Raw genomic sequence first — 119186 nt, 5'->3', positions numbered from 1 at the left:
AGGAGAGTCATAAAGAGCTTAGGGTTGCCATGGAAACAAAGCTGCAGCACAGAGCTGTGCATCAGGATTTAAGCACAGTTCTAGAACGGAGCCAAGTTAAAAGATGGTGTGTGCTAAGTCTAGAAACATGCTTGCCAAGAGCAACTGAAATACCTGACTTGTAGTGAGTCTGCTTTAGGCTGGACGTGGTGATGCACACCTTTAATCACAGCACTGAGGGAGGCAGAAGTAGGGTGATCTCTGAGTTCTAGGTTAACCTGATCTACAGAGAAACGCTGTCTTGAAACCTCAGCTGGTGAGATGTCAGCAGTAGCATAAAAGAGGGATGTTAAGACTAAGGGTCTCTCCACAGACCTCGTAGTGCCTGGGCAGCCAGGTAGATCCACAGTCCAGGTAGCTAAATCAGGGTATGAAGGGCGGCAGCTGAGGGAGCCTGCCCTGATGGCGAATTTCAATGTCAGACAAGGCTCACTGATCTAATGAAAAGCTTGAAACTACAGAACCCAGTGACTGGTCCTTAAAGACTTGCCAGAACAGGTAAGGGACCTGCCTCAGAACAATTATAGCAAGTGGCCTTTAAGAGAGACCTACCTGGACACTGAACTCCCCATCTGACTCTAGACCTGCAGCCCTCCGTCCCTCCACAGTGACTTGCAACTCCTGCCACCTCACCCACCTTGCTGGTTAGAGTGGAATTTGCTCCCAAAGTCTTCAGTGCAATAAGCACATGCAGGGTCAAGTGGATTGGAGCCCCCAGTACCCAAGAAACCGCTCTTCAGGACAACTGAAAGCTGCCTCGGTACCCTTGGGGATCAATACATCATTTCAAGTCAAGACAACTGAGAACCGGCAGGGGCAGGGCTCAGTCCAGCCATGTAGAAGACATCATCCTGACATCTCACACAGCTCCGAGGGATAACAGGGCATCCCACAAAGCCATCTACCAAATCTCCACCAAGAGTGGAAGATATACTGCCTGCAAAGCCTACACGGGCAGTTCTTCAACCCGAGGAAGAGGCAGTTTTCAGAATCTCTGTGGTTTCTGTCATTTGGTTTGTGATTCCTTCATCAAACAGGGCGGGGGAGGGGGGATGCAAGTGAGGGTAGGGTGGGTCATCCAAAACTGAGAGTGTGCGAGATGCTGGAAGAAACCTGTTACTACTGTATAAACTATCTCAAGTCAAGATGCTCCTCCCTCGCTCTCGCGCTCTCTCTCTCTCTCTCTCTTGCTCTTCCCCCTCGTCCCTTCTCTCCCCATTCCCCGCCCCCACTTTCCTCCACATGCTCATGGCCGGCCTTTACTCCTCTCCTCGTCTACTCTTCTCTCATTAAACCTTTCCACGTGGGGGAAAAAAAAGGAAGCCTTCCGATAAACACCATTTCTGCTTTTTAAGTATTCTTATCTGATCCTGAGAACTAGGAGAGGCCTGGGTGCCTTCACCTTGCTGGGGTTTACTATCCCGGCCGGCCGCACTCCTTCCCCAGCCCTGGCTCAGCCCAGGCCCTGTCCACTTTGCCTTTTGGGGCCTCTTCTGTTCCCCAGCCTTGTCTGCCTTGTTTCTTTTACCCTCCCCCAATTACCCAGACGGGCCATCCCGTTGTAAACTATACTTTATGGGAAGCAGCATAAACTGCTGTTGGGACTGGGGCACTGGGGACAGGGTTGCTAGGGCTGCAGAGTGGCAGAGCCAGGCAAGAGGCAGATAGAGTCTTTTTTAATTTGTCCTTTCACACATGTACACAATGCATACCCTCCTACAACCCACCCTCTCGCATCTTCCTACAACCTGTAAACCACTCCTCCCTGCTACAAATCTCTTTTCTCTGACTAGTGGGCTGATGCCTCCGTGTCCCCAGAGCTCCCTGTCCCCAGAGCTCCCTGCCCCCAGGGGACACAGCTGCCCACTAGGCGACAAGCCCAGAAGAAGATAATGGCAGCATGCGAATCTGGGGGGGTCCTGATCAGGCCCCACCCCCACTGCCCACACATCCATCTGTCTTCCCCCTCCCCACACCCACACAACTCCTCCAGAGCCCCTGGCAGAACCTCCTTAAGTATATGCTGCCTTGCTGTTCCTGATGAGTCGGCTCGTGTATCTGAATCTCCAGATGGTGGTTTGCATTCCCCCTATCCTCCAAATGCATGTAGCTCGACACGCTCTCTCAGAGCCACCAGATGGGAGTGGGGGAGGCAAGAAGGACAAGTGAGTTGTGACGGGTAAATGGCTGCAGGCGGGAGCAGTTCACCCAAGGGACTGAGCTACAGGATAGGGCAGGATGGACTCTGCCAGGAGGGAAACAGGCTAAAGTTAATGGAGAGAGCAGGGCCATGGTCTGCTAGGGTAGGGGTGACTGGGCCTTATGTCCATCAAACAAGGGTTCCCACCTGAAGAAGGGAACATGAAAACCAGGTCCCCCAGGCTGGGTCTGCAATGTAGCAGAACCAGAAAAAGAGAGGCAGAAATCCTGACTAGCAAGCTGATACCTGATTTGACCACACATCTCCACACTCAGCCTCATCAACTTGTCTGGGGCCATATTGGGCTCTAAGCCAATCAAAAATGGGTCAAAGAGGACTTCAGATGGAACCCATAACACATGAGTCACCATGGGCCCATAGCCATAGCACTTGAGAGACCAAAAAGAGAGCTGCAAGCCCCAGGTTAGCCTGGGCTATGTTGGGAGAACTTGTCTCAAAAAACCAAAACAAGAGGCTAGGGAGATAGCTCTCTTGCTAAAGTGTTTGCCTTGCCTAGGGATTGAGTTCAATCCCTAGAAGCTATGTTTTTAACAAGCCAGATGGCATACGGGGAGTCAGGATGACTCTTGGGCCCTTTAGCTACCCAGCTGTATTAGAGTTCTCCAGAAGAACAGAAGCATTGGATAAATATGTATTAAAAGGAGACTTATTAATGTATACCATACAATCTAGTAGTTCAACAATGGCTGTGTCACACCAAAAAGGTCAAGAATCTGGTAGTTTCTCATCCCCGAGGGTTGGTAGCCTGATAGCTACCAGTCCTCAGTCTACATCAGAAGTCCTAAAAAGGCTTGTTCTGATATCAGTGAGGACTGCAGCAGTTGCAGCAGAGCAGATGGATTTGCCGGCACACACACCACCCACACGCCACACACACACCACACACACCATACATGCACACACTCACTACACACACACCACACACACACACCATATACACATCACACACGCACCACACACACCATACATGCACACACTCACTACACACACACCACACACACACCACACACACACACACTACGCATACACCACACACACACACCATATACACATCACACACATACCACACACACACCATACACACCATATACACACCACACACACACACCATATACACACCACACACACCATATACACATCACACACATACCACATACACCATACATGCACACACTCACTACACACACACCATATACACACACACTACACATACACCACACACACACACCATATACATACCATACACATACCATATACACATCACACACATACCACACACACACACACCACACACACATACCATACATGTACACATACCACACATACACCATATACACACCACACACACACTATATACATATACCACATACCAAACACCACACCACACACACACCATATACACACACACCATATATACACACACCACACACATACCATACATTCACATGCACACACTCACACACACACATACCATACATGCACACACTCACCACTCACTACACACACACCATAGATACACCATACATACCATATACACACCACACACACCACACACACACACACCACACACACACACACCATACATGCACACATACCACACATACACCATATACACACCACACACACATACACACCACACACATCTCAGACACACACACACCACACACATCTCAGACACACACACACACACACACACACACACACACATACACATCAAAAACAGTCATTTTTACCTAACAGTCTCCTAAAGCACAGAGTCTTGAGGCAGAGGCAGCGTCAGGAGAGCCTCGTGAGTGGGTGAGTGGGCTGTGAACACCTACCAGGGCCTCGGATAGGTGGAAACTAGAGCTCACTACAACAAAATCAGTTACTGATTTCTGGCCGCTAGCTGCTGTCAGTCTTTATAGTACTATTTTCTTAGTTTCTCCTGTTTGTTTACATAGGATCTCATGTATCCCAGGCTGGCCTTGACCTCTCTGGATCTTCCTACCTCCCTCTCCTGAGTACTGGAATGGCAAATATGCACCAAGTGTGTGTTTGTCTTCCTTCTCCTCCTCTCCTCCTCTCGTTATCATCACCATCACCTCAGTCATTGGCACGGACACCATCACCACCACCACCACCACCACCACCATCATCCTCATTGGACTGAACTCCATGTCTCACCCATGCTAAGAATATACTCTCACTGAGCTTGGTTTCTGGCCCTATATTTTCCAATTGTTTTTTACTTGGTTTTTGTTTTGGGTTCAGGGTCTCTTATAGCCCAGGCTGGCCTCAGACTCTCCTGTACCTTCCAAATTCTGGAAATTCAAGCACCCATGGCCACAAATGACAGGAGAAAAACAAGCAAACAAACGACGTGGGTTTCCGATGACCAAACTCAGGCCATATGTGTAAAGCAAGCCCTGCACCACCCCCTTTTCAAATGTATGTGTGTATGAACATGTGTACATGTTCACGTGCACATGTGTATGTGTATGTGCATGCATGTGTGTTCATATGAGGGGGTACATTAGGTGTAGGGATGTGCGTGCATAACGGGTGAATATTTGAGGGCCAGAAGTCAGCCCTGTTGCCTCCTTGAAGATACTTGGTTGTTTTGAGACAAGGTCTTTCAGTGGTCTTCACCAACTAGGGGGGCCAGCAAAACCCCAGGGTTCCTCCCATCTCCACCTCCTTCATGCTGGGACTACAATGTGTACCACCATGCCTGGCTTTGATTATGGGGGCTCTGGGGATCAAACTCGGATCTGCCTGCTTGCTACGCAAGCGTTTTTATTTCGTTTTATGTATATGGGTGTTCTGCCACATATATGTATGTGTTTCAAATGTATGCAGTGTCTGTGAAGGCCAAGAGAAGGCGTCGAATCCCCCTCAGAAGGCACAAATGGTTGTCAGCCATCATGTCGGTGCAGGGAATCAAACCTGGGTCCTCTAGAAGAGCAGCCAGTGCGCTTAACCATTAAGCTACCTCTTCAGCCCCAATACAAGCATTTTACAAACTAATCTATCTTCCCAGCCCATTTTCTGTATTATTAATAAGTTTTAAAATCAGAAAAATAATATTATTCCATAAAACCAAAACAGTCTGCTCATTCCCTAGAGTCCGTTGGCTTTATCTCGGAGCACGCACTCGTCCTGACGGGTGAGAGGAGGAACACAGCCTTCTGTGGTCACATGGAAGGAGCAGGCAGGGAGATACGAGACAGAGACCTACTGCTCACCAGATCTGATTCAAAGGCAGCAATCGGGGGAGACTAGAGAACGCAGTGCCCAATTGCCTGGGGCTGCAAAGGGAATATAAAACAGGCTTTAGGCCTCATGTCTGTGAGCTCTTGATCTTGAAGCTTCTGGACAATTCTGGGCTAGAGACTGGCCAGTTGATGCTTTCTATTCAATAATTGGAGGCAATAATGGAACCAGAGGCCTCTCTAGAGGCCATCATGGACCTGGCAGGCTCAAGGGAGAAGCCAAGGCAGGGCTATAGTCCTAGCACTCAGGAAGCAGAGGCAACAGGATTGCCTGGAGTTGGAGGTCAGAATGGTCAACACAGCTAGAGTCTAGAGTTACGTGTGTCTTCTGTCCATTCAACAGATACCCATTCCTATTGATCTATAGATAAGGCCTGGGAAGGATACAGAAAGTTAACAGGGAAAGCACGAGATTGTAGCTATGGGTAGAATGCTTGGTCCTGTGTGGAGAGAGAACAGCATCTCACTGCTTGGCGCTGCATCCTTGGCAGAGGAGACACCATGATGGAGCTGATGTGGGGAGGAATGGCTTGCCCCCTCCTGTTCTCCTGTGGTTTGAACATGATCCCCCTGTAACAAGCTGGGGAAGAAGGCAAGATGAGGCTGGCTGGCTGCAGCTTGGACTGCCTGGCAGATGCTCACACTCTTCTCCAGAGATCAGAGAGGCCTTAGGCAGGAACTGTGTCTGGAGCAGGTGGGAGAGAACTCTGATTTGGAGATCTACCATAAACCTAGGATCAAGAAACACTGGTCCATAGACATTTTGGAACGGTAAATCCGCCCACGTGTTTTGAGCCTTGGTGTTGGTGAACACATTTGTTAGATTTATGCCTGAGACTAGCACAGCTCATACCCTAGGAATGTCACATGAACAGATAGAAACATACCAGGTCTGACTGGCATCCAGCAGGGGATGCCAGTGCTTGAGAGCCAAGGCTGGGATGATCACAAGTTTGAGGGATAGTGAGATCCTGCTTTAAGATAAAATACTCAAGTCAGATTCCATTGACCCAGGTATCTGGGGTCCTCCTGAGAGGTGCCCTGAGAGCAGAGCACAGGTGGGTGATGAGCTGGTCCTGTATGAAGGTGGATGGTGACCTTATGGACAATGGCCATAAGCCTTAACCCCTGCTTGACGCCTACCCAAAAGGAGACCAGTGGTCAAGACACCAGTGAGCCCTGAAGAAGCGCGAGTGGGAGGTGGCATTCACCAAGGACCCCCATAAGCCAGACAGCGCTCCTCATCATAGCTGGGCAGAGACTTAGGATCATACGGCAGAACCCTAATGCTTCCTTCCAGAGTCAGAGCTGAGCATTTCTATCTCCGGTTTGCTGTATCCGGGAACTGGGATGGCAGTGTGCACATCATGGGGTGCACATGTGTGCAAATGTGAGTGTGAGGATGTATGAGTGTGTGAGAACAACAGTGTGGGGGTGAAGACGTAAGTGTGTATGCTTGTGAAATGTGTCTGAGAGCAGTTTAATGTGAAGAGAATATGAGTGTGTGTATATAGAATTGTGTGTGTGTGAGTATACGAAAGTATATGTGGAATGGATCTGTGAGGGGGTGTGTGTGCATGTGTGTGTGCGGTGTGCTGTATGTGTGTACATGCTACATGGCTCTTGAGTGTCTGAACCACGTGGCTGCCCATGTAGCTGAGTAGATTTAAATAGAAGACATTTCTTAGAAATCAGACATGTGTACCAGCAGTTGCTGAATGCTTATGTCTTGAAAGATAAGCACATGCTTACTCTAGAGATTAAATGTGGAGTTGGCATGTGCGCTGTTGAGCCTGGGTTATGTGGTAGCCAAGGACCTTAAAGGTGACAGTCTAGGATTTGCTCTCCACTTTGCCTGTGAAACAAGTTCCTCTTGTGGGGAGCAGACAGAAAGTGTACTTACATGTGAGGAGAGCCCCAGGGGCATGCAAGTGCCTTCTATGTTAACATAGTTTTAATTATTAAGTAGATTAATCACTTGGAAAGCATCCCAATAAGGTATTGTCTACAGTGGGTTGGCCTATGGGATGTCTGTGGAGAATCATCTTAACTGTGTTAATTGATTTGGGAAGATCTACCTCTCCACAAGGCAGGAAGTCTCGAATTGAATAAAAGTGAAGAAACCCAGATGAGAATAAGCCAGCCAGCAAGCGAGCATGTGCATTCATTCTCTCTGTGTGTCACTCCTGCCTTGACTCTTCCACAGTAATGGACTGTGACCTGGGATTGGGAGCTGAAGCGACCCTTCCTTCCCTGAGTGGCTTCTCAAGTTCTATCACAGCCACAGAAACGAAGCTGGATTTCATGCTTTCTGACACACAAGTGCTTGTCCTTGCACAAATGAATGACCTTTGTAGAGCAACCCCCAGCACCACAATGTCAGCGTAGTGGACATGTCTCACGTAGGATGTAGTGGCAGAGGAAGCAAAACTTCAAGGTTACTCCTAACTACATAGGGAGTCTGAGGCCACTCTAGAATACGTAAGATGTCCCTCAACAGAAAGGGGGTGGATTCGTACAGCAAACCCTAACTGCAAGGGACACATTCCAAGACTTTCAGTTAGATATTTAAAACCAAGGACAGAACAGAAGCCACAAGTCTAACACCTTTTCTCTTAGCTGAGCGCTTGTCACACTGGCTATCTCTCTTGCATGCTGGGTGGGGGGAAACTAGCACACATTTTCCTTTCCTTCATAATTCACAGAAAGATTTCTTCTCACTGTAGATCTTACCAGATTTGGTGTATAGGTTTTAAATTTCTTATTAAATCAAAAATTTTTACCTTTTCACTTAAAACACCTTATGGCTTCTTTTTGCTATATCCAAATCATTAGTATCAATATTCTTATGCTTTGGGGTCATTAGTAAGTAAAGTAAGGCTTCCTCACACTCAAATATTGTGACTGACAGGTGGTTAGTTTGTGTAGCAGGGATGCACTGGATGAAGAGGTAACGCACATCCTGAGTGGGATGGAGCCAGTTAATGCAAACTCCACCAGTCCACTCAGAATGACACAGTGTCATACAAATGGGTTATTTCTGTAATTTTCCACTTAATACCTTCACACCACAAGTGACCACAGATACCTAGAACCACAGAAGGATAGAAAGTGAGAAAGAACTATACAAAAGTTTAGGGTAAGAAGGTCAAGAAACTGTAGAGCCAGCAAGAAAGAGCCTGGGGCTGTTGCCCTACGCGAGCACAAAAACAAGAGGACTCTGGGAAGAGAGCCAAGAACAGGAGGGACAAAGCAAGACCGAAAGGCAATGGGTATGAAGGCCTTGGGCACAGACTGAAGTGACCCCAATGACAAGGCCTGTTCATAGGAAGGTACATGGTGGCATCGCCTCATGATGGATCCCTGTGTGTCTTTATAAAAGATATCAGGATTATGCTCAGACCTGGGCAAGAGGAGGCAATGAAAACACAGAAAACCATCCTATTTCAACATCCTGGTCTGCAGTGTGAGACACTGGGTTTGACCTGCAATTTAGAAACTTCAAAGCTGTTGCCCTAGGTCAAGCTGTTCTCCAGGGGGGCCTACGGACTGTGGTTTCTGTTTCCCTGTGTGCAGCAGAACTCCAGAGAGGCTTTTAGTCTGTTGGGTCAGTTGCCCTGCATGCCACAGAGCCCTCAGGAAGTCTTCAGACTGTGGTGTCTGTTGCCCAGTTGCTCTGGGTGCAGAGGAACTCCTGGGATGCCTCAGGCTGTGGTATCTTCAGGGGAGCAGGCTAGCTCCCTGCAGGCTAGCAGGCTGCAGTCTGTCCTGCAGAAAGGACCTGGCACAAGGGGCATGATAGCTGTTCTTTTTGTCCACTTGACGACATCTACAATTCACTAATACCTGAGCAATGGGTAAACCTGTGAGGGGCTTTTCTTGATTGAATTATTTGAAGTGGGAAGACTCTGGATTTTTCTTTTATCTCTCTGTCTCACCTCCCCTAAATCTGGATTTTTTAAAGTGGGAAAATCTACTTTAAATTTAGGCCACACAACTTCTGGTGGCAATCTATATAAAGGACATAGAAGAATGAAACTTTTGGTTTGTGCCTGCTTGCCCTCACTCTGGCAAGTTCATTCCTTCACTGGCATTAGAGCCTGCTTCTTTGGGATTGTAGCATCTACTGAAGAACAGCTGAGACATCCAGCTTGTGGGCTGAACAACTATTGAACTATTGGATTCTCGGACTTTCCCTGAGGAGACAGCCAATGTTGGACTAGCAGGACCACTAGGAGGTCTATTAAGCCACTCCAATAAATTCTATTTCTATAGGTTCAGTCTATCTGGCGAGCCACAAGTCATTTTTAAAGGTTTGAGCCATGTCAAAGCCAAACATCATGAGAACACTCAGAAGTCAAGCCTGATATATCCTGCCTGAATTCCTAAGCCATAGAACTAACACTTTGAGCGACATCAGTGGCCCAATACCCGCCCACATACCACAGCCTGCATGCCTCCCATGGAGTCTGCAGTAACCGAAGACATAGGAGAGAATCTGGCCAAAATACCCACACCAGCTAGGACAATCATGATGATGTACCCACACCACTGCACCACCCCACCCCACCCCCAACCCCAAACTCCATCCTTCTTCTAGTTTGCTTCCTACTGAGGGCCAGATCAACAGCCCAGTACCCTTCCACACCCTACAGCCTATCTGCCTCCCAGGAGGTCCACAGTATTCAGGGACACAGGAGGCCTGCTCTAACAAGAGACATAAGAGGCCTACTCTAACCAGAAACAGCGATGCCTGCCGCCAAGGAGGCTGGCTCCAGTCAGAGACACCTAGGCCTGCTAACACCAGAGATAACCAAATGGCCAGAGGCAATCAAAGATCATAAGCAACAGAAACCAGTGCAATTTGGCACCACCAGAACCCAGTTCTCCCACCACAGCAAGCCCTGGATACCCCAACATGTCTGAAAAACAAGATGATGACCTAAAATTCCACCTCGTGAAGATGATAGAGACCTTTAAGGAGGATATAAAGAACTCCCTTGAAGAAATACAGGAAAACACAGGCAAACAGGTAGGCGCCCCTAAAGAAGAAACAAATAAATCTCTTAAAGAAATACAGGAAAATACAATCAAGCAGGTGAAGGAATTGAACAAAATGGTTCAAGAACTAAAAATAGAAAGAGAAACAATAAATAAATCACAAAGGGAGGCAACCGTGGAGATGGATAACTTAGGAAAGACATTAGGAGCTACAGATGCAAGCATCACCAACAGAATACAAGAGACAGAAGAGAGAATCTCAGGCATTGAAGATACCACAGAAAACATTGACATATCGCTCAAAGAAAATACAAAGTGTAAAAAGCTCCTAACCCAAAATATCCAGGAAATTCAGGACAGAAAGAAAAGATCAAATCTAAGAATAATAGGAATAGAAGAGGGTGAAGATTCCCAGTTCAAAGGGCCAGAAAACATTTTCAATAAAAATCATAGAAGAAAATTTCCCCAACCTAAAGAGATGACCATAAGTGGACAAAATGTCTATAGAACATCAAATCTATTGGACTAGAAAAGAAAATCCTCTTGGCACGTTATAATCAAAACACTAAATGAACAGAACAAAGAAAGAATAAGGGAAGGAAAAAAGGTCAAGTAACAAATAAAGGCAGATCTATCAGAATTATACCAGACTTCTCAATAAAGACTCTAAAAGCCAAAAGATCCTGGACAGACGTCATACAGACCCTGAGAGAACACAAATGCCAGCCCAAGTTACTCTACCCAGCAAAATTCCCAATCACCATAGATGGAGAAACCAAGATATTCCATGACAAAACCAAATTTAAATAATATCTTTCTATTAATCCAGCCCTACAGAGGATAATAGAAGGAAAACTCCAACAAAAGGAAGGAAATTACACCCCCCCAAAAAAATCAAGAAATTAATTAAACTCAGGGCCGAATCAAACCTGTTAGAAACACAGAGAACGATACAAAGAAGTGACAAAACCAAGAGATTGTTCTTTGAGAAAATCAACAAGATAGATAAACCCCTAGCCAAACTAATTAAAGGACACAGAAACAGTATCCAAATTAACAAAATGAGAAATGAAAAGGGAGACATGACAACAGAAACCAAGGAAATTAAAACAAAAATCATCAGATCCTGCTACAAAAGCCTATACTCTACAAAACTGGAAAATCTAGATGAAATGGATGATTTTCTAGACAGATACCACATACCAAAGTTAAATCAGGAGCAGGTAACTTATCTAAGCACTCCCGGAACCTCGTGGAGACACGGGGGAAGGAGGTAATGGGATGAGGAACTGTTGGAGGGGGAACCAAGGGAGGGGGCGACAATGGGAATGTAAATAAAATAACAATAATAATAATAATAATAATAATAATAATAATAAAACACTTGGAGCACTTTAACAGGCCAAAATAGACTACACAAGCATTGGCAAAGACACCACAGACGCTTACTGTAGAAAGACCAGCTAGACCACAGTACCAAGGTCATTACAAGGACTGAGTAGGCCCCATACAGGTCTGATGGGATGGGTTATGTCTTCCCCACAGCACAGGCCCTGAGAGCTTAGCACAACTGACCATCAAGCCATAAAACTCATCACATAGACAGCACCACCTGCCAAAACTAAAACAAAGACCTAATCCATCAAAGCCCATAGTTCTGGGGAAGTCTCTAATGTACTATCATGCTCTTTGGCTTCTATAGTTCTGCTCTGGAGACCTGTTCTTATTAACTGAGATATACCAACCCCGGGCATGGTTTTTGTGTTTAAAAGCTGCCCCTGAGAAAGGCTTGTGGCTACACTGGGGTCCCAAGCATCCAGTTTAGTAGCCATTGCCTAATGAAGGTTTTCTGTTGGCTTAACCCTGTGTCCCAGCAGTCTCCTCTGGCAAATATACCACCACAGTGTCTGAAGCAGTCATCCATGTCAATCTTAAACTATCAGGCTGGGGGTAGGGATTTAGCTCAGTGGTAGAGCGCTTGCCTAGCAAGAGAAAGGCCCTGGGTTCGGTCCCCAGCTCAAAAAAAAAGAAAGAAAAAAACTATCAGGCTGCCAGGTGTAGGGTTGATCCCAGCACTCAAGAGGCAGAGGCATGCAGAACTTTGAGTTTGAGGCCAGCCTGGTCTTCAAGAGCAAGTTCCAGGGCCACAAGTGATACATAGAGAAACCTTGACTCAAAACAGAAAAGGAAAAAAAGAAAGAATGAAAAAAAGAAAAGAAAAGAAAACGTTAGACACATCCACACTGAGACAGGACTAATGCGTCGTGATACTTTAGGTGTATATTTAAAATAGGGAAAATAAACATCATAATAATTAATCCAGGTATAGTTGTACTTATCTCTAACGAAACAAATAAAATCTCTCTCTCTCTCTCTCTCTTTCTCTCTCTCTCTCTCTTCCCCCCCTCTCTCTTTCTCCCTCCCTCCCTCCCTCCCTCTCCCTCTCCTTTCATCCCTCTCCCTCTGTCATCAAGGAGAGAACTAATGCCAGCGAGGAGGTGCACTCTGGAGTCAGAGGCAGAGGCAGGTAGAACTCTGTTGGGGATTGGTTCTAATGCTTTGTCTTAATTCGACTCTCAAGAGCCACGCTTTCAGACACAGAGTCCCTGCCCCACAGCTGGCTTTGATTGGTAATAAAGAACTGCCATACAGCCAATGAATGACTGGGCAGGAAGACAGAGGTGGGACTTTCAGATTGCTTGGGCAAGGAGGGGGAAGAACAGAATTGCCTTTGGGGGGTTTGGGGGAGAATAAGACTTAAGGTCCCACCGATATGTGAGAATCAGGGTAAGTGGCCACAGGGACCACTCCCCAGATTAGATGTGGGGTAGCAGAGATGAAATATAGATTTTAGAAGGCGTTAACTCAGGAATACCAGAGGGGAGTGTGTGCTAGCAGAGGGTGGGGGTGGGGCGAGGAAGTGCCAATCATTGAGCTAATAAGGCATATTAAAAATATTGGGGCTGGGGATTTAGCTCAGTGGTAGAGCGCTTACCTAGGAAGCACAAGGCCCTGGGTTCGGTCCCCAGCTCCGAAAAAAAGAACCAAAAAAAAAAAAATATTGCTGCATAGGCATGGAGCGTGTGTGTGTGTGTGTGTGTGTGTGTGTGTGTCTTTCATTCTTGAATCCAGAGGGCTCTCTTGGGAGTTCAATGCTACAGAGCTCTGTGAGTTCCCTTCTACCTGGTTTTCAGAGCTCCAAGACATTCAGAGATACATAATGAGATCCTGTGTCCAAAAATATAGGGGTTAGAGAGATGGCCCAGAGGTTAAGAGCAGTGGCTGCTGTTCCAGAGGTTCTGAGTTCAAATCCCAGCAACCACATGGCAGCCAACAACTGTCTATAACTCCAGTTCCAAGGGACCTGACACCGTCACAGGAACAAGGAATATGGCAGAGAAATTGGCATCAGTACATACTGTACCCACACATACGCACTTTTATACCCTGTTTCTCCCAGTAAATGCAGCTGTAAGAGCAGGCCAGATTTTGGGCATCCTGCTGTAGACATTAGACATCTTAAATATCACTGTAACTGAACAGTGAGTTTGCACCCTGGCATGTACAAAGCCAAGCTACATGAGAGAAAGATGAATCCCTGCTGCAGGCAAGGAGAACGCAGGAGTCCGCTCTTTCAGAATAAATAAAGCAGAAGGGGTTTGCTCATCCCTAAGCAAGATCAGTTAAGGAGTGTATTCTTAGTCATACTGAGTTTAAGGTCATAATTTAAAATAAAAGCTAGTTGACACGTTTGGGGACATTCTTAGCTCACACATGTAAAAGAGGAAAGTGATGGGCAGAAGCCATTCTAGACATGCTTATTTGCACCATGAAAATTTAGCTGAAAATAGGGCCATAAAAATAGTTCACTGGGGAAAAGTTCTTACCACCCAACTTGGCAACCTGGGCTTCACTCCCTAAACTCACACGCTGGAAGAAGAGAGCCAACCCGGACAAGTTCTCCTCTGACCTCCACACATGTCACAGCACACACATACTCACATGCACACGAATAATTTTTTAAATAAACTATTTTTAAAAGGATTCTCATGGAAACAAAGAAAATTCTATTTGAAGACAAATATTAGCATGAGCCACCACCACCACCCCCGCCCCCAAGTGACCAAACTTACTTAGCTGCTAACATCCCCAAGCTATCTCACTCCTCACCCTTCTCTCTGCCTGAAGGGTCTCAAGCTGGCAGCTGACAGGGCTCTGTTGAGTCTTGAAGGAAATGCTGGGTGTCACAGCTGGAGAGTCCTTTGTGGGAAGAAGTCTGAGAAGTGTGAATCCTGGTGAGAAGGGCGAGGCTGAGGAGAGGTGGCAGCCCCTGGTACTGTAAGAGGAAGCACAGGTGGTCTGTGTCTCTGTACCACAAGGGCAGGTTAAAGAGATCTTGGTTAGCAGGGATCTTGGAGATGACAAAGGGAGCGAGAGGGGCCAGGAAGAGATGGTGGTCCCTGGCAAGCAACCACTCTTTAGATCTGTGGTTCTCAACCCCGTTGCTCATAACCCATTTGGGACTCAAATGACCCTTTCACAGGGGTCACCTAAGAACATTCTGCATATCAGATATTTACATTGCAACTCATAACAGTAGCAAAATTACAGTTGTGGAGTACCAACGAAAATAATTTTATAGTTGAAGGTCACCCCATTATGAAGGACTGTATTAAAGGGCCACAACATTAGGGAGTTTGAGAACCACTGGTCTAGAAGGTCAGGTATGGAGTTTATATCCTGAATGTTTGTCCTTCAGATGGAGATGCTTCATCTTTCTGGTTGAAGAAGTGAACCTCTCCTGAATAGAATCGGTCTTAGGAGAGCCTGTGGCAATCTAACAAAATACTTTTAGGATGTTGATATATTGTTTTGTCAAACATGTTAAGGCACATTTAAACATTATGTAAATCATGAATAAAATGAGTAATCTTTACATTTATAATGCATGTAGCCTAAAATATCCCCTAGGTCTTAATGTCCCAGAGAATCTGGGTTAAACATAAATAAGCAGATCAGCTGAAAGACTGTGAGGAAAGGGATGGTTACTGTCAGATCTTACGCTACAGTTGCATAGACCAACCTTAAGCTTTTAGTTACAATGTACATGAACCCACACATTTAGAAGATTAAAGCTATACAAGCAAATAGACCAGCTAAGAGAGTGGGGCAAAAAGATTCATTAAATAACTGAGTTTCTTTACCATTTGACTTCTTCCTTTACTGAGTCCTGGTTCTGGTTCACAGGAGTTGGCATCTGGAGGCTTACCTGACTCTTGGTTCCTGAGTCCTCTTTACTCTTGTATTATCAATCAATGAGTCATGCCTTATAATATAAGAAGGTTGTGTTTGTAGTTAGAAAAATTGAATAAGAATCTGTCCAAATTATGTTGGACCAATCCTGAAGGAACTCTGACTTCTAATTTTTTTAAAGATTTATTTATTTATTTAACATATATGAGTACACGGTAGCTGTCTTAGACACACCAGAAGAGGGCATCAGATCTCATTACAGATGGTTGTGAGCCACCATGTGGGTGCTGGGATTTGAACTCAGGACCTCTGGAAGAGCAGTCAGTGCTCTTAACCACTGAGCCATTTCTCCAGTCCGACTTCTAATGTTTTGAGTATTTCTAATCACCTAGTGCATGGGAGAAGTTAACTTCTAGGTTTATTGTGTTTTATTTACATGTTTGGTTTGTTTTGTTTAGTCCATGATAGCCTGGACTTGTGTATAGCTGAAGATGAACTTGAACTTCTGATTCTGAGAGCTGGAATTACAGGCCTGCATACTCATCCCCCAGTTTACGTGCTTATTAGAGACTGGAGTTAGGCCTTCATGCACACCAGGCAAGCGTTCTACCACTGAGCTACAATCCCGAGTCCAGTTGATTCTATTTTATCTTCAACTTAGCTTTGGCATCAGTTTTGTACCTTAGAGCTAGTTTTTCCTGGAGAAACATTTTATGCAGCCATCTGAGCTCATGTTCCATTTAGGGCATCCACTATGCAGTCAGAGCAACAGTTGCAAATTTTAACCAACTAGCATAAGCTTTTAATACAGTTTAGCAAAGATAATCCTTTCCATTTTTAGAATGTACTTTTAAGAGCCACAGTGACACACACCTTTAATTACAGCACTAGGTAGGTAGAGACAGACGGATCTCTGTGAGATCAAGATTACTCTGGTCTACGGAGAGAGTTCCAGGACAGCCAGGGCTACACAGAGAAACTTGTGGTGTGGCCCCCATAGATTGTGTGTGTGAATGCCTGACCATAGGAGTGGTGCTATTAGGAGGCAAGGTCTTATTAGAGGAGGTGTGGCCTTGTTAAAGGAAACAGACCCAGCTTCGGATCCGTAGGCTCTCAGCTCCTCAAGCGCCATGCAGGTCTGCCTGCCTGGTGCCATGCTTCCCACAATAACGGTAATGAACTGAACCTCTGAAACTGTAAGCCAGCCCAAATTAAATGTTAGCTCTTATAAGAGTAGTTACCTTGGTCATGATGTCTCTCCAAAGCAATGGAAACCCTAACTAAGAAACCTGCCTCCAAAATAACCAAAGATCTATTTTTATTCATTCATGTGTATGTGTGAGTGCAGGTGCTTTTAGAAGACAGAAAAAGGTGTCAGATCCTCAGGAGCTGGAGCTCTGGCCTAATATGGCCACTAGGAAAGAGACTGGGTCCTCTGCAAGTGCAGCAAGTATTCTTAACAAGGTTGTTATTGAGATGATTTTCTTTTAGTCACTCGAACTGTGGGCTGCCCAGGAACCCTTTTGGCAGCTGGATGGCTTGCCCATCATCCATTCCCCCTGAGGCAGGAAACATTATAAACAGTAACTCCACGCTTCCATTTTTTTTTTTTAGCTGAAATTCTGGAGGCCAGGGAGAGCCTTTTTCTAAGACTCAAGCCCATGTAGACTGTTAATTGTAGAATTGCTCCTGTTAATCAACCAGACATCCTGGCATTCGTTAGGGATGAACACTTTTTCATCTAAATTTGTCCAACTGATGAATTCTGAGCAGTCCTGGTGTAGAGCAGTCCTGGGATAGAGCAGTCCTGGAGTAGAACAGTCCTGGGGTAGAGCAGTCCTTGTGTAGAGCAGTCCTGGGATAGAGCAGTCCTGGGGTAGGGCAGTCCTGGGGCAGGGCAGTCCTGGGGTAGAGCAGTCCTGGTGTAGGGCAGTCCTGGGGTAGAGCAGTCCTGGGGTAGGGCAGTCCTGGGGTAGAGCAGTCCTGGGATAGAGCAGTCCTGGGGTAGAGCAGTCCTGGGTAGAGCAGTCCTGGGGTAGAGCAGTCCTGGGGTAGAACAGTCCTGGGGCAGAGCAGTCCTGGGGTAGAGCAGTCCTGGGGTAGAACAGTCCTGGGGCAGAGCAGTCCTGGTGTAGGGCAGTCCTGGGGTAGAGCAGTCCTGGGGTAGGGCAGTCCTGGGGTAGAGCAGTCCTGGGGTAGGGCAGTCCTGGGGTAGAGCAGTCCTGGGGTAGAGCAGCCTGGGGTACGGCAGTCCTGGGGTAGAGCAGTCCTGGGATAGAGCAGTCCTGGTGTAGGGCAGTCCTGGGGTAGAGCAGTCCTGGGGAAGAGCAGTCCTGGGATAGAGCAGTCCTGGGGTAGGGCAGTCCTGGGGCAGGGCAGTCCTGGGGTAGAGCAGTCCTGGTGTAGGGCAGTCCTGGGGTAGGGCAGTCCTGGGGTAGAGCAGTCCTGGGGAAGAGCAGTCCTGGGATAGAGCAGTCCTGGGGTAGGGCAGTCCTGGGGCAGGGCAGTCCTGGGGTAGAGCAGTCCTGGTGTAGGGCAGTCCTGGGGTAGAGCAGTCCTGGGGTAGGGCAGTCCTGGGGTAGAGCAGTCCTGGGATAGAGCAGTCCTGGGGTAGAGCAATCCTGGGTAGAGCAGTCCTGGGGTAGAGCAGTCCTGGGGTAGAGCAGTCCTGGGGCAGAGCAGTCCTGGGGTAGAGCAGTCCTGGGGTAGAACAGTCCTGGGGCAGAGCAGTCCTGGTGTAGGGCAGTCCTGGGGTAGAGCAGTCCTGAGGTAGGGCAGTCCTGGGGTAGAGCAGTCCTGGGGTAGGGCAGTCCTGGGGTAGAGCAGTCCTGGGGTAGAGCAGTCCTGGGGTAGGGCAGTCCTGGGGTAGAGCAGTCCTGGGATAGAGCAGTCCTGGGGTAGAGCAGTCCTGGGTAGAGCAGTCCTGGGGTAGAGCAGTCCTGGGGTAGAACAGTCCTGGGGCAGAGCAGTCCTGGGGTAGAGCAGTCCTGGGGTAGAACAGTCCTGGGGCAGAGCAGTCCTGGTGTAGGGCAGTCCTGGGGTAGAGCAGTCCTGAGGTAGGGCAGTCCTGGGGTAGAGCAGTCCTGGGGTAGGGCAGTCCTGGGGTAGAGCAGTCCTGGGGTAGAGCAGCCTGGGGTAGGGCAGTCCTGGGGTAGGGCAGTCCTGGGGTAGAGCAGTCCTGGGATAGAGCAGTCCTGGTGTAGGGCAGTCCTGGGGTAGAGCAGTCCTGGGGAAGAGCAGTCCTGGGATAGAGCAGTCCTGGGGTAGAGCAGTCCTGGGGCAGAGCAGTCCTGGTGTAGGGCAGTCCTGGGGTAGAGCAGTCCTGGGGTAGAGCAGTCCTGGGGCAGAGCAGTCCTGGTGTAGGGCAGTCCTGGGGTAGAGCAGTCCTGGGGTAGAGCAGTCCTGGGGCAGAGCAGTCCTGGTGTAGGGCAGTCCTGGGGTAGAGCAGTCCTGGGGTAGGGCAGTCCTGGGGTAGAGCAGTCCTGGGGTAGGGCAGTCCTGGGGTAGAGCAGTCCTGGGTAGAGCAGTCCTGGGGTAGGGCAAGCCTGAGGTAGAGCAGTCCTGGGTAGAGCAGTCCTGGTGTAGGGCAGTCCTGGGGTAGAGCAGTCCTGGAATAGAGCAGTCCTGGGGTAGAGCAGTCCTGGTGTAGGGCAGTCCTGGGGTAGAGCAGTCCTGGGGTAGGGCAGTCCTGGGGTAGAGCAGTCCTGGGGTAGGGCAGTCCTGGGGTAGAACAGTCCTGGGGTAGAGCAGTCCTGGGGTAGGGCAAGCCTGAGGTAGAGCAGTCCTGGGTAGAGCAGTCCTGGGGTAGGGCAGTCCTGGGTAAAGCAGTCCTGGGTAGGGCAGTCCTGGGGTAGAGCAGTCCTGGGGTTGAGCAATCCTGGGGTAGAGCAGTCCTGGGGTAGAGCAGTCCTTGGGTAGAGCAGTCCTGGGTAGAGCAGTCCTGGGGTAGAGCAGTCCTGGGGTAGAACAGTCCTGGGGTACAGCAGTCCTGGGGTACAGCAGTCCTGGTGTAGAGCAGTCCTGGGGTAGAGCAATCCTGGGGTAGAGCAGTCCTTGGGTAGAGCAGTCCTGGGGTAGAGCAGTCCTGGGGTAGAGCAGTCCTGGGGTAGAGCAGTCCTGGGTACAGCAGTCCTGGTGTAGAGCAGTCCTGGGGTAGAGCAGTCCTGGGGTAGAGCAGTCCTGGGGTAGAGCAGTCCTGGATACAGCAGTCCTGGTGTAGAGCAGTCCTGGGGTTGAGCAATCCTGGGGTAGAGCAGTCCTGGGGTAGAGCAGTCCTGGGTAGAGCAGTCCTGGGGTAGAGCAGTCCTGGGGTAGAGCAGTCCTTGGGTAGAGCAGTCCTGGTGTAGAGCAGTCCTGGGGTTGAGCAATCCTGGGGTAGAGCAGTCCTGGGGTAGAGCAGTCCTGGGGTAGAGCAGTCCTGGGGTAGAGCAGTCCTGGGGTTGAGCAATCCTGGGGTAGAGCAGTCCTGGGGTAGGGCAGTCCTGGGGTAGGGCAGTCCTGGGTAGAGCAGTCCTGGGGTCGTGGCAGGTGTACCACAGGCTGTAAAGGATATGCCTGCTGAACTTTGAAGTCTAATGGAGCCATCCGAGCTGAGCTAGTTGTCAGTAACCTTTCGTCTCCAGAACCTGAGAGTCTGGTATAAGACCCAGACTGCAGTGATTCCAAGGATGTCTACCCAGGGCAAATGGGGCACTCGGAAACATCCAGAACTGCCTTAAAATCCATGAACCTACTTTAGAAGTCATTTGCTCTCCCGATACAGCCTTGATATCCCTGTACATTAAGTTCTTTCTCAGACAGAGTGCCCTCTTTAGTAGTCAACACAGACAATGTGGTTTTGATATTGAGTAAAGCTCAATTTAATGATTAGTTTTATCTATGGAAACCCAGGGTTCTTCAGAAGAAGTCTAGATTGTGTTAAAGGGAACCAAGTGAGAGTCACTTAGCCTCAATAAGAAAATAAATTTGTCCCTCATCATCCATCTCTGAGAATGCTTTGAACAAGCCCTCATCTATGTCTCTGTCTTGTAGAATGCACACTAACTTGGTACAGCTTTACTGATGGCTGATAGGTCCAGAGACACTCGAAGAATTGCTTCTTCTTCTTTTGTGCAACCTGGAGAGGAGTGGGAAGGGACTGCTAATAGGACAGCTCATTCCTTTACCTTTTTCTTTATTAATACCCCTGTTGGTGAAATCCTTAAAGGTAATCTCTTCCAACTGAGAAAATTACTCTCTGAATGTACAGTCAGTTTTTGGGTGGTTTATTATTTTTGTCAAGATATCAGGAGGTATCAGGAGCATACTGAGATGTGAAGCAGGTTTTCAGGGCTATCTAGGTATTGATGGCTGTGAACTGCCATGTGGGTACTAAAGACTGAACCTGGATCTTCTGCAAGATCAACCAGTACTCTTAACCAATGAGCCATCTCTCCAGCCCCTACTCTATCTTTATTTGCTTCCATCCATCCATCCATCCATCCATCCACCCACCCACCCACCCACCCACCCACCCACCCACCCACCCATCTATCTATCTATCTATCTATCTATCTATCTATCTATCTATCTATCTATCTATCTAAGAACACTGTAGATCAGGCCAGCCTCAAACTCAGCTGTGTCTGCCTCTGCCAAGCACTGGGATTAACAGTGTGCACTACCACCACTTGACACATCATTTTTATCTTATTTTGTTCTATAAATAATTTTATCTGGAGCTGGTGAAAGGGTAGAGTGGATAAAGGGATTGCTGTGCAGGCCTGAGGACCTGAGTTTGATCCCTGGAGCCCACATAAAGACGAAAGGAGAGAACTGACTCTATAAAGTTATCTTGTGCTTTCCACATATTTGCTATTGTACATAGATACCCATTCACAGACACTATACAATAACGATAGTCATTATACAGCTATTTAAAATAATCTTTAATAAATATATTCATATAATTAGAACATTTTATATTTTTCCATTACCCATTGATTCCTTTCCTGTCTTTTTATTTCTTGTGTGTCTGTGTATTGGTATGTAAGTTTATACATCCAGGCATCAATACTGACTATCTTTCTTAATAGCTTATCACCTTTTTGTTTTATCTTGAGACAAATTCTCTTATATAGCTCCAGCTTGCCTGGAACGTACTATGTAAACCAGGCTGGCCTAGAACTCACAGAGACCCACCTACCTCTGCCTTCCAAGTGCTGGGATTAGAGGTGAGCACCATTATGCCTGTTCCAGCTTAGTTTTGTGATATGAATTTTCCCTGAACCAACAGCGCACCAATCCAGCTGGACTCCCAGGGAGCCTCGTATTCTTATCCCCCAATGAGACACTGTGATTATAAACACAAGCTGCTCTACCAGGCTTTTTTATGAGAGCTGTGGGTCCCAACTCAGGTGCTCATGCTTGTCCAGAGCTCACTTCTCCCACTGAGCTTTCTCCCCAACCTCAGGGTCTTGCTATCTCAGCGTGGACTTAAGTTTCTTACCCCAACCTCCCAAGTGCCAGGAATACAGGAGTCAGCATGCATCTGGTTTATGCTGGTTTACCAGTGTTTTTGTTAGGCAAACACTATTGACTAAACTATATGCATACTAAGTCCCATATTTTGTATTTTCTTACTTTAAAAAAACTGTATATGGAATTACCAAGTGAATTTAAACATTCTGGCAGTCATAATTTGTATTTAAGACCAAGAAGAATGACAGACAGAGTGGTGCGTGCATTTAATCCCAGCAGTTGGAAAGCAAGAGGCAAGCAGATCTTGTGAGTTCCAGTCCAGCTTGGTTGATATCATAGCAAGCTTCAGGCCAGATGAAGTTACATAGAGAGACCCTACTGAGGAAAAAAAGAAGAGGAAGGGGGGAGGTGAAGGGGGAGGAGGAAGAAGGAGAAAAAAAGGAGTTGTTCTTTCGAATTATCCTGCTATATATCTAGTCTACAACAGGTCATACTTGTTGATAGCCTCAAATATATATTATTCCTTTTATAGCATATAAAAACCTTAAGCTAGGGCTGGAGAAATGGCTCAGTGGTTAAGAGCACTCACTCCTCTTCCAGAGGTCCTGAGTTCAATTCCCAGCAACCACATGACTCACAACCATCTGTAACGGGATTTGATGCTGTCTTCTGGTGTGTCTGAAGACAGTGACAGTGTACTTACATACGTAAAGAAAATAAAGTCTTTTAAAAAAAGCTAAATACTTTTATTTCTGTTCTGGGATGGTGAATGTGTTGAGATGTTGTAGCCTCAGAACAAGGGTCCTACTGTTGCATAGAGTAGAAACAAGACCTCTCTTACTTCTGAGCAGAAACTCCATGTCATCAAGAATTCACCATAACAGACTAGTTCAATCTATCTTACCAAGATATTGCCGTAGAGAATTCTATACTTTAATAGCAGACCCATAACATGACCCAAGACATTCTACATAGCCAGTCCCAATAAGAAACAGCTCACAATGAAACTCATCCCTCCTCTTCCTCTTCCTCCTCCTCCCCCTTCTCCTCCTCCTCTTCCTCCTCCTCCTCCTCTTCCTCTTCCTCCTCCTCTTTCTTTTGAGACTAGGTCTCATATAGTCCTGACTGGCCTTAATCTCACTATGTAGCCAAGAAAGATCTACCTCTTCTGAGTGATGGGATTATAGGCATAAACCACCATGACTGGTTTAGAATTGTTTTAGAATAAAATTGCTTATGATTTATTGTTGGTTAATGTTTGACTTGTATACCTATTTTATTTATCTATATGGTTGGAGTTCTGTTTAAAAAAATTGATGAAAGGGGGTTATAAGTAGAAAACGTTTAAGAAGCCCTGATCTGAGGCCAGAATAAATATAAATGATACTAAAGTCATATTTTTAAAATATCTTAAAAAATAATTATATGTCAATGTCCCCTACAAGGGTCTGGGTATATCATTTGGTGGAGTATTTGTTTAGGGTGCACGGAACTCTGCATTCATTCAAAACCCAGTCACTGTTGCACCCCTGTAATCCCAGCATTCATGAAACAGAGTCAAGATCAGTAGTTCCAAGTCATCCTTAGCTACATATCTAGTTCAAGGCCAGCCTGGGCTATGTGAGACTCTGTGTCAAACAAAAACCCACAAATATGTATGTATATATTCCTAGCATGAAACCCTCAACAAAATATTGTAAACTGAATGCTGTTGAGTCTGATATCATGAGCTTAATCTCCAGGTTCCACATGGTATGAGGAGAAAACTGACAGACGCAAGTACTTCTCTACCTTCACACACACAGTGTGGCACATGGGTACACACACATGCATACATGTGCACTCGTGCACACACACACGTACACTCATGCGCACACACACATGTACACTCATGCACACATGTGTGTGTGCGTGCACACAAACGCAGAGAGAGAGAGAGAGAGAGAGAGAGAGAGAGAGGTGAGGGGAGGAGGAGGAGAAAAAGGAGTCAATAAATAAATGGGATTTATCCCAGGAATATGACTCAAGAAAAAATTATCAATGTAATATATCATACTAGGAGAAACAAATAGAAAGAAAAACTCACACAATCATCTCAACTGATGCTAAAAAGGGATTTGATAAAATGCAATACCTTTAGTGACTTTCAAACACTGCTTCAACATTACTGGCAGTGGTGGCACATGCCTTTAATTCCCTCTCTTGGGAAGCAGAGGCAGGCTGATCTCTGAGTTTGAGGTCAGCCTGGTCTACCGAGCATTCCAGGACAGCCTGGGTACACAGGGAAACCTTGTCTGAAAATGCCCCCCACCAAAATAAAGCACCCGTGGTTGTCGTCAGTGGTAGAGTGCTTGGCTAACATTAGTGCAAACCTTTGAGCTTGATCCCCAGAACCATAAGAAAAAGGTGCACGACAAATAATAAAGAAAATTCTTCAGTAAATTCTTCAGTATAGATATAAGTGACCACATCGGTTATAGATCCAGCGAATGTGCGTACTGATAAGATAGATGTGTTTGTTTTCTCTAATCATGTTTTGGATTTCACTGGAGTCTATTGTAACACCATTTGCATCTCCAGGTTTGTTGATTTGGGTTTTCCTTTTCTTTATGTCATTTTGCCTGAGGGTTCACCAACCTTATTAAGTTTTCAAAGAATCTTTTTGTTGTTGTTGTTGAACTTGTGTGTTGTCTTCGGCCTCTAGCTCATTCATTTCTTCCCTAATTTGTATTATTTCTTGCCATCTACTGAGTTTGGGATTAGATTTTTGTTTTTTAGAGCCTTGAGTTGCATCTGTAAAAAAGCTATTTCTGGTTATCAACTTGACTACATCTGGAATGAACTACAATCTAGAAATGGAGGGTATACCTGTGACCCAGGTCCTGAAGCTGGAAGACACAGATTTCTGACCTAGATCTAGACATGGGATGACACAGCTTTTGATCCAGATCTTGAGGCATAGTAGCCGTGAACAGCTTAGGTCCAGTCAGGGTAGTACACACTGATAATCCCAGGAAATTGAGGCAAACAGATCTCTGAGTTCAAGGCCAGCCTGAGACAGAGCAAGTTCCAAATCCAGGTCTTAGGGTATATACCTTTAACCTGGGCCATACCTTCTGCTGGAGGCCTACATAAGGACAGTGGAAGAAGGAAGCCTCACTCTTCTTTGCCTGCTTGCACTTACTAGCCCGCACATCAGTAGGAACTACTTCTTCAGTACTTCAGCTTCTACAGAAGACCAGCTGAAACCTCTACCCTCGTGGGACTGAGCAACTGCTAGATTCTCAGTGAACTTGGAGCTTGCCAGTTTGGCTAGACTAGCTAGCTGGCAAGCCCAGTGATCCTCCTGTTTCTGCTTACCCAACACTAACATTACAGGAATATGCTGCCATGCATGCTTACTTTTTAAGACAGGGTTTCATATAGCCCAAAATGCCCTTGAACTTGCTATGTAGCCAAGGATGACTGGATTTCTCTTTCTTGCCTGTACCTCTGAAGTCCTAGGAGTACAGGTGACCACCACATCCTGTTTTGTTTGTTTGATTGGTTTGTTGCTGTCTGTTTACATGAGTCCTGGGGATAGAACTCAGGTCCTCACACTTTCATGACAAGCACTAGCCTAACACATTTTATTATAACAAGCCAAGTGAAATTTACCAAGACAACAAGTACATCTTATGTTTAATTCATTTTATCAGCTTCTGATTTATAATAAGAAACTCTAATGTATTTACAACATAGCAATTAATGGTGAAGGATTAGTCTTTGTCTATTGACTTTAGCTGCTTATTTTCTGAGTCGTCTTCACAGTCTCTCTCTCCCCCCTCTCTCTCTCCTTCATCCCTCATCTCCTTTTGTTCATTCATTCTTGTTTTTCTTCCATTTGTGTGTGTGTGGTATGCGTGGGGTGTTTTGCATGTGTGCCCTGTGCCTGAATGTGTGCTCTTGCCTGTGGAGGCCCATGACTGATATCAGGAATCATCTTCAATTGCTTTTCCACCTTATTCATTTAGGTAGGTTCTCTCAGTCAAACTCAGAGCCCACCAACAGGATCAGTATTGCTGTCCATCTTGCTCTGGAGGACATTTAGTGGGCTCTGAGACTATGAACCCAGTCTTCACATCTGCATAGTAAATGCTTTAACGGTAGAGCCATCTCCTCAGCAAGCTTGGTTTCACTTTTGAGTCGTATGATATAGTCCAGGTCAGTCTCAAACTCGACTCTGTGCTTCAGCCTCCCAAGTACAGAGATTACCGAAATGCTCTACCACACTTGGCAATAAGGAGTCATCTGTGAGGCACAAACCAAGGCTTTACCAGGCACCAAGTCTAATGCTGATTTGATCTTGAACTCCTCAGCCTCTGAAACTGCAAGAAACAGATTTCTGTTGCTTCTAAGTCCCCAGCCTACAGTATTTTTTTTCATATCAAACCAAATGGAATTTACTAAGACAATAAATAGATCTAATAATGTTTAATTCATTCCAGCAACCTCTGCTTCATAATAAGAGAATTTAATGCATTTAGAGTAAAGAAGTTAAGAGTAAAAGACTGATCTTGCCTATTGACTTTAGATGTTTATCTTCTGTGTATTTTGTATGCTATTTGTCCTTGAATTCCTCCATCACTGTCGCTTAAGCTTATTATTTGCATAGAGTATGATTTTATCCCTTTTTCTTTTCCTTTCCATATGTGTCTTAGTGATAACATAGGATGTTATGATTAACACACCAAAAAAGTAATCATCCATTTCTGAGTCTGTTCGGAACTCCCTGCATAGCCAACATTGACCCTGCTCCTGTCTCCACTCCCAACTGCTTACATACTCCAAGAGGAGAGACTGCTTACAAATCTCCACACATTACTCTCTAAGAGGAGAGTATTTTTCAACATCAGTTATGGAGAAATTTGACCTCTATAGATGAATAATAATAAAGAACCACAATTAAAAATTCACAGTTCTGGCCCGGAACTGAACTGAACTGGTCACACAGTTCCCTGCACGCAAATCCCGTGGTGGAGAGAGCTGAACACCACAGGACAGACCACCACTTCTGCCCACATCCCTGGCCCAAGAGGAAACTGCATAGTGCTTCTGGATACAGGAATATGGGAGCAGTCAGCAGCAGGAACCTCCTGGTTTCTGCCTGTGCCTAGAACTGAACTGAACCTGTCTCATAGCTCCTTGCACCCAAATCCTGTAAGGGAGAAAGCTGGACCCTCAGAAGTGCAGACATTCCGGAGAACTCAGAGGAGACAACTACTTTCTGCCCACATTCCTCATTCAAGAGTAAATCACCTAGTGCCATCTGTGTCCCCTGGGCACAGGGGACCTAGGAGCAGTCAGGGGCAGGACCCTTTGGGTTTTTGCCTGCACCAAGAGCTGAAAGCCAGTGGCCAGGAATACCTATAAAACTGAGAGCAGAGCTTTCTGTTCCCAGATCCAGCTGAGAGACACACAGGCCTACAGGAGGGTCAAGCCATGTCAGAGACAGCAAGACAAGCTAACACCTGAGACAACCTGATGGCAAGAGGCAACCTAAGCAACAGAAACCAAGACTACTTGGCATCATTAGAGCCCAGTTCTACCACCGAAGCAAATACTGGATATCCAAACACACCAGAAAAGCAAGATTAGATTTAAAATCACATTGTATGATGGTAATGGAGGACTTTAAGAAGGACATAAATAACTCCCTTAAAGAAATACAGGACAACACACATAAACACATAGAAGAGCTTAAAATCCCTTAAAGAATTACAAGAAAACAAAACCAAATAGGCCAGGGAATAGAACAAAATCATCCAAGATTTAAAAATGGAAATAGAAACTATAAAGAAAACAAGAAAGAGAGATAGAAACAACCCTGGAGATAGAAAACCTAGGAAAGAGATCAGGAATCATAAACACAAGCATCACCAACAGAATACAAGAGAGAGAAGAGAGAATCTCAGGGGCAGAAGATACCATAGAAAACATTGACACAACCATCAAAGATAATGTAAAACACAAAAAGCTCCTAACCCAAAACATACAGGAAATCCAGGACACAATGAGAAGAGCAAACCTAAGGATAATAGGTAGAGAGGAGAGTGAAGACTCTCAACTTAAAGGGCCAGTAAACATCTTCAACAAAATCATGGAAGAAAACTTCCCTAACCTAAAGAAAGAGATGCCCATAAACATAAAAGAAGCCTACAGAACTCCAAATAGATTGGACCAGAAGAGAAACTCCTCCCATCACATAATAGCCAAAACACCAAATGCACAAAACAAAGAAAGAATATTAAAAGCAGTAAGGGAAAAAGGTCAAGTAACATATAAAGGCAGACCTATCAGAATTACAACAGACTTCTCACCAGAGACTATGAAAGCCAGAAGATCCTGAGCAGATGTCATACAGACCCTAAGAGAACACAAATGCCAGCCCAGGCTACTATGTCCAGCAAAACTCTCAATTAACATAGATGGAGAAAACAAGATATTCTATGACAAAACCAAATTTATGCAATATCTTCCTACAAACCCATCCCTACAAAGGATAATAGATGGAAAACTCCAACACAAGAGGGGAAACTACACCCTAGAAAAAGCAAGAAAATAATCTCCCTGCAATGAAACCAAAAGAAAAGAGACACACAAACATAATTCCAACTCTAACAACGAATATAACAGGAAGCAACAATCATTATTGCTTAATATCTCTTTTTTTTTCCTTTTCTTTTTTTCGGAGCTGGGGACCGAACCCAGGGCCTTGCGCTTGCTAGGCAAGCGCTCTACCACTGAGCTAAATCCCCAACCCTGCTTAATATCTCTTAATATCAATGGACTCAATTCCCCACTAAAAAGACATAGACTAACAGACTGGATATGTAAAGAGGACATGCTGCCTACAGGAAACACACCTCACAGACAAAGACAGACACTACCTCAGAGTAAAAGGCTGGAAAACAACTTTCCAAGAAAATAGTCCAAAGAAACAAGCTGGGGTAGCCATTCTTATATCAAATAAAATCAACTTTCAATCAAAAGTCATCAAAAAAGATAAAGGATGACACTTAATATTTATCAAAGGAAAAATCTACCAAGATGAGCTCTCCATCCTAAATATCTATGCTCCAAATGCAAGGGTACCTACATTCAGAAAAGAAACCTTACTAAAGCTCAAATCACACATTGCACCTCACACAATAATAGTAGGAGATTTCAACACCCCACTGTCATCAATGGATAGATCCTGGAAACAGAAATTAAACAGAGACATAGAGAAACTAACAGAACTTTTTTTTTTTTTGGTTCTTTTTTTCGGAGCTGGGGACCGAACCCAGGGCCTTGCACTTCCTAGGTAAGTGCTCTACCACTGAGCTAAATCCCCAGCTCTGAAACTAACAGAACTTATAAATCAAATGAATTTCACAAATATTTATAGAACATTTCTTCCTAAAACAAAAGAATATACCTTCTTCTCACCACCTCATGGTACTTTCTCCAAAATTGACCATATAATCAGTCACAAAACAGTCCTCAACAGATAGAGGAAGATAGAAATAACCCCACGCATCCTATCAGATCACCTCAGACTAAGGCTGGTCTTCAATAGCAACAATAATGACAGAAGCCCACCTATACATGGAAGTTGAACAACACTCTACTCAACGATAACTTGGTCCAGGAAGAAAGAAAGAAAGAAATTAAAGATTTTTTAGAATTTAATGAAAATGAAGGCACAACATACCCAAACTTATGGAACACAATGAAAGCTGTGCTAAGAGGAAAATTCATAGTTCTGAGTGTCTCCAAAAAAGAAACAGGAGAGAGCATACATTAGCAGCTTGACAGCACACCTAAAAGCTCTAGAACAAAAAGAAGCAAATACACCCAGGAGGAGAAGAAGGCAGGAAATAATCAAACTCAGAGCTGAAATCAGTCAAGTAGAAACAAAAAGGACTATACAAAGAATCAACAAAACCAGGAGCTGGTTCTTTGAGAAAATCAACAAGATAGATAAACCCTTAGCCAGACTAACCAGTGGGCACAGAGAGTGTGTCCAAATTAACAAAATCAGAAATGAAAAGGGAACATAACAACAGAGTCTGAGGAAATTTAAAAATTCATCATATCCTACTACAAAAGCCTATATTCAACAAAACTTGAAAATCTGGCGGAAATGAACAATTTTCTAGACAAATACCAGGTACCAAAGTTAAATCAGGAACAGATAAACCATCTGAACCCCCCATAACTCCTAAAGAAGTAAGCAGTTATTAAAAGTCTCCCAAACAGGGGTTGGGGATTTAGCTCAGTGGTAGAGCGCTTGCCTAGGAAGCGCAAGGCCCTGGGTTCGGTCCCCAGCTCCGAAAAAAAGAAAAAGAAAAAAAAAAGAAAAAGAAAAAAAAAAGTCTCCCAAACAAAATAAAATCAGAACCAGACGGGTTTAGTGCAGAATTCTATCAGACCTTCACAGAAGACCTCACACCAATACAATTCAAACTATTCCACAAAATTGAAACAGATGGAGCACTACCGAATTCCTTCTATGAAGCCACAATTACTCTTATACCTAAACCACACAAAGACCCAACAAAGAAAGAGAACTTCAGACCAATTTCCCTTATGAATATTGACACAAAAATACTCAATAAAATTCTCACAAACCGAATCTAAAAACACATCAAAATGATCATCCATCATGATCAGTTAGCCTTCCTCCGAGGAATGCAGGGATGGTTCAATATACGGAGATCCATCAACATAATCCACTATTTAAACAAACTCAAAGAAACAAAACCACATGATCATTTCATTAGATGCTGAGAAAGCATTTGACAAAATTTAACACCCCTTCATGATAAAAGTCCTGGAAAGATCAGGAATTCAAAGCCCATACCTGAACATAGTAAAAGCCATATACAGCAAACCAGTAACTAACATTAAACTAAATGAAGAGAAACTTGAAGCAATCCCACTAAAATCAGGAACTAGACAAGGCTGCCCACTCTCTCCCTATTTATTCAATATAGTCCTTGAAGTTCTAGCCAGAGAAATCAGACAACGAAAGGATATCAAAGGAATACAAATTGGAAAGGAAGAAGTCAAAATATCACTATTTGCCGATGATAGTATGCTTAAGTGACCCCAAAAGTTCCACCAGAGAACTACTAAGCCTGATAAATAATATCAGCAAAGTGGCTGGGTATAAAATTAACTCAAACAAATCAGTAGCCTTCCTCTACTTTTTTTCTCAAAGGAAAAACAGGCTGAGAAAGAAATTAGGGAAACAACACCCTTCACAATAGTCCCAAATAATATAAAATACTTTGGTATCACTCTAACCAATCAAGTGAAAGATCTGTACAACAAGACCTTCAAGTCTCTGAAGAAAGAAATTGAAGATCTCAGAAGATGGAAAGATCTCCCATGCTTATGGATTGGTAGGATTACTATAGTAAAAATGGCCATTTTGCCAAAAGCAATCTACAGATTCAATGCAATCCCCATCAAAATCCCTACCCAATTCTTTATAGAGATAGAAAGAGCAATTTACAAATTAATTTGGAATAACAAAAAACCAGGAGAGCAAAAACTATACTCATCAATAAAAGAACTTCGGGGGGTTGGGGATTTAGCTCAGTGGTAGAGCGCTTGCCTAGGAAGCGCAAGGCCCTGGGTTCGGTCCCCTGCTCCGAAAAATAGAACCAAAAAAAAAAAAAAAAAAAAAAAAAAAAAGAACTTCGGAAGGACTCACCATCCCTGAACTCAAGCAGTATTACAGAGCAATAGTGATAAAACTGCAGGGTATTGGTACAGAGACAGGCAGATAGATCAGTGGAACAGAACTGAAGACCCAGAAATGAACCCACACACCTATGGTCACTTGATCTTTGACAAAGGAGCTAAAACCATCCAAAGGAAAAAAGATAGTGTTTTCAACAAATGGTGCTGGTTCAACTGGAGGTCAACATGTAGAAGAATGCAGATCAATCCATTCTTATCACCCTGTACAAAGCTTAAGTCCAAGTGGATCAAGGACCTCCACATAAAACCAGATACACTCAAACTAATAGAAGAAAAGCTAGGGAAGCATCTGGAACACATGGGCACTGGGGAAATTTTCCTGAACAAAACACCAATGGCTTATGCTCTAAGATCAAGATTGGACAAATGGGACCTCATAAAACTGCAAAGCTTCTGTAAGGCAAAGGACACTGTCATTAGGAGAAAACGGCAACCAACAGATTGGAAAAAGATCTTTACCAATCCCACATCTGATTGAGGTCTAATATCCAAAATATACAAAAATCAAAACATCAGACTCCACAGAGTCAAATGACCCTATTAAAAATGGGGTACAGAGGTAAACAAAGAATTCCCAGCTGAGGAATATCAAATGGTTGAAAAGTACCTAAAGAAATGCTCAACATCCTTAGTCATATGGGAAATGCAAATCAAAACAACCCTGAGATTCCACCTCATACCAGTCAGAATGACTAAGATAAAATACTCAGGTGACAACAGATGCTGGCAAGGATGTGGAGAAAGAGGAACACTCCTCCATTGTTGGTGGGAAGCTCTGAAAATCAGTCTGATGATTCCTCAGAAAGTTGGACATTGCACTACCTGAGGACCCAGCTATACCTCTCTTGGGCATATACCCAAAAGCTGCCCCAATAAAAAAGACACGTGCTCCACTATGTTCATAGCAGCCTTATTTATAATAGCCAGAAGCTGGAAGGAACCCAGATGCCCTTCAACAGAGGAATGGATACAGAAAATGTGGTATATCTACACAATGGAGTACTACTCAGCTATCAAAAACAATGACTTTATGAAATTCGTGGGCAAATGGATGGAACTAGAAAATATCATCCTGAGTGAGGTCACCCAATCACAGAAAAATACACATGGTATGCACTCACTGATAGTGGATATTAGCCCAAAAGCTCAAATTACCCAAGATACAATCCACAGACCACATGAAGCTCAAGAAGAAGGATGACCAAAGTGCAGTTGCTCCTACTCCTTCTTAAAAGGGGGAAAATATTCATAGGAAGGGATATGGGGGCAAAGTTTGGAGCAAAGACTAAAGGAACAGCAATCAGAGCCTGCCCCACATGGGGGGCATATATATACAGCCACCAAAAGTAGATAAGATTTATGGAGCTATGAAGTGCATGCTGACAGGAGCTGAATATACCTGTCTCCTGAGAGGAACAGCCAGAGCATGTCAAATACAGAAGCGAATGCTAGCAGCAAACCTTTGAACTGAGAATGGGACCCCCATTGGAGGAATTAGGGAAAAGATTGGAAGAGCTGAAGGGGTTTGCAACCCCATAAGAAGAACAATGCCAACCAACCAGAGCTCCCAGGGACTAACCCACTACCCAAACTCTATACTTGGACTGACCCAGGCTCCAGCTGCATGTGGAGCAGAGGATGGTCTTGTTAGGCACCTATGGAAGGAGAAGTCCTTGGTCCTGCCAAGGCTGGACCCCCCAGTGTAGGGGAATGTCGGGGGTGGGAAGGGACCACCCCCAATATAATCCAAAATATCCAATAAAAGAAAAAATTCACAGTTTAGCCAGGCATGTGGCACACACTTTTCATCCCAAGCACTCAGGAGTCAGAGGCAAGCATAATCTACAAAGTAAGTTCCAAAACCACGAGGACCACAGAGAGAAACTCCATCATGAAAAAAACCACCCCCACACACAGAAATCACAGTTTAAAAAATTATTTTAAAATGGATCAGAAATTTAATCCAAAATGCTAAGCTATAGACTTTTACATAAATGCATTCAAAATGTCACTGACTATTAGAATGAAAAAATAAAAAATATGCAATATCATGTGCTGGCCAGGATTCGGAAGAACTGAAATTCTCCTATACTGCTGATACTGATATAAAATCATTCTGGAAAACATTTGCCATATAAACCTGCAATTCAACTCCTGTGTGCTAGTGTGGAGAAATGAACACCCATCTCCACCTGAAAAATCTATAAGTAAATTTAAAGAGAAGCTCTATTGGTCATCACCCAAAACCGAAAGAAGAGTCTGTCGGTTGCATGATCAATGATGCAGTAGGAGGAGAGACTATTCTGCAGGAATAAACTATTGATGCAAGAGCATCGCTCTGAGTGAAGTCCCCCTGTGGGGACAGAATACAAGCCATATGCTGTGAGCTGAATGTTAGGATCCCACCCCCAGAATGAATACTCAAAGCCTCAACCTACAACATGGTATTCGTAAGTATGGCATTGGCCGTGGTGCCTTCATGAATAGGATGAGAACCCTTCTACAAGAGCCATGACCAGAGGAGCCCAGCTGAGCTGAGAGACACCACACATCAGTCCAATCACTAAGTCACCCAGCTGAGCCAAAAAGACCCACCCACTGAACTAATTCCAGATGGGAATGCCCCCAGGCAAAAACACAAGCAATGAGTTCAGGATGTCTCTTCCCAAAATTACTGGTCCCATTGAAAGGTTTCTCAATGAGGAACTTTGATAAAATCCTAGACAAAGATTTTTAAACCAGGATTGTAGGTTATGTTCAAAGATTTCAAAAAGGATACAAACTTCTGAATGGATTCAAAGATGACTGGACAGTCTCCTAAATGAATTCCAAGAGAGTACACACAGCTGAGGAGCTGGAAAGATGGTCCAGCAGTTAAGCACTTATTGTGCTTACAGAGGACCCAGGTTCTGTTCTCAGCACCCACATGGCAGCTCACAACAATCTGTAAGTCCAGTTTCAAGGGATCTGATGACCTCTTCTAACCTCCAAGGACACCAGGCATTCATGTGATGCACAGATATCCATGCAGGAAAAACACACAAACACAGAAAAAAAAACTCTGTAAGAATTAATGACAACTAAGACAAGTCTATAGAGGCTACTGGAAGGAATATGGCAGACTGAAGAGGAGAATAAAAAAACACACCCAAGAAGATATAGGCAAAATAAACGGTAGTAGGATAGTTGCTGTGCAAAAGAGGAATTAGGAAACATGAAACACTACAAAATCACAGGAATTAAATCACATTTTTATAATAACTCTGAATATTAATAATCTCAATTCTTCAATCAAAACTGCTGGGTGGTGGTTCATGGGTAATGGTTCTTTATCTTTCTTGAATACCATGTGGAGTTTATATGAGTTGTAGGTAAATGAAACTTTAAAGTATGTTAGTTCAAGGGGGTATTGAAGGTCTCTAGCAGGCCCAAGCATGGCAAACATGTTGTTGACAGGTTTTACCAGTTACCCTTTTTCCTGTAGAGGAAATTTAATTTAGCAACTTGACTGTCTGGCAAGGTATCACATCCAAAGACCTTCTAGGTCAGTATGACCTGGTTGGACTGTAGACATGACCTTAGTACACACCCTTAATCCCTAACAATGAAGGTAAGGTTAGTTTGTAAAAGGAAGTAGCCATGTTTGAAAGTGATGTCTAATTGAGGGACAGACAACGTGATGAATCAGAGAAAGATTTGACAGAATGAGTCAGAGATCAGATATGCCCAACTCACACAAGAACAGCACAAGAAAGAGAGACTACTTTAGAGTAGTGAGAGAGAGAGAAAAAAAAAGTGGGTGGTGGAAAATCTGTGTGTGTGTGTGTGTGTGTGTGTGTGTCTGTATGTGTTTCTGTGTGTGTATGTGTCTGTGTGTGTTTCTGTGTGTCTCTGTGTTTGTGTCTGTGTGTGTGTGTGTGTGTGTGTGTGTGTGTGTCTGTGTCTGTGTCTGTGTCTGTGTGTCTGTGTCTGTGTCTATGTCTATGTGTGGCAGTTTTACAGAGACAGGTTGCAGGGAAAACAAACTAGATACTGGTGAAGACAGAACAAGTCAGAGAATAATAAAGGAGCCAGAAGATTAGAACAGATTGTCAAACTTAGTACGAGGTCAAGCTCCTTTATCATTCTCTGACTGGATTAGATTGTATGGAGGCTGGAAGCTTTCATGCCTCGGCCAGGCATGGTGACAAATGCCTTTAATCTCAGAACTCAGGAAGAAGAAGCAGGTGAATCTCTATTTGAGGTTAACCTGGTCTACATGGCAAATTCCAGCCAGCCAGGGCTTCACAGTGAGACCCTGTCTTTAAAAAGAAAAAAATCGGAAGATCTACTGTCAGCCGAGGGCCTTGCTCCTTAGCTTTATGGCTGCCATCCTCATGGAGTTCTCTTGTGTTCAAGACATCTTCTTTAAGCGCACCTCATCCCATTCCTGAGGGTTTCACATTCACGACACAATCACCTCCTAAAGTCTCACTTCCCAATGCTACCTTATTGTGAGCTTAGGTTTTTATAAGAAACGTTGGAGGTAGGAGCTAGGAGTTCATTTCTTTTTTTTTTTTCTGTTCCTTCCTTCCTTCCTTCCTTCCTTCCTTCCTTCCTTTCTTCCTTCTTTTTTTTTCTTCCTTTTGAGTCAGGGTCTCTGTGTAGCACTGGCTGGCCTGGAACTCACAATGTAGACCAGGCTGGCTTAATAAAGATCCACCTGCCTCTGCCTCCTAAGTGCTAGGATTAAAGGCATGCACCATCACACCCACAAGAACTCAATATCTAAGACAGCAAGCACAAGGCAAAGAAAGGAAAACTGGTTGGAGCCTTTAGATTTTCAAGCCCAGAATATCTCTGAAGTCTCCCCCAAACAAGGTCACCAATTGGGGACCAAGTATTTAAATGTCTGACACTGTGGGGGGCACAGTGAAACCTCACAGTTCCACTCACCAGCCCTGCCTGGCTTGTTACTATAGAAAAATGCATTAGGTCAAGTTCAAAAGGTCCCCATGGTTTTTCTACTCAACACTGTTTAAAAGTCCAAAGCCTCTTCTGAGACTCAAGACAACTTCTAATTGTTACCTCTTGTAGATAAAAAAGTAAATGACATACTTCCAACATATAACAGTATAAAGTATATGTTACATTCCATTGAGAAACTACTGGACCAAAGCAAGCCCGAAACCCAGCAGGGCAAAGATCAGATTCTCTGGGTCTGTGGGCAGTGTCAAAGTGCTTAGCTTCCCTTCCAGGGATTTTGTCTGTATTATACATTTTTCTCTTGGCCTGTGTGCAGCTCTTCTTGGTAGACACCCCATGGCTACAACATCTAGTAGTCTCCACTAAAACTAGCTTCACTTTCACAGCTTTATGCAACACTGTCTCTCAGGGCTCTCATACAACCCCTTCTCTCATGTATACCAGCATCGTGTGGACGGTATGTCAGATTTAGCTTCCTCAGCTATTTTTGGGATATGTATAGTTTTTTGAATTCCTATAATTACCTCAATTATTGTCTTTCTTGTTTTTAAAGATTTACTTATTTATTATACATAAGTACATTGTAGCTATCTTTAGACACACCAGAAGAGGGCATCAGATCTCATTATAGATGGTTGTGAGCCACCATGTGGTTGCTGGGATTTGAACTCGGTCGAACAGTCAGTGCTCTTAACCACTGAGCCATCTCTCCAGCCCATTCTTTCTTGTTTTTTAAGGACAAGGTCCTAGTATGTAAACCTGTCTGGGGAAATCCCGTGATTAAAATCATACAATGCTATCCTAGATAATTTTCTTTCTTTTTTTTTTTTTTTTGGTTTTTTTTTTTTTTTTTTTTTTTTTTTTTTCGGAGCTGGGGACCGAACCCAGGGCCTTGCACTTCCTAGGCAAGCGCTCTACCACTGAGCTAAATCCCCAGCCCCTGATAATTTTCTTTCTTAATGGATTTTATGACTTAGCAAAAGTTTCTCATGTCCACCTTTTATGCTGTTGACTTGTTCTTCTGTGTCATCAGGTAAGTTTACTGTTTCAGCTGATAATTTTATGTTGGTTAATGGGATTTTAATTTCATGATACTATCCATCTATCCTGGTCTTTAAAAAATACATTTTTATAGAGCCATAGTATTAGGTGTCTTCTGAAATAGATTCTGTTAAATGAACTAATGTATTTCGAAGGGCTAATAAATCTAAAATCTGTCATAGGCTAAGTATGCACTTCACCACTGAGGGATACCCCAGTTCTTCTCTTTATTATTAAAGATTTACTTTTTTTTTTTCCAGAGCTGGGGACTGAACCCAGGGCCTTGTGCTTGCTAGGCAAGCGCTCTACCACTGAGCTAAATCCCCAACCCCCAAAGATTTACTTTTTTATCTTTGAGATTGCCTAGTTAATCTTTATTGATGTCTAGAAGACCAGACTTGATATCCCTAAGTTAGACCTCAGTGTTGGCCACACAAGAGTTTGCTTCCAGGGATGGCAGAAAAGTACCCGAGAGACTGTAGTAGCCACTCACTATCTCCTTATCTCTGCTTTTCTGGGCACCACCAACTTTGACATTCCAATTTCATTCCTCAGTTTAGTGGTGTTTGTGATCGTTTTTTTTTCCCCTAAATTTTGTTCATCTTTTTCAGCCATTCTAACTGTGCTGTGTTTCAGTATGCCCATCTGTACCAAGCAGGCGTTGTGGGACAAAACTTTTCCTGGGGAGACATTACACAGGTCTCCTCACTACAAAAAGGAGCTCACAACAGAGCAAAGTGTGGGTGCTGCCAAAGTGGAAGAGTGTCCTTCCAAGTGCATAGTTGTCTAAACCACTACCTGGCAATTGGTAGAGCTTTGCCTCCTCCGGGTAGCTGGTCTCAAGAGTCTTTGCAGCTCACCTGAGCTCCATTTCAGAGGGACTCTCAGCTTTTATTGCTTACTCTGGTGAGAGGGGCCTAGTGAATCTGGTCAGTTTCAAGGACTTCTTAAACTCCGTTGAGTTTTTTGATTGTTTTTTTTTGTTTTGTTTTTGTTTTTGTTTGTTTGTTTGTTTGTTTTTTGCTTTTTTTGTTTTTTGGTTTTTTTTTTTTTTTTTGAGACTCTTGGCTATCCTGGAACTCATTCTGTAGACCAGGCTGGCCTCCCATTCTTAAGAGATCTGCCCCACTCTGCCTCACAAGTGGTACATGTGAGGCACCACACTGACTTGCTCCTTTCAGTTTTTTACCTTATTGTTTAAGGAGTTACCCCTCCGGATAGAATGTTTCAATCCTTCAGGAAAGTGTTACACAGCACCTGAATCCAAGTCCCGGAATTTCACTGTCTTTCTCCAGCGTCCCCACCCACAGCTCTTTATATTTTCCCTTGGCTTTTTATTTCTTCACAACACTTAAGTGCAAATATTGTATTTTGCCTGTCTTTTCACTCTGGAAACATGGCTGGCTCCAATGCTATAGGTATTAAGCAAATTTTCTTGAAGAAACCTCTAATTAGGGGATTCAATGTCTTGTGTTTTGGTTTCTACTTATTTATGTCTCACACTGTTAGGTGTGCGTCACCAGTAAGAAGGTAGATATACGTAGTTAGTATAAGAAAAGTTATATTTTATTATGCTGAAGGTCATCATGCAAGGTTTACACTCTAAACTCCTTACAGTCCTAAGCCTGTCTTCCCAAGGCTGTTCACCTGTGTGACCTATCTTAGCTTCAGGTCAGGTCTAATCTCTAACAGAAGTCTCTGATTTGAGGGTCAGGATTCTGAGGGAGATTCTCTAGCCACAGAACAGATCAAGGTGCATCTCTCCAGATACGTAGAGCAAAGCATTGCTTTTGGTCTCTGCTTATATTTTGTCCAGTAGGCATCATGGGATTCTAGGACTATGTCATCTCCATGTCACTGGGCTCTGGGTATCAGGAGCAGCCTTAGGTACTGTAGGGTTCCTGACTAATCTGTTTTTATATGTCCAAAAGGCATCTTTTTTATTTATTATTCTCATTACAGGGTGAAAATATTTTTCTGGGTCTGGGTCATCTTTTTGGTTTCTGTCCCACTCTGACGGTCTAAGTGCATAAGAGTGCAGAATGTGGGCCACGTATTCCTAGAGGCCTGTCTGTCTCAGGGGTCCCGTGGCTGGTGTGCAGTGAGTCCTCTGGTCTCAAGTCCCTGGTCCCGCGCGAGTTCGTTCTGGACCAGGTACAGTGGTGGGACTCTGTGGGGTCATTATGCCTAAGTTCCAATCTAGCTTTCTAGAGCTACCCAGCCCTTAGCTTTCTGAACGCACGTGACGTCCCTCCCCCGCAGCCGCAGTGCTCCTGGCTTACTTCGCTGCTTCCGCCGGCCCGCGAGACTCCGCCCTCTCTGAGGGGAGAAGCCAATCATCACGCACGCCCTTGACTCCGCCCTAGCGCCCCTCGACGCGAGTCCTTCCCTCCTCCCACTCGCTGCCCGCCCGCCCGTCAGGCAGGAAGGCAGGCAGTGGTTCTACCGGCGGTTAGTTCTCTCTTCTGTGTTGTCCTCCCTCCTCGTTCCCGATCGCCGCCAGCGGCTGCTACACGGGCGGCGGCGCGGTTCCTGTGGGAAGCGCAGCACAAGTCGAGCGGTAGCCGCGAAGCGTCGAGCCCAACGCGGCGGAGGCTGTGCAGCCAACATGGCGGCGGCGGCGGCGGCGGGCCCGGAGATGGTCCGCGGGCAGGTGTTCGACGTGGGGCCGCGCTACACTAATCTCTCGTACATCGGAGAAGGCGCCTACGGCATGGTTTGGTAAGTGTCTGCGCTGGTTTGCAGGCCCGGCCTCACGCGGTCATCCTGTGCCCCCTGCCTATGGCTGATCTGGACGCAGCTGCGGCCTTTCCCGCGCCTTGGCCTCGCGGTCCGCGGCGCCCCCGGACCCGTGGCTTCTCCTTGGCCCGCACTCCTGGGGCCCTGGGGCGGGGTCCCGGGGGCCCTTTCGAGGTTTAAGTGTTGCTCTGCTGCTTCCTGAGCTGACCCTTCGTTTGCTGTTGGAAGGGCATCTCAGACCGAGGCCAGGACTCGAAGACTCCCGGGCTTGGTCTCGAGCGCGTACTTTCGAGGCTTCTCCCTTGGGTCGGGAACGGAAGTGCACCATGTCCCCTAGTTCATAGCGTTATAGCCGCCGCCTTTTGACATTAGATTAAAACTAGGAATTCCATTAGATGCATGTCCGTGGTGGTGGCGGCGGCAATGGTTTTGCAAGACGGAATAATGGGCTTGTGTGCTGAGCACCAAAATATTTTTATTCTCTCTGTGTACGTGAACAGCATTCACAAAATATCTTCAGTAGAGCTAATGATGCGTTCTACCTCAGGCTTTCTAAAAAACAATGACACAGCGTTGGTTGTGGATATACTGAAATCTTGAAGTTTCAAAATGGATTTAAATATCATACCGATTGTGTTTCAGGAAGGATAAACCAGCATCACTCTTAGAATTATTAAGATGTATTTGGAGTTAGGCCTAACTCCAAATTTGACTTTAAATTACCCCGTCGTTACCCTCAAAAGTACATGTGAATGTATCCATAGGTATTAGCCCTATTTACTGTGGTCGTTTCCCTAACGTTTTAGTGTTCACTATATATACACAACCACTTACAGTACTTTCTGCTTGTGGAATGAAGTGTATTGTTTTAATTAAAGCAAGTTCATTTATCGAAGGTTTCTGAGGTAGTTAATTTTACTTGGATAGCCATCTTGAAGAAAGAGAAGACACCCTTTTTCAGATAAGGTATTGAAAGGAAGTCTTTTTCCCAAGGGTGAAGAACTAGAATCATGCTTTCTATATATAGAAAGATCCTGGTTTAAATGCTTTAGCTCCTCAGCTATGATTGCACACGCCTTTCCTTGATTTATTAATAATTTCAGAACTTCAGCATATTTTCCTGATGAACAAGTCTATTTCAGAAATGCATTCAAATTTGAATGGTCATAATTTTAGAAATGCCAAGAAAGATGTGTTTTCACCAAGTGTGTTAACTAGGTAGAATAATTAACTTTCCTTTTTAAAGGACCGGAGAATAGTTATATTCTTATGAGCAAAATGTTTCATAGTATACAATTATGAAGGTAAAAGTGAACTGGACCTGCGAGTCAAAGGGGAAATTAAATTTAGGTCACGGTTACAAGAAAGTCTTTGTAAAGGAATGGGGAAAAATTACTTTCCACATCACATCTGTCTTGCATGTATTACTGCCCTTGCACTTGCTGGTAAGTATGCCAGTAACTCTTATTATTGACACTCAAATGATTACCCACCATAGTCTCATTTATTTAAAAAAAAAAAAAAAGAATAAAAAAGCTTACTTTAAATAAGAGACAAAAAAATTTAGGACCACCTTAATAAGATGGATTGTTTAGATCCTGTTGCTATTGACCTTTGAAGTTTCCGCTTGCTGTGCAGAATTCTTTTTAAAATTCACATTTTAGGGGTGGAGAGATGACTCAGCAGTTAAGAGCACTGGCTGCTCTGGGTTCGATTCCAATGACAGCCTAGTCTGTAATTATAGTTCCAGAAGATGAGATGTTCTCTTAAGTCATGCATTTAAGCAAGACATTCATATGCATAAAATAAATAAAACTAATTAATTTTTTAAGACAAGGTTTCTCTGTGTAATCACCCTGGCTATCCTGGAACTCAATTTGTAGATGAGGCTGGCACCTACAAATTTTAATTTTAAGAAAAATACAAATATAATTGAAATTTAAATCCAAGCATCAGCCTCTTATCTCCAGATAATGTATCTTAGTATTTATTTAATATTCTTAATTGTGTGTCATTATCATCTGATTATTGCTGAGTTTATGGCAGCTTCTCAGCTTAAGTATCCACTTGAATAGTGATCTTTAAAAGCTGGAAAGACGGGGTTGGGGATTTAGCTCAGTGGCCCTGGGTTCGGTCCCCAGCTCCGAAAAAAAGAAAAAAAAAAAAAAAAGCTGGAAAGACGGCATAGTGGTTGAGTACCTGCTGCTTTTGCAGGACCTAAGCTCAGATCCCTGCATCTGTGTTACGTGACACTACCACCCACCACCTACTGCACCCCTCCTTCCAAGGGCATCTACACACATGTGGTCCAACGAAGACTCACTAGGGTACACACCCTGGAAACTGATTTAAGAATAACTCTTTAAAAAAATTACTTGGGGGTTGGGGATTTAGCTCAGTGGTAGAGCGCTTGCCTAGGAAGCACAAGGCCCTGGGTTCGGTCCCCAGCTCCGAAAAAAGACCAAAAAAAAAAAAAAATTACTTAAGGGATTTTCAGCCGTTCTTAGCAGGATTTCCGTAAAGCAGGTCGTGGAGAATTGTGCCTATTTGTTCAAGCTCCCTTCATAATCATTATGTAGAAGACAAAAAGATAAAATGTGGGTGTGGGAGGTGTAGCAGTTAAGAGCTACAACCAGAATTCAGTTCCTAACAGCTTGTAACTTCAAGTAGTCTTGATGTCTCTGACCTCTTATGGGTTCTTCTGTGTGCACACATATGTATGTATATGAATGCACATAATTAAAAATAAAATGTTTTTAGAAGAAGACTGGGTTTTGAGTTGGGCATTTAAGAGTGGGTGTGATTTTGATAGGCAGATAATAGGAACAAGTAACAGCTTGAGCTGATGAGTCTAACCTTAGAAAAGTATTTAGGTAAAACACCGTAGAGGACTCCATAAGAAAAGGCGGTGGGAAAGAAAGCAGTGATGTTTTTGAGAGTTGTAGGCAAATTTAATTTTGGTGGTGATACAGCAATTAGGCCATTGTTGCCATCTCAAGGTACAGTAATTAAGTGTCATTGGAGAGGAGGACTCTTGAGCAGACAGAATCAGTCATAAGAGGTCTTGTGGAAAGTCATAAGAGATTTAATGAAGACAAGGTAGTTATAAGGTGGGGAGCCAAGAAAGATGGGTTTAGGTTTAAAGATTGCTGAGCTAAAATGAGAAGTGTAGGACTGGTGCCATAATCCAAGAGAGGGGGTCCTGAAGGCAAAGCAGGTTTACCATGGAGAAACAGAGATGGCTGTGTCAGTTTGTGAAGTGTAACAGGCTGGAGAGGTTGCTCAGCATTAATAGCATTTGTTCTTGCAGATGGCTTGGGTTCAAATGGTAGCTTGCAACTGCCCTTAACCCTGGTTCCAGGGGATCTGACCTCTTCTTCTGGCTCCACAGACACATGATATACAAACATAAGCAGACAAAACATACAGAAAAAAAGAAACCTTTCTATACCATGAGTAATAGTGAAAATCTTGAGTGGAGGAGTGCAAATTATTATTTGAGGCACTGGTTTCTTAAAATTGTAAACATGCATGTTCAGCATCTTTTCGGTATAAAAATTAGGAGATTTTCAGAAGGGTTCATGATCCCCAGTATAGGTAAGAACCACTGACAAAACAGGAGGAATAAAAGCATCACTGGCAAAGAAGAGAAACCTGAGAATTGCTGGACTGTATAGGAGAATGGCAAACCTGAGAATTGCTGGACTGTATAGGAGAATGGCAAACATCAGAAGAAACGGAAGTTGTGTGCTAGGTTGTCTGCTAAGATAACACTTTTAAAGACGGTCTTTTAAAAAAAAAACCAATGTATTTCACTGTGTGTGTCTTGTTTGTCCTGTCTGTCTGTCAGTCTTTCCTTGAAGGCCACAAGCATTTGTGAGTCCTAATGCTGAGCTGGAGTTCTGTGCAAGAACAGCAAGCACCCTCAAATCCTGAGCTATTGCTCCAGCCCTGAGTGAATTTAACTTTGAAATACTGTGTTTATGTGACAGAGAGATTGGGAGAGTCTTAATTGAAGGTCAGACTAATGGAAGCAGTGAGAGGAGCTCTGAGAAGTAAAGGGGTGTAGAGTATCTGCCTGTAGGTATCAACGAAAGGCAAGTTATGGAGAGGCCAGGAACTGTGGTAAGAGGGACCAGGAAACCAAGACTTGATATTGTCACAGGAACCCAGGGACCTGGTAGTCATGGGGAGCAAAAGCATGCAGCTGAAGACAAGCTATTAATTACGTTGTTCACTCTCAAATATAAAGGTTGTTCTTGTTAGAATTCTATTATGCTCCTTTTTATGATAGTGCAGTATTCCATTCTGTTAAGACTTTGTGATTAAAGCATTCACTTCTATGTCACTTATCTTGAACTTTGTTTTGATGTATGTATGTTTAAGTGTGCATCATCTAACCCTAAAGCAGCTGCAAAACTGATGAGCCTTTCTTCTTCCCTGTGAGGCGGTTGAGAGCGTTTAGGTAGCTTGCTCTAGGACACAGCTAGATGTATGAGTCAGTGGGACATGACAGAGGTCAGGAGTATAACTGTGGAAAAGGGCTTGGGCCTGGTGGTATGTGAGAGAACCTATCCTGTCTGGTCCCTAAGTGACAGTCAGAAGATTTTAGAGTTGGGGTGGGAGCACTGCGAGTATAGCTCAATGTGGTGCTTGTTTGCTTAGCACTCTGTGGAACTCTTCTCCATTATTGAAAACAACCAGGGAGGGAGGGTGGAGGTGAGAAAATGACTTTTCTTGCATCTCCTTTTAGCCTTCCTTAAAATGCTTCATATAAAGTTGTTTGCTCAGAAAGAGCCTGTCAAGCAGAGTTCACTTGGTTCCTGCATGGTGGTTACTTTGTCTGAATAGGATATACTTGAGCAATAGCACACACTGCCAGTGCTGGACAGGAGGAATGCTGGGTAATGGAAGGCTGGCTTTATAAGGCCTTGTGGGTATTTAAGCTCATTATTAAAGTATGAGTAGTTTACCTTTAAAAATGCTTTCTAGGCAGAGAGAAATAATACATGCCAAGGCATGGGAGCATGAAAACAACACACGTGGTCAGGAAAACCACAGATGGGATGACTAGAGTAAAGGACGCCTTTGGGAGTAGAGGGGCTGTGTGGTTGTGACAGCTGGGGTTGAACTTGGTACAGAAGACTAGGGAATCAAGGGATGGCCCACTTTTCTGCAGTTCTTTATAAAATTTGTAGGTTTGCCTGCTCTGTCTATTCTTGCTTTTATTTCTGTTTTGTGTTTGTTTTGAGAAAGGGTCTAGTAGCTCAAGCTGGCCATTTACTCGCTGTGTAACTCAGGATGATTTTGGACTCTTGGTCTCTGGCACAAATGCTGGGATAATAGGGTATGCTGCTAAACCCAGCTTAGAACTCAGAAACTCAGATGTAGTTGCTAAACTAACAACTCAGAGGTTGTATTTAGAGCCTAAAAAATGTGAGAAGACCCGCTCACATAAAAATCAGAAATGTGGTGTTTCTGAACAGTCTAGATTATATTTTTTTTATATTTATAGTCCCTAAGGTACTTTTGGTAGTTAACTGTAACTGTTCCCTTGTTTTATGAATTTACTTGGATTATTTTTAGCTCTCAGGTATTATGAAAGTTCTTGTGAAAAGCATCCAAGTTTCCCAGGTGACCATATATACTTATTAATTTAAAGGAGTTGAAGCTGAGCATGGTAATCTGTTCCTTTAATCAAGCACTGGGAAGCAGAGGCAGCTAGGTCTCTGAGTTCAAGACCTAGCCTTGTCTACATAGACCTTGTCTCAAAAAACAAAACAAAACAATTGAGGGGAAAAAAGAGACAATAAAAACAATATAAGAGCAAACAAAAATGCAAAACAGTTGACATCTGGGAATGGCTCAGTGGGTAAAAGGGTAAAAGTTTTTTGCAAACTCAGTGATGTGAATTGGGACCTTTGGAATCCATGTAAAAGTCGTGTAAAAACATGATAGCATGTGTTTGTAATTATAGCACTCCTGAACATGGGGGGGGGGGCAAAAGATTACCTTGGAAGCTCATGAGCTATTTAGCCTGGAGTATCCAGCAAATGACAGACTAAAGACCCTGCTTGAAATAAGATGGAGGGCCAGGACCAGCCCGTGAGGTTCTCCACGTGTACGTCCTCACACAGATACACAAATAAGCATTTGAAAAGGTTTCTTTGCCTGAACGCTGCTTGGTGCTGTGCAGCCTTAGAATGGGCTCTGTACCTTTGCTTCACTCCTTTTCACTTGGGGAACTGCACTAGTAAAGGCCGACTACTTGCCTTTGAAATGGCCCACTCTGTGTGAGGAGAGAGATGCCTGCCAGGAAGGCTCTGAGTTGAGGCTTTATGGAATGTGAGCCGAACCACTGGAGGAGAAAGTTACAAACAACAAAGTGAGAGGTTCCTTGTTGACAAAAAAAACTGAAAGGATTGTATTCTGTCTGGGTCTTTCAAACTGTCACCTTTCCAAGGGTCCTGAGCCTTCACCCACGGGAAACCTTGTATATGAAACCTTATGGGAGACGTTCTTCCCTTTTGAAGCATCACCACTTTCATCTTTCCTTCTCTCCCACCTTTTTATTTTCCTTTCATTCATCTATTAATATTCACATGTGATTATTAGGACCAGCAGTATAAGGCAAGGGTTCCATTGCTTTAAATGTATCAAAAAGTGCACAGGCTAGATTATTCTCCAAGGTCCCTATGGTGGTTTGAATAAAAATGTCCTCTGTAGGCTCATGTATTTGAATACTTGGTTTCCAGTTGGTGACATTGTTTGGAAAGATTTAAAAGGTATGACCTTGTTGGAAGAAATGTGTCTCTAGAGGTGGACTTCGAGAATTTAAAGCCTGATGCCATTCCCTCTGTTTCTTGCTTGTGTTTTAAGATGTGAAGTCTCAGCTTGCTGTTACTGCCATCATGCCTGCAGCTGTTCTGTCACTGCCATCTTGGATTTTTACCCTCTGGAACATAAGCCAAAGTGATCTCTTCCTTAGGTTCCCTACCTTGGTGTGGTCTTTTCTCACAGCAGAGAAGTCTTAAGACAGACTCTGAAGTCAGGAACCTGTGGCTAGTTGTAACTAAAAAGTGGACCAAAAGTGTTGCAGGATATGTGACAGCCAGCTGATAGACTGAAGTTGTAAATTTGCCTTGTTCACGCAGTTTCACTTTCACTTTTGTGCTCTTCTTCCCCCCCACCCCCACCCCCATCCCCCAGGGAGCTGGGATCTGGGGACCGAACCCAGGGCCTTGCACTTGCTAGGCAAGCACTCTACTACCACTGGGCCAAATCCCCAACCCCTCGTGCTCTTTTCTTTTTTAAATTTTTAAATAATGAAATTGCAAAATAGGTTAGGAGCAGGTATCCTTGAAGTGATATCCTTTCAGTTTTTGTTTACTTTTTTAATGGCCTTAACTATATGTAGACCTGGCTAGCCTCAAACTTGTTAGGATTAGGGGATTAAGTCCCACTTCTGCCTACTGAATAATACTGGAATTACAGGCATGATTGAATATACCTAGCAAGAGACGTGTGCATGCATGCTTGTATGCACACATATGTGGAAGGTCAGGAGTTAATGTTAGGAGTCTTCCTTCCTCTGTTGTATTCCTCCTTTGCAGCAGGCTGGGCAGTAACTAGAGTGCCACCTGTCTGCCTTTTTCTTCCTTCCTTTTTTTTTTTTTTTTTTTTTTTTAAATAGACATGCTGTCACTGAACTTGAGATCATTCCTTTAGACCAGTGAGCTCTAGGAATTCTCTTGTGTCCATCTTCCAAGTGCTAAGGTACAGGTATCCACAGTGACATCTGACTTCCTCTGTGGCTCTGAGGATCTGAATCCAGGTCCTTCTGCTTGCTTTTTCAGCCAGCATTCTGCCTGCTGAGGCACGTCCCCAGCGTCCTCGAGATACGGTCTTGACCATACTTTCTAAGGTCGATGTTGCTGCTGCCTGGCTGCAGTGTCATTCTAGCACTTTATCTGGTTTATAGATAGAGTTGCTTCAGTGCAGTAAGAACAGCATAGATTTTGTCCAGTGACATGCGGCTGTGGGGAATTATCTAACATTCATATTTTGTGAGGTGTGTAAGAGTATCAGGGGAGTGTTGAGAATGAGTACCTGCTGTGCCTGTCACTTTTTATGACTGTGACAAAATTCCTAACAAGCAATGTGGGTAGTGAGGTGGCTCAGCAGGCATCCCTGAGAACCAACTCCTGCAGATTGTCCTCTGAACTCCACATATATTTGCCATGTATATGCCCAGTCTACAAAAAAAAATTAACATCAGGGTTTTTTGTTTTGTTTTGTTTTGTTTTGTTTTTTTAAAGAAAGCTGCAGAATAGTTTCACACTGAAGAAGTCTACAACATGATGGTCATATCTAGTACTAGATTGGTAAGACTAGATTGGAATCTAAACAACTTGTTGGTAATGATTCAAATGGTAAGTTTGGAGGTTGCATATTATGTTGGTAAGAAAGGCACATTAAATTATACATTATTTTGAAGAACTGTATTTAGTTTGGTTTTTTTTTTTTTTCTCTTAAAAGTTGGTTAGTTACTCTGAGAAAGGTGTTTGTATAAATTATTTGCTGAAACTTGAGAGGAGTCTTGCGGACAGCTAGCTAACTGGAGGAACTTTGGCCTGGAAGTCAGCAGATCCAAATCTTAAGTCCCATGCTTCAGCAGATATGAAAATATTTGCTTGCTTTGGGAGTTGTTTTCAGTCTAGCAATGCTAAAACCTCTCCTAGGGCTGGAGAGATGGCTCAGTGGTTAAGAGCACTGACTGTTCTTCCAGAGACTTTGAGTTCAGTTCCCAGCCACCACATGGTGGCTCACAACCATCTGTAATGGGAATCTGATGCTCCCTTTAGGTGTGTCTGAAGACAGCGACAGTGTACCCACATACATGAGATAAATAAATAAATCTTAAAAAAAAAAAGAACTATCCTAAAATTTATATTTTTCCCCATGAAATCATCTTTGTTTCTATTCTATTGTTTGAATCAGATAATTTTAAAAAGAAACTCATACAAGTTGAGACATTTCCCACAAGTTAGTTTTTCCTTTAAGGCCAAAATACATGATGGTAGGGCATTCATTATATATGGCACATGCCTGGTCTCTATTTCGGCAGTTGGGAGGTGGAGGACAGAGACCAGCATGGTGTGCAGAGCAAGTCCCTACCTCAGCAGGACAGAAGAAAAATTGATACTTAGCACACCACTGTCAAAACAGCTAACTGCTATATTAAAACTGTTTTGGGAACAATTAAGGTTTTAGCTCAGTGTAATAGAGCATTTTTGCCCAGTATATATGAGGCCCCTGATTTGATCACCTACATCAGTGGTTCTCAACCTTCCTAATGCTGCAGCCCTTTCATACAGTTCCTCATGTGATCCTAACCATAAAGTTATTTTTGTTGCTTCTTTCTAAGTGTAGTTTTGTTACTGTAATGAGTTATAAATATTTGCCTGTGATTACATTTTGCTAGTATTTTCGGGGTTTTTATTCTTTTTAGCCACACATATGCATGCAGATGTCTCTAAAGGCCAAAGGTGTTGGATCCCTTAGAGCTGGAGTTAAAACAGTGTGAGCTGCCTGATGTGGGTGTAGAAACCCAGGCCTCTAGACGATGAGAAAGTGCTTGGAACTGCAAGCCACCTTTCCGGGCCCCCTTTGTTTGTTTGAGTCAGGTTTTCACTTTATAGACCAAACTGGCTTCAAAGTCACATTCACTTGCCTCCACCTCCACTACTAGGAATAAATCCATGTGCCACCTCGCCCATCTCCCATTCCCTTTTGATAGTATTTTCAAGTAATCTTTTGGGACAATCTGAATCATGTACCATTCATTCATTCATTCATTCATTCATTGACAAATCTTTTCAAAGAATATTAAAAATCTTTAATACAAAGAGATCTGGAAAGAAAATAAATTTGGTTCTCTATTACTTGTGCTTTGTCTTTTCATTGCTTAGGTTTTATTCTTTTTCCTTTTCTTTTTGGTTTTTAGAGATAGTGTTTCTCTGTAGCAGTGGCGGTTCTGGAATTCACTCTGTAGAACAAACCTGCCTCTGCCTCCCGAATACTGGACTTAAAGGTGTGTGCGCCACCACTGCCTGGCAACTTTTTATCGTACCTTAACTGTGCTAACCTACCTAGACCCCTGGAAGAACAGTGGTGGTAGAGGGCATTCCTTACTCGCTCTTCTGTTAAAGGAAACTCATTGTTGAAAGATGACTGGGTTTTGGAAGATCACAGACAGTTAACTCAAGACATGATGGGCCTTTATTTAGAGGGGAAAACAATCCTGTAGAGGATTCTTGAGAACTAGAGCTGCCTGGCTATCTCCTTTCAAGCTGTGGTAGCTATAGGGCAGGGGAAGAGATGGAGGAGGAAGGTTGGAAAGTTTTGTGGGGAGGGCACTGAGATCAGCAGTTGCTAGGAGTAACAAAAAATGGTGAGAGGTGAGTAAAAGAATGTTATGGGGTGTGTGAGAGACATGGTCTCACTGTGTAGCTCTGGGTATCCTGGAACTCACTTGTATAGACCAGCCTGGCCTCTGCCTCTAAGTGTGCCACTAGGGCCTGCCTTGATAAAAACGTTGTCAGGATTTGCAGCGGGCTATTCGGTGGATCCAGGAGAACAAGTCTGAAATGCTGGTTCCTTGGTTTCAGGAAACTGATCATTTAGCCAAACTGGGAAAACTTTTCAAAATGGTGTGTTATGACTAACATTTTTCAAAAGATTTTCACATTTTAAAAGATTCCAAATGAGCTTGCTGGGGGTTGACCCAGGCACACCTTTCTAATTCTAGCATCTGGGAGGCATGGGCAAGTGGATCTTTTCATTCAAGGGCAGCCTGATCTACAGAGCAAGTTCTATAGGATGTTTCTACACAGAGAAACCCTGGGTAAGGGTCGGGTCGGGGTCTGGATGATTGCATTTTCCCTTTTTTTTTGTGATTGCACCTATAGAAGTGCCTGCTGGTTATGATACATTTTGTGATTGCACCTATAGAAGTGCCTGTTGGTTATGATACATTTACAGCACTGCTTTAGGTTTGCTAGTACATAGGCGAGAGAGAGGTGACGGGAGCATTGACAGTTACTGGGGGGGTCCCCTCTTTGAGTGTCAGAGTTAGACCATTTTTACATAGAGTGGGACATGTACTGTACCTTTTCCTGCTCTTCTGTTAATAAAGTTAGAATGGATTGATTCCTCACAGGCTTGGGTAGGACCTGCTTATAAAGCAGTTTGTACTTGGGTAGCTTTTGTTTTCTGAGTAATTTGATTTGGTGTGAAAATACTTCTAGTCAGTATTGTTTCTAGATGGTTTTGAATGCTTTCATATTGTTTCTTTTGTAAGGTTTTCTTTATGCTTGTTTTTTATTTTATGAACAGTGGAATAGGGTATTAGATCCCCCTGGAACTGGAGTAGAGCTGCCATGTGGGTGCTGGGAATTGAGCCCAGGTCCTGGAAGAGCAGCCAGTGCTCTTAACTGCTGAGCCATCTCTTTTGTTTTGTTTTGTTGTTTTTTTTAATGTGTGTGTGTTTTGCCTGCACATATATATGCGTGTGCCATGTGCTTCCCTGATAGATAACCTCCGAGGTCAGAAGGTGGCATCAGATTTCAAACTGGAGATGATGGTTGTGAGGTACCATGTGGGTGCTGGTAACCAAACCTGAGTCCTGTAAGAACAATACATGCTTTTAACCATTTGATTCTGTATTTATTGAAGCTATTTTAATTTGATTTTGAAATACTTACTCAAATGTATCTAAACGTTGTTTAAAGAGTGAATTAAATATATGTATCGTCATTGTGCAGATTATAAAATAGTTAATACTTTAGGGGGCTGGAGAGATGGTTCAGCCTGAGTTTTTGTCCTGGCCTCCACATGGGTATACATGTCCAATTCTCTTCTGGAGTTGGCTACTGTCTTCAAGTTTTTGTAACTTAACATTTTCCTTTTAGTCTTTGCTCTTATTTCTTACTTTTATAGAAGCATGATATACACATATGAAATTCCTGTCTGGAGGCCTGATAGGTACTCAGCAAGTAAAGTGCTTGCCTTGCAAGCCTGATGTCCTGGGTATGTCATCCTGAACTTCAACTTGTGTTTCTGGGTTTAGGAAAAGAGACCTAACAAATGACTGTGCAACTCAGTCACCCAGTCTTACTTCAGACTTACTTCTCTTTCCTAAAATTAAACCACACAGCACAACATTTTCCCAATAATCTTCATCTGTGTTGACGTCTACATCTGTGAAGTCTTTTACAGCTAATCTAGACTACTCTTCCATAGCACCCAGAGCAGCTCTCTGAATGTTTCTTCTCTGTAATCTGGCAGACTGTACAGATTGTATCCTGCAGCCCACAGCTTGTAAACACTCTGGTCTGAGTCTGTGTGATGGCTCCATAGCCACACAAAGTGGAGATTTGCCTCCTGAGAGCCTGTGTCTTAGTTTAGTTAGGTTTTCACTGTTGCAAAGAGACACCATGACCAAGGCAACTCCTTTTTAAATTTAATTTTACACTGTAGCTGTCTTTCAGACACACCAGAAGAGGACATCAGATCCTTGTGGTTGCTGGAAACTGAACTCGGGACCTCTGAGTTCTTAACCGCTCTTTACTGCTGAGCCATCTCTCCAACCCCTCAAGGCAACTCTAATAAAAGAAACATTTAACTGGGGCTGGCTTACAGTTTCAGAGGTCTAGTCCATTATCATCCTGGCAAGAAGCACAGCACCAGACAGACAGACATGGTATTTGAAGAGCTGAGAATTCTGCATCTTGATCAGCAGATAACTGAAGGAGCCTGTGTATCACACTGAGTGGAGCTTGAACAACTGAGACCTCAAAGCCCATCCCCACAGTGACATAATTTCTACAAGACCACACTTTATAATAGTATTGTTCCTGATGAGCCAAGCATCCAAACTGGAGGCCATTCCTATTCAGACTACCACAGCCTACTTGCTAGAAGAGACAGTGGTACAGTTATCTTTTTGAGCAGGGAATGGCTAACCCATAGGGCAAGTAGAGGAGTCTCTGTCTCTCATTATTGTTGTTTTTTGTTTGTTGTATGGCCTCCGAATCACAGAGATCCGCCTCCCAAGTGCTGGGATTAAAGGCATGTGCTACCACTGCCTGGCATTCTTTTCCATACTCTGATATTTTGAGACAGGGTTTCTCTTTGTAATAGTCCTGTTTGTCCTAGATTTAGTTTGTGGACCGGGCTTCCTCCCAAAGGCACCACCTCCTGACCTTTCCCTTACTCTTTATGGGATCTTTTTTATTCTAGTTACAGATTTCAGTTCTCAGTTGGAATTGATCATTTTGTCTGTAAAGCATATCAGTCACAAAAGATCACCTGTAATGAGTCATCTATAATCTATAGATCAGTTTCTACTTCTTCCTTGCTTTCTTAGTTTCTGTCTCTTTGGTTGGTTGATAATTAAGCAAATGCTAGAAACTGTGTATGAAATTTGTAGAGGCTTTGGACGACATTCTCTTCCTCCAGAGGTTTACTTAAGCTTCTGACAGGCAGATAAAGTGATACATCACCTTTTTCCAGTCGGAGCTTGAACTGATTTGAAACTTGGTTGTAGTTTTTAAGTGGCTGTGTCTACTTTTGATTTTTGGCATCACACCTAAGAGTAGAACTACCTGAGTCAGAGGTATTAAAGTTCTTACACTCAGATGCTCTGCAATGACTACTTTTGTCACCTTAGCACTGTGAGAGAAAAAGAAATCATCTCTTTCTCTCTTTTTAAATTAGCTCTCTGTGTTTAGGGGTTAGAGAATAATCCTTGGACATCAGTACTTTATATCCAGAGGTCAGGGAGCAAGCTCAGGTTGCTAGGCTTTTGTGCATCAAGTGTTTTTACTCACTGAGCTGTCTGACCTACCAAGATCACTCTTGCTTTAAAAAAGTATGAGTGAGTGAAAGAGAGAGAATATGAATATGAATTTTCCCCTTTGCCAGGTGGACATTAAACAGGTAAAGGATGTGAGAGTTTCTATGGAGAGTGCCAGGCTTGGTCTCCTTCACTGCTGATGCCTCAAACCCCTCCTAGGGAAGATGAATGTTGCTCTGTTAGACAGTTGGAGAAATTGAAGTGGAAACAGGGGAAGTATCTATCAGCATTGTATACAGGCTTCAGAATCAGCATTTGTGATGGTTCATTTCTTTATTGTTTTTGCTTGCTTTTTTGATAATTCTCATTGTAATCACCCTGACTGAATTGAGAAGCACCTAGAAAATGAATGAAGACCTAGGTGCTTTTGTGTTGATTTTATGTTCCAATTAGGTGCACTACCATGCAATGGGCTGGGGTCATGGATATAGTAAAGGGGGGAAAAGGAATCTGCAAAAGGGTTACACTGCACCCACACCCCCATGATTGCTTGCTCCACCCACCATGCTGTCCTGCCTCTTATCAGTCACAGGGTCATAGAGCAAAACTGCTCTAGATTGGAATAGATAATGTAAATCTCTCTGCTGTCTCTTTTGGGTATTTGTCATTGTAATTAAAAAACATAACAGCATTTGAGCTATAATTAAGACTAAAGTGAAGTAGCTGTCATTTAAGCAGTTGATCACTGAGAGATAAAACATCTATAAAAGCTATTTGTACCAAATGGTAAATGGTGAGATCTCTAAATTTTTCATTGGGTACATTGACAGTTTTAGAAGAAAGGATATTTATGGGACTGGGAGCCAGACCTCTGGTTTCCATTGAACCTCCACAGTTTGGTGCACATCTCTATGTTACAAGATTATTGGTCGGGAGAACAGAGGAGCTCTTTCCCCATCAGGTTCTGGAGGAGCAGATACATTACTGCTGTGGACACAGAACACAGCTCTCACCTCATAGGAAATAGCAGTTTATTCTTGGGTTAAATAAAAATGCCCAGGAACACAGATTTATGTTACTTCAAATAGCATGTTGCAATATGGAAATATTTCGTGGGGTGTATGTGTGTGTGATTTTTCAAGACAGGGTTTCTCTGAATAGGTGACAGTACCTTGATGTGTCCTGATCTTTTTGTTCACTTCCTTGCAACCTTCTTCAAGCAGGAAGTACATCTTACTTATTGTTTTCTAACACTACTTTTAAAATCTCAGCTCTGTTCTTAAACTCTGGGTGACTTAGAGACTTTTTGAGACAGGATCTTACACAGTAGCCCAACCCAAAATGACCTGGACCTTGTTATGATCTCCTCCCAATGATGAGATTACAAGAATTATTAGAAACTGTTGTAAAAAGACACTTAAGAGTCACTGTCTTGTTTCTACTCTTTTGAAAGAGGGTCTGACTTTGCAGCCATAGTTGGTCTTAAACTCAAAACTGTCCTTCAGCCTCTCAAGTGTTGGGATTACAGTTGACAATATTATGTCTGGCAGGGCTAGAGAGATGGCTCAGAGGTTAAATAAATAACACTGACTGCTCTTCTAGACGACCTGGATTCAGTTCTCACATGGCAGCTCAGAACCATCTATAATTCCCATTTCTAGAGGACCTGATGCTCTCCTCTGGCACATGGTGTACAGATGCATATGTAGGCCAAACACCTACCTATACACGTGAAATAATAAATATATTCTTAAAGTATGATGCCTGAGCATTTTAATGATTTTATAAAGTGCATTGTTCAATAATTTGAATATACTTACATTGTATAATCAATCTCCAGAATTCTCATCTTTCTCAAAGTTAATACCCATTAAACAGCTACTCTCCATTCCTTTCTCTTAGTCCCCTGAAGTTACCATTCTGCTTTATATGAATTTGACTTTTTGTGACTGGCTTATTTCATTTTTCATTGTCTTAATGTCCTCAAGATTTATCCATGCTGTAGCCTGTGTCAGAATTCCCTTTAAATGCAACTGAAGATAGTCATTAAGCAAATTAAGCCGTACGTACCCAGACAGATTGGATTGGTTTGGTTGGGTTTGGGTTTGGTTCATTGTTTTTAATCATTTATGGTTCTTAGATTTGTTTGTTGCCATAAACTTGTGTGTATATGACATGAAAGTAGAAGCAGCAGAAGGCAGCGGGTACGGGCAGGGAATTTGCTTAATTAACATTGATAATGTACACGAGTGTGAAAATTACCGTGTGAATGGTTCGTTAGGTTTTTTTTTTCATTTGCCTTTTACATATGAGTGAGTGTTTTACCTGCATGTATGTCTGTGTACTGTGTAGTTGCATGCAGTATCCATGGAGGTGAGAAGAGGGTGTCAAATCCTCTGAGAGTGGAGCTGTTCATAGCACCATGTGGGTGCTGGGAGTCTTGTCTAGTCTTGAACTGCCCCACATCCTACCTTTGGTCATTGTGCACTTCTTAGACAGGGTCTCTCAGGAATGATCTGTACTGTTTGTTCCACCTGAGCTAGCTAGCTTCTTGTACCATGTCCCTTCTCAGGTGAAGTGTGTATGCTTTCTAATATGCACAGTCTTTCTCTCCATTTAGTCTTTTTGAGTGGGTATTTGTTTCTGGAATCCCTTTTCCTCTATCTGAGGCAAATTCTTTTTTTTCCCCCTACAACATTTCATGATAAAAGCATGATGCGCCCCCTCCCCCTTTTTTAAATAGAATCTTGTCTCCACATCTTTTCCTGAGGTGCCTCTGGTCTTTTCAAAGTCTTTGACCCTTTATGGGTAGTTTTGGTTGATTGGAAGGGTTGCCTGAGTTGCAATTTACTTTGAGGTTGTGGATGAATCTGAACTACTTCCACTGCCTAGAATACCAGCACAGACTTGAGCCACTGTTGTTTGACAGAAGAACTTCTGGGGAGATGAAAATTTCACATCTATTCATCCCACTTGGTGAACCCGTGAGTTTTATTGGGGTTACTTACAGGAGCAGAAATGACTCAAAGACAGCTGCATCATCATGTCCACCCCAGTACAGATGACAGTTGACAAAGCTGGAAGTCACAGTGTGCAGGCAGCTCAGTAAGTTAAAGTCTCCTTTCCAGGTGCCTCAGTTGGTCTGAACCTCTTCCAGGTGCTTGGCTGGTTTCTGCTTCTTCCAGGCAGGTGACCTGGTCTCAGGGTCTTCTTTGCCTTCCACATTCATTCCCTTACCCTCGTGGGACTCTCACCTTTTATGGCTTATTCTATGCAACAGGAGCAGGAGCCTAGTGAATCTGGTCAGTTTCAAGCACTTGCTAAAGTTCCCTTGAGCTGTTTACTTCCTGTTTAAGGAGCTTCTGGACAGCATGCAACATTACAATCTCAGAGGAAACTGCTACAAAGCAGCCACCAAACCAGACTTAAGTCTGTTTCATTGTTTGTTTGTGCTTGGTCTCACTATTGTTCCTTAGCTGGCCTTGAACTCATAGAGAACACTTGTTTCTACCTCCCAGAATGATGGGATTAAAGGTATGAGCCACCATACCCAGCTTCATTCTTAGTTGAGTACTTTTGTATTACCTTGAATTTTGTTGTGTTGCTAACTCTTTGCCTAAAGGTAAAGGCAGTTCACTTCAACCATTGTTGTCTCTCCTTTAGGTTCCTACTGTTTTACCTATCCTTACTCAGGCTAAAGTTTCTATTGCTCTGCAGAAATTGCTCTCTTATTATGGTTAAGCCAGTGTTTTAGTTGCTATTGAATTTATTTACTCACTGTCATACGGTTTATTTCTGTGAAGAAAACACCATTACCAAGACAATTCGTATAAAGGAAAGCATTTCAATGGGGCTGGCTTACAGGTTAGAGGGTTAGTCCATTTTTTTTGTCATGGAAGGAAGCATGGCAGCATGCAAGCAGACATAGTGCTGGAGAAGGGGCTGAGAGTTCTACATTTTGGTCCACAGGCAGGGGAAGGGATGCCACACTGGACCTAGCTTGAACTGAGACCTCAAAGCCCACCCCACAGTGATACACTTCTTCAAACAGGGCAATACCTCCTAGTAGTGCTACTCCTCTGGGCCTATGGGAGCCATTGTCGTTCAGACCACAACAGCCACTTACTGTGTAGGGTGGGAGGTGCATATGGAAATCAAGACAGACTTAAGGACTTTTTTCTCTTCTACCATGTAGGTTCCTTGGATTGAACTCAGGTTTTCAGGTTTGCTTTGGGCAGCAAGCACCTTTGTTCACTGAGTCATCTTAACTAGCTCCTTGTTGTTCTAACAGTGTACTGCTTATGCTATATGTTTGTATACTTTGACATAGCTATGAGTGACTCATCTACAACATATACTAACAACCTAACGATTGATTTTATTTGAAACAAATTAACTGTCCGTCCTTTGTTTGACTTTCGATTATCTTGCCATGTTTTGTTTGCTTTGGTTTTCCAACCTCAGTTGATAGACCACACTAGCCTCAGACTCAGAGATCCAATTTGCCTGCCTCCGCCTCCCAGTACCTATGATGAGCCAGCCAAGGAGACAACAGTGAGACCATGCTTGAACAGTCTGGGTTGGTGGCTACTATGCACCCCTGCCGTTTTGATACTTCTAATAAACCAGGTTTTTAAGTACAACAGCTTTCCTTGACATTGAAATGAGTAGAGGGGCGCCCCCCCCCCCAAACAAACATTTGTAGTTTGTGACCAGATTGTTCTCCATAAACAATGTTGCATTTATGGTGTGAGTAAGCTTTTTAACAGAATCTGAGGCTTTTTGCCCCATGTGTTTTTCTTTTATTTTAATAAAACCGATGTCTGGGGGCAGAGCTGGATTGGTAGAGTGCCTGCTTTACATGTACAAAGCACTGTGTGTCAAGACAGGATTAGAACGTCAAGGTCATCCTTGGCTGTGTAGACAGTTAAGGCCAGCAGAGGCTATATATAATAAGAGCCAGCCTGCCAGCCGCCACCACCTACTCCTCCTCGTCCTCCTCTCCCCCTCCCTTCTTTTAAGAATAGGGTAGTAGCAGGTAGAACCCAATGGATTGCCCTATTTGTAAAGTTAAATCTGTTACTAAGTTTTCCATTTTTATCTAGTATTTGAAACATATTCAAATATTTAGACATTTATCTATTAGAAATTGAGTGTTAATCTTTAGTTGTTATGAGAAGATACAAATTGGAAGCAGGCTTCATTTAGAATTATTATAGTTGGGTATGATTGCACAGCCTTTGACTGGGAGGCAGAAGCAGGCAGATCTCTGTGAGTTAAAGGCTGGTCTGGTCTACATAGTGTACTCTAGGCCAGTCAGCTAAGATTACATAGTGAGATTCTGATTCATGACAGACCAAAAAGAAAAAGGGAAAAAATGGGGGGAAAGAAATATTACAGAAGAGTGAGAGATGGAGACCAAATGAGAAATGTCAACAAATGAAGAAACATGAGAGAACTGCTCAGGGAGGGCTTCAAGGAGAGGAAAAAGCACCAAGCTTTCCCCATCCGGGGCTGTGTAGGCAGAGGCAGAAAGACCAAGGTAACCTGTACTGACAGAGGGCCATCAAGTTCTATGCTTATCTCCTTGACCTAACCAGGGAAGTGATCATGCTCTGATCTTGAGCTACCCATCTAGTCAGGAGTAATTGAAGCCCCTTGTTCATCTCTAACTCCTGCTTTGTTCATTGTTGACTTGAACTGAATGACACTAGGCAGCCCTGCACTTGCCTTGCTGAAGGTTAGTTAGCCTATGTTCTCACATTGATATAATCAGCTTATAACCGTACTACGGCAGAGAACTAACTCTCACAGCCACTAAAATGTAACTATAGTCTTTGTTAGTTTATGCCTCATCTACAGGATGGTTTGGGTGGAGGCTTGTTAAAGCCAACCAGTTTGGTCTGTTACTATTTCTGAGTTAGGGTTTTATTGTTGTGCAGAGACTCTGTGACTAAGGGAGCACTTATAAAGGCTAACATTTACTTGGGACAGTTTCTGAGATTTAGTCCATTATCATCGTGGTAGGAAGCATAGCAGAGTCCAGGCAGACATGGTGCTGGAGAAAGCTGAGAGTACTGTATCTTGATCTTAAGGCAGCAGAAGATACTGTATTACTGGGTGTGGCTTGAGCATATAATGAGACCTCATGGCCCTTGCCCCACAATGACACCCTTCTTTCTACAAGGCCACAGCTCCTAATAGTGCCACTCCAATGGTCCCTATGGGAGCCAATTACATTCAAACTACTACACTGTTAGTTTGGTTTGTATGTACTATTAGCTGCTGTGAGATGAGAATACATGAGGCAGTTGTGCTTTACGTGTGTTCCTTAGGGGCTTTCAGGGGAAGGAGAGCAGCTGGCCTGTGGTTACTGCCCAGAGCTCTGTTCCTTCTAGCTGTGTAGCTTGGATGTCTCAGAGCCAACTACACACACTTCTCTTTCTTCCTCAGTGCTTCAGTGCTGTTTTTAATTCTCAATCTTCCTTTTAACCCCTGCCTCTGTTCTCATTGCAGCATATGAGAACAACTTGAAGTTTTTACCTAGGGCTTTTCCCTCTTACAGAGTCAGCTGCCCCATACCTGCAATTAAAGGCATATCAGTTTTTCTTCTTCGCTAATGGGACTGCTTTTGTAAGAAAGGCCTATCTCTTCCATTTATTCGGCAATGTATCTGTTTTACAAACTGTAATCCAGTTCTATAACTTCTTTGTTCAAAAAAAAATTTTTTTTTTGAGTTAGCGTTTCTCTGTATAGCCCTGGCTGTCCTAGAATTAGCTCTGTTGACCAGGCTGGCCTCAAACTCTACCTCTGTCTCCCTTGTATAAACTCTTAAACTTCAGCATTTGCTCTATTAGGGCAGCCTAGGTTCTTTCCACAAGCCCCACCTTTTTTTGAGTTGTGTTTGTTGCTCCTGGGGTGCTGTTGCTTATAGATCTTCTCAGAAGACAGACATAGGAAAATTTATGCATACTAACCTACATACTGCATATGTTCATACTTCTGTTTATGTTAACTGACTCCTTGGCTGGGTGTCACTCACAAATTTAATCTTAGCAGTCAAAAGGCAGAGATAAGCAGATTTCTGTGAATTTGAGGCCAGCCAGGGCTATAGTAGTGAGCCCCTACCTCAAAAGCAGGAATTATAACTTCTCACTGATACCCCAAGTCTAGCTTTCTCCCCTATTTGTGACTCTCTCACCACTGTGGCTCTCATTATTTCCTGTTTTCCTTACTTGTTTGTCCCTACTATTCAAATACAAGTTTCAGGATCTGTGTCTAGTTCATTCAGTTCCTTGTCCCTTTAGCTTTAAAGTATCCAGCTAAAGTATTGGTTCAGAGAATTTCCCCTATTGCTCCTACTGTAGGTCTATAATTCATTTGTGTTACAATTAGCTTAGTTATATATATTCCATATGGGGTTCTTAGATAACAGTTAGTTCTATTATTTATGAAATTGTCTTAAAATACCTTTGATGGGTGGACTTACACAGTATTTGTCTTTATGAACTGGCCTTTTAGCTTAGCATAATGGTCTCAAATTTCATCCATATTATAATGTGCCACAGATTTGACACTTCCCCTTTAATTCTCAACCATTGCCTTCCCCCATCCTCCCTCTCCCCTCTGTCAGCCTCTCCAAATACTACCCCACTTCTGTTTCGTGATTACACACCTCTTCATCTCCCATTTTGTCGTCTTCCTCTCCTTTCGTAACCGCCTTCCACTTGCATGCCCATCCATATAGGCATGTCTGGATATATAAATGCCTAGTTTCATAGTACTCTTCAATTATTGCGTCTTTTAGTGGGGGAGGATATTTTGTCTGCATTCGTATCTGTGTAGTGTGCTGCATGGCTGATGCCCACAGAGGCCAGAAGAGGGGGTGGAACACCCTAAAATTATTATAAATAAAGCTATTTTATTTTGGAGGTTCAAGACGGGGTTTCTCTATGTAGTGCTGACCATCTAGAAATTCACAGTGTACAGCAAGCTGGCCTTGATCCTCAAGCCTCTGCCTCTACTGGGATTAAAGATGTGCACCATCTTCACCAGTTAAACTTCACTCCGTTTAATAGTCTTAGGATGCATTCCATATTAGTTATTAGAGCTCTTAATCATTCTTTGAGGTTGGGTTTGGTGGGTTATTTTTTGTTGTTGTTTGTTTTTTGAGACAAGGGTATCACTGTGGAGCCCAAGCTGGCCTCAGACTGCTGGGTAATCCTCCTATCTCTACCCCCCAAATGCTGAAATTAGGAACATACACCACACACCTGTCTTCCTCATTCATCTCCCAGCTGCAGGGTATGCCATACAGGGCATGCCCTCTGTCCAGTGAACACTTAGATATCGTATTAGTTAGGGTTCTCCAGAGAAACAACTGATAGAATGATAACCTACCTGTTACATGTGGGGGTTATTAGTTTATTACAATGTGTACAGGTTATAGTCCAACAAAGCCTGTCTCCCAATGAAAAGCCTAAGAATCCAGAAGTTGTTCTGTCCATGAGGCTGGGTGTCTGAGATGGTTCCATCATATACACAGGAACCCCAAGGAGGAAGGTTCTAATGCCAATGAAGGATAAGGGCAAGCAGGCAAAAAGAACAAACACATCTTCTATGTTCTTAATGGACTGCTAACAGGTGTGGCCCAGATTAAAGGTGACTCTTCCACCTCAAATGTTTCCATCAAGAAAAATCCCTCACAGGTGTACCCAGCCACTTGGGCTTTAGTTAATTCCAGATGTAGTCAGGTTGACGACCAACTCTTTTTTTTTTTTTTTCTTTTTTTCTTTTTTAAAAAGTGGAGTACTGATGAATTTGTCATCAGTACCATGCTGATCTTCTCTGTATTGTTCCAGCTTTATGTGCTACTGACGTGGGCAGAGATTTTCTTACTTTGTAACTTAGCAATATCATAACACATTGTAAGGCATGGACTAAAACTCAGATCTCTTGAGTTGAATGCTCTTTTCACAGACTAGTTCCTTTTTAGAATACCACATTGGAAAATGTAATAGTAATTGGGGTGGGGCTCAGTGTGGAGAGCACTGGCTGTCTCACAGAGGACCCAGTGACTCTAGTCCTAAGGGATCTAGTTTCTGCCTCTGACCTCCATGAATTCCTGCATGCTTGTTGTGCACATGAAAGTACATACTACACATAAAAGTAGTAAGTAAATTCTTCAAAGGCCTGGTGGTGTTTCTATCTTTTGACAGACTTACATTGCTGTCCTGGCCTCCCTGAAACTCAAAATAGACCAGGCTAGTCTCAAACACACACTTGCCTCTGCCTTCAGAGTGTAGGGATTAAAAGTGGGCATCATTGTGCCTGGTGCATAAATCTTTTAAAAAATATCTTTAAAACAAGAAGACATTGAAAAATGAATGCATCCATCTGTACTTACCAGCATTTGTGTGTGCTCTGGGCTCTCCATAGCACCTTCCTCTAGAGAAGCCACAGGTGGCATCAGTAAACTGCAGCAGTGCCTGTGAGGTACTAGGACATCCGCACCGGTCGGCCGAGCCAGGGTCACTTCAGGCCAGCCTTGACTCTTTTATTTTCTTATTCAATGGTTTGAACTTGATTTAAAAAGAAAGGAAAAGAAAAGGGCAAAACCCCAATTGCAGTGCCTTCCTGAACTATGAGAGAACCAAGTTAAAGTAAGGAACACTTTTTTAAAGTAGTCATTATTGTCTACCTGCTTATTTTTGGAACATTAATTTGGATCAGTCTAACTTGTTTAGTATCTCAAGACAAGTTAATTTTTATCTGTGCGATGAAGTACTGTAGTTTGGTGTTCAGATAATTAAAGTTCACCAAAATGGAAGGCTTAGAGAACAGCTTAATGGCTTCCTCTAAAAATAACCCATTCACAGTTGATAGGTAGCAGTTTAGTTGCTTAGTGTTGTGTACAGTATGTGGCACTTTTACATAACTGCTTTATTTAGACAAATATTTTGAGCCTCTGCTGTAAGATATGGTTGCAGGACGACAAGTAGCTGGGGAGGATAAGATGGAAAGCTAAATGTAATCAGAAATTCCATACCAAAACAGGAGGATTGTGGAGGGGTGGGCATTTGTTCTGAAGATATTGTCATTATTTGAAATTTGTTTGGAACATTTCCCTTGGAATTGCCTTTAGTATTAGCCACAGACTATGAGAAAACCAGCCCCTTAATTTTATCACAGCTCAGTGTAAAAAGGCACTTGTTCTTAACGGATGCATGTGTGTGCAAATATGGGTACTGTTCCTCAGAAGCCCCACTAACTTGTGGTCTTTAAAAGATGTGCTTTTGGCGAGTGTTGGGAGGTGTTTTTGTTTTTCTTAGACAAGGTTTCTCTGTGTAGATCACATTAACCTCAAACTCAGAAATCTGCCCGGCTCTATCCACCCTTCTATCAATCCATCCATTGTATGTGTCTGTATGAGTTAGCGCCATAGGTGTATGTATGGAGCACATGGAAGTCAAAGGTGGGCCTTTGGTCCCCTGTAAGCACCTGATGTGGATGCTCAGGTTCTGCGAAAGAACAGCAAGCTTTCCCAACTGTTGAGCCGTCTCTCCAGATTCTTTTTTTTTTTTTTTTTTGAAACAGGTTTTCTTCCTGAAACCTAGGGCTTACCTGTTAGGATAGACTGCCTGTCCTGCCATTTTCTGGAGTCTACTAGATCCATTTCATGGGATCTGAATGCCGATTCCCATGCTCCTACAACACACATTTTGCCAACTGAGCTATATTGTTCTCTAGTTTCCTCAGTCTTTTAAACATCCCCTTTGAAGTATAATTTTTATGTAGTAAGTAGCATCTTTGGGGACAGGGTATGGAATGGGAAAAGTGGCTTAGGGTATGTCTGTGCTTAAGAGCATGTGACATCCTGAATTCAATTCTCAGCACTAAGAAAAAGAAAAAAGGTAAAACATCTTGACATTGGGGTTTTTGTTGTTTGTTTTGTTGGTTGGTTGGTTGGTTGGTTGGTTGGTTGGTTTACTTTACTTTGTAAGGCAGGGTCTATGTAGCCTTGGCTGTCCTGGAACTCACTGTGTAGACCAGACTAGCCTCAAGCTCACAGAGCTTGCCCGCCTCTGCTCCCATACATCAGGATCAAAGTTGTGAGCTACCATGCCCCACTTTAATGCTTCTTTATATAATTAAATCTTGACACCTATATGTACCTGTGTAACTGTCACCACTAGCACAATGAAGTCACAGAAATTTAAATCACCACAAAAAACTCTCTCATTCCTTTATAGTGAATCTATGCCTCAAGCAAGCGCAGATCAACTTTTTGTCAAGAGAAGTTACCTATAGCTTTCCTAGAATTTCATATATATTATTCCACATCATATGGAGTAGAAAATAAGTTCTGTTTATTGTCTGGTTTTCTTCAGATTCATTCCTGACACTGCATATCTCAATTCACTTTTTTGTTGTTGAATGCCATCACATGGGCTGGGTATTCCTCAGACTGTTACTTTTGCTTCCCTGTTTTGTTTTGTTTTATTTAGTCTCTGAGACAGTATCTTTCTATGTAGCCCTGGCTTTCCTGGAACATACTATGTAGACCAGGCTGACCTCAAACTCAGAATCCTCCTGTCTGTCCTTCCCACTCCTCACCCCCAACTTGATTATTTGGTTGGTTGGTTGGTTGGCTTTGTTTTTGTTTTTGGTTTTTTGTTTTGTTTGATGCAAAGTTTTGCATCAGGCTTTCCTTGAACCTGGGATCCTCTCAAATACTGGTATTACAGGTGTGTGCCTCCTCATTATTTATATAGTATCCTCTGATCATGGTTTCCTCTCCCTCCCTCATCACCTCTCAGATCCCTCCACCTCCCTCCCTTCCTGTCCAATTCCATGACTTCTTTCTCTTTCTTTAGAAGACAAATAGGCTGTATGCATGTATGTATGGATGTATGGATGGATGTATGGATGTATAGTTTGGGAGGGTTAATTATATATTGGGGGCAGTGGTTACTCCAAGGCTAGGGATGTCAGACACACACACACACACACACACACACACACACACACACACACACCCGCCGCAGGTAGAGAGTCACAACCTGACACAGGTGCTGGGAACTGAACCCAGGTCCTCTGCAGGAGCGGTGCTGCTCTTAATTTCTGAGCCATCTCTCCAGCTCCCACATCGTTAACTTTTGGTGGACATTTGAACTGTTTCCACTTTGGGGCTTTTACACATAAAGCTCCTATAAACATTTCACACAGGTCTGTGTGGAAATACAGACTCAGTTCCCTTGCAGCTAGTTTGGCTTGGGTTTCCAGAAGCCTCCCCCAGCTGCTTTCTGTCATAGTTGTGCCATTTGTAATTCCACTAGCTGGGACTAGTCTTGTTTTTGCTGCTCTAAAAGATGTGTGTGTGGTTCTTATGCACACTTGCCTTTTTACGTTTCATCAATCACATTTTCGTGTTTGTTGTAGAAATATCCTATTGCCTGTTTTAATAATTGGATTGTTGTCTTATTTTGAAGTTAATAAATTTTTGTGGGGAGTGCCCATGGAGGTGAGAAAAGGGAGTCAGATTCTCCAGAACTGGAGTTACAGGTGGTTGTAAAGCCACCCAACATGGATGCTGGGACCTAAACTCGGGTGTTCTAGAAGAACAATATGAGTTTCAGCTTCTAAACTTTCTCTCACACTCAATTCCTTGTTCTGCTTGGGTTTTTGATTTGCTTTGTTTGGATTTGAGACAGGGTCTGCATATCTCCCACTGTCATGGGACTCAATTTGTAGAACAGGCTCCTGGCCTTTGCATAGTGGTTAAGGATGCCTGTTGCTCTTACAGAAGATCTGGGTTTGATTACCAGCACCTGCTTGGTGGTTCACAACTATCAGTTAACTCCAATCCCAAGGAATCCAACCCCTTCTTCTGACTTTGACAGGCAGATATTTGATACACACAGGTATACACATGTAAAACTCTCATATACATAAAATAACAAAATATAAATTAATTTTTAAATATATAAACATAATACTTTTATTCTCCACTTAAAATGGAAGCATGTTTAACAGATGTTAAATTCTTGGCATAATGGCCAAGTTTCTTTAGCATCACTGAGCTGTATCTGTACTCAGTGTGCTGTTGGCCTTTTTTGAGATTGTGTTTTAATTGCAACATTTCTCCCTTCCCTTTCCTCCAAGCCCTCTAATATATCCCTCCTCTCTGTTCTTCAAATTCATGACTTTTTCATCAATTATTGTATGTATGTATTTATATATACATACATATCCTCAAATACAACCTGTTTAGCCCATATATATGCTACTACATATAATGTATGTCTTCAGGGCTAACGACCCACCAATAGGTGTGCTCTTCCCTCCTACTCCCAGCTTCATCAGTTGCTTGTAGCAGTTTGTGTAGGTCAGTGTACTCTTAAATGGTGACTTTTATTCAGCCTGCTAGTAGAACATTCTCTTGCCATTATCCAAATAAAACCATTTTAAATCCTGCTAGTGGGTTGGGGATTTGGCTCAGTGGAAGAGCGCTTGCCTAGTAAGCGCAAGGCCCTGGGTTCTGTCCCCAGCTCCAAAAAAAAGAAAAGAAAAGAAAAAAAAAAAAAAAGAAATGTTAAATCCTGCTAGTCCTTAAAGTCTCTGTTTAAAGGACTCTCCCACTGTGCCAAGAAGACAGAACCTTCTATGAATTCCCAATATAAACCAAGCTCTCTATTCACTTTAGTAACTATTTATTTCTGGTTTTCTCCATATCCATAATGATTTGTTCAGAATATCATATATTAGTATGTTGGTATGTGTTAATATATGTATGTCTTTGCATCGCCCTTATGTAGTTATGAGACTAGAAGCCCGTCCATTCACATTGCTTAACAAACTTGTAGATGATTAATAAAAATTTCAAGCCAGGCATGGTGTTTCTTCCCACTCATCAGGGCGTTGAAACAGGAAATAGGTTCGAGTCCAACCTGGGTATGGACCAATGAATAAGGCAAAAAGTATTTGAGGAACTTCTGCAATGTGATTCCTAAAACTGATGTTCCTGTCTCTTAACTATTTAACTTTTGTACTGACTCCATGTGTCTATCATTTCCACTGGGCCCATACTTTGACCTTATAACAAGTTCTTTTTCTTGGTCTTCCCCTCTGCCACCCCTCCTGCCCCCCAACCATGGATCCTTTAGGCAGTGGTTCTAAACCTTTCCAATGCTGTGGCCCTGTAATACAGTTTCTCATGTTGTGGTGACCCCAACCTTAAAATTATTTAATACTCCATAACTGATTTTGCTGCTGTTAGGACTCATATTTCTGGAGATAAGAGATTTTGCCAGAGGGGTTGTGACCCACAGGTTAAGAACCTCTTCTTTAAGCCATTGATAAAAACTTATAAGCCTTCAGATTAATGCCTTTGAATGAATTTAAGATTACAGAAGATATTGGATACATTGGGATATTATTTTTGTGATGTTGAGACTAAACAGAATACCATTTACCATTAAAGGAAATTAATTTTATCTGGACATAATGTTGTTCATAGTATTGTGGAAGCAGGAGGATGACCACAAGTTTGAAGCCAGCCTAAGCTACATAGTAAGTTTTAGGCAGGCATGAGCAGTACAGAGATCCTGGCTCAAAGGAAAATAACTTCAGCGTGTAATTATTTATTAATGCCTTGATCATGAAGAACAGGTGGCAAGTCTAACAAGTACTATCATTTCAAACTGTGGATGGTGGGAGTGGTCTTGTCTTTGGTGTTCCTAGTTCTGCCTTAGCTTCCTTTAGACAGATCTATCCTGTATTTCTGACTGAGCCACTCTCACTGTCAGTCTGATGTCACCCTTTGCTCTTCCCCAGAACATGTTGTAACTTGTGCTACACAGCCCCTGTCAACCGTCTTGAGTGCCCACAGCTCCTTCTAAAATACCTTTCTCTTTGGCTCTGTGTTAAAATCCTTAATTCATCATTGAAATACCACCTTCTACACAAACTAACACAGAGCAAGCAGTGCCTGGCATTTGAGAAGCAGTTGGCAAATTCTAGCTATTACTAAGAATTGTTCATCAGTGCCAGGACCACCTGGTGGTTCCCAATAAATGTAGATATCAGAGGCTGGCTGATGCAGGATGATAACATAATGTGGGCCAACTTAGTGAAGTCCTATACCAAAGTAAAGGTACTAGAGATGTAGGTCACTGGCACCTCTGCAGCTGCAACCAACCCCAGCCCACTACCCCCAGAAGTGCTCCCTTGTGTACATATTGTTAGATTGCAGCTCCTAGCTTCTGCTTCCTCCCCAGAATCAGGCCACATCTCTCAGTCTGTCTCTTCAGGCTGGCCACAAAGAGCTACTCACACCCCTCTTGACGAAAGAGTTGAGTCTTACTCCTTGTAGCTTCGAGCAACCACAGGTTCCCCAGATCTAAGACAACCTTGTCTGTTCTGATATCTAGTCTGTTCTGATTCATGGTTCATAGATAGACTAGGGCTTGTTTGTTTGTTTATTGGGGGAGATAGGATTTCTCTGGCTATTCTGAAACTCACTAAATAGACAAAGCTGGCCTCAAACCCACAGAAGTACACCTGCCTCTGCTTCCCAAATTCTTTGATTAACCAGAAGAGTAAATTAGTCCCTATTTCTTTATTATAGCTAAAAAGTAGAAATATGCAAACTTTTTAAATTTTAGGTCCTCAAAAACCTATATCCTTATTTTAAGTTTTGGTTTGTACATAACCTACATTGTAATGGCTATTTTTTTTTCCTTCTATTGAGCTGGTCAGTTTTAAGCGCCAGCTTGTGTATATTGTCTCTTCTAGGTAAATATTTTTAAGCAAGGAGTGGCTGAGAGCTTGCAGCCTGCACACAGGTTAGAGGCAGCGAGGCTGGGCTGATGAGGGTGAACACATCTGTGTGTGCTCTGCTTTACAGTTGATGAGTCTGGGCTGATGGGGATGAATCACATCGGTATCTGCTTTGCTTTACACTTGTTTTCCGGCTGAGGAAACGCTCAATTCTCATGCCGAGGGCACCATGCTTTTATTCCATTTTCAGTTTTGCTCATTTTTGTTTGAGATCCTGGACTTGATTAAAAAAAAAAAAACTTACACGAGAATGTTAGAAGCCGAGCCCTTTCTTATTCCTTCATATTGGAAGGTACATGCTTCCTTCTAGCCATTTGGGAGAGGCTAGCAACTCTCCTATGTAAAATAACTTTTTTCATTTTGTTCTCAAACTTTGGGACAATTTCAGGATTACATTTGAAATAACATTGAGCAAGCCAGGGATTTTAGGGGGTGGGGGGGGTCTACGCCTTTAATCCCTGTACTCTGGAGGCAGAGGAGAAAAGCTGGGGAAAGGCAGAGGCAGGTGGATCTGTGAGGTCAACCCTGGTCTACAAGTTAAGTTCAAGGACAGCCAAGGCTATGTGGGGAAGCCCTGTTTTGAAAAACGAGGTAGGAAAGGAAGTATCTTTGAGCCATAGGAAAGGACTTGACCTGGTCTCATTGTTTTGGGCATCTTGTATGGGTGGATGTGAGTATAAGCCAGATTGTGTCCTACTCACTGAGGAACTCCACACCCTTGTGTCTTCGAAAGTGTATCTTATTTGACACTGATTTTCCCCTGCCATCCCCTGATTGTCCATCAGGAGCTTTCTTTTCCACCCTACTTAATTCCAACCTTAATTCACCTACTCTCTTCATAATACCTCACAGTAGTCTGCCTGCATTTTCTAGTCACCTTCCCCTGTGCTATTGTCATTTTTTTTTTAAAAAGCACTTTTCTTTCTACTCATATCTGCCTTCCCTTTGTTTTCTTGCAGGACCAAGGTCACTGCACCTCATTTCACTATATATAGACTGAGAGAGTGCTTTCCAGTTCTTAGCCTTCTCTACCTCAGTTTAAAGTTTCTGACTTCTGATACTTCCCCTCTTAGTCTGTTGGTTTGGGTAAATACATAGCTTAATATTTGGCGAGGGTTTTTAGTCTGTTATTGTTTTAGTTTCTTACTGCCGTTAACTGGTTTATCATTACTTATTCTGAATCATGTCCCCAGATCTCTTTCCCCAGCTTTTCTCCTCTGCAGTAAAACCTGCTATAGCTTCTGTGACTCTTGTACTTCTGAGAACTATGGTCTCCAGCACATGATCCACAGGCATCCTTAGATCTCTAAGTCACGTAGGCTAGGGATGTAACTTGATGTAGAATGCTTGCCTACAGTACACAGGGTTCCATCCTCATCGCATTCATTCGTTCATCTACACACACACACACACACACACACACACACACACACACACACAGAGGCATACACATATGTAAATTATTCTTAGGTCTATGCTAAAGGAATATACCTCCCACCCGTTTCTGCCTCTGATATTTATAAGACCTGGGGTGAAACTATGGAGTCCCGCATGCTATAAAAATCAAGTTAAATATTAAACAGGGGGCTGGAGAAATGACTCAGCGGTTAAGAGCACTGACTGCTCTTCCAGAGGTCCTGAGTTCAAATCTCAGAAACCACATGGTGGCTCACAACCATCTGTAATGGGATCTGATGCCCTCTTCTGGTGTGTCAGCTACAGTGTACTCATATACATAAATCAATCTTTAAAAACAAATATTAAACAGAATATATGTTCTTCCTGCTATGATGAGTTATATTTTCTTAATGATCTCAAAGGTCAGGCTTAACTAGAAAATTCTTAACCTTGTTAGCGTCCTGTACCAGCAGTTTTAGGAGAGAATGCCCACAGCATACTCGTATGCTCAGCCACAATGTTCTCCTCACTTGAGCTCATTGTAGAGTGGCCTGCTACACATGGGACTGCGGTTTCTGAGACAGAATTGGGGACTGTGGGTGAGCATGGATCCTTCCAGGAAAGGACAGTTTTGGGTGAAGTCAGTGGTCCTATAATCATTCTGGTCCCTTTCTCTCTCCATATGTAATTGCTTGTACCCCTGCTTTTGTGTAAAACATCTGTTCCTGGGGCTGGAGAGATGACTCAGTGGTTAAGAGCTCTGACTGCTCTTGCAAAGGTCCTGAGTTCAATTCCCAGCAATCACATGGTGTCTCACAACCATCTGTATACTCATATACAAAAAATAAATTTTAAGAGAAAAAGTTCTATTCCTATAGGGTGTGGTCTCTATAGGGCCAGTCTGCCTGCCTAGCACCCTACTCCTCCACCCCACTTTTGCTTGCTTGCTTGCTTGCTTGCTTGCTTGCTTGCTTGCTTGCTTGCTTGCTTGCTTTTAGACAGGGTCTCATATAGCTAGCTGGCTTTGCACTCTCTATGCAGACTCAGTTCGCCTCTTTTGTTTTGGGGGGGTTTTTTTGAGCTGGGTTTCTCCATGGAGTCCTGGCTGCCTCTGCCTCCTAGGTGCTGGGATTAAAGATGTGCACCACTGAACCCAACTTTTCATTCTTTCTCTGTTGTCCTTATTTGGAATTAATTTACCCAAATCCTTTATGTTTAGGTTGGGATATGTAGGGTGTGTGTCTCTTTGTGTGTTCTTTCCTCACTAAATTCAAAGCTTCTCAAAAGTAGGAACTTTTACCTCTTCATCACACTTAACATGATGGAGTCTCAAATGGGAAGTACATTTCAAGTAGCTCGAGTTCTCCAGAAGCTCTGACCAATACTCTCTTGTTGATGTGGTAACCCTATCAAAACAGGAAATGAAGTTGGTGTACCATGACTTTTTCATAATTGACTCATGTTAATTCTCTTTTTTTCCCTAAGTGTTTACAAAGCATATTCTTAAATAATATCGGAATGTGTGGGCTTTTAATCCCATATTTGTTGATCAGTGTGCTTCTAAATCTGTTCCAACCCATCTCGGTCCTGGAATAGACCATGTATCCAAAAGGCCCTAGACACACATACACACACACTTTTATGTACTTTTGACAGTTTTGTGCATATATGTACCTAGGTCATATCCAAACTGTACCTCACCTCCCACTTCCCCAGGGGCCTCCAACATCTCTCCTCCATGTTTTTCCTATAACCTGAGTCCAGTTATTGTACATACATAGGCATGAATATGGGGGCCATCTACCATGAGCTAGGCGACCCATCATTGGCCATTCCCACAAAGGAAAAATCACTTCTCTCAGCAGCCATCATTTGCCAGATGCTTCTCAACCGTTACCAGATCATCCCAAGCCCTTCTCTCATTCATTCTGAAGTATTGATTAGCTTGAGCATATGCAACCTTTCACAACATTCTTCCCCATCTTCCAGCTCTTACATGCTTTCTGCTGTCCTCGATGATATATTTTCTGAGCCTCTGGGATGTCCAAATGAGGGCTGAGCATTCTCGGTCACTTTCAGAGCTTTGACCACTTCAAGTCTTTTCATTGCCTGCTACCCACTACAGAAAGAAGCTTCTCTTCCAAGCTTGACGGAAGCATTGAGAATTAAGGGTATCGATATACTTAGAAGGCAGTTTAACAACATGTCCATTTAACAAGGCATTAGTAGATATTGAGTTAGCAGAATTAGAATAGGGAGTTAGTAGACATCATTTCCCTGGCCATGGACTTTTTGACAGGATTTATAGTACCAGACACAGCTCTCCTGTAGAGCCGGCCTCAAGGCCAGTCTAAGAGGGGTGCTCTGAACTGAACTCGGGCCTTCTGCAAGAACAGTAGGCAGTAAAGCTTTCTGGATCTGGTTTTTTGTTGTTGGTGGTGGTTTTTGGATTTTTTTGGAGGGTGGGGATAAAGATGTGTTTGATGGTATTTGATGTTTCTGTTGTGTCAAGAGAATTCAGTAACAACTATAGATAGTTTTGGAGGCAGAAGTGATATTCTCATCAAAGTGTTATCTGCTATTTAAGACAATAGGAAAATGTGGTTTTCTTGCTTGTTTGTTTGGGGGTGGGGTGTTGTTTTGTTTCCTGTAAACCTGTGTCACATGCTTTTGATTTTTTTTTTTTTTTTTAGTTCTGCTTATGATAATCTCAACAAAGTTCGAGTTGCTATCAAGAAAATCAGTCCTTTTGAGCACCAGACCTACTGTCAGAGAACCCTGAGAGAGATAAAAATCCTACTGCGCTTCAGACATGAGAACATCATCGGCATCAATGACATCATCCGGGCACCAACCATTGAGCAGATGAAAGATGTGTATCCTTTTCTAACTAACGTTAGCGCTGCCGCCGCTGCTTGACCACTTTGTAAATAACTCGAAGTCAAGAAAAAGTGCGCCACTCTGCCCATAAATGTAAAAGTATGCTAAGTGGCGTTTGCACGTACCTAGTGTTTAAAGCATTTTTTTTCTCTATTTTATCTTTTTCTTTGTAACTAGTTTTAGTGTGTTTTCTATTAGTTCAGTGTTTTCTCTGTCAGTTTCTGTATGGTTTTCTTTAATCTTAGTTTTGGAAAGTTGTTTCATGTCATTTCCAGTTCCATGATGCCTGTTATGATAGTGAAAGGGGAATCAAACAAGCCTTCACAACAGGAAGTAGGCACCCCTAGATAGACGCCTGGCCAGATCAGTGTCTTCCAGACAGTCCTAGTGTGCTCCTCTCAGCCTCAGTTTCCTTATCTTTAAAATAACTTGCCTGAGCACAGTGCTGCACACCTTTAATCCTAGCACTTGGGAGGTGGTAGCAAGGGGACCTCTAAGCTCGAGGGGCCAGCCTGGTTTACAAAGAGTTCCAGGAAGGCCAGGGCTATGCTGAGAAATCCTGTCTCAAACAAAACAAAAGTAGAATAAACTGGGCTTCAAGGTCTTTAAGACCAGATCAACTCTGACACCTATGATTGTAGCCAGCATTAGATATCAGTGCTGAGCTGGTCTATAAGGTTCCACCTCCTAGTCTGCAGTGCTAGGAATATCAGCTCCATGTTTCTAGGAGCCTTTTGTCTTTTTAAGCATGCCTCTTAATAAGCGGTGTAGTAGTGTAAGGAAAGCTTCCTGCTGCTGCACCTGTTGCTCTTGTTACCTTTTGTCATAGAAGAACACTTTTATAAATAACAAGTTTGCTTAAGTCTTATGAAACTGATCTCATTTAGCCTGAATTTGTAAGAAATAGAATAGTATTTATGCATAAAAATAAATGGAAAAATTCCCCCAATAAAACATCATTATGCCTGGGTTCAGTCCCCAGCTCCCAAAAAAAAAAAAAAAGAAAAGAAAAGAAAACATCATTATGGTGATGTTAAAAGCAAAGGGTTAATACGGTTTAATTTTCATAAGAAATAATGTGGCTTAGCTGAGATTTTAGGTGCTTAGGCAGTGGGTGGCTATGCAGGAAAGAAGAGCAGAACCTCTTTACGTGCCTTCCTTTGGTCTTATAATATATGTGCAGAACTTAACAGTAGTAGTAATGACGAAGAAAGGCAGAGATTGGACTCAGTGGGAGGGCAGTGCTATTTCTGTACTTCTGGTTGGTTGGTGACAAGGAGCAGAGAAAACAGCGCCATTACACATTGTTCCTGAGCCAAAGAGATAGGTGTTGATGTCTGTTTAAGCTTTGGAGGAAACTGGTTGATAGTAGACGATTTGGAGAGCAGAGAAGTTAAGACTTCAAGATGGGCCGATACTCTGTTTCAGGCCCACAACAAGCCATCTAGGGCACAACTGGTTTTTGTTTTCTTCCATGAGAGTATGTCATGTTCTCTTCAGTCTCTTTTGTTTTGATGGCCCAGCTGTATCTGAAGCTGTATGGGGAGAGGATCAAGAGAAGTTGAATTTGCTTCAGTGCTTTGCTAAGTGTGACCAACTTGTAGAGTTTTACCTTAACCTGTCAAACAGATATATAGTACAGGACCTCATGGAGACAGATCTTTACAAGCTCTTGAAGACACAGCACCTCAGCAATGATCATATCTGCTATTTTCTTTATCAGATCCTGAGAGGATTAAAGTATATACATTCAGCTAATGTTCTGCACCGTGACCTCAAGCCTTCCAACCTCCTGCTGAACACCACTTGTGATCTCAAGGTCAGCTAAGTCATTTACTGTCAGGATGATATGTACTTTTTAAAGACAACTTTGAGGTATTGTTATCTATATTCAAAACTATCAGAAATACAAACATAGAAAAATACAGATACACAGTATGAGTCTCATTTCTTCCTTCAGAGACAGTAGCCACTATAGCAAAATTAATAGCTCTTATGTGTATATACTTTATGTGTATAGCGTCATGTGTATTATTTTTGTTTCTTCATTCTCTGTATCAAGAAAACAAAACAAGACTCACATTGACAGACAGCTTCTCACTGGAATGGTTAGTCAGTGTCAGATATGGTATAGTATACACCTGCATGGGGAACCAAGGGCAAGCAGGTCTTTGGGAGTGTAAAAACAACCTGATGTGCATAAGGAGTTCTAGGCCAGCAAGGACTCCATAATGAAACCTGTCTCAAGAAAAAGGAAAGATCACAAACACTGACAAGGACTTTTTCCTAATATGTACCTTAGTAAAATGAAAATGTGTGCTCATACAAACACTGTACACAAGTATTCATTATAGTATAATTCACTGTCGCAGAAAAATGGAAGTCAAATATCTAGCTATTATGGATAAAATGTGGTATATTTATACAATAAGTTGTCTATAATTGATAGGGTTAGGGGAGACGGTACTAATTTGTTAACTTTTTATGTTGTTAATTGTTCCAAGGATGAACGGGGTTTCATAAGAGAGGGCCCTTTGGACATTAGAGTGTCATAGGCTGAAAGACCAGAGAAATAAGTCAGAAACAAGGGGCTAGGCAATTGCTTACAAGCTAAAGAGGATTGTCTTTAAATAAGGTCTAGACAGCCTTCTGTTGGTCTATCTAAATTGTGCCTTTTGTTGTTAATTTGAGACAAGGTCTCACTGTAGCTCAGGCTGGCCTTAAACACATGCATCCACTTCCCAAGAGTTAGTTAGAATAATAGATATGTACGGTTGATGGTGTACAACTCCCAGCAAGGTATTGTTGAGGCTGATCCCAAACTCTCCGTTCTCCTACCTCGTCCTCTTCAGATTTTTTATTATTGGCGTCCTCTACCATAGTTGGTTTCACTCATATTTTTAAGGTAGATATCTGGAGTATATTATTCACATGGAGAGCATTTCATTCCAAAGAGGAGTGTAATCACATTGTGGTACTACATGGTGACCCTTTATTTCTCAGGTCCACAAAAACATACAAGGAGTTTTTAGTCACTGTTCACAGCTTCTGTTGGCATATTTCTGGTGGACCAGAAAAATGGGAGGTGAGGTTGGTCCTAATATGTGTGCTCATTGTTTGCTAAGCAGAGTCCACAGAGTTATCAGTAAGCCTATGTGATTGCAGTTAAACCTGTAAACAAGGACACAAAATGCAACACACCTTTTTATGAATATTTCCATAGTTCAAGGGGTGGTCAGATGGGAATGCTGACCCCTATAAGACATCTTAGGCTGGTTGGTCTGCACTAGTGATCTGGCTTCTTTTATGGAGTTTTACTGGGGCTTTGTGATGGGTTTGTTTGGGTCTTTTTGTTCTGTTTGTTTTGTTTCATTGTGAATTTGGTTAGTCTTTGGTAATATATCAGTGTTGAGAAATTTTTGTGGTTAGAAGAGGTGGCACATGCCTTTATTTCTCAGCACTGGAGAGTCAGAGGCAGGCAGATCCCTGACTTTGAAGCCAGCCTGGTCTACAGAGAGTTCTAGGGTAGCCAGGGCTTACACAGAAAAACTGTCTAAAAACTAAAAAGAAAAAGAAAAAAAGTGGGGGGGAGAAAAACTAGGTAAACTAGCTTTGGTTAAAGGCAAATCATAGAATGAAGAGTTAGTTCTGCAGAAGAGAAACACATGAATGAGTTACACCTGTTAAGAAGTTTAATAAATCATGCAGAACTATAATAGATTGGCCATAACATAATCTATCGTAAGAAATGGTGCTGGCTAGGAGTACTTTCCCTCAGACACGGGGGGGGGGGGGATCATTCATTGCTTTTGTCATTCGAGTCTTAACTGCTGCTACTGTACCTCATACTGGAAATCCTTATCTTACTGTTAACTCTGTTAAGAAATGCATTGGTATAAAAGACTAGTTGAAGACTGGGCCTCATTATGTAGTGCTGTGTTGTCCTGAAACTCACTGTGTAGACCAGGCTGGCTCCAAACTCAGAAATCTGCCTCTATCTCCTGAGGGAAAGGGAAAAGGCATGTTCTACTCTAGCCACTGGTTGAAAACACTCTTATGGAAACAAGTAGAACTGCATATACACTGAGAGCCTCGGGATGAATCAGAACTTAATAGTATTCTTCCTCAAAAGTGATAGCTAAGGGGTTGGGGATTTAGCTCAGCGGTAGAGCACTTGCCTAGGAACTTGCCTAGGAAGTGCAAGGCCCTGGCTTCGGTCCCCAGCTCCGAAGAAAAAGAAAAGAAAAAAAAAGTGATAGCTGGGCTAGAAATCTAACTCACTGGTACAGTGCTTTCATAACATGTGTGAGGCCCCCAGTCAATCCCCAGTGCTAGACTAGGAGAAGCTGTGACTGTTCTCCATCCATGACCCAGGGGACCAGTGACCATCAGTTTTAACCTCAGTGTCACCCAAGCTATCTTTTAAAGGCAGGGGGTTGGGGTAGAGCACTTGCCTAGCAAGCGCAAGGCCCTGGGTTCGGTCCCCAGCTCCGAAAAAAAGAAAAGGGGGGGAAAAAAAAGGCATGGCCCAGGCTCATGGTGAAGGTTTTTTATACTAAGTGGAATAGCTGGAGTAGGCAATTGAGTGTGGAGGAAAATAGGATTTCCTCACTACTCTCTCTTACATGAGAAGTGGCCTACAAGAGAGTTAAGAAGAGGATGGACTGATAACACAGTCACATCCTTTTGCAAAATAAATATGCAGCTGCTTGGGTGCTGTAATTGAAGCAAATGAGGCTCTTTGAGAACAAAGGTGCTACCTCTAATATGAAGCTCTATAGAATAAGGATAGGATAATTGTGGGAAAACACTTGTACAGTGGGGGAAGGGAAGTATCTTTATCTCTCTTTCTCAATCACTGAGGTCCTTAGGATATCTGACTAGGGATCGAAGCCCACATAACTGTGTCCTGTATGTATCTTTTAGACTTGTTTCTTCTCTGTTGTCCTGCTTTATGGCCAGAGTGCAGACTGTTGGGTTTTTGTTTTCCTTAAGCTTTTTTTTGGTCTCAGAATTCTGTGACAGGCTTTTGGTCAAATTGTTTCTATTAAAAGTAACTGATTTTAAAGCTAATAACTTAAAAGTGCTACACACAAAAAATGGTCAACAAAACATTTGCCTTTTAAAGATTTTACTATTCTTTTTTTTTTTTTTTTTTTTTTTTTTTTTTGGTTCTTTTTTTCGGAGCTGGGGACCGAACCCAGGGCCTTGCGCTAGATTTTACTATTCTTAAAACACTGCTCCTTATTTTTAGCTGACTTAATAGAATCAAGCCTCCAAATTAATCTGTTTTCTAGATGGCCTTCTACCTTCTATTGAACTGTGTCCCATCTCCTAGGGACCAGAGAATTAAGTATTTTGTATTTATATGGACCTAAGTAGAGCATATCTACATTTATACATTCTGGAGTCTGTGAGGCAGCTGCTAAACAGTTGGATGGTAAGAGCTTACAGAGTGCTCCTATAAATGAAAAGAATGTGAGGAGCTGGGCGCTCTACCAAACAGTGGTAGATGACAGAATAGCTCACTGATATAGGTGTTTGCTCCCAAAACAAATGACCCGAGTTTAATACCTGGGACCCACAAAATAGGAAAGATTCAACTTCTTTCTGAAAATTGTCCTCTGACTACCGTATGTGTGCCTTACTCTTCATGCATGCACACATAAAATAAATAATAAACATCAAAACAAATTCTTTATCTTCAGAACACAAAAGCTTTAAAACTATCAGATTGGCTATGTGAAAAGTACAGAAGTAAGTATTTTTGAAATTAAAAAAAGTGGATGGGGCTAGACAGATGGCTTAGTGGTTAAGACTGTTAGACTGCTCTACCAGAGGTCCTGAGTTTAATTCCCAGCAATCATATGGTGACTCACAACCATCTGTAATGGGAATCCGATGCTCTCTTCTGGTATCTGAAAGCAGCAACAGTGTGCCCACATACATAAAATAAGTTAATTAATTAAAAAGTGGAAGTTAGTCAGAAGTGGTAGCCTGAGGAAGTGGGTCAGGGCAAATTAAGGAGCATATCAGCAGTGATCCTGTGAGTTACAGTAGCTTGGAGAAAAACAGGCTCTGGATAGGTTGGCTGATTTTTACCTCAACAGTTTTGGTTTTGAGGTTTAATTTTATTCGTGTGTTTATATTTATATGTCTGCACATTGTATGTGAGTGCCCATGGAGACAGAAAGAGTGTCAGTTCTCTTAGAATTTATAGGCAGTGATGAGTCACTCAGTGTGGATATTGGTATCTTCTGTGGGAGCAGTTTATGCTTTTCACTGCTGAGTCATCTCTCTAGCCCCTCTAAGATGATTTTGCTCAAGTCACTTAAGTGAGAGTGCCATGCTTACAGTAGTTGATGGAGATGAGACATAAGGGTAGTTGTCAGACTGTGCCCATAACTGACCCTTTAGCCTATCTCTTCACTCCAGCCTGTGCACTGTCCTCACTTCCTCTCAGGTTGTTGAAGATTAAGGAATGATGACTTTGTAATTTCCAGGAAGTGTCTAACATAGTACTGATATCATGTGCTTGTTATCCTTGTTATTGATACTCCTTTTTTAACTTTCATGGTGTTTTTATATTAGCTCGTTAGATTCTCTAAATAATATTCCACTTTTTTCCCTTTAGATCTGTGACTTTGGCCTTGCCCGTGTTGCAGATCCAGACCATGATCATACAGGGTTCTTGACAGAGTATGTAGCCACGCGTTGGTACAGAGCTCCAGAAATTATGTTGAATTCCAAGGTAAGAAAAAGAAACAATGGCTATAACCTTCCTCTCCAGCCCTCAGCCTGTATATCTGGACAGAGCCAGAGACTGTATGTCTGGACCGAGCTGTTTGAGAACTGGACTTTTTGGGTTAGGGTTCACCATCTTCAGTCACAATAACTGTAGACACCTATGTCCCTTCCCCATACATACTACTAAAATACCCCCCATGGCAACGTCCATACCTGTTCTTTATGTTATTGGGGTTTCTAGTAAGGTGTGTTTCTGTGCAAATGTTCCAGAGCTGTTCTACAAAGGTCAGGTTGTCTGATAACGAAGACTATCTCTCCAGCAAAATTACTGGGTGCAGAGAGAACAGAGCCACTATGGACCATTGAAATTATAGGGTAGTTATGTTTCAAACTGAAACCCTTGCTCCTCCTCTCCGAGTTGTTGTGAAGGGTATATCAGGCCATCCAGACTCTGCTAATAAGGCCTGAGTTGTGCTAATAGGTGGTGGTGCATGTCCTTAATCCTCGCATGCAGGCAGGAGCAGACAGAAGTCTGTGATTCTACTTAGCAAGTTCTAGGACGGCCCAGACTACATAAAGAGGCCTTCTCTCCACAAAAAAAAAAAAAGAAAGAAAAGAAAAGAAACAAAAAGGGGGACAAGCAAGCATAATGTCAGTACTCAGGAAGCAAAGGTAGAATTACCACAAGCCTGAGACCAGCCCAGGCTATTAATACTTTGTCACAAAAAGCAATTGAAGATGATTGAATAGATTTACAACTGCCAGGGGGGAAAATGAAGTATGCATTCTTCGTTAGAATTGTAAGATGGTAGGCAAAATTGAGCACTGTTTACAACATTGAGGTTCAGTTTGGATATGCGTTTGCTTTTTCCTGGTAGTTTTTTTGTTTTTGTTCTTTGTTTTGTTTGTTTTGTTGTAACTGTGTGTCTATATGGGTTTGTGCACATGTTTGGTGCCTAAAGGTACCAGTAGTGTTGGATGCCCTGGAATTGCAGGCATTGTTGTGTGCTGCTCAGTATGGCTGGGAAATAAACTCCTGGGCCCTCTGCAGGAGTCCTCTGCCAAACTGCATAGTCAGTGTCTCAGCACACAGCATGTGACCCGCTCTATCTAATTCATGCTGTTTGTGAGGAATGCAGCACTGGCTCAGGGTTTCACTTTTGTGTGTGCCTTTAATGTTGATAACAAGAAATGAGGTTAAGAGACTGGAGAGATGGCTCAGTGGTTAAGAGCACTGACTGCTCTTCCAGAGGTCCTGAGTTCAAATCCCAGCAACCACATGGTAGCTCACAACCATCTGTAATGAGATCCGATGCCCCCTTCTGGTGTGTCTGAATAGGAACCCAGTGTGCTCATATATAATAAATAAATCTTTAAAAAAATAAAGAAAGAGAAAGAAAGAAACGAGGTTAAGTTCATTATATCCAAAGGCAGAAACTGTATGTGCTATGATGAGTGCAGTTTCTGGATCATTTCCAGAACACTGCAGCTTAGTCCCTAGTTTGAGAGGAACTAGTTTGACTATGAAATTTTGTTTTTCATCAAACTCTTTTAAAGATAGTGGAAAGATAACTATTACTACCTTTTGTCGTTTAGTTTCCCCTATTATTTATTCTCTTGAGTTACAATCCACTCACTCTCCAGGATTTGGACCACTCCCCAGCAAGCAGCCTTGGACAGTTCCCTGCTATTCCTTGGCATCGGCTGCTGCGGACTGCTGTGTACACTCCTGTCCCAGCCCTAGAACAGGCTCTTCTCCCTCTCGAGGCCTCATTCCCTATCTGTTTATTCGCATATGTTATTTTTGCGGTTTTCATTGATCCATTTATTTACCTTTGGTAGATTACAAGAGATTTAGAAACAGTTACTTAAAATCCTGTCTTATCATTACTGTAGTCACTGGTTCTTTGGTTTTCCAAAATCAACTCACTCTAAATTTACTGGTTGGCTTTTTTCTCTTGTTGCTTACATTTCCCTTTTCACTTATTACTATACCTAACATTTTCCACAAAATTTAGCTCGTGTTCCCTGTGAAAGCATCTTGAACTATTGTTACATTGAAATAAACTATGTGACTTTGAACAGACTTCCTTTAAAAAGAAAGAACCTAAGGAGTAAATAGAAAAGATGAATGTTGAAACCATCACCTAGGGTGGGGAGAGAAGGGCGTCCAGCCTGGATTTTTTTTTTTTTTTTATTTACAAAATGGATAAAGTTGTTCCAGGAATATAGTGTTATTCATGTAAGTTGATTTCCAACTTTATAAAAATTAGCTGAATGATATATAAATAATGAGCATTAGTACTTTTTCTAGTTCTAGTTTGTAATAATTCTAAATCTCTAACTTTTAAAAATGGACTGAGGTATATTTCAGAAGTTCTAATGTAATAATTTCAAGAGATAAACATAATGTATTTATAATGATTCAGCATCTGTCTTTTTTGGATTTCTGTTGCTATGATAAAATGTCATGACCTAGAGCAAATTGTGGAGAAAAAGTTTATTTCTGCCTACAGTTCCACAATGCAATTCATCATCAGAGCAGAACGGCTTCTCCTGCCTCTGCCTCTGCCTCTGCCTCCTGAGTGCTGGGATTAAAGGTGTACATCACCACCCCCTGATGGCACCTCTGTAGAAAGCCAATCTGTTGTTTTTCATTCTGTGTGTCCCTGTGTTTCCCAATGATTGTCTCGAAGAAGATGCTCAACTCTCATCTGCCTCAAGGCTGTTACATAGAGAGATCTCCTCATGTTGTTGTAGACACTACACTCTGTTACTCTGTCTTTTCTCCCTTTGTGTTGCAGGGTTATACCAAGTCCATTGATATTTGGTCTGTGGGCTGCATCCTGGCAGAGATGCTATCCAACAGGCCTATCTTCCCAGGAAAGCATTACCTTGACCAGCTGAATCACATCCTGGGTAAGCTTGAGCACGGTTTCCATTTACGTTAGTCACACCAGACTCACTATTGGCATGGTTGGTTTGTTCTGTTTACATCTTCTCTACTTTAAAAATATTAAACATACTTTTGTAGAAACTTGAAGTGCATTAAGTACATTCAGTACATTAAGTACAGAATCTCTTTTGTCCCATAGGTGATGTGTGTAGTAATTTGTCCTTAATCTTGACAATTAACAGCTAATGTTTTGTCTGATAGGTATTCTTGGATCTCCATCACAGGAAGATCTGAATTGTATAATAAATTTAAAAGCTAGAAACTATTTGCTTTCTCTCCCGCACAAAAATAAGGTGCCGTGGAACAGGTTGTTCCCAAACGCTGACTCCAAAGGTAAGACTTGCTTCACGACAGCTTTTCTTAAGCTTAGCTTTAGGTTTGCTTACTGTGTTGGCTAAGTTATTAGGCTCCAGCCCGAAAACTGCGCAAGTTAACTTGTGACTACTGGGTAATGCTTTATTTAAAATGTGCTAGACTTGAAAGATGGCTGGTGGGTAAGATCGTAGGCCACTCTTACATAGAAACTGGTAGATTATTTCATATCAATCTCTTCATTAGATAGTGCTGATATTGTCAGAAATCAATCTCTCTCTCTCTCTCTCTCTCACACACACACACACACACACACACACACACACACACACACACATATACACACACACAGTTGACTGAGGTGGGCATGTTGGGGATCTGAATGGGCCAAGGAGAAGGCTGCTCATTGATGTAACTGCTAATCCTCCTGTCTTTATGGATAAAAATGTACATACGTATTTTTACCTAAGATTTTTTTTTCACTTTTAAAAACTTGTAGTATTTTAACTTAAAAAGTTTTTAAATTGCAGGCATAGTTTTAGAACTTGAAATTTGCTTCCTGACATTGTTTTCTTAAATGTTATTGTCAGTTGTCTGGTTTTTTTCATGTCAGTGCATTTGTCTGACTTGCCATTGATTTTATAGTAGTCACCTGCTAAGAGCTTAACATTTTTCTACATGTTGCTCCCCTTTATATATTTTAAACATTAACATTCAGTTGAGAAAGAGAGTTTGCACTCTACTATCTTATAAGACAAGAGAAAACCCTCAGGTGTCATCATCCAACTTTTTTTGACTGCTTATCTATCTGGCCAGCAAGCCCAGGGTTCTGCGTACCCTCCTGACCTTTAGTGCATTCTGAGGGTTGAAACCAAGTCCTCAAGATGTCCAGGCAAACACTACCTACTATACTGTCTTCTCAGCCCAGAAACATTCAGCTTACATATCCAATTTATATATGGACCTGAGTTAGGATTCCAGAAACTCTTCATCTCTGATACAGTACAATATGTTATCACAAATAATGTTTAGAAGTATAAAAGAAATGTTCCTAATTACAAGAATCTCAAAATTTGGGGAGGGGGTTGTTTATAACAGTCTTGCTGTATACCCAGGTTGGCTTTAAACTCAAAGTGATCCTCTTCCCTCAATTTTCAGCTTCTGGGATCACATTCCTATGCCACCAGGTCTAGTTTTCCATAATAGCTTTTAGCATCTTGTGGCTATAACAAAGTTAGATATGTATAGAATCATGATTATTTAATTGTTCAGTTTTAAAAATTAGAACTTGACCCACACGATTCATTACCTTTTAAGAACCTATTATTTTTTTATTTATTTTTTTTTTAGAGGTCAGAGAGCGTGCAAGAATTGATTCTCTCCTTCTGTCACATAAGATCAGGATCAAACATAGGTAGTCAGTCTTGGCTGAATGGACCATGACTTCTTAAGCCTTCTTGTTGGCTGCAACACATTGCCTTTAGATTGGCTTGTGTATATCATGTACTGAGCATTTTATCTGCTTTTCAGAGTTGCTTTCTTAGAAGGGTTTAGACATCAGAAAACTTGATGGTTAAGATGTAAGCCAACCTATTCCCAGCCCCTCATTCCTCCCCTAAATACATCTGGTTTGTATCAGATTACTTGAGACTTTCTGCTTATTTCCCTAAAAGTCATATAAGAATTAATGTCATTAAAACCCAGGAAATTAGCCAGACAGCACTCATGAGGCAGAGGCAGGCAGATTTCTGTGAGTTTGAAACCAATCTACTCTACAGAGTGAGTTCCAGAACAGCCAGGGCTACAAAAAAAAGGGGAATTAAACCAAGAGTGATATGAAATACATGGCCATAATACCAGAACTTGGAAGGCTGAGGTAGGCAAATCAAATTTAAAACTAGTTTGAGCTGTGTGAAAAGTCTGAGGGAAGCCTAGGAAAATTGGCTAGTAACAAACAACAAACAAAAAGCCAGGGAAGTGTCAGCACTGGGGAAGGTAGAAGAGTGTGCAGACAGCAGTGTGCTTCTGCAGCCCAGATACTACCTAACATCCCTAGGCCTCAATCCTCTCATATATAAAACAATCTGTATTCTAAGGTCCCATAACTAAGATTCTCATTATTGTATTTTGAAGATCTTTCCATATCAGAATGTACATAGTGTCCTTTTATGGGGATTACTTATAAACATCCTTATCAAGCCTCATAATAGATGTGAAAGCACACGTGAGTTGTATTTACTGTTTTTAACTGCCAAACAAGCCACTTTAAAACGTAGGACTTGGAATGACAACCAAGTATTTGTTCATAAGTCCATTTGGCTGGTTCCACTGGGCAGGGAGGTTTCTGGCTCCCCTCCAGTAGAATGGGTGAAGGCAGCCTCACCATATCTCACTGTTAGTACTCTTTCTTATACTTCTTTCTCCTCTGTGATAGACTAGACTAGGTGTCTGGTGGCAAGAACGTTGCAGAAGAAGGCATCAAACAAAAGCTGCAAGATGTTGTTAGAGAATGTTTCCTACCGCAATCTGTCACACTCAGTGGATTAAATCAAAGTATTCCGACAGCTAGTGCAAGAGATAGAAATACAATCCTCATAATAGGAACAACTGCAAAGATTTGTGTTATATCTCACAGAATTTGTTCATTTAACAAAAAGATTTGAGCGTTGGTTCTGTACCATCCTGGCCGCTACAACCCTGGACATAAAATTAACAATAAGAACCTACTTGCAGAGAACTACAGCCCTGATTTGTATAAAAATGACCTAAACTGAGTGGATAACATCCAGGAACTCAAGATTTCAATTGTTTAGCTGAAAGAAACAGTGGGGATTCTAAGTATAAATAATGATAATTATAGATAAAGGAACTATTAAATAAGGGAAGGCTACTCATCTTTACAAAATAACAAGCCCAAACAGTCTGTGGTTATTCTCCTTTTCCCACCTCCTTCCCCTCTTTAATGAAACCCAGGTTATTAAAACAGCAGGCTCAAAACTCTTACCTGTTATTTGGTTAAGGCTGTGGGAAACCAACCATAACATACATGGTTTAAGGGTCTTTGGAGGAAAGTTGGGCAGTTTTGTCTTGGATCTTTTGTTCCAAAAATTCTAGGTTTTACTTTTTGGTCTACCAACATTGCGGCTGGGTGTAGTATTTAATTTGTTTAGCTTTAAGAATGAAATTGAGCTTGTCATAGTAGCAGTAGTCAGAAATCAGAGGCAGGTGACTTTCTCAGCTTTAGGTTAGACTGCTGTATGCGAGGCTACACAGAGAAACACTGTCTGGGAATAGAGGGAGTTAAATTTAGTATTTTTTACATATTTGTTGAAAGTTTTGTTTTTTTAAATTTATTTGTTTTATATATATAAGTACACTGTAGCTGTCTTCAGACACACCAGAAGAGGGGGTCAGATTCATTACAGATGGTTGTGAGCCACCACGTGGTTGCTGGGAATTGAACTCAGGACCTCTGGAAGAGCAGTCAGTGCTCTTAACCACTGAGCCATCTCTCCAGCCCTTTTGAAAGTTTTTTAATGCTGAATCTTTTGAGCCAGTTATACCTGCAGCTATTTTTTGTTTTTGTGTTTTTCTTTTTTTCCTAAAAAAGTCTTGGCTTAGAATTCTTCAGTAAGGGTGAGGAGAGACGGTTGCAGCTGATGGTTGAATCTTCATTTGGAATAAATTTAGTGTAACTTATTCCTCATACGTGAAAATGAATTCCAAAAGAGTCAGTGATCAAATACATTTTTTTTTAAATGGTACTTCCTGTTAGGCTGGAGAGGTGGCTCAGTGGTTAAGAGCACTGACTACTCTTCCAGAGGTCCTGAGTTCAAATTCCAGCAACCACATGATGGCTCACAGCCATCTGTAATGAGATCTGTTGCCTTCTTCTGACATGCAGGTGTATGTACACTCATATACTTTTAAAAAATGTTAGCTACAAATATTTCTTCAATATAGCAGTTAGTTATTTAACAAAGAAAAACATAAGGAGAATGGTCTATAAGAGTAATTAAAGGGCTGGAGAGATGGCTTGCCCCATAAAAACACTTAGCACTGTGCAAGAGCACCTGGGTTCAGCATCCCTGTGGTGTCTTTAGCGACCCCAACAAGTGCGAAGCCCACCCTTGGTACACACACATACACATAATACAATTAATCTCTTTTTTTTTTCCTTTAAAAAACAATTGCGTTGTGGTAATTCAGATTTGTACAACCATGTAAACTCAGTCACAGGAGCACAGGGAGGCTGTAATTCCCGCTTTCCTGTGGTTAAACTTTGGAAGTGGAGACAGGAAAAAAAATCCCCAGAAATTGGTCAGCTAACCTGATGTATACGGAGATGAACAGAAGACCCTGTCTTTTAAACAAGTCTAAGAGAGAGGGCTGACACCCAAGGTTGCACACCAGTGCTGGCTGGTACATAGACGTGTACACCGGCACTCACACCACACTGGAAGGCTGTGATTGGAACAGCAGGTGGGAGGGGTCGGTTTAACATGGAAAGTGGAGGCAGAAATGCTCGGACGTCAGGGGCAGGAGTCGTGGCACAGCTTTCGTGGTGCTGAGGTACTGGTGATTGTAACAAGTCTGACTGGGTGTTGGCAACGAACTTGAAGTGGGTGGGGGCAGATTAATCTCTGTAACTTTGAGGACCGCCAGGGCTATGCAGAAAGCAAGACCAGGCGAGTTTATGTGGCCCCAGCACCAAGCCTAGGGCTCCTTCCACTGCCACAGCTTCGAACTTGAAAATGTTGCCGGGGGCAGGGAAGCATACTGTTGATGAAATAGCAAGAGTCATCCCAAATTCAGTGCAAGTTGTTGACATTCTGTGTGACAAAATGAGGCACCTAAAGTATTCTTGAAGAAAAGTACTTAGACACTTACTGGATCTGTGATCTGAATTAGCTGCCTTTTAAAATAGACTTTTGGTTGATGTTTTGAGGCAGCCTTGTTGCCTATGAACTTGATTCTTCTGTATCAGCTCTCCAAGCAGCACATCTCCAATAAAGTTTAAAGGTTACTGAAGACGTTCTGAGATCTGAAAGTTTGAGGACCACTGTTACTACGGCAGTTTATTAAATCAGATTTGTTTTCCCTGGCCCCATCCAGAAAAGGTTGGAGCTGCCCCGTTGATCTAAGATGAGAATTTAACTGAACAGGTAAGATGGACCTGAAGAACTGTGGCAGCCGTTCCCATGCCCAGGATCTGGCTAAGACAAGGGTAGATAGGGCAAAAGAATGGGAATTGTCTGGCCATTGTTCTATGTATAACCTTTTAAAGTACTAGAAGATGTAGGAATCTGTGAAGGTATTCATAATCCTAGTCAGCTATAATCTCAGCTTCCTTGGGATATCCAGTCATTCATGGGAAATAAAGTGGGAGAAAGCATACACACGGTGGCCACAGTTCACCTGAGTAGTAGCTGCAGATCTCTGGTGTGTAGGAGTTAGGCTTTGTGCTTATGGTATTATCACTTGCCAGCTGATTCCCATTTCTCGCCTTTTGTCCTGTGAACAGTGGAGAAAACTGCGTGGTAACGGGACCTGAGGTCTAGTTATTTTAGAGTAGGAGGGCACTCTGTTGTAAATGTTCACTAGGTTGTTTAAGGACCCACTAGACTGTAAACTGGAAGAAACCAAGAGATGTGTCTTAGAACTGCATTAGCTGCAAATTGTCTGTTTGCCTTGAAGAGCCTTATTGAAAGCCAACTAGTTTGAACTGACTGGAACTATCCCATGGGCTTACAAATAATGCTGTTAGAAGAATTGGGTTATAGTTCCCCAGGCATTTTTGCTGCATAGTTGATGTCTTAACTGGGTAAATGACTCGTCTGAGGCAGGGATTTTATTATGCTCTGTTAGTTTTTTGTTTCTGTTTTTTGTTTTTTGGGGTTTTTTGTTTGTTTGTATGTTTGTTTGTTTTTTGGTTTTTTGAGAAAGCTTGTCTATATTAAACCAGACCAATTCAAACTCAGAATACTCCTCCCTGCCTCATCCTTCAAATGCTGGGTTTGTAACCAAGTGCCATCACATCCAACCAAAATGACTTTAATTTAAAGATTTCTCAAGGCAATCCATAGGAAAGAATTGTAGGGTTCTTAGAGATGAGGATTGGGAAGTAAGGTAGGTCCTACCCTCCTACAAACAACAGAATCATCTCTTTTGTTGTTTTCGTTTGGTTGGTTTTTGGGTTTCAAGGCGGGGCTCCTTTATGTAGCCCTGGCTGTCCTGGTACTTGCTCTGTAAACTCAGAGATCCGTCTGTCTCTGCCTTCCAAGTGCTGGGATCAAAGGCGTGTACCGCCACTGCCCAGCATATCTCGTGTAGTGAGTGTTCAGTGTAACTAGCTTTGATTGAGGATGCCTGAGTTCTTGACCTTGCATACAGCCCTGTGGGGTGCTGCCTGCATGTACCAGTTTGCAGATGGGTGAAGTTGATGTTGCTCCTGCAAGCAACTAGGAATCTCTGTAAGAAGAAGCTTTTTATTAAATAGATTGCCTGTGTTTGGAATTTTTGCCTTGTTAGTGTCATAATGTCTAAAAAGCTGTGTTCTTCTCTTCGCTGGTTATGAGTTCTCCAGATTTAGGATAAGTTTTTAGACTTAAGCCTTGGATTTTTCAGTACTGCTTGAGAATCTGAAAGTGAATACCCAAGACAGGGTGTCTTGTCTGTTCCATACCTTGAGGCGTCTGTTAGAGTTTAACTTGAAGAAAAGATCTTGTATTGGTTAGTTTTTTTGTTATTATATTATGTCCAATAGCAGAACCTAGATCAACCAGGATCTAAAAAATTAAAGTTTAACATAGAAGCCGTGTTGTGTAGGTGTGGGTGCGCGTGCATAGACACACAAAACGATCCTTTAAAATGTGAAAGGGGAAAAGGAATAACAGATGGTGGAGAGGTAAGTGAGTAGGTAAAACAAAAGTGGGATAGAGAGAACATGGACAGCTGGAAAGGCCATATAAACATTGTTTCTGTTGCTGTGATAAAACACCATGTCCAAGGCAACTAACACAAGAAAGAGTTTATTTGACTTATCATTCCAGAGAGTTATAGAATCCATGGTAGCAGGAAATTTTAGCAGTAGGCAATACCTCAGAAACTGGAAAATGAGGCCTCACATCTCAGACTATAAACAGGAAATAGAGTGAACTTGAAGTGGTGAAAGTCTTTAAGCACCTGAAAGCCTGCCTCCAGTGATACAGTTCCTCCTCCAGCAAGGTCACCCCTTTATCCTCCCCAGTGCCACCAACTACGGATCTAATATTCAAATGCAGAGCCTATGAAAGGCACCATACATTTCACTCACAGATAATACTAAACTAGAAGCTTCTTTCTGATGGCCAGCCTTCATAGTGCTGGTAGGCTGCAGGAGGGAAAAAGCATTCAACCGTCTCGCCCAGCAGTGTACTACAAAACCAACCTGCCATCAGGGTGAATCCATTGGTGTATAGAGCACAAATATTTTGTAAACCAATGACTATCTGGCTACACTTAATTCCTCATCATTAGGAAGACTCATGCTTGGTATAGTGTAAATCTAGCCAAGAATCAGTGACTAGAGAGATCCTAGGAAAGAACCTACTACTCTCATTTTGCTAAATCGGTACAGTATTTGCCTTCTGAATACTCAGTCCTTATATCCATAGGTTAGTCCAGCCTAGATTATTATCAAAGAAACTTCTCTTTGCAGTATATGGAGGTTAATACCAAGAAGTACAGCGTGTGGAGAATAAGCTCATCCCTAACTGGGACATCCACCAGAGCTCAGGGATGAAAGGTAGAGAGGTGGGTCAGAGGGGAGCAAAAGAGACAGACTTGGGACGAGAGGTCTTCTGTCCAGGACAGGTCTATACTCTCAACTCTTTCATGTGGTTGCTCCCTAAGATCACTTGAACAAAACCAACCTAGTCAGTATTCGAGTGGATCACTGAGGGAGCTCAAGGCTCCTAGGGAGAGCCAGTTTTCTTCAGAGGTGCAGCCCCTGGGAGGTTGGTCATGTTGCAGTGGATAGCTCACATTCAGATTCTTGTCAATAACATTGAATTCAGTAGTTTGTTTTGTTTTTGTTTTTAATTAGAGGAGAAAAGAGAGTTTGGGTGAGAATTAGCTATGGATTGGTCAAAATATATTTTTGAGGATGAAAAATGACTTTGGTATGAACCTAAGTGAAACCTTTTAGTTCTAATGGTGTACATGCATGTGCAGATATGTGCAAGCACATTTGTGTGCATTTGTATGGAAGTTGTCATCTGCTTTCTTTGGGTATGTGGGTATAGTTTATGAATATATGTATACATTGCTCTGTGGGTGCCATCATTTATATGCTTGTAGAGGCCAAAGATCTATGTTGGTCATTTCCCCAAAACACTTTCTGTCTCCTTGGACCTGCAGCTACCAATTCAGCTATAATGAGTGGCCAGCAAGCCTCTGGGATCTTTTTTGTCTCTACCTCCTTGGAATGGTAATCCCACTGTTGAGCCTTTTTATGTAAATAATGGAGATCCAAACTCAAGTTTGCAATACAGCAAGCACATTATTGAGCCATACCCCCAGCTTTCTATTTTTGATGCATACAAAACTGAGTAATATAGGAAATGTCAAAGTTTAGTAGGCAAATCTGGGTTTGGGTCCCAGTCTTCACTTCCTTTTGGCTGTCCATTCATTCCCCTTTTCTGAGCATTGGCATCGGTGATTGCTATGTTGTCAGTGCTCATGTTCACAGTTTGAAAAGATGTACAAGTAAGGCTGAAAAGCTGCCTAAGTCGGTACGCACACTGGTTACTCACAGCCATCTGTAGCTCTAGTCCTGGGGACCCAACTTCTGTCCTCTGTGGACACGACTCACCTGGTGCACAACATACAGCCAACACACTGAGACTCACACACACCACACACACCACACACACACACGCACACAGGGGAGAGGGGGGGAGAGAGAGAGAGAGTGTGTGTGTGTGTGTGTGTGTGTGTATGTGCATTGGTGTCTTGCTTGTGTGTGAAGGTGCCAGACACCCTGGAAGTAGAGCTACAGGCTATTTGTGAGCTGCCACAGTGGGTGCTGGGAACTGAACCTAGGGGTCCTCTAGAAGAATAGTGAGTGCTCTTAACTGCTGAACCATCTCTGCAGCCCTATCCATATATAGTTTTAAAGAGAGACATAGAGTGTTGCCCCACTGTCTTGAGAGCTAGCTCAATAGAAAATGGAAAGCATTTGCTACAAGTCCTGCTTCTCACCACTACAAATTTTTTTTCTCTTTGTAGCTCTGGATTTACTGGATAAAATGTTGACATTTAACCCTCACAAGAGGATTGAAGTTGAACAGGCTCTGGCCCACCCGTACCTGGAGCAGTATTATGACCCAAGTGATGAGGTAAGAGCTTATGCTCCTGGCTGCTATGTCAGGAATGTTCAGTGGTCAACAGAAGCCCTAGTCATGTCCTTGTCAAGATTTTCCTAAGGATCGTTATGGCATGCCCTCCTCTTCCTCCTCCTCTTCTTCTTCCCCCGCCCCTCCTCCAGTTGAGGATGAGCACTGTCAAACTCAGCTTGGAGTCCCTACCTTTGACTCTTGGTGTTTGCCTCCGAAGAGTTCCTGCAGGCTAACTGCAGCAGGTAGAGCAGTGCATGTACGGGGATTAGCTGCAGCACTGTGAAGCGTAAGAAGAGGGAGCCTTTAGAGGGGCCTTTAGAGCGACTTTTCAGTTGCTGTGATAAATGCCATGACCAGGACAACTCAAAAGCAGAAGTATTTCATTTCAGAGGGTTAGAGTCCATGAGCTCATGGCAGGGGCATGGAGGCAGGTAGGCCGAGCACAGCCCGAGAGCAGAAGCCGAGAGCTCAAAACATAAGTCTCCTTCCTGCAGCCTCAAAGGCCTTTCCCGTGACACACTTCCTCCAGCAAGGCCACAGTGTCCAATCTTTCCCAAACAGTTCACCAACTGGGAGCCAAGTATTAAAGCACGAGCCAGTGGAACCCAGTTGTTACACCACCACAGCTGGAAAATTGCAGTGATCCATGGCAGAGAAAACTACATGAACTGTGCCCTGGCCCTGAGGAAGTGAGAGTGAGGAGTTAGGCAGCCAGTGGCTCACACTGTGACCTTGTGGCTTTTAACAAGTGTACTGTTCCCTGGAGACAGGACATAAGCTCTTGTGGTAAGAGTTGATGAGGTAGGTATCACACCTGAGGTCAGTGTGGTAGCTCCTTAGACAGGTTTACACACACCTCTTAGAGTGTTCTCTCCAGAGTAAGCCCGCTGTATTCTCTGGGTCCTCTGCAGGCTCCATAGTGAGCTTTATTCCATCAAGGATAACAAAGGAAAATGCAAAGTGAATTAAAACATTAGGACTCTCTAATTGGGGACCTCTGTGAATAGAAAATAAAGTCTGTTCTTAAGTAGGAAAAAGCAAGTAGAGAGTATTCAAATTTAGATGCAAAAGGAAAACATCTTGGCTAAAAGCTAATAAAATGGAGGATTGTAGAAATCAAAATGAAGCTTTTATCTAACTGGTGTTCTCTTCCACATCCAAGACTACCCTTCAAGCACTTAAGGGAGCTTGCAAAATACTTGCAATATAGTTGATAACATAGAAATTGATGGGAACGTAAAGATTTCAGGTTCTTCTTAGCCCCTTGTACTGGGTATTTATTTCATAAAGTTCTGCTGTTAATGCTCAGCAAACTGCAGCAGTATATGCTGTGCATAGGGTACTTACATAGTCTGTACACTTAGACTGTCCTCGAGGGACAGTCCTCTTGCAGGTGGGAATTCTTTTGACATGACCAAATATAGTGCAGTGTTGAGTCTGTGTGTGAGGATTAAGTACTACATGAGATCTGCTGGTCTAGGCATATACTGATTGACAGCTAGTATCATTGTCCACCTTAGGCCTGTAACATTTTAGTTGTAGGAATTTTTAAAAACCAAAATATGGGGCCGGCAAGATGGTTCAGTGCGTAAATGCACTTGCAAAGCCTGACAGTTTGTTCGTTTCCCAAGACCAGTGTGGTGGAATGAGAGTGACGTCCTCGACTGTCCTCCGCCCTCCCTGCTTCTGTACTTTGGCGTATGTGCTCCCACATGCATGCACACAGAGTATTAGTTGTAAAACATGTTTGTTAAGAAGTCAAAATAATGGTGCTAGGGTATCGTTCATTCAGTTGTGTGCTTGGTTGTCATGAATGAAGTTGTGATCTTAGTCCCAAGAAATACACAAGGCAACATGATGATCATACGTGCTATAATCCTAGTGCTCTAGAGCTGTGAGGGCACACGGAGGTGGGCACACGGAGTCTCTGGCTCAGATAGATAACGTAGGTAGGTAGGCAGGCAGGCAGGCAGGCAGGCAGGTAGGTGGGTAGGTAGCACCTGTAATCAAAATAACCAGGAAGCTGAGGCAGAAGTATTTTAAATGTCAAAATGAAACTGGGCTATATATAAAACTGTCAAAAATTTATGTCTCTAAATTAGGTTGAAGAAAATATTTCCTTCCCAGTTTTATATTTTTCTAAGCATGTATTATTCCTTGTGGCTTCATTTTTAATAGCTTTATAATGTTTCCTCAGATAACAATATCAACATAGTATTTCTTCATACATACTGTTAATGTGTATATTTCAAGTATACTTATCTTACTTAGTTTAACACTTTGTTTGCTTGCTTGTTTTGTGGTAGTAGGCATTGAATCCAGGTCTCAGATATGCCAACTAAGTGTTCTAAACTGAGATTACATTTCCAACTCTTTTACTGTGTGACACAGTCTCCCTGAGTTACCCAGGCTGACCTCACATTTAACAGTCCTCTGGCCTCAGTCTTCTTAGTAGTGGGGAATTATAAGTAACCACCAGGCCTGGCTAGTTTTGTGTTTTGATTATATAAACCTACAACTACTTCATACTTCTGTTATCTGAGATATTTGGTGGCTTAAAAATAAACATTTGAAAATTATGTATGTTAAGTTCAGTGGAGTACTCTAAGGAGTTAGCTATGTGCACTCAGTTTTTGTTTCTGGGTTGTAGTTGGGATAGTACCCACAGCCCTTGTTTAGAGCACACATAAACAGTGCCCCCAAGTCCTAGGGCTTTCAGAGTTTGTAAAACGTTGGGTTTATTCTATAAATGTCAGACTATAAGCCAGAGTTGTGTTATAAATTAATAGTTGCTCCCTTGACCATGACAGCATGTGACTGGTAAACGCTCCTTTTGTCTTAAAGCCCATTGCTGAAGCACCATTCAAGTTTGACATGGAGCTGGACGACTTACCTAAGGAGAAGCTCAAAGAACTCATTTTTGAAGAGACTGCTCGATTCCAGCCAGGATACAGATCTTAAATTGGTCAGGTATCTAGAACTTTAACTATACAGTTAACCCCTTAGCAAGGGAGAGGTGGTATAAAACATCTCTAGAAGGAAAAAGAATTCAGTTTGCCCTCTTCGATTGATAGAGCATTCATTCTGATTGCTTCATGGTGTGAAATGAGGACGTTAGACTTCATCTTTCACAGATTATGAAGACGTGAAATGAAGTAGCAGCTCTGAGACACTGTGACAGACATGTGTGTTATGGGAGTGGGATTTTATGTAAGAAAATAACTCATGGGAATGAACAGCTTTGAGACATTTATTCCCAAAAACTTTATTTTACTTCATATGACATTTTAAATACTGAAAAATTCTATCGTGTAACTTTTGTGGCCTTGGGACTGTGTGGTTGGTTTTTTGGTTGGTTGAGGTATTAGGGATTGAATCCAAGGCCTCTTGCATTTGAGAAAGGGGAATTAATGGGAGAAGGAAAGTGGTAAGAAGATAACGGGTGAATATGCTCAGAATACATTATATACATGTATGAGAATGTCAGTGAAACCTATTATTGTGTATAATTAATATATACTAATAAAAACATTTAAAAATAAAGATTTCAAAGGATAGAATTTTATTCACTAAACAATGTGACTGAAGCACAGATATAGAAGCCATTCAGGACAAACACTGATAGAAGTAAGCCTAGGATATCCAAGGAAGGCAGGGAGCACAAAAGGGGAAAATCATGGAGACTGTGCAAAAGACAGGAGAAGAGAGAGGAGGCACCTCATGGGAAGAAAGAAAAAGGAGTTCAGAACACTCCCAAAAGGAACTACATTTTCAAGGGTAGCTCCATCTGTAAAAGACTGAGTCGGGACTGGAGAGGGTGTGCAGTACAGCATAGATGCCGGGTTCCATTGCTTTCAAAGGAGAGGGGGGCTGCCTGTAAACAGCTGTGTTCAGAGTGGCAGTCTAGTCTGTAGTCATGTAACTCTTCCCCACCGTTTTCCATAACCACTTAAATCATTTCAGGAGTTGTGTTCTTCCTACTCCCACCACAGGACACCCCACCCGCATTGGTAGGAACTACACAGCCCTCCTGAAGATGAATGGGATTTATTGGCAGCTTTGTTCATCCTGCAGTTCCTGTCCTTTGCCATCTGCTCTTGGGTAGATTCATAGTACATCAGCACCTTTGACCTACTCTTGAATAAAGCACAACCGCAGATCAATCCCCAATAATAGAATCCTCCGTGTATGTCACCTGATAAGAAATAGTACAAATGCTTGTCGTGGAGACTCTCCTGACTTATCTTATTCTACAACTCTCTCTCTCGCTGTGTCAGAAGCCTCAGATCTTGGTTCACACAATGTGGACAAGAGAAACTGAGAAGAAAAGGTTTGTCAAGGAGGTAGGATCTACACTGACCCCTCAGGGTTTATATGTACCAGGCTGAGCTTAGAGGATGTGGTAAAAGGAGAGAATAAAACTTGTGTTAGAATGTAAACAAGCAGTGAGGTAAAGCATTCCAGATAGGGAAAGAGTTTTACAGAAGTAGCATAGAAGAGGCTATAGATAGCGTTTGACAGACAGTCGTGTCTGTGGACACTGCAGCCAACAGCCAAGGCAGTCCTAAGGTTGGTAATTGGATTACAGCAGTTTACTGCTTGAGACCCCACAGTTATTCCACACCTGCTTACAGCTTATCTTCTTCCCAGTGCTCTTTTAATGATTATTATCAACTATTCTGCAGAATTGAAAGAATTTTAACATAGATTCTCATCCCACCACTAGATATCCTTAACATTTGATTGCACTCATTTTCTCCTTCTATCAACCCATCTTTTCCTATGTGTACCTGTTAACACATTCTATTTAGTTTATGCACTTCAAGGGCGCATTTCCATCTATACTGGCTTATAATTTATTCCTTTAAAATAAAAATGTGGTGCAAGAGTGATTACTCAGCATCCCTTCCAGGAAACCTGAGTTTAATTTTTAGCACCCTCATGGTGGCTCACAACCACCTATAACTCCAGCTCCAGGGGTGCCCCCTACCCCTAGGCTCCATAGGCACTGCACACACATACAGTGCAAAACTATGTACATAAAATAAATATTGCTCTTAATTTTTAAATAAATTAATCCAGAAGAAGGTGTCACTAAAGCATTTATTGACTAACAGGTCTTATTGGGGTTCATTTTGCTGTTAATAACAGGCCCTCTAAATAGAGCGAACACATGCACTTATAGCTTAGGCAGCCCAAGACTGAACAATCTAAAGTGCTCAGTCTTTGCCACAGAACTGGAAACATGTCCACACACAGCATCAAGGAGCGTTGTTCCTGACCTTAGACTGTGGAGCTCAGACAGGCTCCAAGCTGAGGATAGAGAGTGCTAGGAGATCAGGGACATTAGAAGGAGGGGGAGGTCAACTGGAAGTTCCCTCAAAGGACCAGCTGTCAGTATGGCAGCCTAAGTGAGCAGTCAGAAGAGGTCAGGGTGCTTCATTGTACGTTGCTTATGGGATTTTCCAATGATAATGTAAATAAAGGGTATTGTGTTGGTAGTACCTTCATCTAGACCCATGTCTTGAGTGCTCAGCTGTGAATATAGAAATAGGTCTTTTCTTCTTCATCTGCCTATTTATGAGTTTTGTCAAGCAGATGCATTAGTAAGAATTTAGCCTCAGCTCCCCTCGGTCTCCTGGAAGATAGAAGCATTTTAGGGCCTCATGTACCTGTCACCCTATATACACAGTGGACCTGTGGCCTCATCTTTCCTACCTTGACTTTCGTTTGGTTTTTGGTTTATTAAGACAGTGTATTTCTCTGTGCAGTAAAGTCTGTCCTGGAACTAAAGAGGTAACCTGCATCTGCCTCCCGAGTGCTAATTAATATTAAAGGTATGGGCCACAAAACACCTAGGCTCCAATCTGACTCTTGGGTGGCAGGTGAAAGACATATTCCTGAAAGTGCTTTGTTTCCTATTGGAGCAACGGCACTAGATCTTTGTGGGGACAGCATATCAAATCAGCGAAGTTTCTAGAGAGATCTTCTTGGCATTTGAAGCACTTGGTCACTGTATCAACTCAACTAGATTTCCTTATCAAAACCCCAGGTCACAGCAGGATTTATGTAGCAGTGCTTCTGTTTCTCAAAGATGGTACACAATGAGTAAGTTCACCTGTTACTGTGCAGTGAGCACTTTGTCAGCTTAAATATGGTAAGAGTAGATTTGGTTTGGAGTAAAATATCTCCCAAGTAAAAACATAAATAATACGAGTGAGGAGAGATGTGACTTGTATTTTCCCATGGTGACACTGTAGTTGGCCAGCCATATGCAGGCTGCTGGAGGTAAGGCAGGTGACCATTTTTCTGAACACAGACAAATGGAGGCTGACTGGACGATAGATGTGGTCATTCCCACCATCCACCGCTGGGAATCAGCAACAACCTCTCACCTTTCAGAATCCCAGTCTACTATCTTCACTGCCCACCAGGGCTTAGTTGTTCTTAGTAAGAGAAAACTTGGGTGTTAACAACACATCCCATTATGAGCACAGGTGACTATCCTACCCAGTCATCCTGAGAAAGGGAGTCTTCCAAAGAAGAGAAAGAAGACACAATACTTTGAAAAGACTTTGTAAACTCTGGTTTTGACTGTGGGAATGGTGGGTATCTTGGGAAGCCAGCAAGTCTATGAGTGTAAGAGACACCAATTGCACAGCGACTCCTATAAAGTTTATGTGATTGGTGCTGGCTTATAGTTGAGAGGTTTAGTCCGTTATCATCATGGAGGGAAGCACAATGGCTCACTGTAAGACATGGTTTTTGGAGAGGTAGCCAAGAGTTCTACATCCAGATTGGCAGGCATCAGGAAGACACAGTGAGCCTCTGGGCCTGGCTTCTGCTTCTGAAACCTCAAAGCCCACCCCCAGTGACACATTTTCTCCAACAAGGTCACACCTACTCTAACAACTCCATACCTTAATAATTGTGCCTTTCCCTATAAGCGTGCAGAGACCATTTTCATTCAGACCACCACACAGTACCAACTCAGCTCTTAAGAATTGTCTGAAAAAGATGGCTGTGGCATGAGGGCAGAGCCTTTAGGACCTGCACATTACACTTGTGGTGTGGGTGTGAGAGTGCAGTGATCTTTTGACAATCTTTTCATCCCGTTACATTTTTACTTTGCCATTTTGTGCTGTTGCCTTTACTGTTCTCACATGGCTCAATCCTTACTCCTGAGTTTATCTTTGTTTTACAGGACAAGGGCTCAGAGGACTGGACGCGTTCAGATGTCGGTGTCCCCCCAGTTCTTGACCCTGGTCCTGTCTCCAGCCCGTCTCAGCTTACCCACTCTTGACTCCTTTGAGCCGTTCCGAGGGGCAGTTCTGGTCGTAGTGGCTTTTATACTTTCACGGAATTCTTCAGTCCAGAGAGTTCTCCTGCACCAGGCCCTGCACAGTTGCACTCAGTGCACTCAAGTGCTCACTGTTGTTTAGTCAGTAACTGCTTTCTGGTTTGAAAGATGCAGTGGTTCCTCCCTGCCCTGAATCCTTCCTACATGTCACCTACTGAACTGTCAGCCTCCTCAGAGCAAGTCTTAACAGACTTGTTCCAGTTATGCCCACCCACCTTACATTAGGGAAGGCTAAGACATAAGGCACCTTAAGTCAGTGACAGCTCCAAACTTACACGCCATCTGTTGGCTGTAGCTGTCTGCTCAGATCGGAGCTTTCGGGCGGCCCTGGATGGTGGTGCAGGCTGCAGGGGCAGGCGCTTCTGTTGCAGGAGTCCTTTGGGGCATTTTTCTGGGTATCATGTAAGTCCCAAATTTAAACTATGTGGTATTTTCCCAGCTTTTTAAGAATGTGGTCATTGTTTAAATGAAATAGAGAGGAAGCATTGCACCAGCAATGATATTCTTCAGGTTTCTATGGTTACTCTATTGTAATGGAGGTGTGGTGCTTGCCAAAATGTTACACACTATCCTTAGCCAGAGATTGAAAGTAACAGCTGTGCTTGTCATTCGCTGCAAGATGGACATGCACAAAGCTGTGGAAGTTTCCAGAAAAGTAGAGAGCAGGCTGACCTAGATGTTCAGGGTGGAGCGCCATACAGCCTTGAACTGTCCCACACAGAAGGCTGCTTTGTAACCATGCTCACTGCCTGGGGATTTAGTTAAAGGGAACACACTGCATCTTTGAGTGAGAAAGTGTACAGTTCTTCTCCTGCAGCATGTCAGCACCGCGAGCTCATCTTTCAGCAGTGTAATGACTTGTATGTAATAAAGCCTTCATGAGCTCTCCTCACGAAGCTGTTGCCAAGTTAGAGATGTTTCTGGTACTGCTGAGTTAACGTCATAAAAGGCTAGCAGTAACTGTTGAAGCTCTCTTTTTCTTTCCTTCTCTCCTATATTTTGTTCCTGCACTGTGTGCTGTGGAGTTGATGGTGTTATCCCAGTGCAGTGCCTCCCAACCCCTCACTGCTCTCTGATGAGAAATTTGCCTTGTTCAATACTTACTGTGCTATTGCATGACTGTTAAGGTCTCTGTGCAGAGACCAATGTCCAAGTGTCACATCCTTTGGTTGAGTGAAATCTGTTGTGACCTCTGAGTTGTATTCCATGAAGAGAATGCTACCCAGAAGATAATATAGGAAAGATAATTATATTATTAACTTTTCATTTCTCAACTGTCCTTTTATTTTCTTGGTTTTTATTTTATTTTATTTTATTTTGATAGCAATGGAAAATGGGTTCTATAGACTGCCTGTTAGTATGAACAGCAGTGCAATGCACTTGTAACTCATGGAAATAAATGTACATCTTTATCTTTACACCGATGATAAGATGCAGTGTTGATTTCCTCTGGATCGGTGTGTCCTAATCAATTTATAACTTGTGCTTCAGACAGAACTGTTCATGGGCCTTACTCTATTTCTCTCCACCCCACTCCCCATGCACTGCCCCACACATCAGTTTACATAAGATGGCATGCACCTTTAATCCCAGCATTCAGAAGTCAGAGGCAGGTGGGTCTCTGAATTGGAAGCAAGCCTGGTTTGCATAGGGAGGTCCAAGACAGTTGGGACTTTCTAGGCCCTGTCTCAGAAACCAAAAGAAAGGTCCTCCCCTTCTGCCCTGAAGAGCAAATGAATCTGACATGGTCCTCTCTTAAAACCAGGTCTCAAGTAGTCAGAACAAACATACCGAGGTGGAGTCTGGTTCCCTCTGAAAAGGGCCTTCTTGCCCCCAGGAGTGGGGGGAGGGGCGCAGGTATCTGTTCAGCGTCCCATGGCACCCGCCACCACCACCACCCCCATGGCACCTGCCACCAGATTCAGGGGACACTCACACCTCATATGGCTCATCCCAGGAACCAGATCTCAGTTCTTGGTGTAAAGCCCCGCTATTCACATCCACACATGAACCCTACCTGGCACTGAAGGAGGGGAGGTTCAGCTTTCATTGATAGAGTAGTGGTCAGTTTTCCTTTTTCTTTTTGTCTTTTTTTTTAAAGCCCTGACAGTTCTCCTACTTGTTTCTTCTTCATATTTTTAATCCCATGAGATTAATTTGCAGTCTTCTGAGTAAGGGAACCGTAGCCTCATCTTGTTGAAGACTGAACTCTTCCTGGTACTGTGGGGGCTGGGGTTGGCATGAGAGCACTCACTGCATCCGAATGCCTGTACCACAGGTGGTGTGGCTTTCCTCTAGCCATTGTAACTGACAGCTCATAGCTGTCGGGTATAGGAACACTCCGTTATTTTGATTCTCACATTTCTAAAAATGTCTGGTGTCATTGAGTGCCTCTGCTATTCATATACATAGATAAGCTGTCTGGTGGGTGGACTTTTTGTCCAAGTCTTAAAATGTGAGCAAAAATAAAAGAAAATCAAAAACATGAAGACACTTGGCATGAAGAGGAAAGCTATCCAACCATCCCAGAGAGCACATGCTGATAGCAGCACTCAGAGCTGATACTAACCTGCTGTGTGGTGCATCCATACTGCCCTCACCCTCACCCTCTTATGAGTACGAGCGATGGCTGGGCTGGGCGTGACTGTTAGTTTGGGAAGCTGTGAATTAACAGCAGCTATCTGAGGAATCACAAAGGTAGACACTGCATGCCACATAGTATTCAGACCACTTAGAGGAAACTTCATCTGCTTAGGATAATACTTACATTATTAATAGTTATGTTTGAACTTTTGGTGACTTATATAATATGGTAACACATTCAAATATGCATATGCTTTGGGCCTTCATACTACTTTTATATTTGTAAATCAGTGTTTTGGAGCAATTCCAAGTTTAAGGGAAATATTTTTGTAAATGTGATGGTTTTGAAAATCTGAGCAATTCTTTTGCTTACAAGTTTTTTTTAAAGCATTTGTGCTTTAAAAATTGTAGTGCTAGTGTTTGAAATATGGCACCCTATAACCCAGATAAGAAATATAAGAATGGAGTAAATGCTGTCATTTGTCATGCTGTGTCCACCTTGGCCTGCTGGGTCAACAGTGGGGATCCAGAGTCCCTAGGTTACCCCAGCTTGTCTGACGCTTGCTGCCTTTCTGTACCATTTAACCCTTCAGAGCACTCCAGACAGTTCTGACACGGCTTTGTATCCGCTTTGTGCTGTGGATGCCTTTTTGGTATTGTATCCCAAACTGCATAGATGATTTAGGATAATGGTGAGTTTAAAAAATGAATGTTGAAGCAAGATTTTATTAAGAATTTAAATGTTTTTTCATTATATTGTTAAACTTGAACATTTATCTGTGGCTTATGTGATTTGGTTAATATGTATAAAAATTGTAAGAGGTTTATATTTCACCTTAATTCTTTTGATGTTGTAAACATGCCTTTTAATTCATTATTTGAATGTTTATGGCACCTGACTTGTAAAAAGAATTACCAAAAAAAAAAGTCCTTAGAATCATGACATTGTCTCACTGTGTTGCCAGGGTAACTGCGCTGCTCAGAAGGCTGAGTCACTCCATGTAGCTAGAGTGCCTTCTGACTTTCCTGGGTGCTGCTGACAGTAAGATCACAGACTGATGCTCTGGGTGACTGGGGCCGTCGTCTCCATCAGGTCTTCCAGGTGGTCCTTCAGACCCTGGGTACAGGGAAGGGAAGGCGGCCTCACACCCTCCCCACCACTAGCCTTCAGTAGCTCCAGTGCAGGACAGATGTCCAAGGCAGACTTTTCACAGCAAGAACTGACAACTGTTAGCCAAACTTGTGTTTCTTGTCAGTATTGGAGGCAGTACAGTGATTATTTACCCATCAGAAATACTGGGAAATGTTTAAATAAGGAGAGACAGGCTTTAGGTCACTAAAGCCAAACGTTGACCACCTTCCCTCTGTTCTCAGCTGTAGCTGGCTCTGCTCAGACTGTCTCCTGTGAAAGGCAGTTGGTGTCCTTTGCCATGCATGCAGAAGATAGAAAAATACATTTCGGGTCATACCACATAACATGTACCAAGCGAATATCAATCACGTCTTCCTAAAAGTTTTTTATGTCATTGCATGTGTCAGTAAATCCCTATTAACTAAAGACCCTGCTTCTGCCCTTCTGAGAGGAGAGAACCCACTTTAAAAACTGCTCAGGAAATGGGGTTCACTTGTCGTGTCACATTCATCTGCTCCTGGCGAAGACATGGAAATTACTCTCTTGCATGTTGATTGCTGAAGCCTGGTAGTTGTCTCAATTAACACTGATGGGCTCCATCCCATAACCACAGTTAAACCAGCCAGCGTCTCAATTGCCATACTTAATCAGAACCAAATCTCTCTGGACTGAGAGGGAAGGGAGGTGACAGCAGCTGGATGCAAATGTAGAAGTCCTCCTTGATATACCTCGGTGTGATAGAGGAAACATCCAGGGTGTGCCTCTTAAGATAGTGTTTTAGGGAGGTGGGGGTCACTGCTAATGCTAAGGAAGATTCTCTGAGGAGTGGAGATTAGATCTAACCTTTGATGCCATTCATTGGACTGGGCAAAGCAGGGCATGAAGAGAGCAAAGTGGAACTACAACAAGTCTGGAGACCATTGCTTCAAATGTATTTCTCCTTACAGTGATATTAAGTAGCTAGGAAGGAAGAAGTAAAGAGGCTGTCCATTTTCAGTTACAAATCATCCAATAGAGGCAAGGCATGGCAGCAAACACTTTTAATCTTAGCACTCTGGAGGCAGAGCCTAGTCTCTTTGTGAGATTAAGACCAGCCTGATCTTTATAGAGGGAGCTTCAGGCTAACTGAGGCTATGTAGGGAGACCTTGTCTCCCAAAAAAAAAAAAAAGGCAGCCAGTGAAAGAAACTTGTCTGCTTGTCTTTTATCGTGATTTACTGACCTCCAATTAATTAGGCAAACACTGAATTCCTTCTCTACACCTGCAAAGCCAGCAGCTGGCTACCTCAAGGATCATCCGAGTCTTTCCAGAAAAGGGAGAGAACATTTGACCATATGAAAAACAAGACCTGTCTACAAAAAAAAAAACAAAACACTAATGAGCTTGCCTGTAGTGGTTTTAGTAGCATTCCTCTGTGGGGATTCATGAAGGGCTCTGAAAAGTGACCACTGCTGAAACTGCTTTCTTTCATTCCAAGACCATGAGCAAGGCCCACTGATGTGCTTGACTCCCTTTGGTGCTGCTGTGGGCCATCATGGGGCTTCAGGCACATAAGGGGCTTCAACACATAAGTGTTGTTGGGGTTCGGGGGTGTCTTTGAAATGCATTGGTACCTAGGGGAGTTCTTATATTTCTTCCTTTCCCTTCATTCTCTTTTTTTTCCTGATTTCCTCTTCACAAGGTTGAGAATTTATGGGAGAATGGAGAGGAGGGATTTAACTTTGAGTTTTGATGTTTACAGTGCTAGAGATGAACTCCAGAGCCGCCAGCATGAAGAAGAGCAAGGACTCCATTACTGAGCATGCCTCCAGTCTAAGGGATGTTTAGTGATTGCTTGCCATCGACACATGAGCATAGAGATGATTTTCCCCTCAACTAATGGAACTTGTGACATATCCATGGTTTGGAACTATAGCCTGTGGTGCTGCCCTGGGCCAGGCCAAAAACAGGAAGGATGCCCAGGGTTTTGGCTCATTGATATACTGGAGACAGAGGCTTGGAAAGAACTGGTAGGAATTCAACGCCAGCCTGGGCTACATAGCAAGATATGTCTACAGATACATAATAAGTACATAATAATAAGTACATAATAATAAGATAAACAATAAGCCAGGGCAGTGCTAACACCTAAGGGTAAGCACTGACCTTTCCTAGCAAGAGCAGAAGAGCTGCCTTTTTTTTTTTTTTTTTTAAGACTAAGTCTAAAGGGTGTTGGTTGGTGCTAGTTAGACATGTGGATGGTGAGTGAAAGCTGCCTTCTAGAGCCAGGGGGCATCTCTATCTAATAGGAATTTAGGCATGTAAAGAAGCAAGAAGTGGATGTGTGCTGCCTGAGGTGCTGGAATCAGGACTGACCTTGAGAGCAGCACAAGACCCATGAGTGTGGGTTCTTAGGACTACACAAAATGGGGAGAGGAGTCCCTGAGACAAGACCAAAGCAAAAACCCACAGTGGCTAAGTAGAAACACTACCAGCGTTCCCAGACTGACTAGGACCCGGAGGTGGGGCCTCCAGCTATACAGCACTTGACCCAGTTACCTGGTTTTGAAGATTACTGCATACAAAGTCCACAGTACTGTTTTCAACTTTTGGGGTACCATTTTTACCTGTGTCCTTTCATGAAATGGAATCTCAATCCTTAACTGTCTACCACCCACTCCTTAATTTTTTGAGAAAAAATCATAGAAGAGCAAATATCACAGAAGTAACCAAGGAAACCTTGAAACCATGGGCAGAGATGGGTAAGGGGGGGCTGAGCTGTTAGCAGAGGCTGAAATGGCTGCAGATGAGACCCAGAGCAAAGTCAGACTTGGTCAAGACACAAACTTGTCATTATTGTGAAGTCCTCAAGTATCAACTCTGTAGATGCCAACATGTCACAGTGTCAAAAGGTTGGACACCTAGTTGAGAGCCTATTTGGTGAGTCCATCCTCCTGGCTTTGAAACATGAGGCCACACCACTTTGGAGAAGCCGTACAACTAGGGAGAGAGGCATGCAAGGACCTATGGGAAGTCAGTCCATCAGAGAAGCCATGGTTCGGTGTGGTTATAAATAAGGTGCCATAATCTGCAGGAGTGAACAGCACCCCACTCTTGCTCCCACAATTCACTAGCCACTGCTAAGAGAATAAAACTTCATGTGGGCCATTCAGGCAGCTCCAGGGATAAAGGCATTTGTCACCAATCCCACGTTTGATCCTTGGGATACACTTGCACTTGGACACATGAAGTGATTGTTTAAATGCCTACATGTGGTTGATGCATCAGGACTTGTTACAGTTGGAATGAAAGTTAATACTAAAACATTTAGATCAAGGAAGCTGTGCTGTTGGTGATCATCCCACCTCAAGGAAAAGTTAAAATAATACAGGATAAGGACTAGTGCTAGGAAACAGGCTGGAGCATGGCAATTAAAGGGTGTCCAACAAAGCTGGGTTAATGAATCTGGGCACTGTTTGTTGCACATGCCTACCTTTCTAGTACTCTAGGAAGTAGAGATAGGCAGATTTCTGTGAGTTCAAGGACAGCCAAGGCTACACAGGAAAGGCCCTGCCTATGTGTGGATGGACTCGTTAAATGGCTCATTGAATAAAGTCACTTGCCACCAAGCAATGGGCTGGGTGAACTCAGTCCCTCGAACCCAGAAGGTGGAAGGAGAGAACCAGCTCCTTCAGGTTTGTCATCTGACCTCTTCACATTTGTCTCTTGACCATGGGATCTGAGGAGGAAACTGGGTCATCAGGTTTCCAACCACTGAGCCATCTTTGCTGGCCTGTTTTTTGTTGTTTGGGTGTTTTTGTTTATTTTCTGATTTCACACAAATTACCACAGACCACAACAGTGCAGAGAGCTAATAGAGCTGGAGACCCAAGAGTTAAGATTCAAAAATACAGATATTCTCGATTCCAGCTCAACAGCCAAAGAAAAATATTGTCCACTTAATGTAACCAAAGCCTGCCTGTCACCACTGACGATCAGGGAAGGACCGACTGAGATGAGATGGCTTTCAGCAAATAATCCTATTTTGTCATTGGTTTTGCTTTTAGCAATTGGAATGGTAAAAAAAAAAAAAAAAAAATGCTGTACAGATGTAAAGTTATGTGCCCAGGCACTGGTGGCACACACCTTTAATCCCAGCACTCAGGAGGCAGAGGCAGACAGATCTCTGTTAGTTTGAGGCCAGCCTAGTCTACAGAGTGAGATCTAGGACAGCCACGGCCACATAGAGAAACCTTGTCTCAGGGAACAAAAAGCGAAGAAGTGGTGGTGTATGCCTTGGTGCTGTTGATAGTGCTGCAAGTAATGCAGTCCATCTGGCAACATTACTAGAGCATTCCTGGGCAATGATGAAGGAGAAAGTAGCAGCATGTATAAAGATGTTGATACTGCTGGTATCATAAGATTGGCAAGAAGAGGGCTGGAGAGATGGCTCAGCGGCAGAGAGCACTGACTGCTCTTCCAGAGGTCCTGAGTTCAATTTCCCAGCCACCACATGGTGGCTCACAACCAACTGTAATGGGATCTGATGCCCTCTTCTGGTGTGTCTGAAGACAGCGACAGTGTACTCACATAAACCATTAAAAAAAGAAGAGATTGACAAGAAGAAGGTAAGTCATGTCTGCTTCCCGTCAGGCTGGCAACAGTGAGGCAGTTAGTTGGAAAGGACTTCTGCCAGAATCTCAGAGCAACATGGTATTTCCTGTGCTAAGGACTGCTTCGTCTGCCTCCTTTCCTCGAAGCTCTACTCTGTTGGCTTTACTAAATCCTATACACCTCCCAGAGGCCTCACAGACCCCACCCCTAAAGGCTGGACTAGGAATTGACCCTCAGCATCTGTAGAGATACCCAGAGTGCCTCCAAACCAGAGCACTAATAGCTGTGTCTCCCTCACTGTACAGATTCTAGCTACCCTCTCGAGTGAGGTAGGCTTGCTGTCTAATCCTGTTCTCATACCGCCAGCCAGGAAATGCCCAACAAACGTGGTGTGTGCTTGTCACAACATCTGCTATTCCCTGGTACCAAAAGTGACTCTAAATAAAGAGCCTGGTATTCAAATACTGGGCCCACAGAACACACCTCACCACACCCACTCATCAGTGCAGGCTATGGGAGGACAGGTGTTACTGGGAATGGAGTTTGCCTAAGGGAAGAAGATATTTTAGTTGAGCTAGGACACAGCAGTGGCACTTGCCTAGCACATACAGTCCCAGTACTGAAAAGGAGAAAAGCTTTGTTTTTATATGTATTTTTTGTCTGCATGTTTTCCTGTACCACATTTATGCATTGTGCACTGAGGCCAGGTGGTGTCCCCTGGGACTGGAGTTACAAATGGTTGTGATTTGCTATGTGGGTGCTGGGATTCGAACTCTGGTGCTCCAGAAGGGTAACCATTGCTCTTAACTGCTTAGCTGAATCATCTTAACACCAACACCAACACCACACCACTCCTATATTTTACAGTTAAGAATAATGCAGAATCTTAGGCCCCTGCCTTTACAGTTTAGTGTCTGCATTTCTTAAATTTACATATTGTGTATTTCGTGTGTTGTGAGTGCTCTGTCTGCATAACAGAAGATCCCGTTACAGATGGTTGTGAGAGCCTCCATGTGGTTGCTGGGAATTGAACTCAGGACCTCTGAAAGAGCAGCCAGTGCTCTTAACCACTGAGTCATCTCTCCTGCCCATAGTGTCTGCATTTTTAATAAAACATGTAATAGTGGGCTGGAGAGGTGGCTCAGCGGTTAAGAGCTCTGACTGCTCTTCCAGAGGTCCTGAGTTCAATTCCCAGCAACCACATGGAGGCTCTCACAATCATCTGTAATGGGAATCCAATGCCCTCTTCTGGTATCTGAATACAGCTACAGTGTACTTATATAACATACATACATATATACATACATACATACATACATCTTTTTTAAAAAAAATGTAATAGTGAAAGAGAAGTCTTGTACCTTGGTTGCATAGTCACTCTAAAGACATAAGTTCTCATGATTGGCTAGCTGCCTAATTAGAATGCAGAGTTTATTTTCTCCCTCACAGTGGGAAGCAGGTCTTTAGCTTCATGCACTCCTTCATTTGGGGGGGGGGGGAATCAAGTGGCAGCTGGCAGCTCCAAGGACAGCTCAGTGCCATGGCAACTGCTTCCATCAATAACTTAATTTCTTTTCTGCTCTTAGAATTTTCTCTTCTTGGTCCTAAAGCTGGAAATGTTTTAATTTGGAAAGGACATAAGACAATGTGCGATTGCTGTGTCTGTGGCATCTGCCACTTCTTGATGGGCTGGAAAGAACATGCAGAAAACCATTAGAGAATAAGCTAAGGTTAGAAGTGAGGGGTTCTGTAGAGCATTCATCCCTCTGATGAGGCTGAGGGACCCCTAGCAAGCACCCCCAGGCAAGTAAAGAGCCCTACCTTGTACAGCGATACATCCAAGGCTTCCTGGAAGATACACCAAAATGGATTGCTTCCTCCTAGCAGATGCAAGGATTTGAAACAACTTTGCAGTGGCAGGCTGGCAGCCCCTAGATATCTTTCTTTCCCAAGACCCAGTACATTTGTCTGCCAGGACTACTATGACAGCACCTTGCACTGCTGTCTTAGGTAATGAATTCTCACAGTACTATGGGTTAATGTCAAAGGTCAAAATGTCACCACAGTGAGTTTCCTCTGAGGCCTCTTAACTATCAATGCCTGTTTTTGGCCTATGGCTTCACATCTGGTAGGTGTCTGACCAGAATGTCTTAGGTCCACCCTGATGACTTAATCAAACCTTTGGGGTTCTTTGGGGGGAGGGTTGTTTTTTTTTCCAGACAAGGTTTCTTTGTATAGCCCTGGCTGTCCTAAAACTTGATCTGTAGACCAGGCTGGTCTCAAACTCAGCCTGTGCTTCTGAGTGCTGGGATCAAAGGCATGCACCATCACACTCAGGTACTAATTACTCTCTTGAAGTTTCAGCAAACTGAGCACACCTTCTTCATTGCCTGCCATCCCATTTACTTAGGAGGCAAAGGCAGGAAGATTGAAGGCTTGAAGCCAGCCTGAACTACACAGCAAGACTTGATCTTAGGGAGAAAAATAATAAATGGGACTAAACGGACAGTTCAGCAGTTAACAATCTTACTGTCCTTGCAGAGGGCTGGGGCTCAATTCTAGCACCCATGTGGTGGCTCACCGCTGTCTGTAACTCCAGTTCTGGGAATATACCATCCTCTTCTGGCCTCCAAAGTTGCCAGGCATGCGTATGGTACACAGTCGTGTGGAGTCCACATGCATGTGTACACACACACACACACACACACACACACACACACACACACACACACTGGACTCACATTTGGGATAACAGTTCTACCCTTGACACCTGCCATTGGATCCCGAGGCCAGCCTTGGCTTTGCCGTCTGTGTTTGAAAACCCACAACCAGCACAGCTTGCTGTCAGCCCTTTTTAGGGGTGGGAAAGGTAAGGAGATGTATATGTTTCTGCACAAAGCAAATGTGCATGAATGTATGTGGTAACTGGAGGCCAATGATTGAAGTCTTCCTCAATCACCACTGTGGTTTTTCCTTTTTTACTGTTTGAGAATTTCATATATAGAACGTGCTTACAAAATCTGTCGCCACCACCAATAACCCCATTCCCTGACAATTCTTTTCCTATTCCTACTTTTCCTTTCCAGTTTCCTATGTATTGGTGTCACTTGGGGCTTTGTATGGCCTTGGCTATCTTAAAACTAGCTTGAAGACCAAACTGGCCTGCAGCTCACAGAGTGAGTACTGGGATTAAAGGTGTGCACACGTGCCCCAACATCACCCAGCTTGGTGTTAAATCCTACTGAGTCCACCTAATTCTGACTCTTATTTGTTGAAACAGTGTCTCTCAGATTGTCCTGGAACTTGATATGTAAACTGGCTAACCTCAAAATCACTGAAAACTGTCAAAGACCAGCTTCAATGATGAGTCAGGGTAAACTGAGGTGGGGTGTAGAGTTGGCAGTAGATCACGGAGGGAGCAGGCAAAGTAGTACCTGGGGGCAAGAAACAAAGCTTGATTCTCTGGTGAGGAAAGTGGAGAAGCAGTAGTAACACACACAAACACACACCGCACACATACGCAACACATGCACACAAACACATTTGATGGGTGGAGCAAAGAAACTAACCCATGTTTGATGGATGAAACAAAACAAGCAAGCTCCAACAACTTCATACATATACATACATGCACACACAAACACACATTTGATGGCTAGAGCAAAGCTCCAAATGAGCAAGCTCCAACAACTTTTTTTTTTCCTCTCAGTTTATCCCAGCAAAATCAAACTATAAAAATCACAGTGTAGGGGCTCAGTGGTTAAGAGCACTGACTGCTCTTCCAGAGGTCCTGAGTTCAAATCCCAGCAACCACAACCATCTGTAATAGAATCCGATGCCCTCTTCTGGTGTGTCTGAAAACAGCTACAGTGTACTTATATATAATAAATCTTTTTTCAAAATCGCAGTGTGGATACATTTTATTTTTCTTTAAGTGAACGTTACAATGAGTATACCTAGAAAAACATGTTCCAACAAGGGGCTGGAAGCCTCCATAGAACTTTCATATAACTACATTGTGAGGGATGCAGAGCAAAACTCCACACCAGCATGAAGTCCTCAGGAAATGATCACACCTGTGGGCCAGAACGTGCTAGATGACTCTCACCACTCTTAAGTCAAGGTCTCTGGCTGATTAGCCCGAGAGCAGCCTGTTGTAGCATTGGAATTGCAAGCACTCACCACCATGCCAGGCTTTTCTGTGGATACTTGGGATTGATTAAGGCCCTCATGCTTGTATAGCAAGCACTTCACCCACAGAACCATCTATCTAGATACTGCCCCTATCATGTGGTTTTTTTGTGGTGCTGAGATTGAACTCAGAGCTGAGCATGCATGTGTTAAGCAAGCTCTCTGCCAATGCCCAGCCTAATGTCTCTTTCTGAGAAGCCCTACTCTGACTCTTCGAGAGGAAATATCTGGAGGACTAGCAATTTTGAGCATTGACTCTGGCTGGCATCTTGGGTTTTAGCTGTATCCTCAAACACCCTTTGGGATGCCTCATTCAGCAGAAGTCCTTAGCACTGAGCAACAGCCAGGACAAACCAGGTCCCTGCCTTCGGGCCGTGAATGTCATGGCAAAGGAAGAGGAAATGATAAGGAAAAAGAAAACCAGTTGAAACAAGAGGGTGAAAGCAGTGGCCTCCAGTGTGGTGGCAGAGATGTTTGTCAGGAGCACACTTGAGTAGAACTCTGAAGGAAGAAGAAAGACTAAAATACAGAGTGAATGCTAGGGAGAACCCGTGTCATGATGCACAAGTGGAAGCCCGTGTATATCTGGGACAGCACTGGCTCTAACTCAACCCCTAGCAGGGAGCCCTGGAACCCCAAAGCCCTGGACATGTGGCCCAACAGGAGAGTCATTCACTACTGATGGCTTTGCTGTGTAGGGTTGAATATCCTAGTACCTGTGCCCATACCTTTTACAGGAATTTAGATGCAGAATTTCCACTTAGGATATCATGTATGTGTTCAAAATCATTCAGATTTTGGAGTATTTCCAGAGTGTAAATTTTTAGATGGGAGCTTTAGAACCTGCATTTTTGCAGTTCTTAAATCATTACATACTGTCAGGTAAGTACACTGTTGTACACCTACTCCACTAATTTCAGTTTTCTAATTACCCCAAACAGAGCACTATAGGTATAAATTGTATGTCTAATGTAGTTCATGGTTTAAAACACCTCAGGCCAACAAAGTTTACAAAAGAAGCATTACTAATTATCGGGAACATCACATCAAAGCACAGTGAGATATACCCAGACCCATTGGGTGGTGGTCATCAACTGAATGAGAGCTCCTGGGAAGAAGCTGCATCTGTAAAAGCTGCTGAGCTGCTGAGGACCTCAATGGTGTGAAGAGGTTGGAATGTTGCAAGTACAGAGCCTACTGACACTGCATCCCCAAATAGCCAACTTTTTGGAATGTAGTAACAAAGCCCTAATTTCTACCAACCAGAGGGCTGTCTGGATGCTAGCAGATGGCATTCAGGGCTGCCACTCTTCAAAGGGCTTTGACTTATGACTTGCTACTATAAAAACTTTATGAAGCTACTTCCAGATAGGAACATAGCATTTAGGGTTACCTACATGTGTGTTCCCAGGCCACTGCTGGCTCCAGAATAAACTCCCTTCTGCCTTTGCAGTAAGATCTGTGATTTTTGCATCCACAACACAAAAGAACAAAGTTGGAGTTGGTGACTTGGGGTGTAGCTCAGTTGGTTGAGTACATGCACAAAAAAAGCCCGGATCAGTGCTTCTCTGCAGCATAAGTGACATGTGGCATGTGCCTGCAATCTTAGCATTAGATAGCTATAGGCGGAAAGATCAGAATATCAAGGTCATCTCTAGGTACAGAATAAGTTCAAGACCAGCCCAGAATCTATGAGACCCAGTTTCAAAATTAAGTGTCATCAAAGATAGAAATGGGAACACTTCCTGTTCACTGCTGATGGGAATGTCGGCTGGTACAGCCATCCTGGGTGGTCAGTTCCATTTCAGGAATACAGCTCAATCACAAGCAAAGTCTTTCCCGCTTACATATTCTGAGACTGAGGGAAAACTACAGGATTGAGTTTGGGGACCCACTGGTTCAGCTAAAATTTAATCACCTGACAGTAAACCTGCCAATAAAAGATGGTGTCCTACTGCGGCAGGAAATAGGAGGGAGAAAATCCAGTAGGGAGAGAATTCTGGGATAGAGTCAGGTGCCCAGGAAGAGATTCACTCCAAACTCTGAGGAGACAGACACATGAAACCGAGGAGAGGTAACCAGCCACGTGGCACTCTTAGACTAGAATAAATGAGTTAAGTAACCTATGAGGTAGTCCAGGATCAAGCCCAAGTTTATGGCCTAGGCATTTAATCATAATAAATCTCGGAGTTGTTATTTTGGGAACTGGGGGATGGGTGGAAAAGCCTGAAGATAGATACATGTTTGATCTGTATAAGCAGAAAATTTCTCAAAAGAAAAGCTACACTGGATTGTGGGAAAGGGGAATCTTAGGGTCTCCCAGAATCAGCATCAAATCAGAATTGGTATCCAATAGACCACAGAAAATCTGTATGTATGGAGAGTGCAGTGTGCACAGATGGGTCAAAGATGGTTCTCTGCTCTCTGAGTCGGTAAGGCATCTATCTTTCTCTATAAATTAGTTTGGATTATATAACCAACCTGTAATATAAATTTCTGTCTCTACCATTCAAAAGAATGGCGTGATTAGGTGCCTGAGGACTCTGTAGCCAACAAGATTTAATGGCTATGCTTAACTGAAGTCCTCCATCACAGCCAGTCTCAGAGCAGTTCTCAAATAAAGGGATCAACAATACCTTTTACCTGTTTTTTTGGTCTTCTTGACTTCTTTCATCCTGTCTGCAGCCAAGATCGTTATGGAGTCTCCCCTGGTCAAATCTGATTTTTATCCATTGGAAAGAATCCACAGCTTTTCTGTCCCAGTGGAAACAAATACAAAACCTCTTCCCTAGTGTAACACATTTCATTCCTTAATATAAACAGGCAGTTTTATAAACTTACTATAAACAGTTCCGCAGTTTTTTCCATAATCCAATGTCTCTCAGCATTTTTTCTTCATTAGCATTTAAAGTTAATAAAGCACTCTGTAATGTATCTCTGGGAGATTCGATATCCTTTTTGGTCTATGAGCATTTCTTTTAGAGTATAGTTAAATCCTTTTAGAATTGTTTGATCTGTAGGACTATGTTCTATGTTGTAATGTCTAGAAAATGGTTACATTTTATTGAATACATATGTTGGAGCATGATCAGCTTCAGTTTTCTTTTTTTAAGATTTATTTATTTCATTATAAATTAAATTATTGGGGTTGGGGATTTAGCTCAGTGGTAGAGCGCTTGCCTAGCAAGCGCAAGGCCCTGGGTTCGGTCCCCAGCTCCGAAAAAAAAAAAAAGAAGAAAAAATAAAATAAATTATTATTTATTATAAAATAACTATTATCTATTACAGTACACTGTAGCTGTCTTCAGACACACCAGACGAAGGCATCGGATTCTATTACAGGTGGTTGTGGTTGCTGGGATTTGAACTCAGGACCTCTGGAAGAGCAGTCAATGCTCTTAACCACTGAGCCATCTCTCCAGCCCCAGCTTCAGTTTTCAAGGCATCTCTAAGACAGTCACCATCTCTAACAAATGTACAATCTCAGAGTCTTCCTTTTCAGAACTCAAGGCAAAAGCCCATAGGAACTCTGAGTATGTATCAGTTGTACAATGTATCAATATATATATACAAGTATTTTAAATTTTCATACTCTACAAAATGAAACACAAACTATTGTATGACATTGCTGGGTGGTATCAAACAATCCGAACTCTTAACCCAGTACATTGTATCTCTGTGGGTTGCCATTCAAATTCCTCAAGCCTTTGTTGATTTTTCTCATCTGGAACTTCCTTTTTTGCTGTTCTAGGTTCCAGATTCTAGTTTAAAGAATCCTCTGGTCTCTGCTCTATGGCCTATAACCAGGCCATCTCTCAGTCATTTCCTTATATATGTCTGCTTTATTTCTGATCTTTCTTAAGGAAGATATGTAAAGTTGTAATCATTACTGTTCATACAAGTGTTTCTATGATGACAGTGAGGACAAAACTATAGGGTCTCCAAGTGTCCACTGTTAACTGTGTCCTCCATTTCTTAACTTACGAAATATTTTCTTTTTAATCTCTCGCTCCTTCCTTCAGAGATTTCACTTTATTATTTTTCAAACCATTTATTTTTCCTATGATTACTTCTACCCAGTTTCTTTTCTTTCATTATTACCTAAGCACATTTTCAAGCATATTGTACCCATTCAGAGGTTTTTCTCAGTCTGTTCCTGGCTTCCATTACCTGAAGCCATTCTTGCCATGCTGGCCAAGCCTTAAAGGGCCAAGCCTCCAGCCCTGACTGGCCTGGCAGGAAGGAGCCATCCACCATGCTGTGAGCCATTCATCAGCTTCTTAGTGGTATCACCAGCCACCACTGCAGTGGCTAGCCCAGAAAACTGGGGTCTCTGCCCTCCACAAGTGCCTGTACTTACCCAAAAGACTGATGCACAGCTCTGGCACCCACCTGCTAAACCAGAGGTTCTCTAGGAGTCTTAGGCTTCTCTGTGCTCTCCCATTCCCACCCAGCTTGGGAAGTGTTTGTTTCCCACCCTTCCACTTTTTCTCAGGCTCTAATCTTGGATTTTTTGAGCCCTTATGTTGGAAACCATTTGTATTCACGGTCTTTTCAATCCACTCCTCAGTTCCCAAAATAACAACTCTGAATAAATTTATGAATAAATGCCTAAGCCATAAGCCTGGGCTTGTTCCCCCACTAGCCCATAACTTAATTAACCTGTTTATCTTATTCTGTGTGTGGCTCATGACTGGTTACTTCTCAGTTTCATGTCTCTGTCTCCTAAGTCAAGGCAAATCTCTTCTTGAGTGCCTGACTCTCTCCTAGAGATTCTCACTCCCTACCAAAATTCATGCCTCCTGTTTTCTGCCTCAGCTAATAAATGGTGAACTTTTGTTGACAGGTCATTGAAATGGAAACTTAAGGAAATTTAAGGTCATTGAAATGGAAACTTAAGGGTTCTTTGGAAAGTCAGTTGTGTTAGACGTTGTTTTGCTGGGCAAACACGTGAAGGAATGTTTTCCTGAGTGGACATGGGTGAAAGGCTAAGGCAAACTGGTGAAGGAATGTTTAGCTGAAGCAATCAAGGAGAAAGGATGTTCTACTAAAGCAAGCATGTGAAAGGACACTCGATGGAGGATTCTTTGCTAACAACATGCATGTATTGCATGTAACAACTTACAGTGTGCAGTTGAGCTCCATTTGTTGGGATTCCACAAAGAGAAACACGCCAAAACTTCTGTTGG

The 119186-nt window shown here is 42.8% G+C and overlaps 1 protein-coding gene across 3 annotated transcripts; it reads left to right on the top strand.

Moving 5' to 3' along the window:
- The first annotated feature begins 40422 nt into the window (after positions 1-40422).
- Mapk1 (mitogen activated protein kinase 1) lies at positions 40423-105658 on the top strand. Of its 3 annotated transcripts, none has more exon segments than NM_053842.2 (9): positions 40423-40749; positions 74557-74739; positions 76373-76562; positions 81378-81494; positions 84295-84409; positions 84648-84779; positions 94029-94138; positions 96983-97108; positions 101343-105658. In NM_053842.2, coding segments are annotated over 8 exon segments (1077 nt in total). In that variant the 5' UTR covers positions 40423-40636; the 3' UTR covers positions 97100-97108; positions 101343-105658.
- The last annotated feature ends 13528 nt before the right edge of the window (positions 105659-119186 follow it).

The sequence above is a fragment of the Rattus norvegicus genome, chromosome 11 (genome assembly GCF_021556685.1).
Source record: "Rattus norvegicus strain SHRSP/BbbUtx chromosome 11, alternate assembly SHRSP_T2T, whole genome shotgun sequence".
Classification (NCBI taxonomy): Eukaryota; Metazoa; Chordata; class Mammalia; order Rodentia; family Muridae; genus Rattus; species Rattus norvegicus.
Note: the sequence above shows the minus strand (reverse complement) of the source record. Positions and strands in the feature narration are given on the sequence as shown.

Bases quoted from the DNA above. Each gene is read 5' to 3' on its own strand.
- Mapk1 (XM_087575251.1), top strand. From the start codon at position 40,637: ATGGCGGCGGCGGCGGCGGCGGGCCCGGAGATGGTCCGCGGGCAGGTG. The intron at 74,740-76,372 runs GTATCCTTTTCT...CCTGTCAAACAG, and splicing joins ATTGAGCAGATGAAAGATGT to ATATATAGTACAGGACCTCA. The intron at 84,780-94,028 runs GTAAGACTTGCT...TTCTCTTTGTAG, and splicing joins CCCAAACGCTGACTCCAAAG to CTCTGGATTTACTGGATAAA.